At 48.1% G+C, this 127,414-nt stretch overlaps 1 protein-coding gene and 1 long non-coding RNA gene across 5 annotated transcripts; one reads left to right on the top strand and one right to left on the bottom strand.

Moving 5' to 3' along the window:
- The first annotated feature begins 18,171 nt into the window (after positions 1 to 18,171).
- On the top strand, positions 18,172 to 105,927 carry Chst15 (carbohydrate sulfotransferase 15). 4 transcript variants are annotated; one of them, XM_006508332.2, is made up of 9 exons: positions 24,208 to 24,659; positions 69,302 to 69,417; positions 70,705 to 71,701; positions 72,448 to 72,787; positions 74,903 to 75,049; positions 78,867 to 79,023; positions 93,686 to 93,842; positions 100,142 to 100,289; positions 103,242 to 105,927. In XM_006508332.2, the coding sequence occupies exons 3-9, from the start codon at positions 71,156 to 71,158 to the stop codon at positions 103,430 to 103,432; spliced, it is 1,686 nt and encodes a 561-aa protein (XP_006508395.1). In that variant the 5' UTR covers positions 24,208 to 24,659; positions 69,302 to 69,417; positions 70,705 to 71,155; the 3' UTR covers positions 103,433 to 105,927. The 4 variants fall into 4 exon arrangements, with proteins under 4 accessions (XP_017167875.1, XP_006508395.1, NP_084211.2 ...); XM_017312386.1 differs by lacking the exons at positions 24,208 to 24,659; positions 69,302 to 69,417 and adding an exon at positions 18,172 to 18,253; NM_029935.6 differs by lacking the exon at positions 69,302 to 69,417 and having other exon boundaries at positions 24,478 to 24,659; positions 103,242 to 105,926.
- On the bottom strand, positions 23,415 to 26,042 carry Gm10584 (predicted gene 10584). The gene has a single exon (NR_028578.1). It is a non-coding gene; the product is annotated as a predicted gene 10584 (long non-coding RNA).
- Positions 105,928 to 127,414: the final 21,487 nt, after the last annotated feature.

Here is a 127,414-nt window from a genome sequence, read left to right as displayed (position 1 = left end):
AACAGGACCAGTCTATAACCAGAGTAGCCATGGCTCACACAGTGAAGTTAGCAATACATTTCAAACAGCGAGGCTACATGTATAACTAGGCCAGGTCTGAATGTTACAATGGTCCACAGATCGGAAAACAGACTTTCAGCAGACCTAGATGCAGCACAAACTCAAGACCTGAGCCTGCCAATGCAGAGATGAGCAGAGCAGAGAAAGGTTCTGAGGAGCCAGCTATCTTCCTGGAGGCAAAAGCAGGTTCTCCCCCAACAGCTGTGCTTTCACCAAGGCAGAGGAGTCATCTTTAGCTGAGCCATCAGACAGCAAGCAGAGATGGCCTGCAGTAAGGCCTGTGGCCTGTGGTTGGGGTGGTCAGGGTCAACTCCTAGCACCCAGAAAATTGCAGTTTGATGGCAGAGAATAGAACCCAGATTGACCTCAAAGGAAGAAGAGGGAAATGTATATACAAACTGGTTCTCTATTTGATTCTCCTAAGGTAAATAATGTTTCACAAGAATATTTGTGTACACCTTGATTGCACCTAAGGAGGATGCTCACCAGAGCTTATATCAAAATCTTTATGGCTGATTTTTCAAGGTGAGTATACTTAGACCACAGGCTAAATTTGCCAAGTCAGTACATCTGGACTAAGTTCTAGATATTTGGGTGTCTAATAAGCTCCATATGATTTTAGCATGATCCAAAGTTTTGAGGTGCCGCTGTAAGAAAATGTTAACTTCTTATAACACGTTGCACCCCAAATCTCACCAGTTTAAGATGGTCGGTCTTTGTTCTCTCTCTCTCTCTCTCTCTCTCTCTCTCTCTCTCTCTCTCTCTTTTTTCAGAGTTTCGCTGTGTAGCCCTGGCTACACTGGAACTTGTTTTATAGATAAAGCTGGCCTCCATCTCAGAGATCCACCTGCCTCTGCCTCCTGAGTGCTGGGATTAAGGCATTCATCACCATACCTGGCTTTGCTCTCATTCTTGTAGCAACCCACGAAATGTCCTAATAGCTATCTACCAAGACATCATTGGCTTATTCTAGCTGCTTCTGTCATCAACGCTATCTTCATCCATCTCTGGGGTCCTACTGGACTGTCTGTTCTCATGGACTGTAAGGGAAGCAGCATGGAAGACCTATGGAAGGGTTTGATGGGCCAGGTGGGAAACAGAGTGTCTCATTTGTTTTCTCTGATGAGAACAGGGTCATATAGCCACCCATACCTCCTGCAAGGGCTGCTGGGAGAGGAAGTTCATTGGCAGATGGCTGTCTACTATAGCAATAGTTAACAGATACTGTCTAAGACATCTTTTGGCAGCAACTCTCCTGAATGTTCATCTGTTTTTTTCGCCATAGCCTTCAGCTTGAACATCTGTGTGAAGCTGTTTTCTTCCACCTCCCATTTGAGCATTTCTCTGCGTTGAATCTCCCCCAGATGGTGTCTCAGCGAGCAAGGGTTTGTCCTGCTTGCCACTCTTCCTTCACTGCAGAGCATCCACCACGCTGTTTTACACAGATTATGGACTCAGATGTTACCTTAGTGGATGACTTAACTATGTCGTTGGCACACAAGTTCTCAGTCCTGGGAATAAGGACAGGAGGCTGGTACTGCCTGCCAGGTTTCAGCCCTACCTGTCTCCTACTGGGAAACTTTCCTTAAGCTGTGGTCTCAGTGAGGCTGGGTAACAGAACCAAGTCATTTGGCTTCTGGAAGGATGAACGATGTTATGGTGACATCAAGACTATGGAGACACCATGCTGCTACCACATCTGGGCAGCATGGCTTCTCTACTGTTGTGACAAAGCTCTAGCCATCAGGATGGGGGCAAACCAGATCATTTTGTATTTGCAAACAGCCTGGCCAGGATATTTGTCATCATGGAAAACGACATGCAGGGTGTGTGTGTGTGTGTGTGTGTGTGTGTGTGTGTGTGTGTGTGTGTGTATGTGTGTGAGATGTCATGAGAAAAGCTGTCAGTAAGAAAGGGACCAAGGCCACTGAAACTGGGAACTTCCTGTCTCCAAGAAGTTCCTCAGGCAGGGCAGCCCCCAGAGCAGAGCAGAACAATGGTATCCAGCAGGCTGCCAGGGGTTGTGGACATTGCGGAAAGCACAGAACGCCTTCAGCGTTCAGGGAAACGGATGTTCAGAGGAACTTGTGCTTTGGAAAATGATAATTTCCAGAGTAAGAGATGGTCACGTCAGGAAATGCTATTCAGCAAAACAGACCCTGTGATGGGGGCAGGAACCAAGGGTTTGCGGTAGGTAGGTCAGGAACACTGCAGAAGGCCTGGGCTGTGAGGTCTTCAGGACTCGGGTGGAGCAGGTCATCTCTGAGACTCCATCTCGCTCTGAGTCTGCTTCTGCCTGCACCTCCGTGTTCCCTCTCTTTTCTCTGAATGGCATTTTCTCACCAGCTCTCTCTATCTACCACAGCACATTTGATCCTGAAGTGTCCACATCCCGGACATTGCCTCATCTCTAGATCGCTTGCTCTGGTCTTCCTTCAACTGGCATCTGTGAGATGTCACCATGCCCCTGGCACTGAAAGCCAAGGGGTCACGGGGGAGCGGGGGTGGGGGAGCAGACAAGTTGTCTCCATGGGCTTACTTTGAATTTCTAGTTCTCTAGAGAAAGAATCTAAATGGTGGGAGCCAAAAGACTGCTGGCCTTGGAGTCTGTCACTCTTGTCCAATCAGCTACAGAAGGAAGAATCATATCATGTGACACCAGACCTTCAGAGGTGCTGCAAACAAGCAAAATCTGAGTGCTACCTGCAGCTCATTCCTCAGAATGAAGCCATGTCTACTCCTTGGTATGTCGGCTCATTGATATGCAGAGTTGTGATAAGACACTGCATCTGCAAAGCCAAAGACATTGACTAAGTTTGCTGGAAAACTCATGAAAGTCACAAAAAGACACACACACACACAGAGTGAGAGAGTGAGAGAGCGAGAGAGAGAGAGAGAGAGAGAGAGAGAGAGAGGATCATTTCCTGCTGTCCTTCATTGTCAAGCTGACTCTCTGCCTTCTCTCTGCTTCACACCACCAGCATCCTAAACAACATAGGCTTCTGAGCCATTCAGCAGGATTCAGGCTGAGTTCCCAGTTCCCTCTCATTTCCTCTTATTGTTCCAGCAAAACGTGTTTGAAGCTGGGTGTTTATGGGGAGGAAATGGCCACAGGATGGCCAGTGTTCATCAAGGACGAGAGGGCAGCTTTCTGTACTGATTCTCTGGTGGTTCCAGGAGGGAGCAAGCCTACGCCTCTCTTCCAGGCCCTTTGCCACAGCTTCGGCCCATAATCGCTGAATATTCATCATTGTACCTATGAGGGAGAGCAATGAAGGAGTAGAAAGAGACGTCTGTAGCATTTGGTGGGGAGCAGGTATTCCTCATTTTTGTTGGAGCTGGCTATGGGCATGGGGACTATGGCATGTAGGTAGCCCCTCCCTCTGTGTCATCTCAGACCTGGGCTCCACTCTACCCTGGTGCTGGCTATGAAAGAGATAGGGTCTAATAGGATTAATGCTACAACTTGGGAGAAAAGGTAAAAGTTTGAACTCTCTTCTGCAGTGACTGCGTCACCAAACCAGGCTGACTTTGGGAACAAAACAAAACAAAACAAAACAAAAAACTCCACCTCACCATACCTGGATGCACAGAAAAACAACAAAATCCTTAGTTCCCACTGCACTGTAGCTGAGTACAGGGAGAAGCCAGGACCAAGACAAGTCTCCTCTGGGGCTGGGCAGGGAGGCACTTTTTAGTGAGGAAGAAGAACACCTGCTCCGGATTCTAGAAAGGGGCTTCCAATAAGTGATCCCTGCCCAGGGTCAGCTGGCTGAACTAAACTGCAAAATCAGCCCTGCCTGGGGGCCGCCCTCCGAGTCTGGAGAGGCGATGGTCCAGCATTTGCGTGCAAAATCAGCTCAGCCTAGGGACCTTCCTTCTAGGTCTGGAGAGTGGCTTGTCCAGCTCTTGCCTACCCCCCCCCTTCCCTTGCCTCCCTTCATCAAGCAAAGCTGGTGGGTGAGGTGCTGCTGGCTCTCACAGTCTGTTTCCTTGCATAATTACTTCTTTTACAAAATGGCCAGGGGAGAGTTATCATTTTCCAACTTCTGATCTTAATAATACAGTCCAGCTGCTCTGTGTCACCCCTCAGGGTGCCTGCTGGCAGGCCATTGTCGGGTGGTGGCTGATGGAAAATTAAAAGGATACAGAGAGATGGAATCCCAGCTTGGGTCACAGCTGGGCTACTGAGACAGGGTGGGAGTGGTCCCTGCAAGAGCCACCTCACGCCGGTTCTCCGTCTAGTCCGCGCACCCTTCATTAAAGTGGATCTGGCCCGGGAGCTTCAGAATGTTGGCTTAGAGATGGACTTGTCTCCAAACTGAGAGCCTCCTCAGCTCAGCTTCCCACTAAGTCATCCAAGGAGGGGCTGAATTATCAAATACATGGCCTTGGCCCCAGAAGGGACTGGGGCACAGTGGCAGCTTCTGGCTTCCTCTCAGCTTCAGTCTCTGCCAGCCAAGCGCTGAGGTGGGAAGGAGCCTTAGCCTCCTGGGCTGGTGGTGTCTTGGGGCTGTTTATGAAAGTGACTGGGAGGGATATGGAGGAAAATAGATCTGCCTTCTGTATCCCCAGCCACAGAGGCCCCCTGAAGCAGCTTTACTGAAGGGCTGATTTTATCAAGGGTGGATCAGAGCCAAGTCTGTTATCTGAAGGGGAGCCTGAATGGGCTGCTCAGGAGCCCATGCCACCTAGGAAACCGTGCCTCTGTGGTGTTCTCCTGCAGCAGGTCTGGCTCAGCCTACTCCCACGCCCTCTCAGCCTTGTCTTCAGAACTGAAAGGAAATCTCAAATGGAATGTGTTTTTAGGGTAGCAGTGAGTAATTTTTATAAAAGTACGATTTCATTTTCTTTTTCAAATTCTCGGTGGAACATATGACTATTAGCATTTAAAAAAGTATTCAGGGGGCTGATCCGGGGGCAATTAGAGCAGTCACTTTAAAATCCCCAAAGTGCTCTGAAAGTGGTGTGCTAATGGTGATCAAATTATAAATGCAAGCTGGGTTCCCACTGGAAAGAGAGAGAAAGAAAAAAAGAAAGAAAGAAAAAAGCCTGCTTGAGGGATGTTCCACTTTTCAAGTTAGGAACCCAGGGATAATAGCAGCCTGATCCCAGCTGCACATGGAGACAGTTCGGGCACGAGGAGGAACGAGGAGGACAGTGGGAAGGAAGGGGTCATGATGCCCACCCTGAGGAGCAAGCTCTCTCCATCCTCCGGAAAGTCTCCAGATCAGTCAGGATAAGGGTCAGATTGCTGAACCCTGCTAATTCATCAGCTCCACTTGAAAGTTGGGGAGGATGAATGAGACTCTTAGTGAGAACGTCTAGAACAAGGGTGGGGGCTGGGAAGAATGCACAGTGGTAGAGAGCATGTACATTCTGCTCTTAGAGTCTGAGTCAGTTCTCAGCACCCGTGGCAGGTGGCTCATAAACCATCTGTAGTAAAACAGAAAACTAAGATGGGAGCCTGGACTGATAGCTTGAAATTGCAGGAGTGGTCCCTTCACCATGCTGTAGATATGTCTACTAAGAAAGCCTTCCTCCTTATTGAGTCTTTTTTTTATCCTATCTGTAAAATGGGTTTGTTGGGTGGACTCCCCCCCCCCCCTGCCCCAGGTATGCTTTGTAAATAAAAAAATGAATCATGGCCTCATAACAGATGGGGATTCTTAAGTGAGATGCTTGAGTGCAGATTTACCTCAATCAAAGCTGTAGCTGGTATCTGAACCTCCCTCCCCACCTATTGGTTTCTTGCATTCAGTAATCTATTGGGCCTGTGAGGAGGCCTGCACTGTATGGCTTCTCCTTGAGCTTTGGACTATGGTCCCACAATTCGGTCACACTCCTATTCTCTGGTCTTTACAAATACTTCCATCCCATTTCCTTGTACCCACTTCAGTGAAAACACAAAGCCACCTAAGATTGCCCCACACCCTCCCTTATTGCCCCTCCCCCCACAATCTCTCCTCTCACTGTGGACAGGTCCCTGCAGCTCGATGAGACCTAATCTGTGATGCCAGATCCCACCTTCTCTCACTGACTTCTAGATCTTCTTCTAGCAGTTTTTGACTTCCTCTGAACTGAAGCTTTCTTCCTTTGTGGGTTAACAGATACCCAAAGCTATTCAAACAGGCTGTACTTTCCCCTCATAGGCCAAAACTCATCTTATGATTCCATTTCCGCTCCGTCCACACTCTGCTCATCTGCTTCCTGTCAGAGCTACACTTCTTGAGGACTCTGTCTGTGCGCTCCTGTCAATCTTTGTGGTCTCATTGTTTCAATTTACTATTCTCTGATTAATTGTCCCCCTCATTGACTTGGTCTTAGCATGACATACTTTATAATATACTTTGATATCCACCAGGAATTGTCTCTAAGACCCCATTCTACATCAGCTCCATTATACTACTAGCATATGACCTATGTATATCCTTCCCTACATCTGAAATCATTCAAATCATTACTTATAGTGCCCAGTATACTGTAAGTGTTACGTGAATACTTATGTTGTATTGTTTAGGGAACGATGACAAGAAGAAATGTCTGCACATGTTTCAATACAAATGCAGTACTTTTCAAATATTTTCAATCTGTATTTGAGTCCTCTCATATTAAGAGCTAGAGGATGTGGAGAGATGTCTGTGTTTATGCACCTTGCTTACTTAGCACCTTCTTCCAGCTCTCTGAGGTCAGGATTCAATCTGTTTTACTTGTGGCTGAAACCTTAACACCTAGATCAGTGCTGGAATAGGGAGGAACTAAATAAATATTATTAAACCATAAGTAAAATTCATAGACTGTGAAATGCCTTCACATGCATGAATGAGTTTTGCAAATCCAGGATCCACTGTTTTGCTGATGTACGAGTAGGACATAAGGCACCGGATGCTGCTTGATGTCTCTGGGCCATGATGATAGTGGGTCTGGGCTCTGAAGTCCTGCCTCTGCCTCTGCTCTGTGCTGCACACATCCTCTGATAGCTCTCTCCAGCAGAAGTTCCTTCTTGATTCTGTTTTTCTAGATCCTTGAAGAGAGGATGCTTCCGTGCACTAACTCTATTAATGGGTAAATCCTGAGAACCTAGACTCAAGTAGGAGATGGCCTGCATTAGCCCTGGGATCTGCATTAGCCCTTGGATCAGAGTCTCAGCGTTCTCCTCCCTCATCCAGCGATGACCTTCCGTGGCCTTCTGAACCGCCAGCATTCAGCAAGACATTGATTGCATGACGTGTTGGTTAAGATATTACATTTGGGGGTGTAATTAATTCAGAGGCAATTAGGCATTCAATATTCCTGCTTCTGTCCTCTAGTAAGAATTAATAGAAAACCTTTCAATCAGCAACAACTACAAAACAATTTCTGCCCCCAAAGATAATCAATATTACCCAGAAGAACGTTCTTCTGGTTTCAGTGGGTCATGCATTCCTGGTCCATTTGAAACAAGAGCTGGACATTCTACTCCTGATTTCATCAACCCCCACTGCCCTCATTCTTTAAGATGACATAGAACTCAATGTGGCTTTTTCCAGTCCAGCTGCATGCCATGGTCCAGGTGTAGAAGTTCTCCTAGAAAGCCATGCACAGTGGGAAGGTGGCAAGTGCCAGTCACATCACTCGGGACATTGTCTGCTACCATTCAGGAGCCTTTCAACCAGAGTTGCCAGGCCCCTGGTGGGGGGAGCCTACGAGGCCCTTTGCGCTGAAGTCTCTCTGAGCCAGTGTTTTGAGGAGCACCCCTGAGCCACTCTTGGCATCTTCTTTCCTTTCTGCTATACATGCCTAGTCCTAGTGTTGACCTTTGCCTCCGTTTCTGTACTACCTTGAGAAAGGACACTGCCTTCTTGGTCATGACTGTGTTGTGCTGTTCAGCTCTTGCCAGCTCTCTCTCCTAGGTGAGATACTGAGGTTTTGCTAGATCTTAACGCTCTGGTCCCTCTCTCCATCCCCCATTCTGCCTTCCTGCTTTTACACAATGCATTGCTCTCAGGTCTCTGAGGAGTATAGCAGGGTTCAGGTAGAGGCTGTGGTCCGAAAAGGATGGGAAAGGTTTTCATATATTAATAGGGTCAGCTGGCCCTAGAGATATTCACATACTGCCGGGTAAAGGAGAGCATAGATCAGATCATGAGACAGATAGTGAGAATGTTCTAGAACAAAGGCACCTTTTACACTAGCTTCTTAGATGAAACATCCCTGTGGGAACTGATATCATTTCTGTAATTTTAGGCTTAACTAATCTGTTTCTGGAAGCTGCACAGTATGAGTGTTCACCTAATACCTTGGGTTCATTTTAATGCTAGCCCAGTAGGCTAGCCCTGAAGACACCATGGGGATCCTGAAAGAGGAAGGAAAAGCTACTAAGTAACTTTCTGAGGAAGCCCCTCCCCGAGAGGACACCTCTAAGGACATACCTTCCTGCTTCCTTCCAACCCTTATACAAAGGAAGAGGGATCTGTGAGCCTCATGGGTTGGAAGTGGGGCATAGGCAGTGACCCAGCTGGCCATCAGAGTGCAGGTGACATTGGAGGAAACCTGTGAACCTGTCACAAGCACTGGTCCAGGTGCTAGAAAGAAGTGCTTCTAGAAAGCCATACACAGAAAGATGGTGGCGAGTGCCAGTCACATCACTGGGGACATTGCCTGCTACCCTTCAGGAGCCTTTCAACCAGAGTTGCTAGGGCCCTGAGGGGGAAGGGAAGCCTATGAGGCCCAAGAGGGGGTGTGATGGTGGATTCAGGAGGATGCCACTCAGCTAATACAACTGGGGAAAGTTTTAGCCAGTCTTGTTTCTAGAAAACAGAGGGACGTTCTCCTTAAACAGAACACCAGTGTAATATTTACCCTAGGAAAGAATGCATTTCAGGAGGCTGAACGTCATCACTCTTGAGTATTCCTATACAATGGCACGCTCATGTCTCCAGCCTCTCTAGTTAGTCCCTCTCTTTCCCCCACATTCTTGTTCCCTCCACACATCTTAGTTCTTTGTCTTCCATCCTCAGCAGAGCGGAGTTCCACCCCCATGTTCAGCAGCAAACCAATTCACACGAAAGTGAGTCTCCCTCTTCATGTGACTCCCGGGAAATTGAGGTCCTAAGGTATAAAGGGACTGCCTAGCGTCATGAGCCAGGAAACAAAGAGAAGGCTGAGTTATTATACTAACCCACGTTTGTGATTCTACATGCCGTCCACAATGGGGCTCCCGAGAGATTTTGGATTAACTTCACACAAATGTCCCTTAAGTGCTCCGAGCATCCGGTTGTCCATTTACCAAACATCTAATGGGTGTTTAGGATGCATTAGGCCGCTGCCTCAGGCAGTGTGGCTTATCCAAGCAGCTCAGAAGGGACCGCACGCCCTCACTTCTGTGATCTGTTTTTCCCAAGTCCCTGCACTACCATTTCCTCAGCTTAGGGACTGAGAGTTCCTGCGTTGTTTATTGGTGAATGGAGCAAGGGAGGGGGAAGGGAGGGGGATGCCTGCACTTATGTGGCCGTGTTTTCAATTAGCCATGTTTTCTAGGGACTTGGTGGTGACACAAGGAGGCAAGTGTCCATAGGTGGGAAGGCTTTGTGTCTGGGGAGTTCTTACATCAGCCTGGCAGCATGGATAGGAGCTTATTGCACTCGGTGTCTGGTGTCTCCCTAGGCTGTGGTACAGTCTCAGGTTCTAGATGGGCTGCTCCAAGGCTTCCTGCCCCGATGAACTCTTTGTGAGGGTGGGGGTAGCACAGACTGGGGGGGCCTCAGCTTTTACTTGCTTCCAATCCTTCCTGCTTTTGGTTTACAAAACTCCCTTCTGATGAGTTTATCATCTTTATGGCAGTTTTGTGCTTTTGACCAGGCAGTATCCATCTGTCCGTCCATTCACCCATCCATCCATCCATCCATCCATCCATCCATCCACCCACCAATATTCATGACCTAATCTCTATGGCCTCCAGAACAAATCTCAGGTATCTGATTTATCAATTTAGGATGGTTTTGCTCTAAGTAACAGAAAGCCTCAGTTCCAACTAATTTAAGCTATAAAAGGACATTCGTCATCTCAGCCCAGAAATGTAGATATGGCTACACTTCTAAGTAGGATGACTCTGACTCTATCTCTCTTCCATCCCATTGGATCTGCCCAATCCTGTTTGATGACTCCTCCCTTACACTGGGTGCATCATGACAAATATGACACTGTCCAGGAATAAGGAGGAGTCTCTCTTCCTTTGTCTTCTTTTGTAGACGGCAGGGCAGGACTGCGCAGGGCAGATGGAAGACAGGCTTTGGCTTTTTCTTTTTCCCAAGAGAAGCCAGGAAGTGATCTTCAAGTGTGGACTCAGTGGCCTGTCATGAATCAGGTCAGGTCCAGCGGGAAAAGATCAACAAACAAAACCACCTTCAGTGGATTCCTGGAGCCCAGTAGCTAGTGGGAGGACCACAGCCATTTCAGCAAAAGTCTGCCCCAGGATAGCAAGAGAGTCCCTTTCCCCCAGAGCTTGACATTAGCAGCCAGTTGGTAAAGAACAAAATACAAGCTGTCTGCTCCCTTCGCAGCCGTCTTCTGCTGTCACACCCACTCTGGGAGCTGACCTCCCCTGGCCTCCTAACAGCCTGCCTGCTTGTTACCTAGGGTCACTTTTTTTCCTTGCCCAGTACTGAAGACAGTGGGCATAATGGCCCCCTTGTGTTGCATGTGATACCAGAAGCAAGCCTGCCAGCACTGCCTGCAGCTCCCTTCTGCCTTTCTCTGCTCCCTGTGCCTGTAACTGAGGTGCCTCAGGCCCACAAACTTCTCTAGCTTTGTAAATAGATGGCAGGAGGTAAGGCAGTCAAGTGGACTCTGGACTTAGAGAACCCTTGGTCCAACAGAAGTCATTGAGTTGAGTGCCCTGGTAGAAGCCAAGGATGGAGACTGTGGCCATCCATCGTGTGTGTGTGTGTGTGTGTGTGTGTGTGTGTGTGTGTGTGTGTGTGTGTGTATGTATGTATGTATGTGTGTGTGTGTGTGTGTGTTTATGTTTCAGTGTACATGCATATGGAACTCAGAGATTGTCCTGGCTAGTTTTTTCCAGAGGCTGTCCTGGCTTGCCTCTGTGTGTGTGTGTGTGTGTGTGTGTGTGTGTGTTAACTTTACACAAAGTAGAATCATTTAAAAGGAGGCATTCTCATTTGAGGACATGCCTCATAGGACTGGCCTATGGGCACGTCTGTGGAGTTTTGTCTTCACTAGTGATTGATGCTCAGCTCTCTGGAGGCAGTGCAACCCCTGAACAGATGGTTTTGGATGATAGAGGAAAGCAGCAAGCCATGAGGGAGGAAGCCAGTAAGCAGCACCCCTCCATGGCCTCTGCTTCAGTCCTGCCTCTAGGTTTCTTTCCCACTTGAGTTCCTGCTCTGACTTCCCTGGATGATGGATGGACTTGTACCTATAAGCTAAAATAAACCCTTTTCTCCTCAGCTTGCTTTGGGGGATAGTGTTTTATCACAGCAATAGAAACTAACTCACCTACCTAAGACAGAGGTCAACCTGGATGTTGCTCCTAAGTATCTTTTGAAATAGCATATCTCACTGGGACCTGGGACTTCTGATTCAACTGGCATGATCGGTCAGTCAGCCTCAGGGGTACCCCTGTCTCCTCCTCCACAGTGCTGGGATTATAAGCACATGCCATCACTCCCAGCTAAGGGCTGAACTTAGATTCTTGTGGTCGTATAGCAAGGTCTTTGTTTACTGAGCTATCTCCCCAGTCCCCATCTGCCTTTCGTTTTATAATCCTTTGTTGAATAAAACTGAAAGGTTAGAGCTAGCTAGCCTGGTGGAAAAGCTTGGAAGGGCACCTTCTGGGCATACCCCACCTCTGCCCAGCACCTAGTAGGTTCTACCTTTCCCATGAGCCTCAACCACATAAAAGGAAGGTCATGAAACCGTGTGTCACATAGGTATTCACACAACAAACTTCCCCAAGTACCTCTTGGATGCTGAATCTGTACTAAATGCTGGGGATTTAGATGGAGGACCAGGAAAGGGCCAGCAGCACTGAGGCACATCAGCCAAGAGCTTGGGGAGATAGCCTCTCAGCCTAACCCAGCTACAGGACCCTTTGGGACAACACATGACTGATGCACAAAAGTGGAAGAATAAATGTTCCTCTTCAGAGAGGGCTCATGAGGACTGGATGGGACACAGTGTGTGTCAAGCATAAGTGACAGATGGAGCTGGGAAATGGCTCCGTGGTTATAGTGCTTGCTGTGCACGCATGAAGACTGGGCTTCAGATCTCTGGGGCCCATGTAAGTGCTGGGTAGGTGTGGTGTCCTTCAGAAGGCAGAAGCAGGGAATCTCAAGAGGAAGCTGGCTATGGAGACTAGCCTTATCATTGAACTTTGGGTTTTGTTGAGGCCATACTTTGGTGAATAAGACAAAAAGCAATTGAAGATGATTCCTGAATGTCTTCCCATGTATGCATATACATGTGAACACACACATACAAATATACACATTCTTATACACACACATACACATGTGTGTGCACTTGTGGGGAGATGAGAGAGATAGAGGAAGAGAGAGAGGAAGAGAGAGAGAGAGAGAGAGAGAGAGAGAGAGAGAGAGAGAGAGAGAGAGAAGCAAGCAAACAAACAAAAAAAACAAAACATGGCAATGACCAAGTTTCTCATTTGTGGAATTCTTAGGAAACCATTGCAGTTTAGTGTGGCCTGACAGAGGGCGACTTAAATGTACTAGTCTAGGTGGGTGAGCTTGGCCTCTGCTACTGTCTGCTACCCCAGACTTCACTGGTTAAACATTTAATCTATTTGTGTGTACCATGCCCAGATTGTGTGCAGAGACTCAGCATTTGGTGTCCTTACAGAAGGTCAGTAATTGACATGGCTTTGGCTTCAGTGGTCCAGCACCTCAGTATCAATAGCAAGCTGAGTAACAGCATCTGCTTTTCCCCATCCAACTAGAAATGACACTTGCCATCCCATTCCTAATCCCTTGGCAAGAAATCACAGGCATCAATTCCATGAGAAGGCAGCTATCAAAGGCAGGAGGAGTCATGACTGCTCAGTGGGCAATATTGTGTGCATATAGGGTGGGGCAGCGCACCTTCCAGGCTATGGGGAGGGACAAGGAGTCACTTCTGAGGTAGCTCTGAGCAGCTCATCGCTGGTGGGGAGAGAAAGAATGAGGGCTGGATGGGGCTAGATAATCTCTGAGCCAGCTGTGCTCACGAGCTCCGGCTACAGTGAAGGTGATGGTGTGAAGAGCCAACCAAGGTTGCGATCAGGAGACACTATGGGAATATACTCTAGGGAACTGATCAAGGGGATGGGTGCAGGCTTGAACTGGGGCTATGGCAGTGGGTCGGGGTGGGGAGGTGAAATCAACAGTGTCACCAGGTAGATGATAATGGCAGTTCTCTAGCTCTTCATCCAGTGACTGTCGTGTCTCAGGTGTGATTCAGAGAGTCAGGATCAGCTTTGATGGACAACCAGGAGCTTAGAAGCGGATGTGCCAGCATCTGCAGGGCACCAGCTTTGAAGGCTTAGGATAGAGAGGCCTGACCATGGAGCTATCGGCTGACTGTGCACCATCCAGCTAACCAAACCTAGCACTGGCTGAAGGGCCTTCCTCCCTCCCTTTCAGCTTGGCTAGAGAAACTGGGAAAGCCAACCAACCATTTCCCACAAACCAGAAACAAATACATTCACATTAAAAAGTTCACATGCTACCGTGGAGCCAAAGTTCTGACTCTGGTAGTAGATAAGATTCCTAATGTGAACAAATCCAACTTGGGGAGGGCAGCTAGGTTGGGACATAGACCCTGTATCATGTGGTTTGATCTTGTAATGCAGAGGACACACAAACCTTGTGTGCTATTGAGTAGTGGGGTAGTTGGTGTCTTCTAGGACTTAAACCTACTCCAACTCAAGAGATCCGCTTGCCTCTGCCTCCCAAGTGCCAGAATTAAAGGCCTGTGACAGCTGTCACCCAACTTTGTAAACCAGGCCAGCCTTGAACTCACAGAAATCTGTCTGCCTCTGACTCTGCTTCTGTGTTGGAATGAAAGGGCCTTCACATTTCTTCTGCTGTTTTCTAGCATCTGAACAATCACTTTTTAAAAAAGATTTATTTTATTTATAACCTATGATAATAAACAAGTAATTTATGTATTTTATTTATATGAGTACACTGTAGCTGTCTTCAGACAGACCAGAGGAAGGCATCAGATCCCATTACAGATGGTTGTGAGCCACCTTGTGGGTGCCAGGAACTGAACTCAGAACCTTTGGAAGAACAGTCAGTTCTATGAACTGCTGGGCCATCTCTGTAGCCCCTTGAAGAATCACTTTTAAGTAACTGTAATGTCAGGAACAAGACCCCACTCACTACCCTAAGCAGGAGCTGTTATCTTACTTCTGGGATGAATTGGGTATTGGGAACTGTGATGGTTGTCTTGGTTGTCAACTTGACTCCATCTAGAATTAACTAAGGTCACTAAAGTGGCTGGGCACAACTGCAAAGATTTTTTTCTTGATTGGATCATTAAAAGTGGGAGGACCCACCCTAAATCCGGAACATACCTTCTGACTAAATCAGTGGTTCTCAACCAGTAGATCTAGACCCCTTTGGGGATAGAATGACTTTTTCACAGGGGTCCCATATCAGATAGCCTACATATTAGATATTTACATTACAATTCATAACAGTAGCAAAATTACAGTTATAAAGTAGCAACAGAATGATTTCATGGTGCTATGAGGAACTATGATAGCAGCATTGGGATGGTTGAGAATCACTCACTGGACTATATAAAGGGCATGGAAAACAGGAGCTCATGTTCTGCCTGCTTGTGCTTACTCTTACTTCACTGGCATTAGAGCCTACTTCTTCAGGATTCTGGTGTAGCCTGAAGACCAACTGAAGCATCCAGCTTATGAACTGAACAGCTATTGGATTCTTGGACTTTCTGTTGGGAGACAGCCACTGTTGCAATAGTCAGACTACAGCCTGTAACCCATTCTAATAAATTGACAGGATTCATTCACTCAGTTCTGTGTCTCTAGAGAACGCAGACGAATACAGGGACCCACTGGAAGAACATTTGCAAGAGCATCAAGTCCTGCCTTTCACTCTAGCTGTTTCACAGACACTGAAGGTGAGCCAGAGGGCTAAGTCACTGAGGAAGAAAAGTCGAGGAGGAGAAAGGGAGGCAGAAGCTGGCAATATGAATCCTGGCTCTTTCCACCTCTCTGCAGAGGATAACACAAGCCTGCTCGCGTCATGGAGGAGAACACTATGCCTAAAGAATCACACAGGGAAATGACAAGCTGAGGAACTCCGCTGTGCCTGCAAAGCCCTCTGCTCAGGCAAGGGGCCCTGGTGCCTTTTATTAGACAGAAGACCATTCTACAATAAATACTCTTCACACAGGCCAAAGAAGTTACCATGGTTGGCTCTGTCCCAGCAGAGCTGAGTCAGCAGGAAATCTGCCAAGGTGCAGCAAACCCCGTGTCTTGTGGGTTCCCTGTGTTGATAATTTTTAAACCCGAGGCTGAGAGCTTGAATGCCAAATGTGCAGTAGACGCACCGCCCTTGTGGGCCCTAGGTCCTGTGAAGGGGTGAGTAGATGAGTGGATGGTCTAGCAGTCTTGCAAAGGGGTCAGAGCAAGTTTCTTATTAATGAAATAAGTCAAAGAATATTAACTCCTCAGGGGTTTGAGGACCTTGAGATTTCCCAAGCTTCAGATTTGATTTTATCTGTTTATTTATTCACTTGCCATACTGGACATTGACCCCTGACCTTGAATATGTTTGGAAAGTGTCCTAGCAATGAGCCATATCCTCAATCCTGCATGGTATACTGATGAGCTATGGTTTTCTGAGTATGATGTCTCTCTTATCTTCCTCTGGTGTTAACTTTACCAAACAGTGCACTGGGACTTCCTCTATGAACCTCTGAATTTATGAACTAGCTCAAAGGACCAGAGTGACAAAGGAAGAGTTTGTAAACTGTAAAGCTCTAGAGAAAACCCAAACATAATTATTTTTTGGCATGGGGTAGGCTCTGAGCAGCTAAGGGACCTTGTTTCTCTATCAGGACTTCATAGAAAGGGGCTATGTCCATGGGATGGGTCTTGTTCACAATTAATACTTGAGAATTACCCAAGAGCTAGGGGTGCAGCTCAGGTGGTAGCATGTATGCATAGCATGTGTGAACTAGGTAGGGTGAGGTGGTGCATATTTGTAATCCAGCTCTTGGGAGGTAAAGTCAGGAGGATCAGAATTTCAAGATCATTCTAGACTATAAAGCCAGTTTGAGGTCAACCTAGTCCCTATTTTTAAAAAAATCAAAGAAACAATCAGTCTGTCTGTCTACCTATCTACCTCCTTACCTTCGTACCTACATCCCAGTAGTCTCTGTGAGTATAGTTCTCAAATTTTCCATCACCTTTTCAGTTCTCTGACTGAACTGCAAGAAGAAATAACTTTTTTTTTATAACTGCCTAGTGGTTAGGCTCTATCCCAGCCTCAGGAGGGAAAACTTGTTAGGCTAGTTGAGGATAAGAAGTGTAGGTGGGCTCAGTGTGGCAGCCTATGCCTTTAATCCTAGCTCTTGCTCTACATAGCAGGCTGAAGGGCAGCCACCGATACATAGTGAGACTCTGTGGAACATAAAGAGGAGGAGGAGGAGGAGGAGGAGGAGGAGGAAGAGGAGGAGGAGGAGGAGGAGGAGGAGGAGGAGGAGGAAGTAGTAGTGTAGGCACATGTCAGTGTCAGTGGGTCTAATACAAGTTATAGTCATCTGGTAAGAGGAAACCTCAACCAAGCAAACATCCCTATAAGACTTGACTGTAAGCAAGCCTGTGGGATATTTAGTTGAGGGATGTGGAATGGCCCAACCCATTGTGGGCACTGTCATCCTTGGGCAAATGGCAGTGGGGTGTATAAGAAAGTGAACTGATCAGGTTAGGAGGAGCAAGTTGCTTTGGGTTGGTCTTTTATCACAGTAATAGAAGCTGTAACTAAGAAGAGTGGCAGAGTGGCCAGGAATGAGTCCAACCTTGTCTTTCTGAAATGCAGACCCCTGGTTGCTGAGGCCTTCCCCCCACTCTCCAGCTCCCCTCCAGGCTAACACCCTCCCTGTTCCTGTGTATCACACTCACCAGCTAAGATGCCACAGGGCTGGTGGGGGCCATAGGGCTTACCTAGTCCTTGGGGGTGGAGCTTAGGGGATGTATGGATGAGCTTTTAAAGATGATTATTGATACATGCATTGAGAAATTATCTTTTCAGCAGAATCCTTAGGATTTAATTTGGATTTTGTTTCATTGGTTTGGTGAGACATTATTCAGTCCAGGCTGGCTTTGAACTTACAACAATTCTGTCTCAGTCTTCGAGCTGCTGGGATTACAAGCACGTACAATCTCCTGAGAAATCTTAGAAAGTTTTCCCAGTGAGAAACCCCACGGGGCTCTGGCTCTTGCCCTCCAGTCCTTGCTCACAGCCCTGTTCTAATGTAACGTCTTTGTTTACTTTTCAGTCTGTTTATTTTGCGAAACTTTTAAATAGTAAATGATAGTGCTCTTTTTATTTCAGAGAAAACAAATTATCCTTTATGGATACTGTTGAAGATCTCCTCATAGTGGATTATTTCCCAACAGAAATGAAGCTAGAGATGCCTTGGAAACGTCTGCCCTCCAGCCTAAGCCAACTTTCCCCATTCCCAGCAGCTGCACAGCTCTCTCTGCCTGTACTTTTGGCTAGGAATGTCTTCCTGAGAATATGTTGATAGAATGTGGGATTGGAAGTGAAAATTGTGGCACAGGGAAGTCCTGGCTAGGGCAAACACCTAAAGGACCCAGAGTTGCTGACGTTGGGGACCTCTGCTCAGGCTAGCTCCTTACCAAGTCTTTAAGAGAGGAGGCAAGAACCAGCATTAGCCCTAGTTTGTGCATGTTCTTCCTGACTCGGGGCCTCTGAGGTAAGAGTGGGGCCCTAGAGGCCCCTGGCTGTGCTTAGGAGGAAGTAGATGAGCAAACAGGTTTACTTCCTGATACAAAAGAGGAAGTGGGCCAGAAGTTTTAAAACGAAGGACCCCTATGATGATCAATCTTCCGTGGCACTGGGCTGAGCCTTGAGATGTTGATGGTACGCTGGGTGTATCTGTGAGGTGGACACTGGAATCAGAGGACTGAGTACAGGTGATTGTTTTCTTTAGTGTTGGTGGGCCTCATCCATTCAGTGGACAGCCTGTATAGAGGAAATGGTTGACTGAGAAAGGGTTCTCTCTGTGCCAATCTTTTCTTGACTTTTGTGAGCTGTTGCATCGTATTGCTCATTATCACTGAGTTTGGGATGGCCTGTTACATAGCCATGGGAGACTGGCACAAAGAGTGAGCCAGTCCCACTTCTCTGGATGGGTCACAAGGACTCTGATGTCAATTTGAGACCATCTAGTCCTACCATTTATTTTCCAAGGAAGGATGTGAGACACAGAGATATCAAGACAAATGAGGTTCAAACCAGAGCCTAGGTGCTTTTAGCCATTCTCTGACATATTACATGCATCTAGAAAACCCTGGTGGGGTAGAGGAGAGGAAAGGATCTTGATCTGGGTGCTTCCCTTCCCAGGTACACACCCACATCCAAGGCTATACAGACATTGGGTCTTAAATTTATCAGAGTGATTTCCACCCCCCCCTCTCTTTAGATGTGTTTATTTTATACATATGAGTACACTGCAGCTCTCTTCAGACACACCAGAAGAGGGCATCAGATCCCATTACAGATTGTTGTGAGCCACCATGCGGTTGTTGGGAATTGAACTCAGGACCTCTGAAAGAGCAGTCAGTGCTCATAACTGCTGAACCATCTCTCTAGGCACCATCAGAGTGATTTCTAAGAGGGCTGAGTTTTCTCCAGTTGATATCTATCTAAGATGGTTTCTGGACATGGATTCTGGTTTTTCATAATGCCATCGACACAGAGGTCCTGTCTGAATCAATGAGAGTGGATGTGAGAAAGAACCAGTGGAGAGTCAGGGCTCACCATTGTGGGAGCCTTGGCCCATACCTGGCTATATAGACCTTGTTGGTACTATGGAGGCTTGAGACACAAGTGCCAATGTTTTAACCAGAAGGCAGACAGGACCAGATAATGTCTGGGGAAGATCCTGGTGTATTTGAAGGAAGAATCAGAATGTAGGGACCAAGGGAGGAAAATGATAGTTGGCAGGAGAATGAGCTAAAGCTCCAAGGAAGGATGGACATGGGTCTGAGGGAGCCTGTGACATGGAACCTATCCAGACTCAGGTTTCTAACAGTTTAAAATTCCCCAAAGACACGAGACCTGGATGGCAGCTAACTGGCCCTGGATAATCCAGTGTCAAGACTTATGGGTGGGATTCCTGAAGGCATCCAGGCAGGTGCACTTGATAGCATCATAGAACTGGGGTTGTGGGAGTTGGATCCACAGCAAGGAGAGGCAGGGGAGAGGTACGCATCACAGTCAGCTCCCGGCACCTGCCTGTGGGTGCCGTTCCATTATCCTCCCAAGCATCCTTTGGACTGCATTAAGCCTGCAACCAGGAAAAAGAAATTTATTTAGAGAGTACAGATATTTCACATTTAGGGCAAGTGATGATACTTGCAATTTACATCTTGTTCCTGTTGTTGGGTGTGGGTTGTAGTTCTTATGGCAGAGGCTAGTAAGTGAAATGCTCCTGGCTGTAAACTTGATCTTATTGGCAAACTGTCTATTATGCAGCTAAAAACATCTAGTTAATAGGCACTGTCCTTCAACAACCAGTAGCAACCAGAGTCCTGGGTGGTGATAACAGTGACATTACATCTCTTTTATCACCCTTGGGTTCTTTATGCTGCCAATTATCTGGCACGTGCTCTCCCCTGGCTTCCCAGACCATGCTCTCAGCCTCATTTGGCTTTCCTGGGGCTCTGTTTGTACTTGTAGCATCCTCAAGTTCCACTGGTGGGGAGAGGATCTGATTTTTAGGAAGCAAGAGTAATCACTGGAGGCAAAGGCTGGCAGACAATCAAGCAGGTGACTCCAATAGAGCCATTTGCCAAGCACCTAGAGGGTGTGTCTGCGGCACCAGATTCTGAGCTCTGGGCTGGGAATGCAGTAACAGGAGAGACTAAAAGAGCCTGAGATCTCAACAATCTGTTTTTTGTTGTTGTTTGTTTTTGAATCAGTAAACTGCCCTCCCCTCCACCCCATAGAACAGACAGCTTTCATGCAAGTATGAATGTTTGGTGAAGACGAGCTCTGGCCTTTCTTCCCTGAATGTTCAATTCCAAGTCAAGTCTGCTGCTTTAGGGAACCTCTTACTATCTTAAATCCTGTAGAAGGCTTGGATCGAGTGTAGGAAATTTTCACAAGAACCCAAATTTCACGTCGATTTGTGATGGATTAGCATACCGAAATTGGTTTAAAGTGCGCTTAATGGATGCATTCCTGCGGGAGGGATCCGCCCAACCAGAGGATTTCTAAATTTATAAAATTGAAATGCACTTCGGGTTACTGAGAAGTCTAAATTTGTCAAAGTCACAGGGTGGGAGGCAGGTCGTTGCAGCAATCTGAAGCCAGGGCTGCCAAATCCAAGAGCCCAGGCCATGATATCTAGGGTCCCTGGGCCACGCCCTTTTCAGGCAGAGGCAGGATCTGGGCCTTGTGTTTACTAAGCCTTGGCATGAGTGAGGTACGTCATTGGCATCAGTATACGTTTATGGTACAGGGAATGACTTTAAGTCTGCTTCTGCATGCATGATTTCTGAGCCTCAGTCTTCCAGCCGGAAGAGTGGGCATGAGCAGTGTTGATGGTTGGAAAGGATTAGGGATGCAGAATGAGAAAGTACTGCTTGTCTCATGAGGCCTTTGAAGATCTGTTAGGACCTTCCTTATCTCAACGACTCCCTCTTCATCCTATTGTGTGGCACACAGTAGGTGCTCAGGGGATGTTTACAGATGAAATGGATGTGATTGTAAGGGCTGTGGTGGGGGTCCTTGTTACAATGCTCTGAGGTCCCTGTGCTGCCCCTTAGAAAGTCTCTATTCAAGTTATAACTGTCACTCATTTAATTCATTATCAATTATGTGGCAACTATATGCAAAACTTTCAATAATGATATTTATTAATAATACCTAATATGTTGATTCCTGTTGCCTGATAATTGCATTTATCATTTTTTCTATTTTTAGATTTATTTTTATTTTTTATATGTATGGATATTTTGCCTTTGTGTATGTCCATACATGGTGTGAATGTTGTGCCAGAAGAGGACACGGGGATGCCTTGGAATTGTTGTTACAGATAGCTGTGAGCCATTATCTGGGTGCTGAGAACCAAATCCAGGTCCTCTGTAAGAACAGCCAGCACTCTTAACTGCTGAGTTATCTCTCCCATCTCCATGCTCAGCGTGTTTCCAATGTTTGCCACTGCTGTGATGCAGCAGTCAGCTCCTGCCAAAATAATGCTGTGCAACAAAACAGCTTACATCAAATTAGCATTTCCCCCTACCGTGTGTGTGTGTGTGTGTGTGTGTGTGTGTGTGTGTGTGTGTGTGTGTGGTGTGTGGTGTGTGGTGTGTGTGAGTCATCTGGAGCTGGGGTGACTTGGCTCCAGGGTGCAAGCTGAACTCAGGTCTGCTTCATGGGTGTTCATTCTGGAGCCTTGCTGGAAGAGAAAGCTCCTTTTTAAGATATGCTTTCTAGAAGGTGGGCCACTAAAATACAACAGAGCAAGCCAGAAGTTGGAAGAGCAACCTCTGACTCAGTTGTTCTTCAATATCAAAATTGTCAAACAAAACAAAACAACCAAATTACAAAAAAAGAAAAAAAGAAAAAAACAAAAACAAAAACAAAAAACCACCACCACCACAACAAAAAAACAACCCAAAAACCAAGTGGAAAGTCGAGTCGTGGAGAGGTGTAGCCTGTACACCATGGGGTGGTGGCTGGGGAGCTGTATGTCATTGTTAGCATTTGGAAGTGTGTCTGCTAAGTGTGCATAGAGTAAAATGTAATCCGAATTGTGATATTAAAGAGTAGAAATTTCACTCAACTATAGGTGAGGCCTCTGCTCTGTAATCAGAATCAAAAAAGGTCATAAGTGTGGGACGTACTGTGATCAGATACCTGTGGCTTTATAAGAGAGAGACCAGAACACACAGAGACATGTGCTCCCCCCACCCCCACCCCCTGGCTGTGTGATGGACTGAGCCACCTTGGGAGTCTGTCAGATAGACTCTTGAGCCTCCAGGAACATGAAGTAAGCAAACCCCTTTTCTTTATAGTGCTTCCCAGCTTCAGGTATTTTGTTATAGTGACACAAAATGTACTTGTGTAACCACTGTGGAAGACTGAGGAGCTAGGAGCAATAACTCAATGGCATGAGCTGCTCAGCAGTGCTCAGTAGGTGGTGGAGATAGAATCTGAACCTAGGCAACCTGGGATGAGTGTCTGGGGAGGGCATGGGTGTGCTTATTGTCTTAAGCTTTCTGTATTTGTTTCTCTCTGTTTCAGGCGTTTTGTTTGTTTGTTTGTTTGTGTGTGTGTAGTCTTGGCTGTCCTGGAACTCACTTTGTAGATCAGGCTCCACTCACAGAGATCCACTTGCCTCTGCCTCCAAAGTGCTGGAATTAACGGTGTGGACCCTATTGCACACCCCCCCCCCCCGTCCACTTTTGTCTCTTACGTAGGAATTGCTGAAGGCCTGAGCTCCAGCTGTCTTCACAGACCTACCCATCCATTCTTCTCTCCCTGTCTTCATTCACACGAGGCAACTGGGTGTTGTCAGAGCTTTTTGGAATAACAGGCTAATTTTTTGAAGTTAATGTTGAGGGGGGAAAATTAAAAAAAAAAAAAAAAACCCTTCTTCAGGTAAGCTCAGGAACATATATAATACCTTGGAAAGTCCTGGTGGAACTCATATCAAAGTGGCCCAGGGATTTTACTTAAAAACAATTTGTTCCCATGTCAGCTGTGATTTCTGACACCTGAATTTGAAAGTCATCTGGGTGGGCCCAGCGCTATCCCCATAATGGGGCATGTATTGGAAAGTCCCCATACGTGTGGCCCAGGGATCATGTTCCACACACTCTTACAGGAAGGGATTTCCTCCTTGCTGTTTCCAAAGAACCTTCACTGTGTTTGCTTAAACCGGCCGCATGCCCTGGTCTGACAGCTGCCTGGCCCAGGACTTTGCTTGTAGGCGCCTGCACAACCCACCCTCTTAAACAGCAACCTGCACTGTGTCCCAGTGCAATTACTCGAATATATAAACCTTACTGAAAGGCAGTCTTTTCTCCGGAGCTAATAAATAAACCCCAAAGCCACAACGTGTGTAAGACCATGAAAAATGGCATCATTATCTATTGGGAATTGTGAACTCTGCAAAAACCAGCTCATTGTATTTTTAGAAAAAAAAAGGTTTTTGTTTAAAAAAAATAATAAAGACCTCCAAATCACTAAGCCAAGTCTACATGGGGGGAAAAGCAATCCAGTCTACCGACTGGGAGGGCAGTCTCACTGCTTCATTAATCTTTCTTTGCAGATTTTTATATAAGAGGCAGTATTTGTTGGGAAGCTAGACAGTGGTTTTTAAGAACTCCCCTGTCATCCAGGGTTCCTATCTGCAGTCGTGACCCTCTGATTGTGACCTCTGACTCAGTCGCCGTGGATGCTGAACCAGAACTCTAGGACTTTGGGGGGTGAGGTGGGAACCTCAAACAAGACTGAAAGGGGCTCCCGTTCTCTAGAATCACCTTTAGCACATATGCCAGCATTTTACAGTTAGGGAGCATTTTCCCGGTTGCTTCAAGAAAGAAGATGCTGGACTCTGGCCATAGGAACGTGGGCAGACCCAAGACTGTGGCTTCTATCCTATTCCCCAGAGTCTGGGGTTTGGTGCTCCAAAGGCTGTCCCGAACAAGTCTTAAGAGTTTAAGGTGTCATATTTTATGTTAACTGATTTCATCTTCAGCCCACAGCCGATCACTGGAGCCTTTCCTTGAAGCAGTCCCAGTAGGCCACTGCGGCAGTGGTACTCGGGGTCCTGTAGAACCTTACCTCTCAGAAGAAGCAAACCTACAGGGCCCAAGAGCTAGGCAGCCTTTGTAGAATGCAAAAATACAACAGAGGGCGCCGAAACCACTCGCGTCAGTGGCCTTGAATATCAATGTATGGGCTGTCTCTAGACTGCCAAGTTCCTTAAAACTGTTTCTGGTAGCCGGGTCACTGCCACACACACCAGGTTTCGGTTTTGTCTTGTCGGAGTCACCGCAATACACAAACTGTATTTACTTGCTGGGCGAGGGGGCGGGGACCAAACCCACCGCTCAGCAGGGCGCGCACGCCTTGATCTTGCATTCCAGACTCGAGCTGATGTGTGTCAGCGCGACATGGGGCGGGGGGAGGGTTCTGTTCAGAGGTTTCATTCGCCATCTGCAAGTCACTCCCAAACTTTTCCTCCCAGCGCTCGGGGAGTCAGGTTGACGCGCCCTGGGTGCGGGGTGCTAGGCGCGGGGCTGGGCGCGCGCTCCCGCGGAGTCGGAGCTGCAGAGGCTTCCGAGATCGTCTTGGGCTTTTCAGGTACAAGTTGGGCTCTGGGTGACTGGGCAGGGGGTGGCGAGTAGCGGCGGGCGGAGGTTTGGCTCTGGGTCCCGGTGCCCCTCTGCGGGTTCGCCCAGGTTGGCGGGGAATGGGCGCTGGGAGTCCGGACCGCCAGGGCTGTGTGCAGCTTCACTCCCTGCGCGGAGGCTCCGGACGCGGAGGCGGCGGCGGCCCAGGCAGACAATGAACTTGGAGCGCGCCGAGCTCCGGCAGGTTTGGGCCCGCACCCCTCGGTCAGGCCTCCTCGCTACAGGCACGGTCCCCTGTAGGAGGCGTCCTTTTCGCTGCGCGGTCCTGGCCGTGCTCTAGGTGCCCAGCACGCCTGGGGACCCTGCGGGAAGGACTACCGGTGGCGGAGCCGGGGCTCACACGCCCCCTCCCTAGACAGAGCGAATGTGGTCCGAGCTCCAAGACAGAGGACCGGGTGCTGGCGTGGTGGCGCTGTGGACAGCTGGAGGCCGGCGGAGGACGCACGCCGCGGGGCACGCACCGGCTAGCTGTCCCGCAGAACCGCCCCAAGGAGTCAGAATTCGCGCGACCCTGGGTCGGCCAGGAACTGAGAGGGAAGGACGACTGATATAAGGCCAATGAATAGACAGATCGGCGATTTTCTGGAGCGAGCTCTCCACAGGCAGAGCTGGGGACCGGGATTCCCCTAGTCGTGTTCACTGCCCCTCCCCCGCACACTTTAGGGGAAGTTTCCAGGCGTAGCCTGGGGCAGGTACGTGGGCATCTGCCACTGTCTCTGGGTACCAATCGGAGCCGCCTCGGGAATCCGGGCTCTAGCCGCACTGCCGCTCTGGGTGGGAAGGCTCGTGTGGGTCTCGGGGAACAGCCCCAGGCGTCAGCGTCTGTGGGAGCAAGATTCCCGAGGAGACACCGTGGGGACAGGCCTGGGAGGAACCGAGGGATCAGTCTCAACTTTTTTTACTCGCCGCTTTTCCCATCGTCGCTGTACCCTAGTCCCCGAAGCGGCCTGACTAGGGAGTCTCAGCTGTGTCTCCCGCCAGCTGGGGAGCAGAGAGCAGAACGAGGCAGCTCTGAGCTAAGCCGTGGGGGCGGCGGTGGCGGGTGGTGATGGTGGAAGCCGAGAAGGCAGGGGCCCGGACGCGAGGAGCGACGCTGAGGATGTTGATAGCGTGCTAGTCCGTGGGGCTGTGTGCTCCAATGGAGTGGAAGCGGGCGTTGTGTCTGGTAGCGGGTCTTGGCGCACTTGCCCATGTGGAGCCCGGGGGATCCTGGATGGCGGCAGGGCGAGGGGAGCCAGACTGTGCAGGGAATGAATGGAGAGCAGGGGAAGCGCCTTCTTTCTCCTTCTGGCGAATCGATTGGCCGGCTTGCGCTCATTTGTGTTCACGTTTAGGACTCCGAGGTCCCGCGCACCCTCGTTTTGACTGCCCCACCGTGGTCGAGTGTCCACGTTGCCTGCCTGCCTGCCTGTCTGGATCCGCTAGAGCGAGCAACCCAATGCTAGGGCTGGTTTGCTTACTGCTAGGCTACTGGTGGCTGGACGTGGGCACCTCTAGTAAGCGCGCTTTGTCCGGGTTGGAACCTGGGGGTGGGAGTGGGGGTGGGGCACCTTGTCCTAAGTCTTCTAATAGATCTGCTGGACTCTCACTGTGGCGAGTAAGTTAATGGCATGGAGTTTCCAGGAATGAAGTTCAGGAAAGCCTTGTGACAGCCTGTGGCCAGCGACTCTGAGCTGGTTACTCTTTTATCAACTGCTACTTCGTTCGGGCCGGTGGGGTGCCTCTGTAAGTGAGGACTGGGTCTTCAGAACATCCACTTTCTGCAATTCCTGACTGGACGGTGTGGATCACTTCCTGGGTTAGGGTGAGCATCCCAAAAGTTCATCTGAGAACATCTGTAGTCCCCTCTACTCAAGGTGAGGCAGAGGAAACCGGGAGGTACAGAAGCTCTCCCAAAGTCTCCCTTGGAACTCCCCTGCTCTCCAACTGATCTTTCCTGTCAGCTGTCTCATTGCAAAATCAAGACTCCCTTCTGCAGAATATGACATTGACTGGTTTTGCAAAGTTGATCTGTTGACTGATCCACAAACACACACATATGGTTTTGTTCAAAGTAGCTTGGGAATAAAAAATGGTTTATAATTGGGTTGGTTTTGACCAATAAGTTTGCTTCCCCCCCGCTCCCCCCAAACTAAAGAAAAACTGAGGATAATTTTCCTTTTTTCTTTTTGTCATCTCAAGAGATGGAGTTTGGAGGGGAAGTGGCTTGCTATTGTTGTTTCTCTACTAGGGCAGAGGTGAACAGGAAGTGAAGCTCTGGGTCCAGGCTTCCTCCCAAGGTCTTGCTCCCAGGTAGCTATCTCAGGGTCTCCTGAGGGAAACAGCACCGAGGAGACTGGTTATCATTTGCTTTTTGATGCATGCAGAACCTGGATCACTGTCCTAGCCAAAGATCCAGTGTTGTTACCTGCCATTCTTCCATCTTCATCCTTTCCTCCCTGTGTCTGAAGAGGGGCCTGGCTTTCCACATTTCCGAGAGATTAATCCTTGCATCAGGAGGAAGCTACACTTGATGGAAAGGTTGGGACCAGAGCCAAAGGGACTCTGCTTATTCAGACCTTGAGAAGGAGCTGGGGAGTAATCTCAGATTAACAAGTTGGGCCCTGGGAGCTGGGGAGCTTTGAACCTGGAGATAGCAAGTTGGAGATGTGTGTGTGTGTGTGTGTGTGTGTGTGTGTGTGTGTGTGTGTGTGTGCTGGGAAGAGGAGGGAAACACCTTTAGCAGGTGAGCAACACAAAGGAAAACCTCTGTTCAACTCTAGCCAGTTGTTCACGGCTCTTGTAATCTCAACACAGTTCTTAACCCTAGATATGGAAGCGTGGGCTGGAATCTCAGGATGATGGAGGTGGGGTGGTGGTGGTGGTGGTGGTGGTGGTGAATGCTCTTCCCCAGTTCAAAGCTCCACGTCTGGCCCCTTGCTGCTACTTAAAGAAGACCCACACTGGTACAGATAAGGACTAATGTGCTACTTGTGCTACTTCTCATGCCTGGGCCTATTGGGCTTGCCTAGGTCCCCCCACATGCTGTGTGTCATGTGTCCATAGCTAACCCATGCACCACCTTAATGGACAGTGAGACTTGACATAAAACTTTTTGTATACCAAATAGATTCCACCCTTGAGCCTAAGGATGGATACCTTGGGGATAGGACAGACAAAGCGCTTGCCCTCTTTTAAGAGGGACAGACAGACATACCTGTGTCGGACAGACAAATGATCCTTAAGTTGCAGGCCTGGGAGCAAGAGTGAGGCAAAGCACGTGCAAGAGGGGGGTTGGCTGAGGGGGTGGAGAGGAGCCTGGGCTGCAGCTCTTTATGGCCACTATGCTGGCTTGGGTCTCTTACAAAGTCCCAGATAAAGACAGCCCTTGGAGTTGGCAGCTGTCACTTTGCGCCTGTTCCTCCTCCTGGAGCTTCAGCTGGCCCCTATTTGTAGAGACATTGTTTGAAGACCATTTGTGTGAGAGAGGAGATGTTTTTCAAGAGTTGTAGCTGGTGTGGGGGTGTCAGTCATCTGAGCAGTCACTCAGGAGATGTGTCCTCAGTGGTGTGGGGTTTAGAAGCGACTGTTGACTCAATGGGAATAAACAACCTTCGTCTCTTTCTGGGCTGTAAGGGGGCTCAGGTACTGTAGATATTGAGTTACTTCGAAGGGCAGTTTGGTCCTCCAGCTGGGAATAAAGAGATCATGTTTGTTCTTAGCTTGTTGACTGTACAGACAGGGTGTTTCAACTTACACAGTCCTCAAGTATTGGGGTCTAGCATGGTCCCTGAGACTGCTTCTCCTCTGAAACACTAGGACCTAATGATACACATGAAGATCTGGCTCTCTACATCCCGAGGTGAACATGGAGGTGGCGGGTGCATGCTTAGCTTATCCAGCCTAATATCTAGGAAGAAAAGGGCTTGTGCCGATGTGGGCCAATAGGGACTGTTTTTCTAAAATACGAGAACTGAGCAGCAAGGCTGTTTTTGATAATAGCTGTCATTAGCTGCGTCCCTATACATTCACAGCTAGCCCTGCGCTAGGCAAGTCCCACAGATGTTTCTATCCTTTTGCCTCTTTCAGTGGTCCGGGGAAGGGCAATGGAACCCCCACCATGATTTTGGTTATTTATATGTGCAAGGAAGGATGACGGAACTGGAGTGGGGACAGGCCTGGACCTAGAAGGAGAAGGCTGTGCAGATCATAAGTGGTTGTGTATGTGTGTGTCTGTCTGTCTCAGGGTTGACAAGTGGGAAGCAATTTCTGTCCTTTACAGAATTTGCTAGGATGCCAGGGAAAGGGGAGCCTCCTCTCTGTCATATGCAGTAGCTCTGTACAGTATTTATGCGTTCCCTTTAGGTGTGGCCCCGGGCCAGGTGCACGGGGGCAGAGAGTCAGCTCTCAGCACGCCGTCCCTGCTCAGCGATGAGATTAGTGGGCGAGGCAGAACTTGTGCAAGTCAGAATTACATAATGCTGCTGACAGCCGTCTTTGAGGGGCCTTGGGAAAGTACAGTGGGAGACTGGTGAGTAGCTTGGAGGTTGGAGCTTTGGGGATGATGTCACCCAGGTGTCCTATAAAAGAGCAAAGCCCCTTCCAGGTGCCAGGAACAATGCCTGGCAATGCATTCAGGAAGCACTGGGTTTTTGTGGTATTTTTTTATTTTTATTTTATTTTTTTGGTTATAGAACTCATGACTGAAGATGGAGAGACATCTCTGAGGCCTAAGATTGCATGGCACCCTCCACCCGGACCCCTCATATGTATATTTCCTTAGAGCAGCTTTTCTCAACCCTTGGGTTGTGACTCCTTTGGAGGTCAAACGACCTTTTCACAGGGGTCGCCTAAGATCACTGGAAAACAGACATTTACATCATAATTCACAACAGTAGTAGTAAAGTTTCAGTTATGAGGTAGCAATGAAAATAACTGTATGGTTGGGGCTCACCACAAATGAGGCACTCACTATATTAAAGCGTTGCAGCCTTAGGATGGTGGAGAACCACTGGCCTAGAGCATCATATCCTCCCTCCAATATAGGCTACTCTGAGGCCTTGGCCGAGAATATAGTACAGTGATAGAGGGCTTGCCTAGCATATGCAACGAAAAAAGAGAAAAGCATTGAGAGAGAGACAGAGAGAGAGACACACAGAGAGAGGTCACCTTGTTCCAGCTATGTTTCCTGAAGCTGGTCTGTACCATCTTCTCATCTGTCCAGAGAGGGAAAGGGCCTGTGGGTGCTATTTAACACTGTTATATTAAGCAAGGTAGAGACCAGGTCACTCTCAAGAAAAAAAAAATGCTGGTTTAGCTGGCCTTTGAATGTCACATCTTGAGCCCTTCTCTGAGCTTGAAAGGGGAATGGGTGTGGGCAGGGAGCTCCTGGATGGGGCGCGGGCTCCTGACACCTCTTTTACATCTCTTGAACTCATCTCAGTTCAGGCATTTTAGCTTTCTGAGGAAAGTAAGGCTGGCAGGTCCTCAAAAGCAGAGGGTGTCATTAAGGAAAGAAAGAAAGAAAGAAAGAAAGAAAGAAAGAAAGAAAGAAAGAAAGAAAGAGAGAAAGAAAGAGAGAAAGAAAGAGAGAAAAAGAGAGAGAGAGAAAGAAAGAAAGAAAGAAAGAGAGAAAGAAAGAGAGAAAAAGAGAGAGAGAGAAAGAAAGAAAGAAAGAAGGAAGGAAGGAAGGAAGGAAGGGAAGGGAAGGGAAGAAAGAAAGAAAGAAAGAAAGAAAGAAAGAAAGAAAGAAAGAAAGAAAACTTGGGTACTGTACAGAATTGTGTTTGTGGTAGGAACACTGAAGCAGGCAGCCTAGTCACCCAGGTGTCTGGAAAATACCCCAACATGAACAGATAATTAGATACAGGCTGGGCACAATTCTGTTTTCCTTACAGTGTTCTGGGGCCGATGGTTTCACATTTTCTCTGGAAATGGAATATGTGCCTGCTGGGCTGTTTTGTTCTTTGTGGTCAAAAAGATAGTGTGACGGCCACCTAGGAGGAAGACATGCTTTTCTGTGCTCGCTTCCCTTCGGGTACTGGGCCCATGGCTCCGGCAGCACATAATCCAACCTGCATTACTGAGTAGGAGAGGTTAGAGGGAGGATCCTTGCAGTGTTTGGCTGCACCCTTGATACGTGGGTTTTAAAGCGTGTCTGCACATTATCTGCTTATGAATGATCTCAGTCAATGCAAAGAAGGGTAGCCGGCACTTCTGGTCAGCATGTTTAGGGCCACAGTGCAGACATTCTCCTAGCTCAGGGCTTGGACACCCTAGCCACTCAGAGAAACCATGTAAGTCCCAGGCAGAGCCTGTCTCGGCTTCAAGGCAATTCTGATTCAAGTTCCTGCTGTGTTTTCCCTCTTATTCCCGTGACCCTGGCAGCAAGGCTTAATGTATCATAGTCTCCTCATCTAAACACCTAAGCTAACAACCTCTGCCTGTATAGTGGTTTATTATAAATAGTACAAGTTCGGGTTCAGGGATACTCCCGACATCCAGCTACTTTTCTGGTGGAGATCAAATGTGACTTTTGTTCTTATCGGAAGCTGAGGTTGGCAAGTCTGGTGAGGCAGTATGATGGATAAGGTATACCATGAGATGCTTTGACTAACTCAGCAAGTCTGCACACCATTGGGTGGGTGGGAGTGGGCTTTCCCCCTCCTGGACAGGTCCTTTCCTCCTTGCTGGAGGCAGCAGAAGTGTCTGCTGACGAAAAGGCAAGCAGTGAAGGTCTATGTCTCACTTCTGTATTCCCAGGACTGTATAGATACTACCTGGCGTAGACACTGGAGGGGTGATACGTGTTGCTTTCTTCCTCTGTCTGGAAGCAAAGTGTTGGGCACAGTGTCTGGCCCATGATAAAGGGTTGGTCCCTGTCCTCTCTTGGGGATGCAGTGGACAGGATGGCCCAAGTGTGCATGTGATACATCGATTCTGTGTTGGTACTTGCTATGGGAGACTACCTGGTTTGTCATTCCAGGGAGTGACTCTATTTAGATTCCAGGCTGCGTTCAAAGAGGAATGCAGTTCACTTGAATGGAGGTAATGGCTGACTGCTAGCCAGGGTCCTTTTCTTTTTCTTTTTCTTTTTTTTTTGGGGGGGGGGTGTCTCTCAACTGGCAGTGGAGTTCTCCCCCACCTCCTTCCTCCGTTTTGTCTTGCTATGTAGCTGAGGTTGATCTCAAACTGCTGCACTTACGTGTTATGCTGGGACACTTGGCATACGGTGTGCCTGCTATTGGCTTACGCTCTTACCAGGTAGAGTTCTGTCTTTGTGCTAAGTTCCCTGACCAGCCAGCCTAGACTTAGCTATACTCAGGTCTCCTAGGCACTGAGAAGGGAAGTCTTGCATCTGCTCATTCTTCCTTGTGTCCTGACCCTCACTTAGGATCACTCCCACTAGGAAGTCTGGGCAGGCGCTGCTGCCATCTCGCATGTTCCCCCTTAACCCCGCCACATACAGCATCTTTCCTCTGAGCTTCTGTAGTTCCACTCTTGTATTTCTCAGATTTGAACCCTTTCTGTGTGTGCTATGTTCTGGTTTTCTAGGTAACGTCTGCTTACCTGGCCTATTGAGCCCCTTGATAGAGAGAAGAGGGCCTGGGCCCTTGTCAATTTCTTGTCATTGGACCCTACTCCTTGTTGAGACTGATCACTATGTATTAAGTTCATGCATCAATTTACAAAGACTCACCTGAGAGCTGGTCTCCTGGGGATGCTTGTGTATACTTGGAAGATAGGGATTTTGGACTTGGTACAATGACCCAGGAGTTGACATTCGTTGACCTTCTAGAAGAGCCTGGTGTAATGACCCTGGACTCCTGGTATCACATTTGAGGTGTTAATGTAAAAGCAATTACAGCTTTTTAAAATGTGACTTGAGAATCGTGGGGAGAATGTTATGGGAATTTGGTTGCTGCTCCAAGAATATAAACAGGAGTCATGTGCTCGGGCAAGAGCCAGGGGCCGTTAGCATTTTGTGTGCCTGGAACATATAGCTTGTCTTAGGGTTCCAGTCTCCTTTGTTTGGAATGTAAATATTTGCATTAAAAATATAAAGTATGTCCTAGTGTGTATTTTTAGTGACTGTAGTTTCTAAACCCCAAATCAGACTATTGGTCTACAGAGGATTGTTTTCCTCCAATTTGTGAACCTGTTTATATAAAGAGTCTTCCAAATGTACACATACCAGACCATGTTTACTTTGTGTGCATGACGGATCTCCGGGCCTCCAAGAAATTAGTGGCCCTGATGAATCAGGGCTGCTGGTGCCCCTTCTCTACTTTTTTCAGTTGCAGAGCTATCAGTAGCAGACTTTGAGCCCAGGTCCCATGGGATCATCTAACTCTGTTTTCTGGTTTAGTTTCCTATTCATAGTCTGGTAGCCCTGGTTGATCTCTGTGTCTTCTAACCATGCACTTTGTTTCAGAACTGTTTATTGTTCTAGGACAGAGGTTCTCAACTTTCCTGATGCTGCAACTCTGTAATACAGTTCCTCATGGTGTGGTGACCCCTAACCAAAAAGTTATTTTTGTTGCTTCATAACTGTAACTTTGGTACTGTTGCAAGTTGTAATGTAAATATGTGATAAGCAGGATATCTGATGTGTGACTCTGGTGGGGGTTGTGACCCACAGGTTGAGAACCACTGCTCTACAACAGCATCCAGGAGAATGACGTTGCTACCCTGTGGCTCCATTGCCTGGCTGCTGTTGAACTGTGCAGATCTGTGTGACAATTTTCTCCATCATCATATTTGAGACAGTGTGGTTTTTCACTCGTCCTCTGGAAACTAAGCCCAGATCTGTCAAGTGTTTGCTTGCTGCTCTGGCCTGCCTTGTTTTCTGAGTTCAAATCTAGTGGCTGATGGGAACTGGGCTAGACCTCCTGCCCTGCGTGGGGGGACAGTCAGTTCTGGGACTTCCTCTGAATCAGCCTTGGATTGAAAGCATAACGGGGTGAAAAGTGTCTTCCCTTCACATCTAGATTCTTGGCTGGGTTACAAATTAAACTGACACAAGACAGATGGACAGAAGGGGGAACATAGTTGATTATACACACATACTCACACACTAGAACGTGGGAAGAAGGGGGAGGATGGTTGAAGGTCATCCTGAGCTAGAGAAAGGAGCAAGACTTGAGTCTCCTGGGGGAATGCCCACACATTACAAGAGCGTAGGGTTAAGTCTTGGTTACATGGTCAACAAACACTGTCTTGTGCAGCTACTCAGGATAACTAATGCTATCTTAGGAACAACCACCAAAAGACGGGGTGAGTCTGCCTGAGTAGGTGCCTTTCCTCACTGATGAGTGTCTGGGGATGGGGGTGATGATACACAGCTTGAATTCCAGTACTTGGTTGGCAGAGGTGAGCTGATCTTTGAGTTGGAGGCTAGCCTGATCTACAGAATGAGTACCAGGACAGCTAACACTACACACAGAGAGAAATCCTGTCTTGAAAAACCAAAAAAAAAAAAAAAAAAAAAAAGAAAGAAAGAAAGAAAGAAAGAAAGAAAAAAAAGAAAAAGAAAAAGAGAAGAAAGCACTTAAGAAATAAAGCCAGCCAGGTGTGTTAACACACTGCTCTAATCCCTGCATAGAGGAGGCAGAGGCAGGTGGATCTCTGTGAGTTCAAGGTCACCCTGGTCTGCAAATCAAGTTCCAGGACAGTTAGGGTTGCTAACACAGAGAAACCCTGTCTCAAAGCCAGAAGATAAAGTCTCCAGGGTACCCTCCTCCAACACGATTGCCTAGGCAAATGTTTTCTCAGGTTTAGTCATCCAGGCCCTTGGGCCCACTGCAGCCAAAGGTCTAAGGGAGTCAGGCTTCATTTTGAGTTGTTTTTTTTTTTTTTTTTTTTTTTTGGCAGAATTTGACTTTGTCCAAATTGTTCTGGCTTGAACATGCAATGTTCAAGATTCAAGAGCTGCGGGGTCATGGAGACTCGCACCAATGTCAAGAGCTGAGGGGTCAAGGAAACTCGCACCAATGTCAAGAGCTGAGGGGGTCATGGAGACTCACACCAATGTTCCAGAGAACAATTATGAAGGACAAGCAATGTAGAGGGACACCACATTCTGAGTGTGGAATTGTGAGGATGAAGCCAAATTTGCAACAGAGACCTGGGGATGTTCTACATGCCAGGAAAAGGGACCATCTGTTAAGAGCTACAGGCAGGGCTGGAGAGAAAGTTCAGTGGTTAAGGGCACTGGCCGCTCCCGTACCAAGGACCCAGGTTCAATTGCCAGCACCCACATAGCTGCAAATGTACAAATGTAACTCCAGCTCCCGGTGATCGATGGTACCAGCCATGTACTAGGTACACATATAGACAAAATACCCATATACATAAAATAAAAGAAAGAAAGAAAAGCTACAGGTACTGAGTGAAACCAGAAACCAAAGAGACTACATGTGTTACAGGTGACAAGACTTTATGGGTGGGCTTACCTGAGGGGGATAGATATGAAGCTACAGGATTTGGCTTTGCCCTGCTGGGTTTTGGTCTTGCCTTGAGCCCTTCTACCCTAATGGGAATGTTTATTCCACACCATTGTATATTCAAGACATGTTACCTGGCTTTTGCTATTACAGGGACTCATGGTTAAGAGATTGTATGAGTTGTAGAAGAAACTTTGAATTTAGTGTTAGAACTCTAAGACTATGGGGACTTTTGAAGTTTGAATGAATTTTACATTATGAGATGGCTTATATAGAACGGGGTAGGGCAGGATGCTACGCTTTGAGTGTGAAATGTCTCTTACAGACTCCTTTGCTTGAGTACTTGGTCCCCTGGTGGTGGCACTGCTTGGAGATGGGGTTTGAGTGGCAGCTGTGGCACCCTAGGGACAGGTCTAGAATACCATAGCCTGGCTGTCTTTCTGGTCCTAGTTCTTGTCTCACGGTTGGCTGCCAGCTGTAAGCTCCTGACACTGGGTGGAGTTGCCTGTTTATATCTTTCTCTACCACAATGGACCTAGAGCCCAAATACATCATCTCTTGGGTTCCTTTTGTCAGGCAATCCAGCATTTGTGACGCTCATGTTGATGATCCAGTGATGAGGAAATCTGATGAATCAGGTGACATTTCCTTACTTCTTTAAGACTGAGTTTCATCCTCTTAGGAGGAAGAGGAGGGAGAGGAGGAGGAGAAGGAGGAGGAAGAGTAGGAGGAGGTGGGTGGATTTCTTGAAGCCAGGAGTTCAAGATCAGACTAGTCAGTGTGGTGAGGCCCCATCTCAAATAGCAGCAACACACAACCACAAACAAATAATAGCTCTTTGGCTTGGAAGAGGAAGGAAGCAGGCTGCTGCAGCTGCTGGAAACCAGGAGCTGGCCCTTCATGGAGCAGCCTCCTCAGTGCAGGGTGAAGGGCAAATGAAGGGCAATGGGAGGACCCCAGAATGGCACTTTCAGGGCTATTGCCCCCCTATGATTCCCACTTCTGGCTCCTTTTGAATGGAGTGCCTTATCTTGGATGAGACTGCCTTCTCCATCCACTGAACACTGACAGCTTTGGGCGAGGACTCCCTGAGGCAGGATGATCCATCTTTCCTTGCTCGTCTCTGTCTCTCAAAGGGCATGGACTTCTAGGAATGCCTCCTGGTCTGCTTGGGAGCTTTTCCTTCATAACTGTCCTGGGATACTGAGCCCTACGTGGAAAAGGAAGTGAATGGGAAGGTGGCCCAACATCAGAGGAGCAGAGTTCTATGTTACCCATTACCAAACATGCGACTTCTAGTTACCTAACCTCCTCACCCATGTGATAGGACTTGGGAGTGAGGACCCTGGGAAGGGACAGCTTGTGGATTCTAGGTGTTGAACTAAGGAAACACGCTACTCCTATCTGTGTTTATATTTGATTCACAGTGGTGTGGGCCTCACTGTTTGTCATTGTTTTAAATGCAAATAACCCGTTCCAGGCAGGCTTCAGTCCAGCAATGGGAGGGCATTACACTGAACATGAGGAGGTAGCTGCTTCTAGGATGTGCTGAGCTTGCCTAAGAAAGTTATCAGAAAGACGGGATGAGGACTGGAAGGGTGCTCATTCTGAGAACTGTACCAGCCTGGCATTTACACTGTGCTAACTCTGAGGAGCCATGTGACACCTCCTTGACAGCAGTTTTAGTGAGGTGACTGGGGGCGGGGCACATGAAGCCAGAGAAGGAAGCTAGTGCTCCGAACCCCTTCTTCAGAGTTATCTGTCAGGCCAAAGCAGGGAGAAACAACTGCTCCCTAGCCAACAATGGGGGGATCCACGAATCTTTCGCCTTGTGTATGATTTAGCTCAGAATAAAAATGATGTATTAAAGAGCAGGTGAAGCACCCTTGCTGTCTGAGTGGGAGAAGATAAATTTGCTTTCAGCTGCTGCAAACAAATCAATGGGAAAACCACAGGGCTGCTCACTCTCCAGTCTTCAGATTTACAAGAGGAACCTCTGTCTATTCACAGGGCTTCCCCTTCAGATGGCCTAGGACGTGGCTGGCTCCCTTACTCGTACATGCAGAACATCGCTCTCATCTGGCTGATTTTTGAAAGTCATACAACAGGCCTTAAAAAACAAAAACAACAACAAAAAATAAACCAACCTCATTCAACATTTTCTTTTAAGAGCAGCCTTTTTGAGATACTACATGCTGTGTTAGTTACTTTTTTCATTGTCCTGACAAAAATATCAGACAAAAGTAACAAGAATGAGGTTTATTTTGACTTACACTTGGAGGGTACAGTTTACCGTGGTGGCGAAGGCATGGTAACAGGAACACGAGGCAGCTGGTCATGTTGCAACCACAGTCAGGAAGCAGACAGAGGGAAACGCTGGTGCTCAGTTTGCTTCGCCTTTTTATTTAGTCAGGGACCCCAGCACGTGGTGGGGATGGCTTCCACCCACCTTCAGGGTGGGTCTTATCTTCCCTCTCTAGTTAGCGCTTTCAGGAAACACCCTCACAGATGTGCCACAGGTGTCTTCCATGGTGATTTTAAATCTAGCCCAGTTGACAAGTCACACATGCTGTGCTATATGGTTCACCCAAGTATATAGTGTGATGTTTTGTGTATCCATAGGTATGTGCATCATATCGCCGCAGCCGATGTTAATGGCCCTTCACCCACTGAGCAAGAAAGCCTGCACCATCTTTCCGCTACTACCACTGTTCCCCCTCCCACCACCACCACATGTAGCCCTGAAAGTTACAAATCAACTTTTGGTCTCTGTCAACCTGGTTCCTCAACTCTGAATTGTGAAGAACGTGGTGCTCTGTGGATGTTCTGTGGTGTTCTTTCACTTTGTATTGTTCACGTTAGCATATGAAGTCCATTTTTCTAACGGCCAGAGGGGACTGACCACAGCTCTGTTGATTCTATTGTCCCCTGGTGCTCATTTCCATTGTCTCCAGGTTTTTGGCTCTCATGAGTATCGTTATTGTAAACATTCGTGTCTATGTGTTTCCATTTCTAGGGTTACATTTATTTGTTTTGTTTTAAGGATATTTTTACTTTCTTCCAACAACAAGGTTTATTTATTTTCCTTTCCCTGGCCCAGTCTTGCTTTCTTTACACATGGGGTCTTGGCCTTGCTTGTTGTGATGCGTGAAAATATACTGAAGAGTCTGGATTGTTGAGTCAAAAGGACCTCTGCTGAACATAGTTCAGATCCTCCATATAGACTCAGAGCTCACACAGAGTCAGGGATGAATCTAGGTTTCTGAGTTACAATTCAGTTATTCTCTATGTTCTTCCAAATTCTTTGTAAAACCCCAGGCTGCCTTTTTGACCAGCCTGGGGAAGAAGGTGAGGGTGGGTGGACAGATGGTGACTGCCCTGCCCCAGCCCACTTCTCACCCAACAAAGGCCTGGGAGTCTCATCTTCTCCAGATTCCAATGAGAGCTGCAAACCCTGGCGCCAGTGGCTTTCTAGTTCTTTTTCCCTGCAGCAGCGAGAGTCCGCTGCTGATCTGGAGGAGTAATTAAATTAGGAACCAATTCAGAGAATGAAATTTTATCTGATCTGACCACATCCATAAACAAGGGGCTGTGATTGGGACTCCAGGAGACATTAAGAAGTTGTGTTTTAAGGACTTGTGCTGGGCTAAAGCATGTGAATAATTCCACTGGGGCCAAGCTGGAGGCCTCCCTGGCCAAGGTTGGCAGTGGACAAGAGTGTGCAGTCCTGGGGGTCTGGCTGTGTCCCCAGGCCAGCCTTGCACATGCTTTGTTTCCATGCCTCTCTCGAGCTTCAGTGTGGTGGAGCTGTGTGTTTTGTGGCAGAGATGGTCTCTCTATTTAGGAGAGTTCTGCCTGATCTTTACGAAACGACTCTGGAGGATGCTGGGGAACTCCGAACTGGCCCTTTGCCACCCAGACCAGCAAACAAGATAGCCACGTGGCCCAAGCTGACCTCAGGAAACCAGAAAGCCAGATGCCTGCTCTGCCCACTTATACACAGAGATGTACAGAGAGTAGAGAGGCAACCCCAGAGGTACCACTCAGTTTTGTAGAACTTTCCAGTGCCCTGAGTGGTGGAAGACAGTGTGTAGAAAGAGAGGCCTGAATTTAAAGACGTGGCCATGCTGACAAGAGTCCACTATGTGGGGAAATAAGGGATTATGGACCAAGCCAGGGAGACAAGCAGGACCCCGATGCCCAACAAAGAAGCACCTGGCTTCTTCCTCTTCTACACTAGGTTCAAACACACAAAGCTTGACTTCGTTGTTGGAGATGTTGGAGACGAGACAGGCTGGATGTGAAATGACCCAAGGGAGAATGGGAAGCTGTCATCAGTCCCTGAGGTGGGAAGCTGAAGGGTGCTGCTTTCTGTCTAAAGGGAAGCTTGCCAGCATTGGGCCTGTGAGATGAGCGCTGTTGACACTGTGCTGGACTAGGAGGCAGAGAGAGCAGCCTAACATAGGGGGCCAAGCCCCAGGGGTCCAGTGACAGTTACCCTAGAAAAAGGTGCATGAGGGAGGTGGAGATGAGAGAGAAACATGAGTTGAAACATTGTTTATCCCCCCTCTCCCAAATGAGCCAACATAGCTCTCTCATGGTGTCTTTGCTAGCACTCTCACTAATGGCCTCTTAACTGTACAAAGAGGTAAAGTTGGGAGGAAAGTTAGGGACCCTAAATCAGGGGTGCTGCACTAGAAACCCCGCAGGGCTTTGAAAGACATGGACATTCTTTGGTTTCCTATTAGTTTGATTGATTAGATTGTTGAAGGCATCTATGTGTATATAGGTGCACACGTGCATACGTGTATATCCATAGAGCTGTCTGGGTCCAGCTCTTTAGGTAGAAAGCGCTCTCTGGCACTTGGCAGTGATTACAACCATTCTCTGAGGGGCATTTGTAGTCCGTTCACATTGAAGATGAGGGATAGGTAAATCAGAACAATGATTATGGGAATGAGTCTCATCTGTCCTCCGTGTCTGTTGCGACTTCCTCTGTGACTGTCTTCATGTCTCATGTCCAGATTTGCTAGAGACAACTCACTTTCCCTTGCTCTGCAGTGTATGTGTGTGTGTGTGTGTGTGTGTGTGTGTGTGTGTGTGTGTGTGCTTTAGATCTGTTTTCCTTCTCTTTGTGAGTGGTCCCACCCTCTATTTCCACAGCAGCCAAGCCAGAGACTTGGGCATCATCTGTGACAGTGAGCTGATGAAACATACTTGCCTTTGTTTTATCTCTACCACTTCCTATTTCATTTTCCATTTGAAATAGGAAATGAATCTTATTCAGGATTGGAAGGTGTGTATTGGACAGTTGAGTGGATGTGTGGCCAGGCTGATGGATGGAAAGAAGACAGTCGAGAATGGGCAGAAGTGTCTTGGGCCACAGTGCATGGATGGCTTCAGTCTTTTCCATCTGTTTGGTTCCCCACCCTGTCACTGCCTTTGTAGCTACAGAGACCCGCTGAGATGAATGGCTTGACTTGCTCTTTAGCCCCCTTCTTAAGAAAACGTAGTCTGACCCCAAATTGTCACGTGCAGTTTCATCTATAGGTCATGAACACCCACCTGAGCCTTGCTGGCCAGCAGCTGCTTTGAGGTTCGGAAAACCAGGGAGAGAAGAGAGATTGAAAAAAAAATACTGGGAGCCTTGTCTCCTTTGTAGCGGTTGGCTTGTGAACAGGAAAGAGAAGGGAGCCATGGTAGACAGCTAGAACAATAGTCTTAAAAACGGTACTGAAACAACCACAGAGTCCAGACATGAGCATGGGCTGTTAACCTGAGTTCAGTGGTAATTCAGGCAGCCTGGGTCTAGGGATGGGAACTAGGCACCTTAAACATCCACACTGATTACCTCAGTGACCAACGCTATCTTGCCTTGCCCTCTTCCATAGAACTTGATTTGTTCTTGCTCTTTCCCACTGCTGCTTCTAGAGAGTTCTCTGGAGAGTCCTGCCGTGGGTTTCCCCTTTGCTGCTGCTGCCTTGCTGCCTGCTAGTGGACCCCAACACTGCCTGCCTATCCCATGCCCTGCCGTCGCCCACAGGGAACGGTGTCTCCAGGAGATGTTTCTGTGGTTCCCTAGCCCTCTGTCAGGACATTCTGCACCTTGTCTACAGGTGGACTGCTACAGATAACATGTAGTAGTATTCTGCGCTGGTGACATGTGAGCGCCAGCCTTTCTGCCCTGCCTGCAAACACGCTGGCAGATCCTCACCAGATGATCCCTAGTCCCTTTTTGTGTGTTAGGTCTCCCCCAGTCCTCCTCAGATGTCCTTACATGACTGTCACGCTAGAAAGTTTGCCAGTAAATGTTAATTATGCAACAATACACAGATCTGCTTCCCACTGCTTAAGATTAATTCTTTAAGTTGTGGCTAAAATATAAACTTCTTTGTAGTTTAGTAAATGAAGAGAAGAGAAAATAGGTTTCTTTTTCTTTTTCTTTTTCTTTTTTCCAGAGTAGCTTGATTTAGAATCATTCCAGATGTTCACCCAGCATCTCTCTTTCCCGAGCCCAACTGTCTGGAAGCTGTCTTGGGCTGAAAACCTGCCAAGGACCCCCTTAATCTCTCCCCACTTCTAACACTGCCTCATAATTTTAACTATTTTGAAATGATTTTAGACATGCAGGAAGTTGCAGCGTTCCTATGTACCCTTTGCCCAGCTTCCTACAATGATAACATCATCTGTGACCCTAGGACCCCATAAAAGCCAGGAAATTGAGGCTGGCCCAATCTCATTAACCAAGCTGCAGGCCACAGTCTGCGTCTCTTGATGTTATTAAACCCAGGGATTCACAGCACTTTGGAAGCGTTTAGAATTTCACTAAGTTCAGTTCCGTCTTTTATCATTTAGATGATTTTTGGATCCTTTCCAATTGGCAGTCAATGATATTAGTTTCTGCCAGGTCAATAAATCCTTGAAGGGCCACTTTAATGCATTTCATGAATGCTCGATCCTGCTTGATACTCTATGGGTTCCTCTACCTGAAGAGTGGACCCAGATAACCCTCTTATCTGGGTTTGAGGAATTCCTGGAGACAAGGAATGATTCAGGTCAGTGTGGTGTAATGGAACATATGACTGAAAACTGAGGTCTTGAGATCTGATCACAGTAACCAGAATACATGGGGTTACCTAACATTCCGAGTGCCCCCATTTCATAGTTCAAATTCTAGCAACTTAGTAGTAGAGTTGGGACTTGAACCTAGATGATCTGAATCAGAGAGTGCTTGCAGCCTGTTAGCCTTTCAAGCGGGTCTACACACTTTTCTGGCCTGGTTCTCACTGACTGTGCCCTGGTTGCCCCCCACCCCCACCCCCACCCCCAGCTCTGAGATGGGCTTTACTAAGATCTACCACATCTCTTAATGTAAGTGCAGTGGCTTTCCTGGTGAAATGGTTTTACTGGCAGAGCTGGGAGCCCTCAAAAAGAAACAAGCAACCCACCCAACCCCTTGGAGGTGCTTTAAGGTGAGATTTTTGTAGTTGTATTTAATGTGATAGGAGCCTTAGTTCCCATTGAATTATCTTTTGATGTGTTTTAATTAGGCCATCTGCAAACTGATTTCAAGATGCAAAATCCCGAGTGGCCGGCCAGCCCAGCACCCCCATGTACTTAGCTCAGGACTCACATGATGTGTGTGCATCCCTTTCTCCCTGTCATGGGTGCCATTAATGGTGACATGCCACTAGTATAGAATATGGGAACTTTGTCTGCATAATTGGGTTTGCAGTCTCTACCAAGGAAGCCTGCTTATAAATGGTGTTTAAGCTGCACAGGCTTGGGGGACAAGCTGTAAAAACCAACAGTGCAGAGCACTGGGTGAAGGGCTTAATTTTCTCTTCTGCTTGGGGACCAAACACATTACTCCACGAAGGTAAAGATTTTCCCATTTATAGAGGCTGTGAGGGATAAGCCTCGGCTCATAAATTTCCTCCATGGCCTCTCCTCAGAGCCTGTGAGATGGCCTGACTCCGGGGACCAGTGTCTAACTACATTAGTGCGATAAATTAAAGGGCCCAGTGTTGGCTAAATTGTCAGGCAGAGCTGCATGGGAGCTGGCCCTGAGATTGGACTTGTGATAAACAGGCTTCTGCTAGCTCCTCCTAGGAGAGGGACCACTCTCGTCCCCATTCCCAAGCACTCCTAGGAAAGCTCCAGTGATAACCCAAATCTGAGACAGAAGGTAATGTTCAGAGTGAGTCGTCATCAGCTGGAATGCATAGGAAGGAATTCCTGGGTATGTTTTCTCCATTCGATCTCATTGTCATTGTCATTCTATCTGTCTTGTCTGTTGTCTGTCTGTCTATCTATCTATCTATCTATCTATCTATCTATCTATCTATCTATCTATCTATCATCTATCTATCATCTGTCTGTCTATCTATCTATCTATCTATCTATCTATCTATCTATCTATCTATCTATCATCTATCTATCTATCTATCTATCTATCATCTATCTATCATCTGTCTGTCTATCTATCTATCTATCTATCTATCTATCTATCTATCTATCTATTGTCTAATTTGTTCTAGGCTATTCTTAGGTTAAATATGTAGCCACGGATGACCGTGACTTTCTGATCCTCCCATCTTTGGATTGCAGATGTGTGCCACCACACTTGGTTTATGCAATGCTGCGGATTGAACCCAAGGCGTTGTCTATGCCAGGCAAACATTCTTACCAATGGTCTTAGTAACCTTTTTATTGTGATAAAGCATGTGACCAAAGCCACATAGAGAAGAAAGTGTTTAATATGGTGCTTATGGTTTCGGACGGTAGAGTTCATAATGGTGGAGAAATGGACACACAGGGAATATTGCTAGTCTTTTGGAACCACAAAGCCTGACCCTAACGACACACCTCCTTCAAGGCCATAGCTCCTAATCCTTCTCAAAAAGTTCCACCAACTGGGGATCAAGTATTCAAACATGAGTGTATGGGAGCCATCATCATTCCAAACTGAGCGATATTCCCGGTTTTCATTATTAAACTTTTTATGAATCTATAGACTGGCAATGTGATTTTCAGGCTTTGGTGCAACATGGTCCTAAGAGTCCCATATTAAAGAAGCCAGAACTTCTTTATAGCAGAGCATTAAATGAAGTACACAGAGGGTTTGAACATGAGTTGACTTTACAAATGTTCATGTAGCTGGCTCTGGAAGCTTGCATGATACTGAATCTGGAGGGATCTGATGTAGGGCACCTTGGGAGAGTCAGAGTGTGAATGCCCAGATGGCAGAGGTGTGCTGAATTCTGTGTACAAATCTCCGAGGGGTTTGGCCAGGTGCCATTCTGGGGACATAGTGTGCCTGTCTGGAGACACTCTTAGGAATGCTTAAGGAACTGAAGCAACACATCATGATTTTCCTAATCAGAGCTGGGGTTTCATTGGCTCTCAGATTCCATGGGTCAAGTCTCTGGAGTAATTGCCCCTGGAGTAATCCAGAATTAACTGGGACAAGGATCTAGGCGTCTAATGAAGCCTAATGTCTTCACAGCTCTGCCTTGAAGACAAATCTCTTCCTGTCCTCTTGCCTCTCGGCCTCAGTCCCAAGATGGGAAGTCCATCTCCTCACTCCTCTTGGCTTTTCACCTCTGATATTTTCTGCTTGGGCTTTGTCCTTTGTAGCTGAGTGGAATGTCCTTGGAGAGAGCCCAGGATTTCAAAGGCCTCCATAGGTCATTCTAGTCACTGTGAAGAATGTCAACCTACAAAGACAAGGGGTTTCCAGGGGAGGAGAGGGCATTTCTGGGAGGATATATCTCTCCCCTGGAGCAAGTGGCTGCAGAACTTGGCAGGAACTTTGCCTGGACTGGTCGAGACATGGTAGGTGATAGAAGTGAGAACAGTGTCAAGGGATGTCTGCCAGAGAGGGACACTACCCTCCAGGACAGTTCAGACTTAAAATGGTTTTTGGTCGGAAATGGTAATCTTGAAGAAGGATTAAAGTTACCTAAACATTAGGGAAAGTTACCTAAACAGGAGAGCTGCCCCATTCCACACTGCTTTGGAGATGGATCACTGGGTAGTGGTGTATAATGGCCTTGGTGGTCACCAACTTTGTCCTCAGTTTGTACAGAGGCCACTGGACTTGTGAATCCCCAGCCAGCCAGGACTCTGTTCTCATGCTGTGTTGTCACAAGTTGATAAACCTGAATGGGACTGTGATTCTTGAAAGAAAGTAACTGTCTTTTATGCCTCCCGGCTACAGCTACGGGGAGAAAGTGTGGCAGGTAGCCAGGTGTCCTGGGGTACAGTGAGTGGAAGTCAGCTATACCTGCTTGCCTGGAATTAGATCCTCATGGACAGTGGAGTACTAAACCAGTGTTTAACACAGTGAGCGAATAACAAGTACAGAGCTTATACATTCAGCTGAAAGCTGGTTTTATTTGTTTTCCTTGGTAAGAGAGCCACAATCACTGTTTTTTTACTTTAAAAGGGAGAATAATAGGATTAAACATCTCTATGATACTCTTATTAGCTGACGTGAGAGCCTGATACACTTGGCTAGGTCTGGCTTAAAGATATTAGGGGGGGGGGGGCGGAGGATGTCTCAATTGAGGAGAGGGTGTGGTGGCAGGGGGAGGGGGGATGGAGAGGGGGAGGGGGAATAGGTGTACCTAAAGCCATTTCTGCCCTCTGCAGAACATCAGCAGCTTGAGTAGGGCAGAGTCTCTTCTGTTGTGTCTGCTCACTGTGCCCAGAGCCTGGCACAGTGGCACTCAATGAAATCTGGACAATGAATGAAAGAACCAGGTACTAGGTTCCTGTTAGTGCCTTGGACTTGGCATCCTGGACAATGCTTTCAGATGAAGGCAAGCTATGGGGATAGAAAACCAAGCTGCAGTGTTTGGATGCTGTGGCCCATGTTTTCCATAGCTTGTAAGTCAATTTCTCCAGTCCGAAGAGGCAGGCGGCATGATGCCCTGATTTATAGAGGTGCACATTTGGATCCTGCCTTCACAGAGTTACTTCTTAGAGCCTTAGGGTGACCTTGCTGGTTGCAGCTAGGGGCATGGTAGCAAACTGCTGGGTGGTGCATTAAGTAAGTGCAGTTAGCCCAGTCTGGGGAGGGGACTGGGTAGTGTCCCAGAGCTCCCGGCTGTGGTAGAGGAAGCTTGGAGAGGAGGCTTCTACAGGGAGGGTCTGAATCCAGACGCAAGGGGAGGAAAGAACCAGGAAGACCCCTTGAAGGCAGGGCTGCAGTCATTCTGTGAGCATGGTGTTGGTATCAGGAACCATCAGGGAAAAGGTTATCCAAATGTCAGCATGGCTTGTGAATCTGAGGCTCTTCTTCTAAGCCTTAGAATATGCTAGAAGCCTGTCGAGGCTTGCATTGATTTCCCAATGGGCCATTTTTAAAATTAACAATCCTTCCTTCCTTCCTTCCTTCCTTCCTTCCTTCCTTCCTTCCTTCCTTCCTTCCTTCCTTCCTTCCTCCCTCCCTCCCTCCCTCCCTCCCTCCCTCCCTCCCCCCCTCTCTTCTTTCTTCTTTCTTTCATGTGTATGGGTGTTTTGCTTGCGTGTATGTCTGTGTGAGGGTGTTGGATCCCCTGGAACTGGAGTTACAGACAGTTGTGAGCTACCATGTGGGTGCTGGGAATTGGACACTGGTCTTCTGGAAGAGCAGCCAATGCTCTTAACAGCTGAGACATGTCTCTAGGTAGAGCCCCTCTATTTTCCTTATCTTACACTCTTCCTTGACCACCCCAGAGTTCCTCCCCCTTCAGTCCAGTGGCTCACATGTTCAGTGTCTCTGATGATGCTAGGCTTCTATGGCCAGCACTTAGGGTCCCAGCGATTTGCTTTCACTCTCTTTGAGGGTTTGAGATATTTCCTGTAAACGTCTTGTAAAGTAGAAACTTTAGGGCAGCCCAGGGACTAGAAGGCTTCCTTGCATGGGGATGCTGGCTCTGTGAAGTGACCTGAGGATTCTGGGATGAAACAGCAAGTCCTTCTGGGGTGGGGTGTAACAGGAGCATCTAGGGTTATTATAAACCACTCACGCTTCCACCCTAGAAAGCCTTGTAAGGAAAGATGCCAAAAGGAGTGGGTATTTGACATTCCTTGAAATGCCCACTGAAGTTTTCTTCCCTGTCTTTAGGCCCCAATGTGCCAGTGGCCACTGGGCGGATGGAGCAAGGCTTGTAGCCTCCTGCCTGACTCCTCTAGAGAGGAGCCATTCAAGTCCTTGGCACCTGGAGGCCATTAGCCCCCTGACTCCGTGCTGGATCATAAAATAAGCCCTAAGTGCTTATGAATGCTGCTAACCCTTTAAAAATGTATGGACAGCGGAAGTTCAGTTTGGCACCTCTGAAAGGAAATGGCATTGGTCTGATGGAAAAACACTCACCTTCATGGTGGAGGTGCAAGGGGTAGGTGGTTAGAACGGCCCATGGGTTCTTCACCCCTTTACAGGTAGAAACTTAACTCTACCCATTAAACATGATGAATTATTTTTACCATTTTGTTTTTGAGACAAGACTTTGTGTAGCCCGGGTTGGCCTTGAACTCCTGATCTTGCCTTTTCCTCCTGAGTTCTGAGATTATAAGCGTGAGCTTATGGACTGCTTTTAAATTGGAATACAACGTACATGAACAACATCTGCCACAAGCATAGAGCTTGAAGGATGTTCCCAAACAGCTCCCTCAGGGACAGCCAGCAGGGCTATGCACAGCAACCTAGAAGTCCCTGGCCCTGCTCTATGCATCACTAACCACCTCCCCACCCTGCTTATGGGAAACCTGTCCTCCCTTCCATAGCCTTGATCTTTTTGTTTGGATCTTGGACTCCATGACAGTGGAATCATGGGGTGTATTTGCCTTTATATTTGGACTCTTTTGTTTGATACCATATTTATAAAATTCTTCCCTAATTTTGCATGTTCATTTTTGTAGCCAGGTTGCGTTCATCCACTCCACTGTGAGATGTACAATTTGGAGCATCACACACAGAACTCGGGCCGCTCTAGATTGAGTATTTTGGCAGATCTGGGAGGTGTCTCTGGGCATGTGTGCAGGGGTAGATGGCCAGGCTGGGGATGGGCTTACCTCAGGATTCTGCCAGCCCTTCAAGTGATCAAGATAGGCCCACCTGCAGTGGGGGACTTCCATAAAATGAAATAGGAGAGAGGGAGAGGGAGAGAGGGAGACTGTGTTCTGCCTGAGTTCCCCAAAAAACAAGATCCTAAGGGATGACTACTGGATTGATGGACTAGGGAGTGAGCCCTTAAGGTGAGTGAGCTTAAAGATCTCCCTGTCCCAATAGGGCTCTGTAATCCCAACTCACATGTCGTGGGAAGTAGTCTGTTCTAAATTTGAGCTATGGGGATTGGTCAGTCCCCATGGAAGTTCTAGGACCAACATTTTAGTCTTGATGTTCTGGGGTACATGTGTGTACACTGGCTAAACTTGTGATGGAAGTCATTGATTTAGAAGCCAGCCTGGAGGTCTCCCTCCTGAAAGGAGAGCCTGGGCCTGTCATATACAACAGTGGCTCAATCATACAGGGTCTTCAGGAAGTGCAAGGGGAGAGAGAGGACTTGAAGCTGCCACACCTAGGCTGTTGCCTACCTGCATAGCCCCAGCCATATGGGTTCATCCACTGGGACAAGCATTGCACAGTTTTATAGCAGCCCTGGGAAATAAATGACTTCCCAAACTTCTGGCTGGCAGGTCTGCAAGAAGAGAGTGAGACATGAGACTCTGTGCCGTCCAGTGTTCACAGCCCCAGCAGTCCCAACCTTCCTGTAATTCTGCACTCTGGCCACCTGCATTATCTACCTTCATGATTCGTCCTGGTGGCATCACGTAGCCAGCAGACCCTCGTAATGTGACCAGTAAAACCAAGGAAATGGGATTTTTACTTTTCCTTTAACATCTCCTAATTTCACTTAATTTAAATTTAAAGCAGATTCTTAACTCCAGTGCTAGGAGATTTTTTTTTAAAGAGTATTTGGAGCAGCTTGGGCACATAACTCCTATAAAATTATATTGTAAAATAAGTACAGATCAGTTACTCTCGGGTCAGATGGGAATTTAGCACCCAAAATGGGACATGCTAAAAATGAGAATTTTTCATTAACAGCTTCTATATGAAGATATATGGAAATGGTGGCATCTTGAAAATGTTGGGTTGAATATTGCATGCAAATGAACTCTTCCCTGCTCGCTCAAGCTTGGGCCCTATCTTACTGGAATTCCAGTGGAATGTTTAAAGGGGTGTGGGAACCTGCTATTTCCCATCTTCTCCATCACCTGGGAGTGGCTTTGGGGGTGACTACTCCTCAGGACCCCTGGTTGCTCCAATGGGTCTCTTGGGCTCTGGTTGGCTTGTGGCAGTCCTGTCCATTGTTCCTTGTCCCAAGAGGGGGGAACTCTGGCAAAGCTGGGGCCTGTCCTTTCTGCCACTTCTCTTCAAGCATCTTCCCACCTCAGCTGAGGAGTCCCTTCCCCTCAAGCTGAGTGTTCTACTTTTGAATTTTTAATGCAAAAAATGTCATTGTATGTGGTACTGTGTCACTCAGGCCATTTTGATGTAAGTACACACTGTGTGTTGTGTATATTCTATCCCCACTACTCCCTTCTTTCACCTCTCCCTGCAGGACAGGTCTCACCCACCCCTCCCTGCAGTTCATCTCTTTTGTTGCCCTACATAGGTTCCCTTTTACCTTCATGCCATATAATATTTTGCTTATCAGTATAAAAATCCAGGTACCACATGAGAGAAAACATAATATTTGTCATTCTGAGATTAGCTTTGCGTTCATGTCATAGTTTTGTTTTGTTTTTGTTGTTGTTTTGTTTTTTCCTTTTCTTTTACAAAGTTTCCCCAACTGTCCTCATTACTTTCTCCTGGAGATGGTAGCTATGTCACCATTTTCAAGTGCCTTAGGGAAGCAGGCATAGCCACTTGTCCAAAGTTCTACAATTAAAGGGAGTAATGGCTGGACATCAAATTCAGGGGAACACTCATCGTGAGTGACTTCTCCACGCTGGTGTATTCAATGGTTGATGCACACTAATGTGTAAATCCTGATTTCTCAGCCCCTAGAATCATCATCAGGTTGTGTGATAGAAGATCTGTGTCCCTCCTCAAGAAGATTGGGGTCAGCTCTGGCAAGGACAAGCTGGCCACCTGTGGGTGCACTGGTCTCAGGCTGGCCTCTGTGTGCAGGTGCTCCCCAAAGGAAGTTTGTGAAGGAGGGCTGTTCCAGCTTGTGCAGCGGGGCCAGCCTCTCTGCTTAAAGCCAGTGATGCCTGGAACCTTCAGCTTGGGTCTTCAATCCACTTGAGCCTTCTCCAGGTCACAGACCCTCCACACTGCTCTTCTTGATCATATTTCTCCTACACTGTCACTTTTTCAAGTACAGTGACCGTGATGTCATATCACAATACAGTCCAGGGCCACCCTGAGACCGGTCTAAAATCCCCAGGGCCAGTCCTAATGTATTACCCTCCTGTATTACCCTGCTTTGGTGTCTCTGCTTGTAGTCCACTGTACCATACTACCAGTAGGGAGGGAGCCCTGAAAGTTTCTGGGGTAAACTTGAACTTTACAAGACTAAGGCTTTGTGGTTATGAGGCGTTGCTTTATATGAGGCCAAACCTGCAGGATTCAGTTGAGCCTGACCTATCTGTTGGGGAAATGGGATACTGTATCCTGGGCATTTACAACTTGGTTAGTGAGTGCCAAGCACAGGCTAATGGTCCCCTTGAGATGGGCCCAAGGTGGGATTGGGGGCTAATACAGAGCTCAGAGTCTCTGCACTTCCTCATGGTAAAGATGCTTGTGTTGGGCTTGCCTAGTCCTGTCCCACTGTGCCTGTGGCAGTGAGTCTAAAGGCACATGCCTAGGCAAGTGGACTCTGACACTTTCTGGCTTGGATCATTTTACTGTACTTTCTTTGTGTGCTCAGGGCCCCAAAGACAGAACCATTCTTAGAAAGAAGGAAGGAAGGAAAGAAGGAAGGAAGGAAGGAAGGAAGGAAGGAAGGAAGGAAGGAAGAAAAGACCTTGCTTTTATCGTTTGAATTTATGTTTTATGAAAATCAAATATGATAGAGCCATTCACAAGAAAAGGTCTCATTTTAAAAGTAACATTTCCCTCTGATTTTTATTTCCTATTTGAGAGCAGGGACAGCTGATATAGAGAAGATATTAAAATGCATGTGGTTCATCTCTCCTGGTTTAGTGTGAAGGATCAGCTGTTGGAACTGATGGGATAGTAGCCATCTCCGAAACATTTCAAGGAGCCCGGTTTCTAGAAGAGACAAGAAAGACACATAACCTGCATGGTATAGACCAGACCAGACTGTAGACACAACCCACATGTTCCTAAACACCAACTATAGACATGGTGATGGGGCAGTGATGGAAATGAAGGTCAGAGTTGGCTGGCAGACGTTGTGGGTGTCCGACAGCACAGATTTTTAGCAGGCTTGAAAACCAGGGCAAGACTGGCTTTCAAGGCTGAGAAGCTGGCAAGTTGGAGAACTTTGTCAGGCAATTAACCTATAACTTAAGCCATCTTAACTTAACTTATAACTCATAACTTATAATTCAAAGTTTAAGCCATCAAGTACTTTGGGAAAGCAAGTTAGAAACTGAAGTTAGTGTCTTTCCTCCCCAAACAGAGTTTGGGTTTTTGGTCTGCGAAAGGCTGCCTCTAAGCACAGGGAGTGAAGAGACAACAAGCAATTACTCAGATACTTAATGTCAAAACTCTCAGCGCCTTTGCCGCAATTAGTGAAGGAACTGAAGCAGAAAGGGAGCGCATGGGAGACCCCACAGGCAATTCCGGGAACATCTGGCCCAACTTCTCACCTTCAGAGGGGTTGGGGGCCCGAAGGAAAGTATGGGGGTGGCAGAACACTGATTCCATGTGAACGGGCTCATGTGCTGAGCCCTGGGGAGTGGAGCGATGCCACCATGGGTACAGGTTCTCATCATGAAGCCCGTTTCAGTTCCTCATCTTAAAATGGACAGGAATGGGCTGGGAGATGGCTTAGTGAATAAGACCATTTGCTGTAAAATAAGAAGACCTGAGTTCAAATCCATAGCACCCACCTAAAAGCCAAACGTGCCTGCCCTATAACCTCAGCACTAAAACGTGGGCCCAGGAGCTAACTGCCCATCACCAGGCTCCTGAACAGTGATGAACATGAGCAATGATTCAGTGAGAAACCCTGTCTCAAACAATAAAGTGGCATTCAATGGAGGAACACACACACACACACAAAATCAATTAGTAGTATTCTTTGAGATGTGTGTTTGTGCGGTGCTGTGCCTGGGGGTGTCTTGTTACCTGGGACTGGGGGCCGTGTCCACCTATACTCTGAGAAGTTCAGCCTTTGGGACCTGCAGGCCACCTTCTCCTGCTTCAGGTCAAAGCCATACGGATGGTAGCAAATGGGATGCAAGAGAAGACTAAGTCAGTGGCAGACACTGGACCCTCCTGCAGACACCAAAAAGCCTGTTGTCTCAGAAATCTGTGATAGGGTTGGGCTTTGGTTGTTGAGAGAGCAGGGTAGGACGCAGAGAGACAGTAGGCCCTTGGCTATAGCATGGAGATGTTTGGCCTAGGTTGGGGTTCCCACTTCATAAAGAAAATGTTTCCAGATCTTTTATAACTTGTGAAATGAATGTTTTGGGGGCCAGTAAGGGAGGCAGTATTTGTTCATTCATGATCATATTTCTTTTTTTAAAAATGTCCCCTCAAGTGTTTGGATGTGAAAAATCTCAGGAATACAGACAGCCAAGCCCTGCCTGGAGGTCATCAGCTGATTGTATTGCATCGAGAGAGTGAAAATAATCCTAGCCTAAGAACATCAGGAAGGCGACTAGGATTGCTTTGTGACAATCTCTTAAATGGGGGAGTTAGGATGATAAGAGGTGGGAGACATCATATTCTGGTGGTAAGGTAGAGGCAGCCAGTCATGGATTCAAGTCCCAGCCCTGCCAGGCTACACCAAAGAACTCCAAAGACTGGTATCTCTGCTTCTCTTGTATCTTCAACTCTTCCCATGCTGGAGGAGACTCCTGGCCTCGGCCCTCTCTAGTAGTGAATCTATGGAACTCTGAGTCTGCCCCCCACCTCCCCAGAAGATGTATCCAAGTAATGTGTCCTTTCTGAAGTGTAGACAGGAGAGAAGCAGTGAGGGAGCCACACACAGCAAGGCAGAGAGACAGGAGGAGCAAGGTAATTTTTAGTTCTCTCTGAATAGTGAATGTTTTTGAAACACTTGCAGATTTCCTTTATGGGAAAGGAATGAAGCGGCTGCAGGGAGGAGGGGCCGACTGACCCCTCCCCCACCTCTTTTGTCCTGAGCTCAGTACCTGGTTTTTATGGCATGTGGTGAAAAATGGCATGTTCTGAAGACACTGGGAAATCTGCCTGATGGTGGAGTAAGAGCGGAGAATGGGCGAAACGAAAGAAAATGGAGAAAGCAGAACTTCTGCACACAGATCAGAATCATATAATTTACCAAGGCATACCATTCTGTTGTTTTCTGAAGTGTGAAAGCTAATTTAGAAAGGGTAGAGAGGCCCGCCGGGGTGGGCAGGAGTGACAGGTCCCAGGGCCCTCACAGGCCCCCAGTCTCTCTGCTCCTGCAGAGTGGGTGTGGGTGCTGGAGTCCCTCAGGCCTATGGAGCCAGCGCCAGCCTCCCCGCCCCCCCCCCCCACACACACACATCAGTGACCACATCCACCAGCAAGATACCAAGAAACACGTTCCCAACAACAGACGCTAGTCCCAGAGAAGCAGAATTTTAAAATTCTATTTTATATATAAAAATCGAAACCTCTATTGGGAGCTTTTTAGGTTTGACTGTGTGGGGTTTTGCTGCACGCTGCTTATTTTCCATGTCCATCTTAGATTTCCTTCTGTTGGGGACACTTTTGTTAAGTGAACAGAGCCTCTCCCACCTCCCAACTCAGAGGTTGAGGCAGGTGCTGTTGGACACCCACAAAGACGCACAGCGGAAGGGGCTTGAGGAGCAAGAGCAGGGTCTGATGGGTGAGGGACTCTGGGCTTTGGTTCAGGTCTATAGCGTGGGCAGCACTGATGGGCCAGAGGCTGATACACAGTGACAGGCAAGACTGCAGTGAGTGGCTCTGGGTACCAGCCTGGAGAGAGAGGAAGAGCAGGAGGCAGCTCTTTCCCTCAGGGCCACACAGTAGGTGAGTTGCTGCCTGACCTTGGGTGTGCACTGATCTGTAAGTGTCACAAAGCCCAGACCTTCAGCTCTGCTCGCCCGAATCATTCTGAGTCAGGCACTCTTGTCTGCTGCTGATCCTCCACCATGCGTTTGCAAGTGTGGGATCGCACCACGTAGGCACTTGACAGGCGTGGTTACTGCTGCTGTGAACTGACCGAAGGTCAGAACTGTTGGGTCGAACTGTTTATTTTCTGAGAGAGACCAGAGCAGCCCTTGATAGGAAGTTAGTCACAAGCTTATATTTATTTATCTGTCTGTCTGCCTGTCTGTCTACCTATATTTTATTTTTTTCAGACTCTTGTTTTTAAGCCTAGGAGGAAGTCTGATCTTCTGGGAATAAGCCTTGACTTCACGGGGGTGTGGCAGGTCCTCCCTGGTCTCTGTGACTTTACTCTGTTCAGCAGTTAAGTCTGAGGTTACAGCTTTCTCGTATCACACATCATTTGCTTTGTGGGAGTCCGGGCCTGAGCCAAGACGTGCTGATTAGCTTTTGAACTAGTGCTTTTTTAAAAAAAAACTTGTTTACATAGAGCTGAGGGCACGGCTGCTCTTGGGGCCAGCTGGCTGGCTTCCGCAGTGGCTTTGTTACAGCCTCCCATGTTCTCACCTGGCCTCATATAGCTGTGTGTCAGCTTCCCTCCAGGGGTGGTGGTGTCCTTCACACACTGGTCACAGACAGCCATGGTCCTAGTGTATCATAGCAGTACCTGGCAGACACCAGGACTCTTGCAGAACATACCTTTGTGCACATGTTCACTGAAGGCCTTCCACCTTCAACTATGGAGATTTGCGGAGGAATTAATGAAAAAACAAAACAAAACAAGACAACCCTGTGATCTACCAGGGACTTTTAAATCGCTAGACTAACAGAGAACCACGGCCCAGGATTCCCCTTCTGATATATGCATCATATCTGTGTTTAGGAACTTGGTTTGTCTATAAATAAATGCTCGGTTGACCTATTTTACAGAGACTGGGAAATCTCGCTTCTAGGTTTGAGTTGAGGTTCCAGAAACTAGGTCTATTGGAGTCTAAAAGGTGGATTTTTTCTCCTAGAGGCTCTTACTGGCCATAGGCAATCCTTTATGCTAATGTTCTGGGGTTCCCATCTGGTCTCTGTTGCACTGTGGGGTGAAGGGGTCCTCCATATGAGCTTGTTCGAATCCCCTGCTAGTCTGCTGCCTTAAGGATTCTGTCATCATCCAGGATAGGTTGGGGCTTCAGACACTGGACCAAAGTTCCTGTTGTTAGCTGAGATCTTTGCAGAAAGAGGAAAGGAATGACAGGATGGGGGGTGGGGTGGTTATGGAAGGGCTTTTCAGGCTCTGGGGGTTAGTGGCATCAAGGAAACATTTCGCATAGATGTTAATCCCATTAATCCTCCAGAATTTCCTGCTGCAATTTTCTCTATACGGATGGGAAGCAAACAAGCCCAGAATTGTAAAGCAGCTGGCCTGAGACACACAGCCAGGAAGAGGTGGATTCCGGGAGATGTGGGGCTGTGATTAATGCTCCTTGGTTTGGGATTCTCATTTTTTTTCTTTCCTCCACATTTCTCTTTGTACCAGAGTGTACCTGTCCATCTCACAGCCATTGCAGTCACATGGAGCCCCAATCAAGGGCATCTCTGTTCCACGGTCACATAGGTGAATGCTCACAAAACAGTGTCTTCCAGAGCCATAGTGTCCCATGTGCCTCTTGGTCTCTGCCTTTGACTTGTACATGTTTATAAAGATCTACACCCACTGGGGAATTCTGTGGTCTGTCTTGGGTTTTCCGTTATTGTGACAGGAGGCAAGAGACAGTGTCCTTCATGGGATGGCTCTCAAGTGCATGATTTTCAGTCAACGGGGGATTTGGTTGGTGATGGTGATGGTCATGACGACGATGATGATGATGTACAAGGACAACAGCTGAGCACCATGTTGTGGCTAGTGGGGGGATGTTATTAATTCAAAGATACTTGAGTAATAGAGGGTTAAAGTGGAGCCTAGGTAACTCTCCCCTTGTTCTTTGCATTCAATCTTTTAAATCTTGGCCATCTCTAGCCTCAGACAGTCCCTCTGCCTCATCTCCAAGACTGGCAGAGCAAGGAGGTTGGCATTCGAGGACAAGGAGGGAGGTTGTGGCTGAGGGTGTGACTTACCAGACCTTTGTTCCAGCCTGCTTCTCTCTGCCCCTCCTTTGTTACTTAGTGTTTATTATTTCTTTACTGCTATTGTAGTTGCAAGAGGAATACTTGATCTTTCCAAGTGAACTTCAAAGCCAGATGGGACTGTGAAAGTGTGAGCCAATGTGCCCCAAGCTCCACCCACAGTCACTCTTGGAAACTGGTTGCTGAGGGATGTACTTGTCACTGTGCTTAATGGAAAGAGGGCCAGCTGGGGCTTCTGCTGTGTCTAGCTCTGCCTCCTGCTATGCTGTGATTCAGAGCAGGCTGTGTCCCGGGCTTCTGCTTCTCTTCCTTTTGTACTACAGAGCAGCCACACTCACCTGTAGCACTGTGAGTGGTCAGGAGCAGAAGAGGACCTTGGTGGGTCCACAGGACCTGCCAGCGCCTACCCAGCTTTCCTCCATGGTACTGAAAGTGACTTAGCAGGACTTCTTATTTTGCCATGTACTTGCCTACATCTTAATTTTAAAATGATGTTAAAACTTTCTAAGCTTTCTAAACATGGTATCTTGGATCTTTCATGCAGATCCCTGCACACACACACACACACACACACACACACACACGCACCAGGTGCTCACCATCACATCCATGGCCACACTGAGGCAGATGCACAGGCCACTCTCTGGCCTCTCACCATGTCTGGTAAGGGCTGGTCTGCTTGGGGATGGGAAGTGCATGCTATGCCCAGCTTCACCTTGTAAAACCATCTAGAGGACACTGTCAGATAGGCTGCCTGCTCTTTCCATCAGAAAGGAATGCCACTGAAGTATCTCAGGAGGTTCTCCCCATTCAAGGGTTAAATCAGACTCTTATTTTGCTTATCTTTGAAAATAAAACAATATTTAAAAGTATTCCGATCAGGGAGGCCATCTGGCGGGGAGCGCACAGCTGCTTCCCTTTCCATTGTGCCGCCCTTAATTTATTCACTCTAGGCCTCTGCTGTACATTGCGAGATCATCATTCGCATTCTGTGAACTGGCAATGTGTGAGTTCTGTTCTGTGAGGGACCTGAAGGGCATCTGGGTGGGCTATCTCCTGCTACCCAGGATCTTCCCTCTTCTCTCCAGGGTCTGTCTCAGTGGGCAGGAAGGGTCTAGGGATACAAAGGTGGACAGAGCCACCCTGTCCCTTTGGTGCTCTCTCTCTTTCTCTCTCTCTCTCTCTCTCTCTCTCTCATTTCCTCCCACACATTCTCTCTATCCTCTCTCAAACACTCTCTTCTCTCACTCCCACTCATTTTCATTCTATCTCTCCTACACATCACTCTCTCATGCACACAGTCTCTCTCTTACACACTCTTACACACTCTCTCCCTCTCTAACACATATACACACACTCTGTTACACACGCACACATACACACACACTTACACACTCTCTCCCTCTCTAACACATATACACATGCTCTGTTACATACACACACACACTCTTACACTCTCTCCCTCTCTAACACACATACACACACTCTTTCTTACACACACACACACACACACACACACACACACTTCCTCTCTCTTACACACACTCTCTCTCCCTCTCTCACATATATACATACACTTTCTCTTACACAGGCACTCACTCCCTGGGCACATCTTCTTTCCTTCATTTCCCGCTTGTGTTAGGGGACTCGTTGGACAATGGCCACAATGCCACCGCTTAAGGACTTTGCACTCCAGCCACATGGGAGCCATGATGTCAGAAAGCACGTCCCTTTCCCTGGCAGGTAAGGTTTGGGGCTGCACCTGCAGGAAGCCTCACAAACACACAAGAGGAAGAGTAGCTGGTTCTCAGACACCTGATGTCTTGATGATCTTGGGCCAATTTGGAGACACAAAGCCTTTCATGTTGACCTGGAGAAGAAGAGGGTGAGGGTCTCAGTTTGTCTGCAGTCACATGGCTATTTCAATGTTGTGATCGGTGCCCAGTGCAGACTCTGGAGTCTTTAGATATCCAGCCCCCCTCCCCTGGCCCATATCCTTTCCTGTCTCTGTAAATCACACCGAGCAGGAAGTATATGACATTGAATTCACAGTTGAGCTGCTTGTACAGTGGGGCTAATACTTGTCTTTAATATTATCAGGACATTTAAACCCAACCATCCACATTAACCCTAGGCTGGTGTATGGACACAGTCAGTGTCCGCTGGGGTCACTCTGGTCACCAAGCCAAAAGTGCCTTGTCCTGGAGCATTCCTAGGAACTCAGTGGGGCATATGGAATTTTCTTCTGTCACTAAGGTGGGGATATTTACTGACCACCCACCCAGAGTGAGGTCCATGCTCTCCTGGCCTGAGCATCTCTGGCCCTGGGCTTGTGTGGAGCTCATGGCCTAGCCTGGCTGCCTTGCCTAAGCAGTCTCAAATCCAGTTTGACCAATCAGTTAATGGCTGATACCCTACTCTGCCAGCCTCTGTTGGTGGCAGCTTCATTTGGGTATATAGGTGAAAGGTCACAAGCTTTGCAGCCAAACAGATCCATGGTTGTCTAGTCACCTCCTGTATCATTCCACTTAGGTGCAGCCTATAGGAACCAAGCTTCCTGTGTTCTGAGCCTGACAACCAAGCTAGCTCGAGGGAGCACTGGCTAGCCGCGTGACTCTGAGTGTGTGTATAACCCTTCTGTGCCTTAGTTTCCCACATGTACTTTGAGGCTCTGCATATTGACTTTGGAGGGTTACTATTAAGGACAGTCGTATGTGGCCTCCCACACATGGCTGACACTGTACCAGTAATCATTTCTTCCTTTCACTGTTTCTGGTGACACTGAAAACCCTGGGTCTACATGCTCCCCTGGGAATTCATGCCTCAGTCACTATGTTCCCCAGAGCTATTTTGGTGGGCCAGCTCTGAAGCACAGCTTGAAGCCTGTAGGTTTCACCTGAGTGGGATGGCAGATAGTTACTAGACAGACTTGAATGGAAGAGCCTGTGTCCCGGTGATTTGAATTACCACCAGAAATAACAAAACGAGTGTTCTAAAAGAGTTTCCCCTGTAGACATACTGGGCTCAGAAAAAGAAAATCGTCTGTTGTGTCACGCAGACCTTTGGAGTCTTTTGTGCACGTGGAAATCTCTGGGTGAGAACTGCAATGTGAACATGTTTGAAGCCCCTTGCCCACTATGCCTTTGTGGAGCAAACCTGAGTTATGTCACGGCTGTTGGTGAGACAGGCATCTGGCTGGGTTTGGCTGGGTCAGAGCTGGAACAGATGGACAGCTCCACCCACCCACCTGTCCCTGCTGTTGGAGACTGTGGCTCTAGGCATCATTACTGTTGTTAGGGTGTCTCTAGCCCCTAAGCCATGGTGTGTCTTTTACAGATTGCCTGGCACCAGGTGGGTGCTTTAGGACTGCTCCTGTCATGGGGCTGAACAGTTTTGGAATGACAAGATGATCATGTCTCTGGAAGTCCCTGGAGTCTTTGCTGTGGAGTTAGCGAGATGCTCCTGAGCTCTGGGCTGTGTGGTCCTCATATTTGTGCTCCCCCCCCCCCCAATGCAGGCTTGAGTATGGTGCAAGGGGCTGATACCATGTAATGGACAGATATGGTGGTGGAAGGGGGAAGGGTGGGCTTCTAGTGGGAGAAAACCCATGATGAATGAAACTTTAAGATTGACTGTTTGGCTTCTCTGGAGGCTGAGATAGCAAAGCCTGTGCCAGCTTTTAACAGTTGCTGAAAACTAGATGCTGAGCAGCCGCAAAAGACAGAAGGAAGCAATGATGGTAGGTTTTTGTTAAAGAGAAATTAATCTCAGATCCTACGTCTGAAAGTGTTAAAACCAAAAGGGGCAGTCCCCAGGCCATGGCTTCCATATGATCAAGCTAAGGCCCGGAAAGAGGCCACGGCTCCTAAGGGTGACCAGCCAGGGTTTGAGTCTGGTTTGAGAGATGTGGGAAGTTCTGCTCAGACCCTTCCCTGCTCAGTAGATCTCTGCCATGCTGGTAGGGTATTTAGGCTGTCAGGTTTTGAAACAGCCTTTCAAGGAAGTGTCTATTTGGTGCTCAGCCTCGAGAGCATTGCTACAACCTGGCTAACTAACATCATAGACCCGAGCCTGTTTACCTGCGCCTGCAAGAGTGACGAGGGACTTATTGTACAGGGAGTCTCCTGGACCTGCCTGCTCTGCAAGTTCATTTCTATGTTTCTGCGGTTTCAGGTGTGTCAGTGCACCCAGACTGCCTCTTCTTCCTCCTCCTCCAATCAGCACCTGGCACAGGCTTGTTTTGCTTTCCATGGCTCCTTCTCTGTGCAGGACACATGGCACCAGACCAGCCAGCATCCCCTATCAGCTTCGAATGCAAGTGGAAATTGAGATGGCATGAGACTCAGTGCCTCTGCTTCTAAGGGATTTGGAGAAAAAGGCTTGAAAGTGGCCCATGTCATCTCCTCCTCTTTGGTTGAGTCTCCCTCTCCTCCTTATGCAGAGCCCCTGGGAGACAGAAGCTGATCTTTAGGTTGAGTTTTAAAGGAGCCAGGAAATGAAGGAACCACGGGCCTGGATGAGCTGCTGGACCACTTGAGGCTAAGCCAGATGATGGGCTGAAGTCTGTGGAGGTGCAGATGGTGAAGGTGGGGTGCCAGGCTCCTGAATCTCTTACCTTATCTGTCTCTTATGAGCTGCATGTACTTGAGAAGCAAAGAACCATGCTGCACCTCTTCTCTATCGAAGGCAGGCCTGGATGAGCAGGTGCCTATAGGCTTGTCCTGCCTGGTTGATAATTCTAGAGAGCATGGGTTCACCTGGGCTTCGACTATACCCACTGTCAGCTTCAAGATATGCTAGAGGTTTCCCACCATGAATTGGATCTTTAGAAGTTCCTAGGGTCCCCTGTGGGTTTCTCTCTGTCACAACTTTCTTCCTAGCTTCCTTCAGACACTTAGGGATAAGCATGCCACCTGTCTCTTTCTGGAATTCCTGTCCTCACATTGGATGGAGGTAGGGAAAGTTGGACATCCAGACATAGGTTTATAGGTGAGTAGAAATCAGGTAGCATTGGGGCGAGGGCATGAGGCGCTTTCTAATGATGCAAAGACTGGGTTTTACTTATGGAAACTTGCTGTGGGCCATGTGGAGGTTATTCGTTTTCTGTCTCTTCAAATTCATGCTGGAGGGCACCATTGATTTTACTCCCACACTACTCGTGGAAATCTAAGTCTCGGGATGGCTCAGTTTATTGTGTGAGTTCATAGCGTTGGTAACATTTGAGCTGAGTTAAAAGGTGAGTCTGCCTACTTTGAGGACCAGCTTAATGCTTTGACTTCATGGAAACCCTTTTTCCTGTGTTCCACCTCTCTACTAAATTGAAGCTCTGGGTATCACTCTGGGGTACGAGAGAGAGGAGAGCTGTTTGCTATGGAGATTGGATCTTTGTGAGAATGCTGGTTTCCCACAGATACGGGCCATGAAAGGATAGCTTTTTCTATGGACTCTGTCTATGCTGTGATGCATATAAAAAGTCATTGTTACTAACAAAAACAATATTGATGATGAAATTATTATACAGCCAAGTATATAATTTATAAAACCTCCCGTGGTATGCAAGATATGGCGGTGCATGCTGTTGGTCCCAGGATGCCACACAGAGATCTCTGTAAATTCAAGGCCAGCCTGGCCTACATAGGGAGTTACAGGGCAACCAGGACCATATTGTGAGACCCTGTTGTATCCCTCCCATATCCATCCTTAAATAACTCAAAAATAGCTTCAGGAAGTCCCTGAAACTGAGCAGATCCAGTAGGCCCCTCCCTGCCAAAATAAAAGCAATTAAAGCTGAGAGTTGCCTCAGATGGAAGGGGATTGAACTCCAAGAATATTCTCAGACACGACAAGCTGAGAAGAAGACTCAGACCAGACCAGATGCTCGAAAGAAGCAGAAACCAGCCTAGCTGCCTGCACAACATTTAGATCAACTGAGGCACCTGGAAAGGACACTCTCCTGCCTGTTGAGCAGCCTGTCGACTGTACAGTATGTTCCAGGCTTCCCAGCTTTTGTTATCTGTCACCTATGCTGAGGTCGGCCTTGGTGATGCAGCTATCTTTGAGTCATTTCTGCTTCTGTAAGTAATGCCTCACCCATATTCTTATAAGCAACCCCAGTAAAACCCATTGGTCCACCAAGTTGAACTTTAGCCGTGTCTGTGCTTTGGTCTGTTGTGGGCTCATTATCTGGGGTGAGTAGATGTTCATCTCCCCAGGAAAAGTCTTGTCACACAGCAGACCCTATCTCAAAAGAACAAAATAAAACTCCCGTGGTACATATGACACATACTTGGTGCCAGACAGGAAGCGCCTGCTGACCCTGGTAAGGGGATACTTGCAGAGGAAGCACTGATAAGAGACTCCAGGCATCAGGAAAGATGAAATTTGGCAAGGAACCTATCAGGGTCAGATTACAGCACAAGCTTGCTAGGGGAAGAGGACACAGAGAGAAATGACAATAACCACACAGAGGCTAGAGGGAAGGCCTGTCTATCCCATTGGGGGATGGGGGTCAGTTGTCTAGATAACTGGAACAAAACAGCCATGGCTATCATAAACACAAATTTGCTTGAAGACAGTGTGGTGTGTTAGGGTGGCTGTGGCCTAACCTCAGAAGAACTCCCTTCTGGCTTCCATCATTGCTACAGCAGGGAATTCTCTGCTTCTGGTGCTAAGGAAGAGAGGCTTTCAGAATGAGGGACGGACTCCGTAAGTGACTGCATCTCTGGTGAGTTGCCTTGGCCTGTGTTGGCCCCTCATAAGCTTTGCATGCACTCTGTGAAGCTCGTTACACAGTTGTTAAAGCTGATATTTGTAGCTCCGATGGCTTCGCTACCTGTAGCAGAGGATACTTAGCAGAGGATACTGGCTAGCTTGTACTGTGTGGTGAATGACAAGAACAACATCTCTGGAGGGATGACTGGGTCAGCTGGGTTACAGCTCCTCAATGTTGGCCTCAGCCTTCCTTCACGTGTCTGTCATCCTTCTATCAACCCAGCCATGTTCTTCTAGTGATGACAGCAAAGATGGCTTGGGTTGAGTAGACACGCCCTGTCCCTTTTCACTGGGGCTTGAGACCAACAGGTGGTCTCTTCTACCTCATCCTGTTGGCCAAAGCAGGTCACCTGACTCAAACTGGAGGATGAAGAAATAGTCTTCTCCTTTATTATAAAGTGCAAAGTGATTCCCATGACAAGAGTGAGACTATAGGGAGGAATAATGAATAAAACCCAGTAATGCAATCTATCCTAAATGGTATTTATGAATAATAATTAGCATTCGTAATACTGTATGCCAGCATTATGTGTATGAAATATTAACTAACATTTATTAAGTGTTTACAATAGATTACCCTGATAAGTAAGCTATATGTGTTAGCTCACTTGATACCAATTGCACTGGTAGGCTATAGTTCCTTTGATTATTCTCACTTCTTATTCAAGGAAACAGAGAGGAGATAGGTTTAATGTCCTGTCAAGGTCAAATCCAAGCAATTTGGCCACAACATTCAGGCTCTTAACTCCCAAGCTGTGGGTGATCTATGCTTGCCTGTGTACCATTTGAGAACACAAAGACCCAGATAAGTCACTTGTCTGAAGTCCCTTGGAATCCTGACCTGCCCCTGATCGCTATGTGCTTTCTACAAGCTAGAGAACACTGAATGTCTAAGTGAGGAGCGACTCAGTTCTGCTAATTGATTGGAAAGCCTCAAGTATAAGATTGACACTGGAACCTGGGAGATGGCTTAATTGGCCAAGCTCTTACAAAATAAGGCCCTGTGCCCACACTCCTAGCATCTATGTGGCGGATCCCTGGGGCTTGTGGGCCAGCCAGTTTAGCTAAATTGGTGAGCTCCAGGTATCACTGAGAGATGTTGTCTCAAAAAATAATGAGGAGGCCTATTGATGATGACATTTGATGCGAGCCTCTTGCTTCTACGTGAGTGTACATGCGCATCTGTACACACACACACACACACACAGAGGCAGACTGATATCGCTTATTGCTTGTACAGAACTCTTGTTAGCTTTCTTCTTGGTCTTGGCAGTTTCTTTATGATACCTTGGAGCTGAGTCAAAAAATGCCTTCCTCTACTTACTGATTAATACTTCTTGACAAAAAGAGTATGTTCATATACATAGCCCAAGGAAAGATGTTAGCATTCAGACATACTAACTGAAGAAGGCTTTGTGTTTTTAGTAAAGGTTAATTAAGACCCATCAAAAATTTTCCCCTTAAAACATAAAAGTGAAATCGTGTAATTAGCTATTTTCCCCTTTCCCCCCCGGAGGGCATACATGAATGTTTCAGCTAAATGAAGCTATTTATTGAAGTCCATCCAGATTTTCTTTGAAGTTTCATACATCTTTCTTCTACTCTATCGGCTTCTAGCTACAATAATTTAATAAGTTTTTCCTAGGGTGAAATTGGATGCCCTTTATCGATCTTTCACTGAGGGGCATTCAATTACTTAATCTAAAGTGGTATTTCTGGGTCTCTCCATTACAATTTTGTTATAAATGGTTTGCTAATGATGCCTGGTGTACATAGGTTAATAGGGGGCATCCAAGCAAAGGCTGGGTAATTGAATGCTTTCTATTTGGGGACCAGTTATCTGATCTCTCGCAGTGGCACTGGGTTCCCACAGTTTTGGTCTGCATCCACGGGGTACAGCTTGGAGCCTTGGCTGGGAGGCGGCAGGGCTGTAATGTATCCCTGAGTGCCTTGGTTGACTACATGAATGAGCACCAGAGGTTCTGTCTAACCTGAGCCGACTGGCACCAAGCGCTGGCATTCCAGCCAGGTGAAGTACAGGTGGGATGCATTACCTGCTTCTGAGGGGAGAACACCTGAGTGTTAAGTTTCTGAGTGGCTGTCCCTGGGATCATCTGTACTGTGTGGGAAAAGCCAGTTACGGGGCATGATAGCGATCCATTCTCCTTCTAGTACAGCCACATGAATTGGATTTTTTTTTTTCATTAGCTGTGTTATTTAATAGCTACACAGATTAGTCAGAGCCCTGGGAAAGAATATGTAGCATGCCTCGTTTTATGCACTTGGGCCAATATCACCCTTGACACCAGCTTTCAAGGCTGTATAGAATCTAATCTCTGCCTTAGCCTCGAGTGGTCGATACCGTCTCCAAACCAGCACAAGTCCCCAATGATCTGCCCACAGGTGGTTCTCAGCTGCTTTGATTTCCCACAGAGCCTCCCCCTCCCTTGGTTTCTTCATTTCCATGAAACTTTGTTTCTGTCATGTCCCCCAAACTCTGCTCAATAACAACTGTGAAGTCACACTCTGCTCACTGTGCCTGTAAGACAGGCTCCACCTGGAGAATAGGTCCCCAGGGCCACCTTCGTCTATGTCTGGATCTGGTTTTGCTTACCCTATCTCAGGAGGATAGGTTCTACTAGCATCTAGCCTTGGAGGCCAGGGACAGTGCTGACCTTGCATGTCCTACAGTGCAGAGACAGCCTGTGCTGTGAGGAATTATCCAGCCAGGCCTTGTACTGTGGCACTGAGTGAACAGTGGTGTCTAATGGTTTCACTGTTTGGGACATTTGTCACCTGAGGTTATCTTGTGTACTTGTGACAGATTGTTACTCCTGCAGTGCTCCTGGCCAAGGTGGAATAAAAGCCAGCTCAGGTGGAAGAGTCCTCTGTCATGGGCCTCTCTGCTCCTTTCTTGTCTGTTCTAGGGATTGGCTTGTCCAGGGGCACTGAAGATTAACAGCCTGCACTTAAGGGGCACATTTGACTTCATTACCTGGTGACTGGATGGGTCTTAATCAACTTTATTGAGATGTACTTCACATATGATAGAGTGCCTGTATGGTTTTGGGGATGGGAAAGACAGTTTATATCTTTTTATTTGTTTGTTTGTTTGTTTGTTTGTTTTTAAAAAGAAGATTCTGTTCCCTTCCTCCAAAAGTATCATCAACACAAAGCACCTCAACTTCTTGATACCAGCCTGGAATCTTGCCATTCAAGGTCAACACCAAACGCCTGGAGTCTGAGGTCCCATTCCCAAGAGATTGCTCCATTTTAGATCCCCAGCAGAAGGATTTTCAGCACCCACACTGTGACTGAACTGGCTACAGAGGCAAAGGTTCCCATGGTTTCCTAAGTGGTTTCAGGAAGCTCCCAGAGGAATAAATCTCGACCCAGAAGGTCCCTAGCAGCAGCATATAACAAGAATTTGATCAGGACTGGTCAGCAGTCAGGCATAGGGAGGAATATCCATGATTCTCCTGGCTTCACCCAGCTCTGTGTGCTTATCAGCCCTGAAGCCCTTAGATCCCAGTGACTTTGAGTTTGAGCAGAGGTCTCACAACATAGAGATGGCTTATATCATCCATCTATCATCAGAGGTTTGGTCTCCAGCTCTTCTTCATCATACCTGGGAGTTTAAGCTTTAACCAAGCCTTGGTCTTTATTGAAAGGCCTCCATCTTGAAGCTCCTGATGGCTCCTGGCTCCACTAAGGGTCACGTCGTTAAATAACCTCAGCTGTGCTTGAAAGGGGCAGCTCCTAACACCCAAGAAAGATGCCAAGCGGTGTGCTTGGGGGATGAAGCTGAATGCCAGCTGTACATGTTGGTGCCCACATACCTACATGCAACATTTTCTATTGACTTCTGGTCCCCACCCTAGGATGTGCTCAGCACATAGTCAACCTTCAGAAAGTATGTGCTGAACAAGTGAGTGAGTGAATGAAATGAGGACACACTGCATTAGAGTGTTTTTGGAGTATTTTCTTTAATGAGTAAAAAACCCATCCTGGAGTAGTTTGCCTAACTGGAGGTACAACTTCTAGATAGAGGAGCACTAGGCATGTTTGAGCCTGTTTCCCATCCCATCCACCCCCATTAAGGTTGTCAGCCTCCTCCAGTCCTGGGGGTTATTTACTTTGCTTAAAATGAGATAGCTTAGCTCTTGGTTAGGAATGTTCTGCCCATTATGTTGGGTTCAGAGGTTGTACGTTCTGTGGCTTCAAAGTCCTTGTTTGTTTCCCCCTTTCATTCTTAAGAAAACAAAAACAACTAACAGTAAGACAGAAGAGTGTGAACACTCTCCCACTGAGGCCCTGCTTGGAGCCTCAATTTAACCCTTTAAACCTTGGCCTTGTCTTTGAAAAGTGGATTAAAAAAATGTTTTCTTGGCTCCGGGGGATGGAGTTTCCCAGAGGGAAGTGGTGGTGGATCTTGCCCTTTTGTTTCTTTAATTTGGAAGAATTGTTTGTACCCAGCAGTGGGCCAGGGGTGATGGAGCAAGCTGGAAGCACAAGTTCCTGGCTTGCTCACCAGCTGTCCTAAGGGAGGAGAGGGACCCAGCTTGGTCCCAGGAGTCTCCTCCCATGTTCCTCAAGTCTGCTTCTCCTGTTGTTTCAGGCTCTGTCTGACTCTTAGCTCCTCAGACCAGTACTTCTCAATCTGGCCTCCTGGGTTTAGTGATAATTCCTTGAACAACTCTGTAAAGAGTGTGTGCATGTGTGTGTGTGTGTGTGTGTGTGTGTATGCTTGTGCGTGTTTGTGTGTGTGTGTGAGAGAGAGAGAGAGGGAGGGAGAGAGAGAGAGGGAGGGAGAGAGGGAGGGAGGGAGGGAGAGAGAGAGAGAGAGAGAGAGAGAGAGAGAGAGAGAGAGAGAGAGTGTGTGTCCTGGTCTTTCACCTTCTTTGAGGCAGAGTCTCTCTTGTTCACTGCTGCATATACTAGGTTAACTAGCCCTGCAAATGTACTGATTCCTCTCCCCAGTCCTGTACAATGTAACTTTTGTTTATTATATTCCTGGCTGTGGATTTGCAAGGTGTGTTCTCATCTGAGCAATTCACAAAGTGCCGCTGTAATGAACTGTATCGAATTTATCCAGTGCACCTTGCCTCTAAATATTTAAGTACAAATGCTGTCAGTGTGCGTAATACTCTGTAGGTGGAAGAAATGCCACTTGACTCATTCTTTGCCAATGTATTTCAAGAAAACATGGGCTTTGGATCCAAGTGACATGAAAGTTTCTGCTGTAGGGTAGTGACTTTAATCTCTGGCCAATATATAGAGTGTGTAATGAAGACTTAGTTAATGCCGCTTCTCTGGGGACAGAGGGTTATTTGAGGAGTGTATGAGTACAATGGGATGTGAGTCCACCGCCCTTGGGTGATTGTCAGCCTAAGGATAAAGAATGTGGCTTAGGGTCTCCCATGTGGAATTGCATATCAACACTTTTAGAACTTGCCGGCAATGAAAGATTGTAATGTGGCCAGTGATGATATCTGTGTTATGTACATTCTTGGGTCACTAAACACATGTCAGGCCTATGCAAACTCTTTACACACATGAGTTCTGTGCCTTAAAAATGTCACATGGAAGCACTGTTATTATTCTAGTTTTACTGGTCCTTGAGGAAATGAGAACTCAGAGATGTTGAAGAGCTTAAGGTCACACAGCCCGTGGGTGTGCGTGTGTGGCAGCTAGAAACCACGTCAAGCTCTTTCATTAGTTCATCCATTCCCCTTTAATGACATCTCCAAAGAAATGTCATTTGGGAAAAAATACATTTTAGAGCCATGGCATTATGTTAATGGATTTTTAAGAATCGTGTCTTTCCAGGGATGAGGAAAGTGAGAAATGACTTCAGGGTCTGAAGTGTCCCGTGGCCCGAGGGAAAACTGTACATTGGCTTTAATTGCTTAATAACTTAAAGGCAGATTTTTTTTTAATGTAATACACTTGACTGAGAAGAGGATCATTTCATTGTTGCTAAATTTTCATTAACTTTTGCTTCCTAAGCTGTAGCTGAGGGACGGCAGAAGCTGTGAAGAGACAGCCTGGATCCCTGGGCTTCCCTCCCGCTTCCATCTCCGTCCTTCCCGCTCTTCAGACTTATCACTGAGTTTCAAAACATGGTACTTTGATTCATCCCTCAAACTCGAAGTCATTGATGGTCTTGATTCCCTTTGTTTTCCCCTTCCTTCCTTCCTTCCTTCCTTCCTTCCTTCCTTCCTTCCTTCCTTCCTTCCTTCCTCCCTCCCTCCCTCCCTCCCTCCCTCCCTCCCTCCCTTCCTTCCTTCCTTCCATTCTTTCTTCAACTTGACAAAAGCTAAAGTTATATGGGAAGAAAACCCTCAATTGAGAAATCTCCATCAGATTGGCCTGTAGGTCTTTAGAGCAGTTTCTGACAAAGCTCAACTGCAGTTGTACCGGCCCTCAGCTGTTGGCCCTGGGTTGTGTAAGCAAGCAGGCTGAGCAAGCCATGAGGAACAAGCCGGTAAGCAGTGTTTCTCCATGGTCTCTGCTTCTGTCCTTGCCTCCAGGTTCCTGCCTTGAGTTCCTGCCCTGACTTCTTTCAGTGAGGGACTGTGATGTGGAAGTATAAGATGAAATAATCCTTGCCTCCCCAAGTTGCATTTGGTCACGGTGTTTTGTCATACCAGCAGAATCTAATTAAGATATTGACTGTGCATGAATCTGACTGTAGTTACACAGTCTTGAGATTCTGGGATGCCATCGCTCAGATATGTGAAAGCAGAGGCCCTGGAGGGTACATGGGTACAAAGGCTGGTGGTGGGGGTCACATTTGGTGACAGAACATGAACCCCAAACCAAGTACAAAACCCCTAAACACCTCCATTTATCTTATATGATCTGTAACTTGCTTATGAACAAGTAAGTGTGGCTGAAATGGAGAGATGGAAGAAGGAGATAACACGTGCTCTTTTCTGGGAAGCAACTTATATGCTATCATAATGTCTTAGTCAGGGTTTCTATTCCTGTACAAACATCATGACAAAGAAGCAAGTTGGGGAGGAAAGGGTTTATTCAGCTCACACTTCCACATTGCTGCTCATCACTAAAGGAAGTCAGGACTGGAACTCAAGCAGGTCAGGAAACAGGAGCTGATGCAGAGGCCATGGAGGGATGTTACTTACTGGCTTGCTTCCCCTGGCTTGCTCAGCTTGCTTTCTTATAGAACCCAAGACTACCAGCTCAGGGATGGCCCCACCCACAAGGGGACCTCCCCCCTTGATCACTAATTGAGAAAATGCCTTACAGTTGGATCTCATGGAGGCATTTCCTCAACTGAAGCTCCTTTCTCTGTGATAACTCCAATTTGTGTCAAGTTGACACAGAAACCCAGCCAGGACACGTAATTACCACATATTGTCACAAAACTTGTCTTTCTTTATGTCTAGGTCACCTAGCATTGGTATGAATCTGCTCCTCAAGAAGAGAAAATATTCTGAAGGCATGTCCGTTTACCTGTCAACGAGGAACCCATAATGTCTTCTCATCTCCAGTGTGGCTCCATGCTCTCTCCTGATGCTACTCCAACTTTCTTTGGTGCCATGGGAAAAACCTGAAGCACGAGCAGAGTCACCTCCAAATCTGTGCTCACTTCATTTTGTTGCATGGCTGGTGCGGAACAGACTATTGGAATTTGCTCCTGTGTGTTGCCCTTCGTACCTGAACCAAAGACTGTGCCTCATTCTCTAGTGCATTGCTGCCTGCTGTCTTCCTCGTTCATTTCTGTTGCTTGTGCCTTCCTACTGTCTTCTGTCATCACAGGACACCCTTAAAGTTTCTCACTGGACTCCTCGAGGGCTGGCCCATGGCTCTCTAAGCCAGCTGTCCAAGGTCTCTACCATGAGGCATTGCATTAATTGCTGCGTCCAGCTGTTCCCCGAAGACACACACAAACAGCAAGTTGCCTGCCAAGGAGGCCCCCATCACAGTCATCAGGCGTGCCCCACTTGCAAAGGAGAAAACAAAATTCTGTTTCGTGTGGACAGTAAGCAGATGAACTTGCTTGCTGTTCTCGAAGTGAGGACTGAGGGCAATGAAAACTGGGGTGGGTTTTTGCGCTTCAGGAAGGGGAAGCGATGTAGCCTGGTCTTTGGATTGATAATAATGACCTTGGTGATGGCTTCTTACATCCTTTCCGGGGCTCATCAGGAACTTCTGATTTCCTCCCCTTTCCATTATGGGGGCTTTCCCAGCAACCCCAGCGTGATGGATGGTGAGAACCCCAGTGATGTGAAAGAGCATCACTACCAGCCTTCTGTAAATAACATCTCCTATGTAAAGGACTATCCGAGCATTAAACTGATTATCGACAGCATTGCTGCCAGGATTGAGTTCACAACCAGGCAGCTCCCGGACTTACAAGATCTCAAGAGACAAGAGTTGCATGTGAGTAGCTTTCTGTCAATCTTGGTGATTGACTTTTACAGAATGGATGCTTTTTTCCCTACCACCATCTTTGGGAACACAGGAGGAACATGACAGGCATTTCCTGGATGTCTTACTGCAAGGAATATTTGGCAGCCTCTGGGATGAGAATGCATGGTGTGCTTGTGCTGTGGAATTGCCAAGGAGGAGATTTGCTGTCCCAAATGGCTTTAGAGATGCTTAAAGATGATCCCTTCTCATCACTGCACACGGGGCCTTCCTGTCTGGAATGGGGCTATGGTGGTTCAAGCTGCTTTTGTAGATCACCGGCACTTAGTATTTTTTTTGAAAAGATTTATTTTTAGTCGTATGTATGTATGTGTGTGTGTATGCATGCCTGTATAGGGGTATGTGCGTGTGAGGGCAGTTGCCCTTGGAATCAGAGTAGAAGCCTCATCCCCTGGAGCTGGAGTTCCAAGTGGTTATGAGCTGCCTGATGTGGCTGCAGGGAGCACATCTGATCTTGTGGAAGAGCAGTACACACTCTCTAAACTATCGAGCCACCTCTCCAGCCCCTTCATTTAGATTGTGTTGTTGTTGTTTGAGACATAGTCTCTCTATGTAGCCTAGACTGTCCTAGAACTCACTCTGTAGACCATGCTGACCTTGAACTCACAAAAACCCACATGTCACCCACTCCTAGTTTAGAACATTTCTGCTAATTGTTTTCTTTTATTGTGCCTGTCTCCTTTGTTCTTCGATTGCAGATGTTTTCTGTAATCCCCAGCAAATTCCTCCCGACTAGCAAGAGCCCTTGTTGGTATGAGGAGTTCTCGGGCAGGAACACCACTGACCCCTACCTGACCAATTCCTACGTGCTCTACTCCAAGCGGTTCCGCTCTACCTTTGACGCTCTGCGCAAGGTTTTCTGGGGCCACCTGTCCCACGTGCAGGGCAAGCACTTCCGCCTGCGCTGCCTGCCCCACTTCTACATCATTGGGCAGCCCAAGTGTGGAACCACTGACCTGTACGACCGCCTCCGGCTGCATCCAGAAGTGAAATTCTCAGCCATCAAGGAGCCGCACTGGTGGACCCGGAAGCGCTTTGGTGAGTGTTGGCTCTCGTGTTTTTCTCAGTCATTCTGTGGATGCATGTGTGGCTGGTGAGGGCACAGCGGCATGAGGTTCTGTGGAGGAAGGCGTGCAAGGTCGGAGAGAAGATATATTGAGATTCAGAGGCATGGCACCTGTCGTGAGACAGTTGTATTATTAATCTGTTTTGTAATATAACGACAAAACACCAGTGTGTATTTGGTTCATGATTCTAGAGGCTAAAGGTTCCAAAAAGTCTGTTGTTGATGTCCTGGTGAGAGGCTGTTGGCTATGTCACAAGATGGAAGAGTAAGGAAACGGTGACTAGCCACATGCAGCAGAGGCCAAGTTCATGGTGGGGCCTGGCTTTATAATAACCCACGTTCACAGGATCCAAGTCAGTGCAGAAGAACAGCTCTAAACTCTTTCCAGGCAGAGCTCCCATCCTGTATTCACTTTCCATTGTGCCCTGCTTTTTAAAGGGTCCCATGACCCTCAGCATCCCACCCTGGGTACCAGCCTTGCCAAGTTTCTAGCATGTGAGCCTCTGGGGAATGCCCTCAAACCAAAGCAGCACTTCTCAGGCAAAGACCTGCTCATTGAGCACTGGTTGTATGCAGCTGTGGGGAGGGCAGGTGCAGAATCGAAACTTCTGGTGGAGGTGTGTTTGTGTGTGTGTGTGTGTGTGTGTGTGTGTGTGTGTGTGTGTGTGAGTGTGTGTGACTGAGAGTTACATCCCTAGCTCTTTTAGTTGTCCTGAAGAACTTTAACACACAACCTTAGCAGAGCTCAATATATGTCAGGGACTGGGGGTGGCTGGCACCCAGCCTTGGGCTGCTTTACTGAAGCCAGCACACCTGGAAGAGACACAGCTTCAGGCCTTGGCTGTATGACCTGCCCTGACTACCTCATGTGTTTGCAATGCAGAGGGGATGTGTTCACCCCTGGTCAACAAGGTTCACTGTGGGCCCTCCCTGCCCTGCCCCTCCTTGTAGGCTGGTTTCTGTTCCACCCAGTCCTGGGCACCCTGTGGCCCTCGGTCACTGTTTCCTGTCCGTAACCTTTTCTTTCTGCCAGGAGACATTTGGTCACTGAAGCTAATGGGTGATACATGGCCTGTTGTCTGCCAAAGTCTGGGCGGGCTGTGAAGGCAGTTTCCACATAAAAGGACTCAGGTCACTAGAAGAGAATCTTAGACATTTTCTTTAGACTAACTGTTCCTGACAAATGTTCAATATCATCCTTTTGGTCTTCATTTCTGGAGCGGCTACATGTGTGTGTTGAAGCAGGCAGGCTACAGTAGACACCAAGTAACCAAGGTCTAATGCATTTGATGCATGTAACACATGCTTCCCCCACTATGCCCAGTGTCTCTCCTAAAGAGAAACAGCTTTTTCCTGGCAGGAAGGAGGGAAGGACAGGGCATGCCTCTACGGCTAATGCTCAACGTCACCTTGGATCTCTTGTTATTTTGGCCAGAACTGTCCTCATTCTATTTTGCAGTAGCTTTGGTAGCTGTGGTGCTGGGCAGTGCATGTTTTGAAATGTTTATGAGTTATTTTAAGGCAGGGAGCAAATCTCAGATGTGTGTGGCATGTGGCAGAGTCTGTGTCCATGGAGGGAACCAACGAGACCGTTAATTCACCATGGCTGCTTGATTGGAGTACATCCCTATAGAGTACCCTTTGGGTACTGAAGAAAGAGGCACTACAGAGGTGACAGGATGCTGATTCCATTTGTCCTCCATATTTGGCACACCACCAGATCCTAGGTGCCGCCATTGTTTTACTCTCTTGGTAAAAATATTAAGCAGTTCTCAACTTTAGCCCTCCACTTATCCCTTTTCTACCTCTTGAGTAGGTGTGGCATCTTTTAAGTGGCCCCTGCCCAGTGGCAGTGGTAGTTGGTGTCTTTCTCCCTGTGAGGCATGTACACGTTGAAGCAGGCAGGCATTGACAGAGCTCTCCATCCCACAGCTGTGTGCCTCCCCAGGAGCTTCCCTGCATCAAGCCTTTCACTGCTAACGTCAGGTCCCCTTGACCTTTCTGTCCTTCTCTGGACTTGCCTTAGGAGGCCACCACACTATCAGCGGCAACACTGTCTGCAGTAACTCACTTCTTGGTTCCTGCAGGAATTGTCCGCCTGCGGGACGGACTACGAGACCGCTACCCTGTGGAAGATTACCTGGACCTCTTTGACTTGGCTGCACACCAGATCCATCAAGGACTGCAGGCTGCCTCTGCAGAGCAGCCCAGCAAGATGAATAAGATCATTATTGGTAGGTATGGCTTCTGGGTACCTTCAGGGGAGCTGGCAGAAGCAGACTCTTTGGGGTCCTGGTCCATGTCCTGGGGTCAGCTCTGCTTCACCTACAGATTATTTGCAGGTGAGTCCCTTCCCGCTGTGGCTGTCACTGTTAGCACCAGGTAAACCAGTCACACCATTTATACCGTTACCATAAAGCAGAATCATTTAATGAGCTTGCTTACTCCATGCAGACTCAAGGATGGCTGAAATGGCTTTTTAAAAGAGCTGCCATTTCTTTGTTTTTCCTTTAATTAGGCAGGTGTGCATTCATTCCTGTCACGATACCCTGACTGGAGTTAGCATTCTCATGAGTCACTGATTGGATGCCAGGGCAGCAGGAAGGAGAGCTCTGCACCCCCTGGGATGAATCTCTGGGTAACCCGAGTGCCTTTGAGCATTCAAAATGAAGTTGTTTGAGCAGTATGCGCTCAGGACATGGAGGCAGGAGAATCTTGAGTTTGAGGCTTGTTGGGTTCATTACCAAGACCCTGCCTCAACAAAACAAAACCAAGCAAAGCCGAACAAATGAAGTAAACGTGAAAAAGTAAGCCAGGTGGTGATAGCAGCTTGTGTGCCTTTAATCCCAGCATTTGGGAGGCAGAGACAGACAGATCTCTTGAGTTTTAGGCTAGCCTGGTCTACAGAGTGAGTTTCAGGACAGCCAGGGCTACACAAACACACACACACACACACACACACACACACACACACACCCCTATCTCAAAAGAATTAGCTGTTTATACTTAGATATACTCACTTTTATACACACACACACACACACACACACACACACGATGAATGATTATTGCAGCTAACCAAATTAGCATATTTGTTTCTTCACAGCACCCTCCCAAATCCTTTGCATTTTTTAAAATGGCAAGCATACCCGAGGCCCCCCCTCAGTAGATGCAGCACACAGTGGGGCATTGCCATCTCCAGGCCTGACTGGGCTTTGGATTAGACTCATTTCACCCGCAAGAACACTTCATCAGCCTCGGCTCGGGATGAGGCGTTTATCTCCAACGCCTTCTGAAAAGGAGAAATTGAATCATACATTTCACTTAAATTCGCTCCCCGAGGCAATGATCTATTTTGTGTTCCTGGATCCATTACATTTTGATTCTCTAAATCCAATGAATCTCTTCGTGAGTAGGATGGATTGTGACCAGCCGCTTGGCTGAGGACCCTGTACCTGACTCTGAGGAGATTCTGGCTCCTGCTAAAGCCCAGAGTGATCAGTGAATCAATTTTTTTTTAATTCATAAATAAAATCTCAGGGACCCACTGGGAATGTAGTCTACCTACCCTCACATCTACAGTATGAATTGGCTATTAGTTTTTGTTGTTGTTGTTGTTTTAGTTTCAAACTCAGGGGTGCAAATACCCCATTTAATAAGTCTAATTAATATTTTTCTGAGACTCCCATTCCATATGCCTCTGGGGAAATCTCAGGATCTATGAAAGAACTAAAAATATTCCCCACAAAGCCAAGAAACAGACTTAGAAAATGAATGAGAGAGGAAAGCCTTCGTTTGGGTTCCTAATTATAGTTACTGCTATATTTCAAAAAGAACAAGAAATAAAAATGCCACGCTGATATTCACTCCAAGCCAGGCTTGGTGCTGTGTCTTATGAGAGCCTCTTGGTGTGACAGGCAGTGTGGAGAAGCAGATGACAAGTTGGCATCTGGCTCTGCTTGTGTCACCAGCCAGCTCTGTGCCACGTGATCACTTAGGCCTTCCTTTTGCATCTGGTCTACAAGGTCTGTAAAATGGGATGATTGGAACAGGTCAGGACCCTGCATCTCCCAGCCCTGGGATGTGACTCAGCCCTTTTTAGATCTGCTTCCCAATGAAGGCCTTGGCAGAGGTCAAAGGGTCACAGCACCGTGGGGGATGCTCCGGTGGTCAGAGGAGGTCTATCCTCCTGCATCTGCTGATAGGAGAGATACTCAGGGGCCCAGGACTGAAGCAGCCAGGTTCTGTGGGGCTGTGGTTGCTGAAAGGCCCTGCTCTGCCTGCAAGGTTTCTTGTTTCTTTCCACTCACTTGGTAGCTAATGGTTTCTGGAATTTCTGATTTCCTCTTAGAGGAGGCAGTCTATGCCTGTCTTGTTTCCCTCATCTGTCCTCGGTGCCAAGATAGCAAGGGGGCAGGGACTAGACATCAAATGAATGAAGGCTGAGATGAAGAGAAGATGGAGCAATCCTGCATGGGTCTAGAAGCAGCCCCCTTTTGAGTTCTGACAGAATTTGTGGCAATTTTTTTTCAGACACTCCACTTGCAGTTCATATAGCCTACTTCGTCTGAAGCAGGTTTGACAAGGGATGTCTGATTGGCTTGTCTTTCCTCTCTTTGTTATGTTAAAAAAAAGCCCTAAGAAAGGAGAGAGGGCTGGGATGCAAGTGTTCACCGATGGGAAACCAAGCAGAAGATACAAGGCCCACTGTCTTCACACATGACTGTTATGTGCATATCACCAACTAGAGAGGCTCATTTAGCTCAGACTGTCCCTGATTGAGTGGCACTGAGATGTTGTACATGGTCTGTCCAGAAATCAAGTGTAGAGTTGACCGGATTGTTCATCCTGAAGAACTGTGCTGGGGTAGTGGTAGCATGGAAGGGGTGGGCACCAGAAGTCCTCTGCCTAGGTCCTTGGAGTTCCTTTCCTTCTACATTTCTGCAGACAGTCACGAAACCAAAACAAAGAGAAGCTGGCTTGTTTGCAAGTGCTTGCTGTACAAGCATGGGGACCTGCGTGTGGATTTCCAGCACCATGAGAAAGCTGGATGTGGCGATAAGCTTCTATAATCCCAGTGTTGGGGAAGTAGAGGCAGAGCCATCCTAGGGCTTGCTGGAAAGCCTGCCTAGGCAGTTGGCAAGCTCTGGGCTCCGTGAGAGACCCAGATTAAAAAAGATTGAGCAATAAAGGGAGAGAGACATTCCTTGCTGTCTGGTCTTTATAAGCAGGTACACAATATGTGTGCACATAGGGATACAGATGTCATTTCCCCATGTTCATACTCAAACGCAACAACAGCAGCAACAACAACAACAACTAGTTCAATTATCCAAGAGTCTGTGTTGTTTAAGTGCCTGCGTCTTGGCCTCACCTCTCTCCCCAAAGCTGCCCTTTGTGTTTCCATCCTCTCCTGTCGGGGCAGACTCTGATTAAACAGTGTTGGGCCCTGTTCATCCACCCAGCATGAAGTGCTAGCTGTATAAAGAGCAGGGGGTGAGGTATGGGCAGTAGACAGCTGGCCATTCGGGGAAGCAGGGCTGAGGCTGAGACCCCCCTAGGCTTCTGGCAAAGTCTTCGGCTCATTTGGTCCTAGAGATTGTGCCCGTGACTAAATGTTCCGGTTCCAAGGAAAGATAGATGTGAATTGCATCCAGCTTTCCACTGAGGCTCAGATTCCCCAAATGACTCTTTTCTCTTCCTGAACATTTTGAAGGAAACTTTCTAGTGGATTCTCAGTGGGGCCTTAAAAGGCCAGAGAGCTATGAGCTGCCAGCAAAGCTAAATATTGTGTAATTGAAGTCCTAGGTGTTAATAAAGTTTGTATTTTTGTTCCTTCTGAGGCAAGAAGCTGGGGTTGGGGGTGGCTCCAGTAGGGGTGGGGACCAGTTGTCCTTTTATCAGAGTCCGGGAGTTCCATCTGCCAACAATGGCTGATAAGCTTGCCGTCATGGCTATTTAAGAGGAAGGCCCAGGAGCCAGGCTTGGCCTCTGGCTCACAGTGGGAGCTCATACCCCACCGCCCAGCATCTGCTCTGTGTCTGTTTGCAGGAGAGGCCAGCGCCTCTACAATGTGGGATAACAATGCCTGGACCTTCTTCTATGACAACAGCACAGACGGCGAGCCACCATTCCTGACCCAAGACTTCATCCATGCCTTTCAACCAGAAGCCAAGCTCATTGTTATGCTCAGGGATCCTGTGGAGAGGTGAGTGTGTGTGTGTGTGTGTGTGTGTGAGTGTGTGTGAGTGTGTGTGTGTGAGTGTGTGTGTGAGTGTGTGTGTGAGTGTGTGTGTGTGTGTGTGAGAGTGTGTGTAAGTGTGTGTATGTGTGTGTGTGTGTGTGAGTGTGAGTGTGTGTGTGTGTGTGAGTGTGTGTGCCATGTTTTGCATTTTTTGTGAAAAGAAGGGGCTTTTGGGAGTGCAGTGCTTCCATCTCTTTGCAGATAAGATTTGTTTGTTTAAGAAAAATAATAAACAGGAATAGCTTGTGACGTTCCTTCTGCTTATTACATAAATGTTATTCTTAAGGCAATCCTCCGTGCATTTAAACAAATTGTGGTCTACTCTCTCAGCAGTTTTGACTGTGGTCTGTGGGTGTTAGCCTCTGGGGGGGAATCTAGCCAAGTGATGAAGGATACAAGTGCTGTTAGGTTTTGGGGATATCCTTAGTGTCAGGGGTGTGGGGATTCTCTGTGTGCTCTGACTCCCAGAATTCCTTGTTTCTTTACTTGGTGGCTCTTCTTCAGCTCTGAACATGTACCCCTGTTTCCCTAGAAACCAAACAGGGAGTACTCGACTGGCAGGCTGCTCTGCGGCTGATAAGGTCGGGGCTTACCCAGGTCTGAATGGGGCAGGGCTGGTGCAGTTGAACAGACAGTACCAGGATGGTGATGTCAGGTGTGCAGTAAACTTCCAGGACATTTGTCACTTAGTCTGCTGTGCCCTCCACATCCTGTCACACTAGGAGTGAGGGGGGTCTCCACTCAAGATGGCCAGTCTAGGTCAGAACAGCTCAGGTTCCTATCTGTCTTGTCCACGCCTTGTCCCCATTTATTCTCCCAAGCCATACAAACTAATGTAATTATTTTAAACTCTGACACTCACAGACAATGCCTATAGTTTTTGATCCTTATTTTCCATTTTCCTATGGGTTGAATTATGACCCCTGCCCCATGTAAGATATGCTGAAATCCTGGTTCCTGGTAGCTTTATCTGGAATTTAGGACTTCACAGATGAATTGGGGGATTTCGTGTGTGAAGGGATTGAAGGATGTGGTCTCAAGCCAAGGGATGCCAAGGAGGGCGCTTTTATTAAAGGCTCGGAGAGAGGCATGGAACCTCAGAAGCAGCCAGCCCTGGAAACACCTACATTTCACAAATCTAGCTTCCTGAGTGATGGATGAAGAGCTTCTTGTCATGTGACAGTACTGTGTAGCACTTTGTTACCACAGCCCTAGGAAATGCCCATTTGATTTCTTCCTCAGATGGCATGGCTTCCTGGGCCCCACTTTAACAATTGCTGTGCTTATTGTAAAGGTATACAGGGAAGGATAGCATCTGAAGCTATAAGGGAAGTGGCCCATGTATGATCTCCCGTGTACGGAATGATTAGTTACGTGTTCTGTGTATCCTTCCAGACTTCTTTCCTATCAGATGCGTGCATGTGCCATGTGTTGCATCCTTGAGTACATACGGTCTTGTAAGTGTGCAGTCTAGCTTCTCTCATGGCTGCCCAAGAGCATATGCTTGCCTTTCCCATTTGCTGAGCTGAGTATCCAAATCCTCACGAGGCTCCAGAAGGGCTCCAGCTCTTCTTTGGAAGATTACTGGACAGAGGACCATCTCTCTGGGGCAGTCTCCTGGGTCCATACCAAGGGGCAACCAATTCATGTTGTTCCCCAGGCAGCCATGTCTACTTTCTCTTCTAGGCAGGAAGTTGACCCTCTTTTCATGGAGTGGGCTGGGTTTTTCTGGCCCAGAACAGCTGGGCTGGGGTACATTCCTGTGGACAGGATTGCGTAACTCTGCAAAAGACAGGCTTGAGGGGACTGACCCTCACCACCCGCTGAGGTATTTTGACAGCTGCTTCTCCTCCATCCCCCATGCCACCTCAGCCCAAATTCCCTGGTAGAACATTCTCTCTGATCACTCCACTCCTCCTGACTGTTCTTCCCGCTGCTTAGTTCTGAGCAGGGTCGGATAGTGCCCAGTTTCAAAGCCTGAGAACCGAGGCTTTGGCAAGCACTCTGGACAAATGAGGACTGAGTTGTCGGACTGGCTTCTGTGTGCACCGGCCCCAGTACCTGTCTACTGGAACTCCCAGGCTAGCTGGAGAGACAGATGTGTGGCCACTGTTTGTCACAGTCCTACAGCTAAAGGGGAGAGAGAGAGGAGAAAGCTTGCAAGCGCCAAGGACCCGTCAATTAGAGGAGCTGTTTCTGGGCTGGGTTTTGAAGGATGAGTATGAGTTTGCCATACAGGTAAGGATGGAAGGTAATCCAAGGAGAAAACCACTCTGAGGAGAGGAGATGTCACATTTAGAGACGTATGTCTTCTTGTTGAAGATTGAGCCCCATAGTATCCTTTCCTGGTACTGTACCTCCAGCTCTGAGGACAGAAGTGCCAGGAAATTGAGCCCTGGAACATCAGGGCAGCCATGCTAGCGAGGCTCAGACTTGTGGCCGGAAGTAGCACCTGGTGTACCTGCCTTCCTGGCTGGTGGTGGAACTGACTGGCCTGCTCTGGTTTCCTTTTTGCTTGTTTTTTTTTTTTTTTTTTGTTAAGGAACAAATGACCTCTGCCAGAAACCAAAGGTGAAAACTTTCATCCTTTCTTGTCCTCAGCTTAGCACAAATATGTCATCAGTGAAAACACTCATGATCCCTGGCTGCATGTTAGGTGCTCTGCTGGGTGCTTAGCTGTTGAGTGGCAAGCTACAATAGTGGTCCAGGGGTGGAGATATCGACTGTGTCATGACCGTGACCGTGACCGATGTGATAATTCTGGAGCATGGTGTGTGTGGGGGGGAGGTGGCAGGATGCCTAATAGGCCTGTGTTAGGTGGGTGACATGCAGTGTTAGGTAGCTAGCAATGTGACAAGCTGCTCCAAGGTGTCACAACTCTTACTGCCTACTTACTATCTCAGAGTTTCTGGGGATTCCTCTGGAGATCACTGGCTTCATCACTGAGTTTTCACCTTCAGGGTTAAGGTGTCTGTTAATGTTGGGGTCTCATCCAAAGGCTTGGGAGGGAGGCGGATTAGGTCCCACACTCACATGGTTGTGGCAGAACTGGGTTTCCGCAGGGCTGTTGGAGCACAGGCCTCTGCTCTTTTCTTTTTCTTTTCTGACTCAGCTGGAGGTGTCCCTCAATCCCTGGGCAGTAGGCTTTTCCAGAATGGCTAATGATGTCATCAAAGCAGCAAGGGAGATGTTGGCTAGCTGATCATCAGTGACCAACTATGATCAGTCGCCAGTGTGCCATTCCAATACTGTTGCCATATTTTGTGTGTCACAGACACATGCCCTGGTCTAGCCTCTCTCCTGGGTGCTTATTTCCCACCTGGTGCTTGGAAACCTGGTACCCGCCCTGTAGCCCAGAGAAGAGTAACTTCAACTTGATGTCAGCTCCAGCGCCTTCGGGAAGCTGTCACGTGCGTGCTGTGAGTTAGTGAGGGCCGCAGCTCTGCTGCTTCTTAAACATTACCAAACATACGCAACAGTGGGAAGTTCGACTTTTGAAACCCATAGCTCATGGCCTATCTGGAGTGGCCAGCTCAGCTCCTTTCCTATCTCAGCCAGAAAGAATGATAAATAGTGTGTGTTTAGGCTACTCTTGGAGAAACAAACACTAGAGCCCATGTCCCCATTAGTGAAACTGGCTCCTGGGCCTTTGGCCTACTTTAGCTGTTCCCTGGCTTTGCCTTCTGCACGTGGGAGATTCCCTGGGCTGATCCATGCCAGCTGGATTGGTCCAAATGGTTCGTTTAGTTCTACAAGTCAGCTGAGGTGGAGGAGGGACCGTTTGTAGTTTCTGATTTTCGGTTAGCCTTTGTTTCTGTTAACTGATTGAAGGCAGAGGGGTTGAACTGTGCTGGGGTTGGAGAAGGCTAATCCTAATGACTTTTAAGTTCCCAGAGAAAGACAGAAGCAGTAAATCCAACCCCCACCCTGGGGGGAGATAGAGGAATAATGAAGAAGTCTTGGGGTGGGGGGAGGTTCGAATGGCAGAGGCTTGCCATGAATTCTCTCTGTAAGAAACTGCAGCAATTTAGAGCTAATGGTTTCCTAGGCTAAATTGTCCACTTAATTAAAAAGAAGCCACCAACAGACAAGCAGAAATTCCTTCACTTAATCCTTCTCTGGAATGGCCCACTCTTCTCTCTCTCGTTTGTGAGCAGAGATTGCTTCCTCATGCAGGGCCGCCACCGCTCCCCCAGTCTATATGAGGCATGGCTCATAAGGAAGATGTCGACTCCTGTACCCCTGTCACATCCTTCTTCTGTTCAAGGGACATTAGGAGAGGGGCCATGTACCATCTGTTAAGGCTTTTATATGTCTACAGTTTTGTTTTTAATTCTGTGTTGTCATAGCACGATGCTCAGAACTGACCATCCAGGAAAGATTGCTTTCCATATTTCATGATGATGGGTCTACAGGGAAGCAGGGCTCTACTCAATTAAGTAGACTTCCATTTTGACCCCTAATCCCTTGGGCCTTGAAGCCTGGAGAACTGTGTTCTTCATCTGCTTATATAAACTGACTTTTTAGTGACTGTCTGGACTGGGTAAGTAATTAATCTACATATGGACTAGGAAGGGAAGGAGGCGTTGGATGAATGAAGTGTGCCCACTCCTTTGTAATTGTCCATGCTCACTGGGAGCACACAGTAGCAGTGAGGCCAAGCAGTTGAATAGAGATGTAGACTTGATTGAGTCCCCGTAGTCTGCAGAATATGTGGAGGCATGCAGGCAGGGAGCAACTTCTACCACTGAGTGTGTATATAGATGTGCAAGCGTATGGTGCACCATAGGGACCACTCCTGGATACCCAGACAACTTGCCTCCAGATCCTGCCAGTCATGGCTTTGCCACCTGAGGCAAGAAACTTAAGCTATCTGTGTCTTATTTCCTCATCAGTGAACTGGGGGAGTGGGCTGTTATTTAATTAAATGTGTATGCATAACATTCACTCACCAAATGTGATTGAGCATTTGATGCTAAGCTATGTTGAGCTATGATCTGCTTTGTTGAGTCCATGGCTAGTGGAGGTGTGAGCACAGGCTTCAGCAAGGTTGGGGCCCCTGCTCACTCACCTGAGTGCTGTGCCATGCCCTGCTCAGATCTTGCCTCACTGGAGTTTTGTCAGTGGGTGAGAGGGGGAGTCTGACACACGCACACATGAGGTGGAAGGTTCTCCCACCTTATGTTCCTTACCTCTTCGTGATGAGTAAGTAGCTATCACACCTGAGTCTCACAGAGCCAAGGATTTGTCCCCTGTGGTGGCTCCATCCTAGCATGAGCACTGAAGACTGCTATTGTATGAAACTGGATTCAGCAAACCACTCTGTGAAGACAGGACAGGGGGAGCAAGGGTGGGTCCCTGATGCATCCCACAGAGGCATCAGATGACTCCATGGTTTTTTTTTGGGGGGGGGGCGGCTATGATCATCCTTCATCATTGTTTCTGGTTGGGGAAGTTCTCATCCATTAGCCATTGAATGTGAATTCTTTGTGGATGAGGTGAGTCTTTCAGGTGAAGTGTCTGTGTGTGTGTGTGTGTGTGTGTGTGTGTGTGTGTGTGTGTGTGTGTGTAGGTAGGGGCTGTTCTCGTAAGAAAGGAGGAGAGATTTCTGGTTTTGCAAACTTTGTGTGAGCAGCAAAGATGAGGAGATGGGGGACTAAGCCTAGACCAGCCTTGTTCCCTTGTTTAGCATCCAAGAGAGCAATGTCTGAACTAGGGAAGGGGCTGGCCCATGGAAGCCTACCAGTGACTGTGACTGCAGATCTTTGACCTGAGGTAGGGACCACTTGCTGCTAAAACCTTCCTCCCATCCAGGCTTCTCCTGGCCTGGGAGCACTGGCTTCAGACCACTGAGCAGAGAAGGGTCATTTGCAGCAGCCATACCACATACCAGCCTGTGTCTTTGTTGGGATGCTATGTGAAGACTATCTGGGGGTGACCACCAGATGAGGGGCTATAACTTGTGATTGGAAGATAGACTTTGGGACTTCTATCCTTCAGCTTTCAAACTTTATTTTGAAAGTAAATTTACCAGGCCATTGGCCATCCTGCTTATTCTCACAGAGACTGTTTGCAAAAGGCAATTCAGTGGGGACAGTGGCGGAAGTACCGTGGAACAAGAAAAATGTTTCTCTACCTGCTGAGATGGGAAGGGGGGGGGCTGTCCTGATGGGCTGGCATCTGGGAGTGGACTCTGAGTAGCTTGGGGGACTGCACAGATTTGTCACACATGATTCCAGGGCTATGTTGTAGGAAGGTCAGTGCATGTCAACCATTGACCAGCTCTGGTATGGTAGCCACTCATTCAAAATGAGGGTCCCACACCCCAGACCTAGGCTGTCTTGGAGCCTCCTGATTTTGACAGGAAGGGACATGTCAGAAGTCACTCACTTCAACTCACAGACACACACCAAATCACAGTCTTCAATGTCAGGCTCAAATGCCAAAAATACACTGTTCTGTGGCTTCCTGGGAGGGAATGAATGTTCCTTCCAGTGGCTGCTCCGTGCCTGACTTCTCTATGCCTGACACCTATACAGTACCTCTGCCATCAGGATCACAAGTGGGTAGTAGTGAGAGGTCTTGTGTAAGCCCTAGGTCACAGGGATGCCAGAAGTTCTTGTACTGTCACCCATTCCATGAACTCTGGTGTGATGAACACACTGGACGATGCAGAGGTAGACACAAAACCCACCTCTGCTCAAGAAACCTGACCCGATGGCGGGTGGGAAAAGGAAAGCCCTCTTCAGTGTCCCAGCTAATGAGGAGCCTTGTGTCACTTAGATATGGTACATCTCTTAACTGGATAACATGTGCCTTCTTGGTGTCACCTGTCTGGCCTAAAGTAACCCTAGACATTTCTCCAACCCGGCCCCAGCCTGCCCTGTCTCATCGTAGTTTTTGAATGGTCATGGTTTGTAATTCTAGAAGACAGAAGAGCTTCTTTTAAGCTACATATAATGGCCAGGGTATTTTTTCCCTTGTAGGAAAGATATCTATGATTATTGATGAACCATATCAGAGTCTGGGATTGACTGTGATTAGAATATGGATGCTGGCAAATGGGGACTGAGGCCAGCTGCTCTGGCATCCATCTCCGAGTCCCATTATCTATGACCCTCACATGACTATGACACGGGGAGATGGGGTGAAGAGTTATTTGGAAGATACAAGTGTGTCTACCTTTCAGGGGTTCTTGGGTGAGGAAATGCAGCCATTGACGTGAGAGGGTGTCAGGTTGGTGGGGGGAGTGTGTGGAGGTGGTTGTGGAGCTGAGAGAGGAAACAGCGTTCTGGGGGAAGCCAGCTCACGAGGAGGCAGTACACCCAATGGTCATGATACTAGTGTTAGCCATGGACTCTTTCCCAAAATGTATCTCTGAGAAGTCAGGCACAGAGCAGCCACTGGAAGGAGCATTCATGCCCTCCCAGGGGAAGCCACCAAACATTGTACTTCTGCATTTGAGCCTGACGTTGAAGGCTGTGATTTGGTGTGTGCCTGTGAGCTGGATGGAGTGATGTCTGACGTGACCCTTCGTGTTAAAATCAGTTGCTGCTCACTGGGTATCGAGCAATGTTCTGGAATCAGATCATGTTGCTGGTTGTGCAACGTTCTACTGACTCGTCCGCTGAGTCCTATAGTGCGTGGTTGTATCTGCCTATAAAAGGGGTAGGAGCAAAAACACTATGAAAAGAGAAAGCTGCTGCAGAGGGAGGTTTCACCACACTAGTGACCTGGAGCCTGCATCTGCAGAGTACCCATATGGAGAGGAGGGTGATAAAGAGACCGGTTGTCATTAGGAACAAACAGTACTGACAGCTATGAAGCGATGCAAGCACCATTAGCCTGTCCGAGTGATAAGCGACCACAGCATGTGCCCATGTACGCTGGGCTCCAGAATGCCCATTTATTGCTGTTGTCATTTTTGTAGATGAGCATGGTGGCACGCCGTGACACTGGCTTTTTTTGTGACCATGGGCAGCGCCATTCCTCGTGTCATCGTGTCTGTAGCTTGATCACCTGTTGTAATATTATACCAGTCTCCTGTGACTTATTAAGCAGTTTTAGTCTACTGTGACTTAGGAAGCAGTTCTAGAACAAAATTGACTCTTTGTTTTTTTTAAATCATCAGGTACCTAAAGTGATAGAGACATTAGACGATCTCCTCAAACCATTGACTCCAATGGCTGGTGCCCACCTTGGTTAGCCGCTGGCTTGTCGCCTACCCTAAGTCGGGAGAGGCTGTAGGGCCTGTGGGCTTTGGGGCTGGGCAGACCTTGGTTTGTTTCTGTGATGTGTGACTTGGAGTGAGCCCCTGAACCTGTCTTAACTCTAGTTCCCTGTGATAGGGTTGTGGATCTCCTGGAGCGGTTGTGGGGACAGAATGAGAACCTGTGAGCTATACCTAGCATGGACCAAGTCCCTCATGAATAGTGGCGGGCTCGAAATGGAGAAGATTTCTGGGGCTAGCCTAATTTGGCCTTTTTAAAGACCAGGGATCAACAGGGGCTTTACTCCACCTCCCCTGCCCACCCCCACTGCCCCAACTGTGGAGTCTGTAAAACAGAGTAAGGAAGCCAACCAAGTACTCAGGCACTGAGCCACACCCCAGCCCCAGATTCTATTTAACTGCCATCAGTATGCTGACCACCAATTTTGCTAACTTAGAACAGAGCCCCTTAACTGAGCAGCAATGGCATTGAGCTACCCACCCAGGTATTATGTGATACGGTGTTGTCTGTCTCTGTGGGACTAAGTGGTAATTTTAAGAGGAGCCCTCTTTTGCCCACAGACACACCTTCTACCACCTCTCCTGGGGTTCCTCCACAGCACTGACAAGGCATGGCTGGCCCTCACACATGCCCACGGTTACAGCTCTGCACCAGCAGGCATCTAAAATAACCACAGCACAGAAGGTCTGGCGTGTTCTTGGGCTTATATTTGGAATTGCCGTTGGAAACAGTCTTGGCCAAATGTAACACCCATCTGTTCAGAGTGGTTTGAGACTGAGAGATGAGGTGGATGGCAGGAGGGGGTTGGGCGGCCCTGATACAGAGGGCTGGGGGCTTTCAGACACCCTGCCCCGCTTGCTACTGTAAACCCCTCATCCCTTCCAGTCTAGGCTGCTGGAGCCTCTGCCCTCCTGGAGAAAATTCCCCTTTTGTAAAGCCTTAGCTTCCCACTCATGGGTCTGTCTGTCCTTCAGTGGTTCAGAAGACCAGCCATTCTCCTGAGTCTTTATTTCCCTGAGGATACCGGCCCTTGCCCTTGTACCAACTGGCACCCGGCACTGACAGCTTTAGGTGTCTCTTTAGCTGTCAGATTGTCTGTCACTTTCCTGTACCCTCCCCAGACTTTTGCTGCTGTTTTTGTAAGTGCACCCTCAGGTGGCATCATTGTCCCTACAGTCCTGTGATGATTCATACCGCTCTGTCTTCTACGTCACCACAGTGCTATTGATGTTAAAGCCAGAACTCTGAGTGTTTAGGTCTGTGTCCTTCCATTGTATGTTGCTACACTCCTGTCCTGTTAGATACCCATTCTTGATTTGCTGTCATTCTCTGAGGGGCTCTAATTATCCAAGCAGCTTGTCACTCACCCATGGTCATCAGCCTTGCTGATGTTTTGTCCTTGTTCCTTGGAGGACTCAGTTCCTGCCGTGACCCCACCTCCTTGTTTCCTTATGGAAATATGACCTCATGCCCTTTCTGTACATTTGGGACTGATGTTCAGGGTCTCTGGAGGAGAGTGGTACTGAATCATCTTCCTTGGGTTAGGGACTGTGGGGTTCTTCTAGGGCTGCTCCAGTAAATCATCCCACACTCAGTGGCTTAAAGCAACAGACATTATTTTCTATCCTGGTATGGAGATTGGAAGTCAGAAATCAGGATGTCATAGGTTTATACCCTTTGCTGAGTCTGAATCTGTCTGGCCTAGGCTTATAGCTTCTGGTGGCTTTTGGTGCTCTTTTGGTGTTCTATAATTGGCTACCAGAGTCCAATCTCTGCCCCATAAGTCTCCTTTCACTTTGCCATGAAAGTTGCCTCCACTAGTTTAAAAGGCTAAAAGATAGTATACATGAGTTTGCCTCTGGGTACCCCAAACATGCAAAGCTATGGGTACCTTACCCATACCTTACCTTGGTGGAGTGTAGGTAGGATGGAACATTGAACACATCCAGTGTTTCCCCAGTGTCTTAGTCTGGGTTTTACTGCTGTGAAGAGACACCTTGACCAAGGCAACTCTTATATGGACACTTAATTGGGGCTGGCTTATAGATTTAGAGGTTCAGTCCATTATCATCAAGATGGGAGCATGGCAGCATCCAGACAGGCATAGTGCAGGCAGAGCTGATAGCTTTACACCTTCATCTGAAGGCTGCTAGCAGAACACTCACTTCCAGGCAGCTAGGATGGGGGTCTTAAAGCCCACACCCACAGTGACACACCTACTCCAACAAGACTATACTTCCAAATAGTGCTACTCTCTGGGACAGTCATATTCAAACCCTAACACCCAGGGATTACTTCCCCATCTCTGAAGAACTTCATGGACTCAGCAGGCATTTAACAACAAATAAACAAACAAACAAAAAAAGCCAAGTAAACAAGAATTGAGACAGGCTTTAATTACTCTTGTTTTATTTATAAATCAAATGCCTCTAAGAATGGTTATTACCATAGGGGGATAAATGTCAGAAGGAAACTTTGGGCCAATGACCGGGTTTTTCTGAGGGAGTTTTTGTAGTAGTTCTGTGGGCATCCTGAGTAAGGGTCTGGCTTGGGCGGATTACATGCGGGGTTGACTGAGAGTTGGAACAGCTGCAACTGTCATTTTCTCTGGCACAGTCTCTTGGGGTGAGCAATACTATTGATTGCCGGAGATGCTAAGATATGCGTGAAGCAGGAGGGGTACCCCATCATACGCATGAAGCAGGAGGGGTACCCCATCATACATGTGAAGCAGGAGGGGTACCCCATCATATGCGTGAAGCAGGAGGGGGTACCCCATCATATGCATGAAGCAGGAGGGGTACCCCATCATACATATTTCCAAGTGTTTCCCTCAGTCTCAGCTCATGTGACTGGCCTGTGTGCCGAGGTCCATGCAAATGTGATTACTAGCTGTAACTGATTGCCTTGCAGGACATGTTCTCATTCAAGTATAATAGTTCAACCGATACTGGGGCCACCAGCATTGGTTTAGTTGGGTGGATATATGAACTCTGGGGATCATTCTGCTCATGGCTCATGAAAGCATGGAGTGCTGGGAAGCAAGTTGTTTAGAGAGTCATGGTGGTTTGTTTTGTTTTGTTTCTTTTTTCTTAATTGGCATTGTGATTGTGTATGTACGCATGCGTGCACACTCACGTGCCAACATGTGCATGTGAAAGTCATAGGATAACTTTCCAGAGTTGGTTCTCTCCTTCTACCATGTGGGTCCTGTGGGGGTCCCTGCAATCTCTTAAGTCCAGCAGTGGAAGGATCCGAGAAGAGGCAAGACTGAAACGCAGTTCAGTCTGACTCTAGTTAGCCATCATTGATTCATACTTATGGAGTCTGACATCAGATGGTATAGTGTAGCCATATTTAAGCACAGCACAATTTTTTGGGGGGGGTGGGGGAAATTCCTGATGACAATTAACTCAGTCCCCTGTGCACACAAAGCTTAAGATGTATGTATGCTGAAACTTTTTTACAAAGTACATACTTTTACAAAGTACCTCCTGAAAGATGGGTGCTGTTGACTTAGAAACAATGCTCAAGATAAGGGTGGGAGAAGAATGCTTGAGGTAAACAGATTACCTGTGGGGGTCAGGATTGGCCTGGCCCTGAGATAACAGAGAGGTTACTTAGACCATTGTAAAATACAAATGCCACCGCTCATAAGAATGGGTTTTACGAACTAAGAAACAATGTTCAAGATTTGGTGGGAAAGGTTCTCGGATAAACAAATACAATATGGCGGGGGATTCTGGTAAAACCTGGTGGTGCAGATAGAAAAGGACCGCCATGCTGTAAGCTACAGCCTTTCCAAGCAGTGGGTGGAAGACAGGTAAACATTTCCTTTATCTGAAGAGACAAGCCTGCTTAACTTTCCTGGCTTCTCCAGTGCTTATCTGTGTACACAAGGACCCTTGACCCACGATACGGGTCCCAGGGATTGATCTCAGATTGACAGTCTAGGTGACAGTCACTTTTATCTATCGAACCATTTTGCTGGCCCAAGGCAAGGTCTTTTGAAAAGCTGGTCTGGCCAGGCTGAGGTAAGCAAAGCAGTCTCCCAACCTGTGTCTGATTTTAGGCAACCTCTGAGGAACCCCAAACACCCTAAGACATCCTAAAAGAACACTCGGGGATCCCTATGAAATGTCACTTGGCTTGCTATGGTGTCATCCTGGGTGAGAATAGCAAAAGTGCTCTGCAGCAGGCCTGGCGGGGGGCCATGGCCTCTGTAGCATGCCTGTAGCTCAGTGGACGTGGAGACATGGGGTGATGCTTAGTGAAGATATCCTTCTCCGAGAAACACAAGGATGAGGAGACTCACGGGAAAGAGAGGTGTCAAGCTGGAGATGCAGGGGACTAGAGAGCACACAACTGGGGGGAGAGGGCAGCATGCCATAGGGCCGCAGTCACTTGATGGCAGCCCAGCATCGCTCTTGGTAGGAGGCGACAGCTAGGGTTTCATGAAGGGAGTCCTACAGAGCTGGGGGAGCCCCTATGGGCAGGTGTTTGGAGGAGGAGTGGGGAGAGAAACATCTGGAAAAACAAAGTGATGAAAGTGGGGGTAATTCTTACTCCCTCTGCAAGCAGAAACGGGGTGAGAAACACGTCCCGGGAGTTCTCAAAGTGAAGAAATTATCCCAACATCTGCTGAAACATTCAGACAGACTTCATTTCCGGCTGTTGTCAGGGGTGTAGGACTGCTGCGATGGGGCTCTGCTGCAGAGGAGAGCTCAGCTTGGAACCCAGCAGAAGTGGGGATTTGTAAGCAAGAAGCAGGGCTAGGAGCAGAAAGTCACCAAGGAACATCGAGAGTAAGAGGGAGCCTGGCTAAACTGCTGCACCAGGACTCCTCCCTCAGCAGGCTAACTACACATTGGCTGGGCTAGGAGGCTCACTGTCAGAGGATCAGGTCAAGCAGTGGTCAAGGTTTGGGAATTGGAGTGCGTTATAGCCAAACCAGCTTAGCAATGTCTACAACCAAAACTTCAACAGTTTTATTTAGTTGAAGGAGCTAATTGCCTCCTATGAATTTTTCCTCCCCTACTTCCCCTGCTGGCCCTTTCTCCCCTCTTCCTGTCTTCTCTCCTCTCCTGCCTGTCCTAGGGGTCTAGATATGTAGTCAAAGCTGACCTTGAACTCACTATGTGGTTCAGGTTGTCTTTGAACTCAAGATCTTTCTTCCTCAGCACCCGTGAGTGCTGGGATCACAGGTCCTCACCATTCATAAATTTTCCTTTAACAGCAAGATTCATGCGAACACGGCACATTGCAAACATAAAGATGAACCAGTAACTGTCAAGGGAGACTGGCAACTCCTGTGGAAAATGTGGTTACATGCAATTGCACATATATGTGGTGTTTGCTTGGACTTGCAAACATATCCGTCTGCAGGGGGTTCCATGCCTATGTGTGAGACTTTTATTCTGTAGCCCAAATTGTCCTGATAAGTCGCTACCTATCCCTCCAGACCTGGAACATCAGTGATCCCCTACCTCCACCTCCTAGCCGGGGAGGATTAGAGGCATGAGCCACCATGCACAATTTTAAATGTAACTTTAGACGTTCAGGATATCAATGGGAAAAGTCAGGAATTTCACATGGGGTTGTAACCTTGTGTGGATCACAGGTGCCCTGGGTTCCTCTTAAAAGAAGGGGATGGGACAGTACAGAGTGTTTCCTGGCTTCTCTTTGCTGTGGAGTGACTTTTGAAGCCTGGCTGCAAGGACAGTCTCTTTCTGAGGTAACTAGAAGGAATTTTAAACAGCGAGGTACGATGGCTCAGTGAGTAGAGGAACCTTCTGCCAGGGCTAGCAGCCAGAGCTCAGCCTCTTCACATACATGGTGGTTGGAGAGAACCACGTCTTGTCCTCTGACCTCTACATGTGTGCTGTGACTTGCTCTGCCACCCCCACTCCCCCAAAATAACTGCGGGGTTTTGTTGTTTGTTTCTTAAAGCAGATATAGGCAAGGTGGCCTAGCAACAAGCCGGAACACGAGTTTCATTTGTGGAACCTGTGTAAAGGTGAACGAGAGACCTGATTGCACAGAGCTGTCCTCTGGTCTCCACACCTGTACGATGGCCTTTGCATGGCCTCCCCACACTCTGCTAATAAATAAAATAAATTTAACAAGAGAAAGAGACAAAATCACCAACTAACAATAAAACACAGTATTGGTCAGTGTTTGGGGGCAGTGTAGATGTATCTGAGCAGGAAGGGTGGGTGGTATGTTACAGGTGGGAGCAAGAACGGAGGGGGCTCATTTGAAAGAAAGGGAGGAAAATTGTTGTATTTTAATAAATCAAACCAGCTAATGTAATGGCTAGCCGATTTTTGTTGTCGCCCACGTGGTGTGGTTTCACACCCTCGGATGGTAAGATTATCCATTTATTTTATTCGCAGGTTGTACTCAGACTATCTCTACTTCGCAAGTTCCAATAAATCTGCAGATGACTTCCACGAGAAAGTGACGGAGGCTCTGCAGCTGTTTGAAAATTGCATGCTGGATTATTCACTGCGCGCCTGCGTCTACAACAACACCCTGAACAATGCCATGCCCGTGCGTATTCACCAGGGCAGCCCATACAGAGCAGGCCCACTCTGGTGCTATTGTGTGCAGCGGGGCATTGTGAACAGGGTTTTAGTGCAGAGACGGGAGGGAGGTGGGGGGATGGGGACGGAGTGTTTGAATGTGCAAATGACACCCAGCCAGCTGCCTCTGAGCAGTGGCTAATGTGGAAGAAAAATGCTCCCGGCTGAGAGAGGCACAGCAGCAGCTGGGGCCTCTGAGCCTGCTGTCTGTGTCCCTCCTTCCTTGCCTGTCACCCAGAAACTTTGCATCCTGAATCCCCCTGCCTCTCCTAGAGACCCAGGGTGCGCTTAGGAGGGCTGCCATTTAGTAAGGCTCTGCAATTAGAGCTGGCAGACAGGAGGACACCCAGTCCTTAGGTTGTTTCAGAGAATCTTCATAGCATTGGCTTTCAGAATTACCCACCAGTGACGGAATGCTCCAGCAGGCTCTCCACTGCAGAATGTTCTCGCTACCCCTTGTTATCCTTCTCTAACCTTCCAGTCTTATGTAAAATCTCTTGCTGGAGGTGAATCCTCTTAAGTTACCTGAGGTCACATCTCCCACACAAGGCTCCCAGGCCTAAGTGTTTCCCTAGCAGGGCTCTTACATCAGGTAGCCTCCTGCCCGATGTATGCTGTGTCCCACATCCGGCATTCACAGATGTAGATGACTAGCACGCCCCACCTCAGGGCAGTGAGGCTCAGGGGAAAGATGTCAGGCTCTCTGCTTGGCTACTCTGTCCATCTTTTCTTAAGCCAGGGCCAGCAAGCAGGAGTCTGGGCTGTCTTCTTGTATGCATTGTAGTTTGCATTGGCAAGGAAGACTCAACATAGATAACCACATTTTCAGTCAGGCAAGCTTTGGAGGCAGACTGCGGTGTGGGTTCATTCTGGCTTTCCCTGGCTTTGCTCGTGTGTCTTAGCCTCTCTGAAATTCAATTGCTTTATTCTAGGCTGGTATAGGGACGGGAGACTGGGAGTCATTTACATGTGCCATACTGACAAACTATGGTGCTGCGCCCTGGCACACTTAGGTAGAGCCCACCGAGGGGTGAAAGTGCTCAAACCTGATAGGAAAATGATGGACTCTGCCAGCGTTGGCTGCCCAGCAGCCTAAGGCTGTGCCTTGATGCAGGCCCCACTATTGCTGGAGCTTGCTGACACAGGCGGGGCTTCCAAGGCTCTGTCAGGTTGCCTTTTGTAGCCAGCTACCCAGTAATGGGGGGAATCCAAGGCTCAAGTCTAGGCTTTGAAACCCCAGCTTTCTTCAGGGCTCTGGTGTGTCTCCAGAAGTTTCTTCTTTAGGGTTTCCAAGCAGCAGGCTCTGGAGGGTGGGGGAAGGCAGGTGGGAGAAGGCAGGTCGTCAGTTATGAGAATTCAGATGTGCTCGAAGGCAGCCTGCCTCAGGGTTGCTTCCACTCTGGTCCTTTTGGAATTTCTTGGGTTTGATGATGCTGTGGAACTCTGCAACGATGCCTGCAGCGTAGGTGGGATAACAGGGGCGGAGGGAGGGAAGCAGGAACAGGCCAGATGAAGAGTGAGGGGTGATGCCCTCGGCTAAGTTAACATGTTTCCTTAGAAGAGGCAGCAACAGTCACTGAAGCAGCTACCACCCAGTTCTCTCTTCTCAGAGATCTCCTGAGAATTCAGAGAGGGAGGGGCAGATGTAGGCTCATACCAGCCTAAGTTGGCTGGATGTCTTGGGTAGAGAGAGGCAGGGCTTTGGAGTCCTGACACAGGCATAGTTGGATTTCATGGCTGGGAACCAGGGCCTCTCCTGCCCTGCAAAGGATCAGCATCCGATATAAACAGCTGTGGATGTGGTGGTATTTTCATCCCACCCCGAGGTACGCCCTAGGAAATGCAGAGCCAAGCTACATGCATCCTGGCTGCCTCTAAATAGGCTTCCTAGAGACCGGATATCCTCAGCTACATCCTCCCACAGAGAAGAGGGGGATATCCTCAGCTACATCCTCCCACAGAGAAGAGGGGCATGCCTGGTGTGTTTCCTCTCTTTGCTGTCTTCAGGCCAACTGAACATGGAAACACCGTTGTGACTGGACAGGAAGTTCATGGGTTGCCGTGTGAGTCTCTCTACCTCTGGGTGTGATAGATACATTCTTATTTAATCTTTGTCAAGTCCATTGGTGAAAGATAGGAAGTATCTCACTTCAGTTTGTTGCTCACTGGGTACTCTCCTAAACTTTAGCTCCTCACTGACCTCTGAAGTTGTTCCCATTTTACAGATGGGGACACTGAGGCTCACTGAAGGTGTACTCTATTTGCAGCTAACAACAATTTGGATAGCCTTTGAAATCTGTCTTCCTTTTCTTGCTCTTAAAAATGGTTCTGAGACAGCAGGAGGCATCCACTTCAAATTTCATTTATGACAGGCTTTAGCATGACAACAACCATAGCTTAGCACTGCTTGTTTAAGGAGCGCTCCAGGGCCGTGCCATGGCAGTGACGGGTGACTCTGCGGGGCATAGGGGGTGGGGGAGGAGGGGCGGGCAGTTAAGGATGGTGAGCACATTGTTTTGGGAGATGGTTTCTCCCCTCTGGAATGGGGAAAAAGTTCCCTTCTAGCTGCTGATGCATCCTATCTACAGCGTGGGGCATGTGGTTAGTCTCCTGAGTCCTGGCACGGCAGGTGTGCCGTTGCGGCTAGTCATGCATAGCCTATATTAAGTAAGGCCTTCATATGACTCCTCCCTTCCCTACAGTCTTTCCTGCCCCATTACTGTGTCATGGCAACTCTCCCCTCATTTAGGTCCTCAGGTGGCTGTGGCCTTTGGGCAGGACTCATAAAGAGAGGTCCCTGAGAGCTGATCAGAAATGCAAGGTTCCTCTTAGATGTCATATATGGAGGGTTCGGCTGTGGACATTCATCTAAGTCTTGGGGGAGAGTGCAGATGGGAAGAGTTGTTTGCCTAACAGGCCTTCTGCGCATGTGCGTGTGCTCTGGTACGGGAACCACGTGCTTGGGAAAACCTGGCTGCCTAACAGACCTTCTGCGCATGTGCGTGTGCTCCGGTATGGGAACCACGGGCTCCGGGGCCTTCTCCATGCCTCTTTCACGATAGGCTTCCCCTGCCAATCCAAGAGCTTCTTGTCCTTCAGATTTTTCTTTACTTTGATCCACTTTCTCCCCTCCGCCCCCCGCCCTCACGCCATAGCAGGGGTCACAGTTGGTGATGACAGTTGTCTGTCCCCTTATCAGTTTAGAGGTATCTCTAAGCAGTCAGGGCCATGCCTGTTAACTGGCCTCACATCTCCACTGCCTAGTGTGGTGCCTGATACACTGTGGGAACTCACAGTATTTGCTGAATGGATGAAGAAATGAATGTCTGAGTGGGGGGGCTGAGAAACAGAAGGGAGGGAGGATAGATGGGGGGGGGGTGCCGATGAAATTGAGGGAACAAGAAGATTGGGGTGGTTCTTGTCTGGGGCAGAGTTGGGTCTGTGACCAGCTTTAGCTCAAACTTAGTTGCCCTCAGGTGCTTTCTGGACCCCTCCTAGTTGCCTCCTGGGATTCCCATACAATGGTCCCCAGTGGTCTTTAGACTCCTCAAGGCCCTTAGGATCCTGTGCCTCCCTAAGGCGTTCTCTGGGCTCCCCATCAGGTGCTCCCTAACCCCCCCCAGGCACCTTATGGAACCCACAGGGTGCTCATTCTTTGCCAGAGCTTCTCTGTGGTAGAACAAGTGTCACATCCAGAGGGACTGACCTGACTTGGCTTTGTCGTCAGGAGTTAACTGCTGAGTCCAGGCAGACAGCCCTGCCCTCTTGGTCTTGGATTTTTATCAGCGAGTCATCAAGCATCCACAAGCTCAAAAACTCCCCTTGACTTGACCTTGGTACTTCCCTTGACCTTGGTGCTCCCCTTGACCTTGGTGCTCCCCTTGGCCTTGGTGGTTTCTGATTTTACATGAATTGGGCCCTAAATAGCTTCTCTACACCGGTTCTGTTTTGATTCTTGTTCTATTTTGGTTCCCTCCTTATGGACAGGTGTCGGGGAAATGAGATTTTGTCTGGTTCCCAGTCACGGCGGTGGTCTTGCATGCATAGATGGTGTTCCTGAGGGGCCCAGAGTGCTCCCTGGCTGAGGGAAAGGGTTCTAGAGCCAGTGGGTTGGAAGTACACTCACTTCTTAGAGCTAGTGCATATGTAGGAGTCCCATGTCCTCCCTCCTTGGACCATATCTGCCTGTGAGGAAGGTCCTATACAGTCAGGACTCTACAGGTCTTTGAGGGCAGTGGTGGACTTTCACCAAGATGGTTGTAGAAGCTGTTCTGTCCCTGGGGCAGATACAGGGACAGGATGCCACTCCTCTAAAACACCAGTGTCCTGTCCCTGCCAGTTACTTCCTTTCCTGCTGGAAAGTTGTCAAGTTATAAAAAGTAATTTCTCTGGAAGAGATGAGGCCAAGCTGACTGTAAGCCTGGGAAGAGATGGCAAACAGCCTGTGAGTCCCTGCCCTAGCATGGTGTTCGCACGTCTACTCGAGGTTGGAGTCTGCCTGTGTATGTGTTGCTGGGGCTGAGGCATGCTCGGCTCTTTCAGTCCTGATGAGCTATTTGCTCTGATCGTTCTCCTTCCCTTGCAGCTTCCTGCACAGTTAGGGGGAAAAAAACGGTGCAAGGGAAAAGGAGTAGTTGGAGATGAACCCAGTAAGCACCTTCGTGCACTTGGTCAGATGTTTCCTCAGTGTGCTGTCAACACTGAGTTCAGCAGTTCCACCAAGAGCCACCGTGAATGCTGACACAAGGCTTTGCCCCTGGTGACTCGATGGCCCTGCCCCCCCAGGAATTGCAAAATCAAGTTTGTCAGGGAGAACTGTGAAGAGTGTTTGCCCAAAACAGAAAGGCCTGGAGGAGGAGCCTAGAACTGGGAGGAGCCCATGGAAGAAGAATGAACTGGCAGGAGCTAGGAGGAGGAGCCTAGAAGTGGGCGGAGCTATGGAGGAAAAATGAACTGGGAGGAGCTAGGAGGAGGAGCCTAGAAGTGGGCGGAGCTATGGAGGAAAAATGAACTGGGAGGAGCTAGGAGGAGGAGCCTAGAACTGGGAGGTGCTATGGAGGAAGAATGAAAGGAGCTGAAAGCAGCTTCCAAATGAAGAGTCTCAGGGCCTGAGCCAGGGCCAGCCTAGGCCTGCTCACAGCTTTACAAAGCATATGACCATGACAGAGGGAGGACAGAGGGTAGAAGTGATTGATGGAAGATCCATCCAGGAGCCTGAGGGTGTTTAGCAGGTGCTGTTGTGAGTAGACAAAGAGAGGGGGATGTGAGTAGGGAGGTGGCTGGGGTGAGTCGCTCTCCCTTCTGATATCAGCTGTGAGTTCTTGGGTAAAGTCACCAACCATCTTCAAGTTTGGCTCTAGAGCAGGGTTCACAGGACACACCCAAGGCTACTGTGACCCTGGCCACAACTCATGGCATGGCAGGGATTCCGAGTCACATCAGCGAGGGAAAGTGAAGGGCAGAGCCTCTAGTGCACTTCTCCCCTTCAGAGTCAGCACCTCCTCGCCAGGATAGATGCATGATCACATGACCACAACGAGGAACCTTGTCACCCCAAGCTGCGGTGTCCGGAATTCTTACTGGGCCTCCATCACATACAGAGATCCATCTGAAGTCATTGTGTTAGCTTGACATAAAATTCTCCTGTTGAACAATGCAAGCCAGGGAGGGCCTTCAGTGGTCACCTCTGAGGGCAGAGGGCAGATACCAGACCCATCTTTGAGTGGGTCAATTCTTTACTCTAAGCTTGTAGTTTGGCATGAGAGAAGGAACCAGGTAAGGATTTGAGATATGAGTCTGAGGGGAGGAGGAAGGCTTTCCTATGCGTTGGTTTTACCCTCCCCCCCAACCCATGCGTACATTTGGGGTACATCACACACTTCCATGGCCATGGTTGTCCCCATGGATTACAGTGTCTAGGTTGCCTTTAGGTGTCTGTTTTTGACTTTTCACAGCCTGATCGACAGCAGGGAGACAGCCACCCACGTTATGCAAACACCATGTCTGCCCTTAAGAGCCTTCCTGTGCTTCTCACTTGTGAGGAGAGGCTGGAGCCACCTGTGTGAAGACTAATGCAACCCTAAGAGTGGGGAGTCTTCGCGCATGTGGCACAGAGTGCCTTGTGTTAAGATTTGATGTAGGAAGGTAGTTGATGGCTAAGGTGACTCTGTGTTAGTTTACAAAGAGTTGATCCATCGTGCTTTGGAAAAGCACCTCCCAGGTCTGGGGAAGGTTTTCCCGCAGTAACACCCTCTTCCTCCTTCCTAGGTGAGGCTCCAGGTTGGCCTGTATGCTGTGTACCTCCTGGATTGGCTGACTGTCTTCAGTAAGGAGCAGTTCCTCATTCTCCGTCTGGAAGACCACGCATCCAATGTCAAGTATACCATGCACAAGGTCTTCCAGTTTCTAAACCTGGGTATGTGTCATGCTTCAGGTGGGGGTGGGGGGGTGGGGCTCAGCACAAACTTCAGGGATATGGGCTTTCACACACACACACACACACACACACACACACACACGCGCGCACGCGCGCGCGCGCGCGCGATCGAGCGAGCGAGCACACGTGTACATGTGTACAAGTAAGATGCTAACATCGGTATCTTCCTCTGATATCTCACTGAACCCAGCTTGCAGTCTTGGTTAGACTGACTAGCCAGGTAGTGCGTGGGTCTGTGTATTTCTTCCTTCCCAGTGTAGGGGTTATAGGCACATGCTGCCACACCCAGCTTTTTAGGGGCATGCTGCAGATGTAAACTCAGGTCCTCATGCTTGCAGAACAAGCACTTATGAGCACTTCACCCTCTGAGGGAGATGCTCCCCTGCCCCATGGCATGTAGGCTCCTTAGCGGGGGTGGGGGGTGGGGGGAGGGCTTTGGGTTAAATGTAAAATAGGAAGAGATGAGCTGTGTGAGGCCAAGAAACTCCTGAAGAGGTACCAGCTCAGTTCCTGCTCACTTAGTAACTACTGATTGGAGCATGGTGCATGGGACAGTGGGCAAGCTCTGGGGAGGAGGCTTGAAGGAAGCCCAGTCCATCTCAGGAAGTGACTGTATCCCAAAGGGGAAGGTAGGTACTGTCCCAGTGGGCCTATAATGATGGAGGACCCACACTGCTGAGGGGCCAGAGAGGTATCAATGAAAGAGAAGAGGAGATGGGTTGAATTCTGAAGCCACTCAAGTAGGTGGCTAGGACATGGAATGTGGAGGCCTGACTATTGCAGTGGTTCTCAACCTTCCCAAAGCTGTGACCTTTTAATACAGTTCCTCGTGTTGTAGTGACCCCAACCATAATATTATTTTTGTTGCTACCTCATTACTGCAGTTTTGCTACTGATAGGAATTGTAATGTAAATACTTTTGGAGATAGATGCTTGCGGGGGGGGGGGGGGCGGCGGTCACGGCCCACAGGTTGAGAATGGCTGGGGTATTGCATCGTGGCTGGTGTTGCTTGGGAGTCTCTGGAGTCAGAGGCTCATGGCCTGCCTTCAGCTTGAGGATACCAGGTCTCAGGTTCCTCTAACTGACCATGCAGAGGCACATATGGAAGTGAGGTATGCTGCTTGGGTGTGGCTAAGTCACCCAAGGACAACTGTGGAGGCTCTAAATGTCAGGCCAGGCCACTCTTCTTCATGGGACATTTCCTATAGTTCTGTTTAATGACCTGGCTTAGGAGTTTTGTTAACTGAGTATTTCTTGAAATATATTTGGCCACCAATGGAATTCAGAACTCTTAGCCAGTGAATTAGCTTTCTTTTTCCTTTCCTTTCCTTTCCTTTCCTTTCCTTTCCTTTCCTTTCCTTTCCTTTCCTTCTTTCTCTCTCCCTCCCTCCCTCCCTCCCTCCCTCCCTCCCTCCCTCCCTCCCTTCCTTCCTTCCTTCCTTCCTTTCCTCCTTCCTTCCTCCCCCCCCTCTCTGAAAGCTGGTGGTGGGCTTGAATATAGACACTCTATTTTCCATTTAAGAGTTAGACCTATTTTGTCTTTCATTTGGCCACTGTCTTAGTTAGGGTTTTACTGCTGTGAACAGACACCATGACCAAGGCAACTTTTATAAAGACAACATTTAATTGGGGCTGGCTTACAGGTTCAGAGGTTCAGCCCATTATCATCAAGGTGGGAGCATGGCAGCATCCAGGCAGACATGGTGCAGGAACTGAGAGTTCTACATCTTCATCTGAAGGTGGCTAGTGAAAGACTGACTTCCAGGCAGCTAGGGTGAGGGTCTTAAGCCCATACCCACAGTGACACACCTACTCCAACAAGGCCACACCTCCAAATTGTGCTACTCTCTGAGCCAAGGATATACAAACCATCACAGCCACCTAGAGATATCTTGCATTAATGTGGTTGTCTTCTGTTCCTAAGAGGGACAGGACTGTAAGGCTAGTTTTCTGTCTTGTATAACCCTTGACACTGGGCCATGGGAATGATTTTGGTTGGGTCCTACGGGCTTGGAGGTCCAGAAGAGTGAGGAGCCGGTGGTCTAGTGACCAGAGGTTGAGCGTGTGAGCAGCTGGTGACCCAGACATTTGGAATGGGGTGGTAGAGCATCATTTGCAGCAGCAGCTAGCCTGCCCTGGGGCATCTTCCCATAATACAATTGCTACAGGTACAGGGGCCCCCATTCCTCCTGCTCTTCTGACACGTCACAGCAAGAAAGAGGAGACCCAAGCCCTTTTGTATCACACAGGAACCCAGACCGGAAATGATGGTGGCAGAGTTCCAGGAAACAGAAGTCCCTGTATGTAGTTACTTAGGACAAGCGATGGGCCTTGAAGGCAGCCCACAGAGTAGATGGAAATGAACTCTCAGGTGGCCCAAAGGTGAAAGGACACCATCTCACTACCAGCAGGGCTCCCCTGATGGCTGGCATGAGCCTGAGCTTTAGAATTACTTTGCAGTGTCTAGTGGTTTCCCCCTTCCTTGGTTTCTCCAAATGAATCCAACCATATCTTTTTTTTTTATTTTTAAAAAGATTTATTTGTTTTATTTTATGTTTATGTTTGTTCTGTTTGCATGTATGTGTATATGTGTAGATATAGATATAGATATAGATATAGATATAGATATAGATATAGATATAGATATATATCATGTGTGTACCTGGAGCCCTCAGAGGTCAGAAGAGGGTATCAGATCCCCTCAAAGTGGAGTTATGGATGATTATGAGCCCCTTGTAGGTGCTAGGAATAGAAGCTAGGTCCTCTGCAAGAACAAGTGCTATTAACCACTAAGCCACCTTTCCTGTTCAACCACATCTCATAGGAAAGCCTTGGCTGAGCATGAGGGTCACCTAGGATTCATACGAAGTCCCCTTCATTTCAAGTGACACCTCCAGGACCTTACAGGACCATTTTCCTTCTCATTCTAGGGCCTCTGAGTGAGAAGCAGGAAGCTCTGATGACCAAGAGCCCTGCATCCAACACACGGCGTCCTGAGGATCGTAGTCTGGGACCCATGTGGCCCATCACCCAGAAGATTCTGCGTGAATTCTATGGGCCTTTCAACACAAGGCTGGCACAGGTCTTGGATGACGAAGCATTTGCCTGGAAGACAACGTGAGAGCTGAGTCCCTTCTGCAGAAGCTGGGCCCACTGACTCTGTCATTGCCATGACTTTAAAAGTCTCCAGGCGGAGAACTGTCACCCACAGCGTGGAGAAAGCCGCTGGAGCCCCACCCAATCCTCTTCTCATGTCCAAGGCACCTGGTGTGGGAACTATTTTAAAGCTTTCCTTGCCATGTTCAGCAGCTCTGCTCTTGATTGCAAGGCTCGTCCACCTGAAGCCTTGGAAACGACACTGGGGGTAGGCTTCTGTCTGTTCCCAGAGTGCCTTGGATCTCAGGAGGGCAGTGGATCTCTGGCACCCAGTGGGTAGGAAGAGGAAGCTACGGGAGGCCATAGACCAGCCTTGCCTTCCTTCCTCCAGGAGAGTTTGTCTGGGTGTAGGGTTGGACAGCTCTGGGATCCGATTAAGGCCATGTTCTGGGGCTGCCCCTCACGTGTTATATCCCAGCAGGCCTTGCATAAATCGACAACCCCATGTGGACAGAGAACAGAGCTGCTTGGAGAATGGAGGCTCTTTCGTTTTTGTTCGTATTCCCAAGTCAGCCCTTCGGTGACATCAGAAATGAGCCCTGTTCCCTTTGCTGTGCTCAGAAGAAACTCAGAAGTCAGCTTTTGGCAGTAGGCTCGTCTCTCTGACCTATTCTGCCCATACACTTTGTTTATGCCCAGCGTAGAGAAGGAGCGTTTTAAAACAAACTGCTTCTCGCATTTGACTGGCCCTGCCTCTCTTTTCTGCTCCCTTGGATGTTTTCCTTAAGGACTTCAGTTTATATTTGGAAAGGGAAGTTTTGCTGTTAATGCCAGAACAGAACACCTCAAGGCATCGAACAGTGGAAAAGGAAGGAAGTGAAGCCCTCCCCATTTGTGGGGGTCACTGGAGAGTGTGGGGATGTTTTTGGTTCTGGCTGGTTACAGGCTCCCCCCTGTCTTCCTGTTGGAGGAATCTTTATCCACATTCTCTGTCATGTGCAGCCAAAGTTCTGTAACTCACTAAGGGTGAGTCTCAAGACACCCTTAGAATGTCCTCAGAAACACATCTCACAAACTAAGCTCGGGCCACATGTGGTGTCACTAGGAGATAGCTTTGATTTTTATGAACCTTTCCAGGCCTGCTAGCAGCTTGGTTCGCAAAGGATATGCTGAAAGTCTTGTCATTTTAAAAAAAAAAAAAGACCCCAGGGAATACCAGAGAGAACAACTTAAACCCACTTGGCACACAGGACAAGGTGGGGATGTCACAAAGCTTTTCATTGGAGCGTTGCCAAGGGATGCTGCCTGTGAAGCTGTGTTCTCAGGTCAGGATCCTGTTCACCAGCGTCAGAAAGTGTACACACCACATGCCCGACTGTCACTTGGACGTGTGAGAAAAGCTGGGCTTTGGCAGCAGGAGGCTGTGCAGTTGCTCGACTGTGTGAGTTCTGCTGCGGTCCACCCTTGTTGGAGATGGGACTCTCAGCTCATTGGAAGGTTCCGGGAGAGCTCTGGGCATCAGCATGGACTGGGCTCGTTCTGCTACTGAAGGGGCTGTGTGTCATGTGGCCTGTGTTCCAGGACAATTCTCCCTTCTCTCACGGTGGCCACTTGGCTCGGCAGCCAGTGGGAAAATCTAGCCTGAGTACAAGGATGCTTTGGGAAGAAATGACGAGAGAGAGAGAGAGAGAGAGAGAGAGAGAGAGAGAGAGAGAGAGAGAGCGAGAGAGAGCGCAAGCTCAAGCGCAAGCGTGTGAGAAAGAGCACGAGAGAGTATTTATTTGGAATACCGTGTGTGTGTGTGTGTGTGTGTGTGTGTGTGTGTGTGTGTGTGTGTGTGCGTGCGCGCGCGAGTGTGCGCGCGAACACTCGTGCTTATACTGAGCAGGGCCCTCTCAGCTGTCTTGTTGATGGGGCTTCTCCTCCATTAGAGACATGATGCCTTTATGAATTAATTTCTCCAACCCTTCGCCTGTCATTTCCAGGACATATCTTACTGCCCCACACCAACCACGACTCTAAGAGATTTTTTCTGACGCACTCCTATGCATGTGAATAACATGTCGCGTGATTCTGCTTCTTACAGAAGTATTGCCAAAGGTATTATTTCCAATATTATTTGGTTCATTGCTGATCTTTTTTTATACGTGCAGCCCCTTCCTTTCCGCCATGCGTGGCCATCCGGACCCAGTCTTCTCTCTATTGCTCCCTCCCCGGGGGTCACCGGCACTGCCTTTGCTTTTGCTCGGTTGGAGCCCCCTCTTGTTGAGAGCACAGGCAGTGTTTTGGGTGATGGCTCTTGAGCCTGTCACCCCAAACCAAAGCGAAACACAGACCTGGTACCGAAGACACTTCGTATTCCCAAAGCCGTGTGCCAGGGTGTATGACACCTTCCCTCCCTTGTCGTGTAAGGTATGATATGCGAGTCACATTTATTCTGTACTTTTACTCATATTTAAAATAATTAAAGATGGACCCACACAACTGGTGCCTGCCAAGAGTGAGTCCTCCTTCACAAGCTTGCTGGCCAGTTGTTTCCATGCTGTTCTGTGCGCGTGCGTGAGTCCCGGGGCGGGAAGGTCAGCACTTCCCCTGCCTTCCTGACAGTCCCAGAGCAGACACAGGGCCATACTCATTCCCTGGGGAATTCCTGTGGAGGCCTGCTGTGGTTGGGAGTCAGGGTGGGAGGTTCCATCCAGCATCAAGTGCCCTTCACGTGGTCGTCAGACATAGGGATCTAAGACTGAGGTGACAATGGGCTTTCAGAATTTGAGTTTGAGATCCTTGGTGCGTCTTGAGTGTGACTCATCCCTAGGCAGGCAGGGTCCCGCTGGCACTCAAGAAATATGGGCAAGCTTGGAGAAGGAGAGGGTGTACCAGTCATTGTTGGTCACCTTAACAAAGTAACTCAGGGCACCTTACACACCTTTCCACAGGTTTCCTAATCAGCACCAACAGTGGTCAACCATGTTCAGTGTTCATGAACAGTGTTCAACTATGGGAGCCCATGGGGACATTTCACATTCATTCACCACACAACCCATGCTTACTGTCACTGCTCATGTGTCAGTCTAAACTCAGGGGGCCAGTGCATTGTTTTCTCTATGGCCTCTTTCTGTGGCTTCCCTGTGCCTGCTCTGTGACCTCCCCCCCTCACATGACCATCTCTCTGTGCAGGTCCCTGATACCTTTCCCTCTTTCCTTTCCTCTCCTTCTCCTTCTCCTTCTTCTTCTTCTTCTTTTTTTTTTTTTTAGTTTTTCGAGACAGGGTTTCTCTGTGTAGCCCTGGCTGTCCTGGAACTCACTCTGTAGACCAGGCTGGCTTCAAACTCAGAAACCCACTTGCCTCTGCCTCCCGAGTGCTGGGATTAAAGGCGTGTGCCACCACGCCCGGCTTCCTTTTCCCCTTTTTATAAAGATGTCACCATTAAGGGTCTCATTTAATTCATAACCTTTTGAAAAAGAATTCTCTTTTTACTCAGAGGCTCAACCCATTTGGGACGTCAACACATCAATTTGAGGAGAGGAGTAGTTGCAAGAGGGCTTACTTCCCACTTAGAAGCTTGGATCATGCTGAGCACAGCGTGGTCCTTTGGTCAGTCCCACCTTTCTCCCAAGCCCTGCTCCTCATTGTGATGTGTTGAGTGTGGAGCTAGACTTAGCACAGCCTGGGGCTGGCTTCCCTCAGCAAGAATGCTGCTGTCTGAGAGGATAGCGGGTGGTGGATTTGAGAAGCCAGACAGGCCAGGGCATACTTCTGAAAGCTAGAGTTCCCTGTGCCTGGAGCTCTCCCCTACCCTTGCTGCTAGGAAACAGCCTGGGTGGTGCTGTGCAGAATGGCATTTCTCTGTTGGGGTGGAGACTGCATCCTGAGGAGAGCCTTGGGCCCTGTGGGTGAGGCTAATCTAGTGGAGACTTGCAGGAAAAATGAGCTTTGAGGAGTTTGGTTTTCCCTGAGCTTTGGAACCAGCTCCCCTGAGGGGCACCAGGGAAAGAACGTGGCGGGGCAGGGACTGTGAGCTTTTAGCCACTGCTGCAACAAAATCACTTCATCTGAAATGGCTGGCGATCCCAGAGAGCTCTGAGGAGTAACCCCCTTAGTCCAGGCCTTTGGAAGAATGGCCTGCAGCCTTGCTAACATCTATCTCTGTGATGGCTTCAGGCTGGCCTTGCTTCTATGACCCCAGCCCTGTCCCATTGATCGCTAAGGTCTTCATGGTGACTTCAAACACAGTGAATTTCTCATCGTACAGTCCCAGAGGGCAGCAGTCTCAGACCAGGCACTATAGGCTGAGGCAGGGTGGGAGCTGGGCTGCATCTCCTGTGATCCCAGGGCAAGCTGTGTCCAGGCCTTTTCCAGCTTTGAGAGGCTGCCAGGTACTTTGGCTTGTAGGCTTCTTTCTAGAGTGCCATATTTAGTCTCTGTTTCCCTCTGCTTCCCTGGTCACGTGGCCTCTGATCACACCCTGCCTCTCATCAGGACCCTTAGAGTTACCCGGGATAATCTGTGGTTACTGCCTCATCTCAAGAGCTCATCCACAAAGTGTCTCTTGTTGGGTTAAGGGAATAATTCATCCATAGGTTCTGGCATCTGTGCTCTGACATCTTCAGAGGCCATCATGCAGCTGACCACAGGAGAGTGGCCCTGGGATCTGGCCAGGCCAGCAAGTGAGATGTAACAGGTGCCCAGTGGCAGGTCCCTTGTAGCTTTACCAGTGGGGACCTTAACGTGCCTGAGGTAGCAACAGTTCAGCAGAGGCTCTGAGCTAAGGCCCTTGTATTCTGTGATGGGGCGGGCGGGATGGAGTCTCAGCTGCAAGCCCTTTGGTTTGTACCTTTCCTCGGGAAACTCACCTCGCCGAGTGCTGTGCACCCTAGACAGGACTACATGGCTGCATGAGGAGTGTCTTTTGAGGGCTTACGGTTGCCTTTGCTTTTTAGTGCTTACGAATCTACTCTGGCAGTTTCTCAGTTGCAACCACTGGGCAGCTTCAGTTTCTAAAGCCTGGCTGTTGTTGAGTTCATCGTGTTGCAGAGACGACTTCTTGTAAAAATTACAAAAATAGAATCCTTAGTTCCCCAGAGAGCCTCAAGCTTGCAACCTCCCTGCCCCCAGCTTTTGTTAGGCTGACCTCCAACCCCACTGGCATCCATCTATATAATGGTCCAGGCTGCCCTTGCCTTCCTGCCCTCTGCCCTATTGCATTGGCCCTGGGCCTGGACCTGGTCCTCCCAGTCTGGCCAGCATCCTTCTTTGTTTTTCTTCCTTGGCTGCTGAGCATGGCTCAGGCAGAAGGACTGGCTATGGGCAGTCATGGGGTCCCTGGAACTGCAGGTTACTGTCCCAGGAGGAATGCATGGCCTCAGTGATGGGCGACTTCCAGGTAACATATCAAACAGGAATATTGGCTGAAGAGGAGCAACAATGTGTCTCAGTTGCCACCTGCAAGTGGGTGTGCCCTATACAGGGTCTTCAGGGCAGCCAGAAGAGGAAAGGACTCTTTCCTGGGCAGCACATGATAGCAACCCTGTGGTGGGGCACAGCCACGGACATGAAATGAACCTTCTGTTCCACCAGAGAAACCCCTTACTGGGGCAGCAGTCTGTGGGAGTCAGACTTCTTCTGGGATTTCATGGGGTGCATAAAAAGCTCTTTATATTTTGAAAAACCTCAAGAGAGCCAGGCCCCGGTCATATTTAAAGCAGGTGGGTCTCAGTTAAGGATGAGATATGGGTCATAAGTATACTTGTGGCTCACCCAACACAAAATAATGGGATGACCCCGGGGGCTGAACTAGGTCTTGAAGAATCCCTTCCTGGCTAAACATAGAAAGGCTAGGTCTTGAGGATGGAGGTGAGGTGGCACCTCCCCTCACCTTAGCTACTCCTTACCGAAAGGATGCTCCAGTTGGCACTTTCAAATTTCACTCCTCCAGTATAGCACAAAAGAAGAGGTGAGCCCGGGAAGGCCCGTGTCCCGGCAGGCTGACTTTGTAACCATGGAGACACTACAGTTCTGATATCCTCATGAGTGGGTATCAGAGTTAACAAATACAAATTGAGTATCAGAGAGACTGCACACCTGCCTGAAGTCACAACAAACAGGTCCGCAGAAAGGGGTCGCACAATACCAACTCAAAAATTTTAATTTTTACTTCCAGGTCAATGCTTGTAGCCCTGGTGCTATATTGTGTGACCTTGGTACCCTGGTGTTCCTTCTTCAGTGGACTACCTGCATCCTGACTGTCATAAATCCTTTTCTCTTCGGGCTTCATTTCAAATGCCCTCAGCTGCTTCTGGGGTCACCCAGGCTGGGGGTCTGGATGGTGACAAACTTCTTCATGGAAACCAAAGCACATTAAAGACACTCACTTCGCTCAAAGGCTTGCTGCACTGAGCCTCGGCCTGGCAGAGGTGCCCTCCGTTTCCTACCCCAGAGTGGATGGCCCATGGGCTCAGCCTCCCACACAGACAGGCTACTGGGGGCTGGCCTATGGTGAGGTGTCCCATAAGACCTGAGTCACAGCCTAAAGAGAAGGGTTCCACCCTCTGGCCCCAGGCCTGCCTGGGCGGCACCAAGGTACACACCCTAGCTAGAACTTGTTCAAAGAACTAACATTTCATTTTCTCAGTAAATATTTTCTGAACATCTACTTTGCACAAGGCACTGGGCCAGGCAATGGGGCGAGGCTGGCCTGTAGTTCGTGTGCATATTCATCTGTACTTTCTATTGTCAGGAAGCATAGGTGGTTCATCTGTGTGTGTGTGTGTGTGTGTGTGTGTGTGTGTGTGTGTGTGTGTGTGTGGTTTGAGAGAGAGCAGAACAAGCCTCAGCCGCATGGAGCCTGGTGCTGCCGAGGACAAAGCTTGGTCCTTTATCTAAAGTATCACAGAACTCTGGCAGCCATGAAGAGATCTGATGGAGACAGAGACCTTCCATCTGAGGCTTCCTCATCCTCCTTGCCCTCTGTACTTTGTCACCTCCCTGTGTGCTCAGTCCCTAGACCAAGCCTGATGGCATGGCTGGAAACAGTGATCTGGTTTTCCCCAGGTAGGGTAAAGATGATGCCCCAGTATGCCCTGCTGAGTCTGCACTGGCACTGGGCTCCTGCTGAATCTCCAACCTGTCCTCCATGAGAGCCAACTACACATGCCCTGTCCACCCTCAGCAGGCATCTGGCACCGTCTTGCTCTAAAATCCCATTGGACAGCAAATACCCAAGATCCCAAAGAATAATAACATTTAATCAGCACGGGGAAGGCCCTAGGAGCCGTGGAAAGGCTGTTGGGGCAGGAGGGCTGCAGCCTGGTGTACTGGGGCTCACTGTCAGGAGGAAGAGGAGGCACAGTCACCATTGTGGCTGGTGGATGATGAGCAGGGAGTTAGCATTTAAGAAGGAAGCTGTTTGAGAGGCCTGTGGGGCTAAGAGCCTGAGCTAAAAATGGCGTCTGTAAAAGGCACCTGCCATCTATCTGAGAGGCTGTCCAGCTTTGTTAGGCTACAGGTCACCCAGCCCCAGAGGGAAGCCCTATCAAGCAAGCACGCTGTGTTCCTGTGTTCTGAACCCCAGCACTGGAGAGCAATCCTTTTCTCTCAGTTTGCTCCTGGGCTGGGCTGAGAGCCATTTATATGCAAGAACATCAGGGCAAAGCCCAGGAAATCCCTCATTTATGGATCTTTAAGGGGTCTCTCTACCTCCCTCATCCTCTAGGGCTGGTAGGTACCAGACAACTAAAGCAGGCCCTGTACCCCGTCACCCCATTTAAAACTACTCAATGACACACTTACTTGACACCTACTTACCTGAGAACAGTCAAGGTTCTTACACCCCCCTCCTCTCTCTCCTGGAAACCCTGGGTGTCATGGCGTAGGGTGGCCCATTTCCATGGTGGAGCTGTGAGTGACAAACTCTTTCTAAGGGACCTCTGAACTCGCCTCACCAAACCCGAGTGAGGGATAGAAAACATTCGACATGCTTTCTCACTACAGCTTCACAGCCCTGCATGGCTCTCCTGGACCCATTACTGTCCACCCCTGCCCTACGCCAGATGCTGCCCTTCTCTTTGGAGTCCTGGCATCCTCAGCTCACGCAGGATGGAGTGGGAAGGCCTTCTCATCTCTTTACCCAGTTGCTCCTTCAGACAGACTTCAGCTTCTCCACCTCACCCTCAGCTTCTCCACCTCACCTTCATTTCAGCTCCAGCTGCTGCCCTCTGCGCTCCGGGCCTCCTTGCCTCACCAGCCTTCTGGGCCTGAGACCTGGTGGTTGGCATGCATAAGTGTGTGAGTGTGTGTGTGTGTATGCATGTATATTTATGTGTAAGTATGTGTGTGTGCATATGTATTTGTGTGTGAGTGTGTGCATGTGTGTTTGTGTGTATGTTTGTATTTATGTGTTAGTGTGTGTGTGCATGTGTGTTTGTGTTTATGTGTGTTTTATGTGTGTGCATGCATGTGTGTTTGTGTGTGTGTGTGCATGTGTGTTTGTGTTTATGTATGTCTATTTCCCAGCCTTGATCACTTGGTTATGTTAAGGGCACTTATCACATAAGCGTAGCCTGAAATCTGTCATCTGTATCCTGCTTGGTTTATGGTCCTTCCACTCAGCAGAACCATCAACTACTTTAGGCAGAAGGTCTTTCTGTCCATAGGCATGTCCTCGGAGCCTAGACTCAGCAAACCTTAGAGCAAAGAAATGCAAAATGGTGCCCTCAAGCTATAAACCAAAGAGGCATGGCCTTGGGATTCCCCTGGGGTCAGGGATGGCCTTAGAAACCGTCAGAGAGATCTTTGGAGAGCTCAGACCACTGGCAGGGGCTGTAGATGGCCAGAGCTACCAGTCAGTCCTGGGAGGAGATGCTAAGCAGAGCCCTGGAGACTGATAAGATCTGGAAGCAGAGGGTGGGGAGGGCAGGGAGAACAGCTAGGGAAGGGACCTGGCAGGAGGTAGAAGGGCTCAGGGTCTCCAAGAATGGCTGGACTCAAGAACACATGGACTGACCTCCTTTGTGTGACTCCATACAGGGGACCTGGAGGTCAGTCCATGTGGAGTGTAGGGGTGTGTGTGGAGTGTGGGGGTATGGGTGTGGGGTGTTCTTTTCTTTCTTTCTTTTTTCTCACGGGGCGTGGGAACTAGGGAGTGTTTGAAAAGCCACTGGGAGCAGGCACACTTGTTATTCGTGGTGATGGTGATGCTTCCTCTCACGTGTGGGTGTCTTTCTGAAGCTGTAGGCCTTGTCTCCAGCAAGCAGTTCAACTCTGCACTTGTATATTTTGTGCCCAAATGAGTTAGGCTTGTGTGCACATATGTACTCGCCTGTCATGTGTGCACATATGTACATGCCTGTCATGTGTGCACATATGTACTCGCCTGTCATGTGTGCACATATGTACATGCCTGTCATGTGTGCACATATGTACTCGCCTGTCATGTGTGCACATATGTACTCGCCTGTCATGTGTGCACATATGTACATGCCTGTCATGTGTTCACATATGTACATGCCTGTCATGTGTGCACATATGTACACGCCTGTGGAGGCCCAAAGGTTGACTTCTGCTTCTTTCTCAATCACTCCCCACTTTTCTTTTTCTTTTCCTATTTTCATGTGTGTGTGTGGGGGGGGGCAGACAGAGAAAGAGAGACAGAAAGGGTGACACATAAAGATCTGCTGCTGATTCTGTGCTCTTAAGTAATGTTAGACTGTAATTAAGACTGTAAAGGCTCCTGCGACTAGCCAGTTTGGAAAACTGCTGATTTATCTAATATTTAATTAAATAGCATTTTTGTTTTGTTTTGTTTTTCGAGACAGAGTTTCTCTGAGTGAGTCTGGAACTCACTCTGCAGAGCAGGCTGGCCTCGAACTTGGAAATCTGCCTGCCTCTGCCTCCTAAGTGCTGGGATTAAAGGCATGTGCCACCACTGCCCAGCATTAAATAGCATTTTTATAATGTCCAAAACAACTGGCATAAAGAGGCTTGGGAACAGATATAATTGAATTGTGGAGGCTATAAAATCAACTGGAGCATCTTGCAGAATGGCCTAAAACCAGGAGAGCCAAAACGTCCTGAGCATCGTGGTGGGATGTTTCCTGACATGGTAAAAAGCCTGACACTGGAAAGTCCAGATGTGGAGCATCTGTGGTGACAGGGCGAGAACAGTCATGCTACCACTGACTGTCACATGGTAGGCACCAGGTCCCTTGAGAGGGTACCTGTGAGTTTCTCACTGGACTCCCCCTCAACCTTTGGGGCAGGTCCTGTCTGTGCTCTGGTTCCAGTTTGAGGGTCATCAAGCTGAGGTCCTGAGCCTAGGAGAGGCAGAGCGGGGGGCCTTGCGCTTAGGTCTGTTGGCCTAGAGACGGTCCTAACTGCAGATTCTCAAATCAGAGTCTGTGAAAAGATTCCTAAAGAGGCAGGTGGAGCCAGCGAGCCAGCGGACCAAGGCTGGGCTGGGCGGCCACGTAGTTCTAAAGGTAGAGCCCCAGGCAGGTAGTGAGGGCCAAGATCAGTTGGGGTAGCAGCTTTAATGCCATTCACCCACAAAAGCCCAAGGAACAACCCATGGGATCCCTCTTGGCTTTAACCTGGTTCTGTCCTCATGGAAGTGTCACAGTGGTCTTACTGCCTTCCTCTACATGGGCTAAGACGCACTGGGTTGCCACGGCCAGCCAGTTCTTAAGTTGGCTTACGAGCCTTGTGGTCAGCAGTTTGGGTTGCTGTGGGTTCGAATCATGCTGGAGGAATGGGGTTGGGGTTGATTTCTTCCAGGACTGCCCTCCAGTCCACACAGAGGCCATTGAACCTCTCAACAGTGACCATAGCAACTGCTTGTTTCTTCCCACCTCCACATGAGATAATCCAGGGAACTCCTGCCATGAACAGCACAGTCAGCAAAATGGAATTCTGGAAATTTCCTACATGAGCGAGCCAGCAGTTGTTCAAAAGGCAGCGTACAAAGGCTCAGCTTAGGTAAATTTCCTATCCCCGCATCACCCTCTGCTTCCCCTCACTCATGAGCCTCTCTATCTCTACCCACACTCTTGCTCCATAGAGTTGCTTCCTTATTTACCCCAAGGCCAACTTCAAGGGTTATTTGCTTCTTGTACAAGAGCTGGGCCCATCCCCAGACACACAGCAGTGCAGAGCATTTTGAAGAATGGATGCCTAGAAAGAGTCGGACAGTCTCAGTTTCTCCGCTTCTGATTGGGGTGGAATCTAGAGGTTTTCATAGGGGCCTCTGTTGACTTTGGAAACAACCCACTTGCTCCATCCACTAACTCCTACAATGCCTTTGCAAAAGTGTGTGCAAGAGAGGGTGGGAACTGGGAGGAGAAGTGGGCAGTTCTTTCCCTAACACCTTGGGATAGCGCTGCTAGCAACCAGGAAGATCTGAAAGGTAGCCCTGCACTGCTCTCTTGTGGTTTACCTTGGTATTGCATCAGAAAGGCCTTTACTAGTCTTTGAGCAAGTAACCCCACCAAGACAGGAGGGCCACTTTTAAATGTAGGGATCACCTTTGACCTGGGCCAGGATTAACCTCAGTAAAGGGGTATTTGACACATCTGAAATCAGTCATTGGGCAGTAGTTCTGAAGAGATCCAGCAGTAACCGTGGATTCTTCCACATACGACTTGCTCCCAGCAGAGACTTACAGGAAGTCCTGTAGAGCGTGCCAACAGCATCCCCAGGAAAGTGAGGCTGGAAGAAGGTGCACAGATGTTGGCCTGGTCTCTATCCACCACTATCTATCTCTGACCTACACCACAGCCGGGAATGGGCTAGGCTAAGACACCACCCCTGCAAGCATCTTGTAGTGGCCGGAAGCCCCCTCCTCCATCTCCCCTTTACCCAGTCCTTCCACACTCAGACCCACTCCCCTTCCAACCCTTTTTCAGACACCCAATGAGCCAGCCTTCTGCAGCCCTCCATGACTGTAGGCGCCAGAGGAATTGTGCCTCTGCCAGGGAAGGCCTCGTGGCAGCATCAGGTTCCACCTGCAGATCAGCAAGGCTCTCACCCCCTCGCCTCTGTCCTAACCCTCCCTTTTCTGCTTCTCCCAAACGTTCCTTCTGCTCTATATTCATCATCCCTGCTGGATGGATGCCTAGTTCCACGCAACAGCTTCCACACCTCTGACCCCTTAGTCTTTACTCTCAGACTCCTCTCTCCCAGACCTCAGACAGCTCCCGTCCTAAACAGAGTTGGATTCAGCAGGCAGGCCTAGGGAACTGTGACTCCCTCCATGCCACCCCTTCCCCATGCTGTCCCCTTCCACCCATCCCACCCCTTCCATGCTGTGTGGTGCTAATTCACCATCTATCAGGCCTAGTTTGGACACACAAGTCCAGGACTACCATCTTGACAATAGGGTCTCAATCTGTTTTGCAATGACCAGGGGGGCAGGGCAAGGCTGTCCTTCCCTGCCTGTCTGCTTTTGGGTTCATCCTCCCATGACCTTTTGCTGTCCCTTCAGCAGTGACAAGGTTTGCTTGGCCAGACTGGGCTGGAGTGTTGGTTAACGTTCTCATCACTGGCCCGAATGCCTGATGCAAACATCGTAAGAAGGTATGTCCTGGGGTTTGCAGACCCAGAGGTTTTAGTATAGCATGGGAGGGAGGGTGTGGCCAAGAAGAGCGGGTTGCATCCTGGTGAACAGCATGGTCTCTCTCTTCCCTCTGTGCCATTCTACTTGAGCCTTCTATCGGGATTTCAGAGGGCACTGCTCACCTTCAAGGGCATGTCTCCCATCTGCCTTCTCCAGACACTCTCTCACAGACACACAACACACCAGAGGAACACTTTACTAGTCTCCTGGTTACTTCTCTAGTTACTTTATCTAGTTTCCATTCAGGTTGACAATCAAGATTAACCATTACAGGTGGCTTTGGGTTTGGGCTACTCCAGGGCAAAGGAGCTAGAGAAGCCACAACAGTACAGATCTAGGGGAATCCACAGTTTCCACAAGAAGCCAAGCCAAGCCCACCCCAACCAGATCCCAGATCTGTTGCCAGGATATTGGGTGAATACCAGCTGAACTCTAAACACTTTTTAGAAGGTCTAGTTTGTGACCCTGGACTTCAGTCCTTGGGTCTGTCCAGCTGTCCAGGTTCTTCACTTCAGAGATGCGCCTTTGGAGTAGAGGCTGCTCAGGTCAGTGTCTAATGGGAACCTGCATAATATCCACTGAGAAGTGACTCATTGAGGTCGGACCTCAGCAGCCCGAGTGTGCTAAGTGTCCAGAGGACAGGCTGTGCCCATCCTAGTATCCCAGTACTCCAGCCCCCCCCCCAGCACCAAAACACCCCAGCATCCCAGACCTCTAGCCCCACAGCACCCCAGCATCCCAGCATCTCAGCACCCTAGCATCCTAGCACCCTAGCCCCCAGCACCCACCATCTCAGCTCCCCAGCACCCAAGCACCCTAGCCCCCAGCATCCCAGAACTCCAGCCCCACAGCATCCCAGCACTCCAGCCCCCCAGAATCTCAGCCCCCAGCATTCCAGCTCCCAAGCCCCCAGAGCCCCAGCAACCCAGCATCCTAGCATTCCAGCTCCCAGCATCCTAGCACCCTAGCCCTCAGCACCCCAGCACCCACCATCTCAGCTCCCCAGCACCCAAGCACCCTAGCCCCCAGCATCCCAGGCCCCCAGCATCCTAGCACCCCAGAACGCCAGCATTCAAGCCCCCCAGCCCCTCAACCTCCAGCATCCCAGCCCCCCAACATCCCAGCACCCCCAGAATGTCCCCACTGTGGTCAGAATCCTCCTGTGTTCCTGATGACTCTCCTCACTCCCTCCTCCCCATCTGTCAGCCTCTTGGAGTTTTTCTTCCCCCTCCTATCTGCGCAGCCTCTATAAAATCCCATGTGGTTACCTCCCAGGTCACTAAAGCCTGCTATGGGTCTATACCATCGACTGTGCTATCAAAACTATTAAATTTTAAATGATTTGGGGAGGAATTATTTTTAGTTCCCAAACTATAATTTGGTTCATTTTCATATCTGGCTACTATTTTGTTTTCATAGAATATTGTTCTTTCAATATACTTTTATTCCCTTTTATGCATTTAATCTTTTTAAACATTGGGTTTGTAATTTGATCTGGAACATTGCTAGCAAGTGCCAGGGGACCCAGTTACCTCCATAATGTATCTACTTCCTTCCCCTATTTTGAGTTGAAGCGAGGCCTGTAACTTTAAAGAATGCTATGAAAATGGAAGAGAAATCCTGGGGAGGTTGTGAGGTAGAGGAACACGCAGAAAACGCAGAGAGGAGACCATTACTTTGCATGTGCACTGACAACTAATAAATGATAAAGCCGTGCTGGTTGGTTTTGAGTTCTTTTGGCATTTTTCCAAAGGGTGTTCATGTGTGCTCGTGGAGCTGGAATGATCCCCAGGCATAGAGACCATGCTTTCTTTGGAAGTGGGGAGGGACTTACTGTCTTTGTTGGGAAGTGATTGGGGTGGATTCCACTTTTAACTCTATGTCCCTTTGTCCTTTTCCTGAGCAGAGCCTGGTTTACTCTGGGCCGGCTTTTGTGTTTCCCCGAGTTTTCTTGGAAGGAGTAGTGCTGTTAGGCTCACTCTGCCCAGAGCTTCTTGGTTTTATGTAGCTGAAGCTTCTCTCATGGGAGTTACAGCTCATCCTAGCGCTTAGGCTGTGTCTGCACAAGTGACATTTTCCTGGCGTCTGTGGCATGTTTGTAAACGCTCCCATAGCTGGCATTGTCACTTTTACTTTTACACACTAGTCAGGCTTTCTACCCATGGGGCTACATGACCCATGACCAGCCCTCTTTTTACATTGTTTCTTGTAGGGGTGTGTGTGTGTGTGTGTGTGCTCTTGTGTGTGTGTGCGCGCGTGTGCAGGTGCACGTGTATATGTGTCCACATGAATGAGGTCACAGCCTCAGTTGTTTGAATAATTGACTCCCAGTTGAAGGTTCTGTTTTGGGAGGTTGTAAGAACTTTAGAAGTCTAGAAAGTTTTTGAGGACGTGGGTGTGGGCCACCAGGGGCTCTGACTTGATCAATGGTCTAATCCATTGCTAGCATGATTGGGAGGTGACAGGCGATGGCCTTTGAAGGGCGTTTGGTTCCCTCCCTCTTTTTGTCTCCATCTCTTTGTTTCCTGGCTTCCATGAGGGGATTCCTCTGCCAGGATGAACGTACTCATTCCCAGGCCCAGAAGCCCAAAACCAAGTGGCCATGTACTGAAATCTCAAAGATTGAGAGCCAAAGTAAACCTTTCTACTGTTAAATTATTTACCGTGGGTATTTGTCACAAAGGCTAAAAGGCTAACTAACTGAAATCCCTTTATTTTTGAAGGCTGTGTGGTAGTTTGAATATGCTTGGCCCAGGGAGTGGCACGATTAGGCTGTGTGGTTTTTTTTGGAGAAGGCATGACCTGTTGGAGAAAGTGTGTCACTGTGAGGGTGGACTTGGAGACCCTCCTCCTAGCTGCAAGAGAGCCAGTCTTCTCTTGTCTGCCTTTGGATAAAGATGTAGAACTCTTAGCTCCTCCAGCCCCATGTCTGTCTGGATGCTGCCACGCATCCATGCCTGCCAGGCATGCCTGGTGAATACCAGCTGAACTCTGAACACTTTTTGGAAGGTCTATTTTGCGACCTCGGACTTTAGGCATCCATGTCTGGATGCTGCATTGATGATAATGGACTGAACCTCTGAACCTGTAAACTAGCCCCAATTAAATGTTGTCCTTATAAGACTTGCCTTGGCCATGGTGTCTCTTCACAGCAGTAAAACCCTAACTACAACAGGCTGTGTGATATTTACGTCTGACATAAAATTACAGGTTGGTTCTCCTTCTTTTTGGTGCACACCATTTCTGTTGAAAAGCTGCTGGCAGTGTTACTGCTGCCCCACTGAAGGGGGGTACATTCTTTGTGGCTTTTAAAAAAAACCAACCAAACAAGATCTTACTGTGTATTCCTATTTTGCCTAGAACTTATAACATACACATGGCTGGTGTCCAACTCACAGAAATCTGCCTGTCTCTGCCTCCCCAGCGCTGGGATCAAAGGCATGCACCACCATGCCAAGCTCCTGAATTGTTTTATCAGTTTAACTATTACAAGGCTTCTTTTGCATTTACCTTGCTTATGTCATATACTGATATTTTAAATCCTGAGCATTCATGTCTCCACAGGTTGGGAGGATCATCAGCTATTAACCTTTTTATTCATTTTTTAAAATTACTGTACCAAGCGCTGGTCTTCACTGTGGCTGTTTCCTTCATGTGTATTGTTATAATTGACTCGCATTCACTTCCCTGTCCCCTCTCGTGTTCTCCCTCCACATCCCTTGGTTCCTTTCCTCCTCCCAAAAAAGTGTCTGCACTAGTGGGTCCATGTTTATACTCTAGATAGTGCATATGCTAGAAAATGGGATGTTTATCCTTTGAATTTTGCCTATTTCCATGCATTTTTCATGCAAACAACATACTTTTGCTCTTCTCTGTGGGTGAATGAAGCTGTGTTGGGTATATGCTTCACATTTTCTTTATCCATTCATCTATTGATGGATACCTTGGCTGGTTCCATACCTTGGGTCTGTGAATAATCTTCAATAAACACTCACGTGCAAGTTTCTTTGTGGTATGCTGCCTTCACTTCCGTTGGACATATGCCCAAGAGTGGTATAGCAAGGTTATATGGTAGTTCTAATTTTAGGTTTCTTGTTTTGTTTTGTTTTTGAGGCGTGTCCTTACTGATTTTACATTCCCATACATACATTTAAATAGTCCTTCCACTTACATCTTTGTGGAATTGTGGCTTTCTCATCCTGGGATCTCCCAAGCTCTTCAAAGCCTCTAACAAGTACATCCATGTTCTTGTCCTCAGTAGGAAGACTGTTCTCTGAAAGCTGCATCTTCCCCAGCATCATCAGGAGACGGTCGAGAACGAAGAGAGCCTAAAAGGAGATACTGGCCTATTGGTAAAATAGACACATTCTTAGATCAGGCTATAGAAAGCTTTGTCACAGATTCTGATGAGAAGATGCCCACCTCAGGGGCAAAGGCAATCAGAGCCCAGTGAGGATCAGAGCAAGGGTTAGAGGCCCCAGGAACTCTAGAGACTCAGCCTTTCATCTCAGAGAAATTCAAACCTTAGCTGTAGCACACAGATCAACTCCATTAACAGAAGCCATGACTCGAAGATTTGTGAGAACAACTGAGTTGGGAAGAGCTAATCCGAGTCTACAGTGCCTGAGCCTGGAATTGAGTCTTCAGGGCTGAATCTGATTAGCAAAGACAAATGTTCATCATTAAGAACAGGTCAGCAAAGGGCTGGAGAGATGGCTCAGTGGTTAAGAGCACTGACTGTTCTTCCAGAGGTTCTGAGTTCAAGTCCCAGCAACCACATGATGGCTCAGAACCATTTGTAATGGGGTCTGATGTACTCTTCTGGTATGTGTCTGAAGACAGCTACAGTGTACTCATATAAATAAGAATAAATAAATCTTTTTAAAAAATGAGCCAGTCATGCCAGCTCCCACATAGGCCAAGGAGCACTGCAGACGAGGAGGTAGGAAGCTTGTAAGAGCCAGAGGTTGGGGAGACTGCTGGGAAATGCCATCTTCTCCATACAGCAGGGTCATTGCGCTCATGAGCTCACAGCAACTGAGTTTGCCTGAACAACACCTGCACAAGGTCAGGTCAGTCCAGCTCAGACAGCGAAGGGTCTCACATGGCTCAACTCCTAACTCAAAGTTATTGGCAGTTGATGGCCGCTGGGGGGAAGAGTCAGTTTTTGTTAGGGGTGTGGCCTCTCTCAGGTTGTGTTCTCAGCTAGACACACAGATCTGTCTCTCTTGTGTTTGTGCTACTGTGTATTTTGAGTCTATGCATTGCCCTAACATAGCCCCTCTCTAACAGACACAGATTTCAGTCTGCACACAGGAATGTGTGTTTAGGGGAAAGTGGCCTGCAATAGCTCTCTTCCAAGTTGATGGACCAAAAGGACTTGTGTAAATAGCAATAAAAGCGCAAAGGCTGCAGTTCCAAAGCCAGACATGCATGTTATTGGAGAGATACAGGAATTCAGTAAACACTGGAGGAGAGGAGCTTTAAGACAGATGCATCCTATCTGTGCTGGAGATCAAGCCCAGAACCTCAGCCCAGTATTTACAGGAAAGAGCTGCATCTATATCTAATCTATATCTATATCTATATCTATATCTATATCTATATCTATATCTATATCTATATCTATATCTATATCTCACATTTTCCAGTTGTTCCTATGTATTTGGTTTAATCAATATCATGTCACGTAACTCATACCCCATCATGCTATCTTATTCCATATCATGTTCTTTCAATAGCATCAATCATCATGTTAATCATATATCATATTATATCATGTAGTGTCATGCCATATTATGTTAATCACAAGCTTCATGTCATACTAATCATGCTATACCATATCATGGCATGTCACATGTCAATAATGTATATCATATATCATGCCATGACAATCATGTCTTACCATATTATATATTATATAACATGGCAATTATACCATACCATATCATGTCATGCTATATGTCAATTAAATGTCATGTCATGCCAGTAATATCTTTTCATGCCTTGTCATATTATACCATGCATATCACACCATGCCATGACTAATTATGTCACAATTATGTCAATCTTATTGTTATATCAATCATTATGTCATGTTGAGCATGTATCATATCAGGTCATGCTACTCATATGAGGTCATGCTGTATCATGTCATATCATGAAACATCATGCTATACCATCCTTCATCATGTCAATCATATCATGTCTTATGTCATATCTTATGACGTCACATGAATCCTTCTACACACTGCTCAAAGAAACACACACACACACACACACACACACACACACACACACACACCTACACCCCCCCACACACACACAAAGTTAATGTAGCACTGGCCATGTGCCTTGGTCCACTCAGTTAATCTCCCTGTAGCTTAACCTCCTTCTATGCAAAACATCTCCTTGTTACAGGGATGTGGTGAAAAGTTAATGAGCTATGTCTAAACAAACTTCTTTACATCATCCCGGATGCACAATAGCTCCATGAGCTTTCAAACTTACTGGCTGTAATGATCACTCAGAGATGAGATAACTCAAACCAAGGGGATGTGAAGATGTATGCAGGCAGACACAGGGCAAGAGAGATGAGTTACTCAACAAAGTGTTAGCTGCACATACATGAGGACTGGAGTTCAACCCCCGAGACCAAAGTACAAAAGCCAAGCATGATGGCATTTGCTTTTGCTGTCAGTGCAGAGAGACAATATGATCTCTGTCGCTTGCTGGCCAGCCAGTCTAGCCAGAAATGAACTCCAGATGAGTAAAAGACATTGCATCAAAAAACAAAGTGGGCAGCTCCTGAGAAGGACATACAATGTTGACTTCTGTCCTCTACATGTTTGGGTCCCCCTTCCCAGTACAGCTGTATGAACATCTACTTCTACACATATACACACACATGCATGCATGCATGCACACACACATATACACATATACACCACCACCCCCCAAAAAAACAAAAGCAAAAACCCCACCAACCACAACATCCTAATGTCACAATATTAATTGTAACTAGACTCAGTGGGTCAGGGACTTGGGCAGGCTCAGCTGGGTAGTTCTCCTGGTTTTGGCTGAGCTTGCTTAGCTGTGTGCTGTCCAGCCACAGGCTGGCTGTTCTAGGAGGGATGTGGCAGGAATTCTGGGGTCACCTGACAGGACAGAATGTCACACACCAGAGGGTGTTGACATCTCACAGTCAGGGCAGGGCATTAGGGTACATGCTCTCTTTCTTTTTTTTTCTTAGGTATTTTCTTCATTTACATTTCCAATGCTATCCCAAAAGTCCCCCCAACCCTCCCCCCCCCACTCCCACTTCTTGGCCCTGGCGTTCCCCTGTACTGAGGCCCGATGGGCCTCTCTTTCCAATGATGGTTGACTAGGCCATCTTCTGATACATATGCAGCTAGAAACACGAGCTCTGGGGGGGGGGCAGTTACTGGTTAGTTCATATTGTTGTTCCACTATAGGGTTGCAGACCCCTTGCAGTTCCTTGGGTACTTTCTCTAGCTCCTCCATTGGGGGCCTTGTGATCCATCCAATAGCTGACTGTGAGCATCCACTTCTGTGTTTGCCAGGCACTGGCATAGCCTCACTAGAGACAGCTATATCTAGGTTCTTTCAGCAAAATCTTGCTAGTGTATGCAATGGTGTCAGCGTTTGGAGGCTGATTATGGGATGGATCCCTGGGTATGGCAGTCTCTAGATGGTCCATCCTTTTGTCTCAGCTCCAAACTTTGTCTCTGTAACTCCTTCCATGGGTGTTTTGTTCCCAATTCTAAGAAGGGGCAAAGTGTCCACATTTTGGTCTTCGTTCTTCTTTAGTTTCATGTGTTTTGCAGATTGTATCTTGTATCTTGGGTATTCTAAGTTTCTGGGCTAATATCCACTTATCAGTGAGTACATATCATGTGAATTTTTTTGTGATTGGGTTACCCCACTCAGGATGATGCCCTCCAGGTCCATCCATTTGCCTAGGAATTTCATAAATCCATTGTTTTTAATAGCTGAGTAGTACTCCATTGTGTAAATGTACCACATTTTCTGTATCCATTCTTCTGTTGAGGGACATCTGGGTTCTTTCCAGCTTCTGGCTATCATAAATAAGGCTGCTATGAACATAGTGGAGCATGTGTCCTTCTTACCAGTTGGAACATCTTCTGGATATATGCCCAGGAGAGGTATTGCTGGATCCTCCGGTAGTACTATGTCCAATTTTCTGAGGAACCACCAGACTGATTTCCAGAGTGGTTGTACAAGCTTGCTATTCCACCAACAATGGAGGAGTGTTCCTCTTTCTCCACATCCTCGCCAGCATCTGCTGTCACCTGAGTTTTTGAACTTAGCCATTCTGACTGGTGTGAGGTGGAATCTCAGGGTTGCTTTGATTTGAATTTCCCTGATGATTAAAGATGCTGAACATTTTTTCAGGTGCTTCTCAGCCATTCGGTATTCCTCGGGTGAGAATTCTTTGTTTAGCTCTGAGCTCCATTTTTTAATGGGGTTATTTGATTTTCTGGGGTCCAGCTTCTTAAGCTCTTTGTATATATTGGATATTAGCCCCCTATCTGATTTAGGATAGGTAAAGATCCTTTCCCAATCTGTTGGTGACCTTTTTGTCTTATTGATGGTGTCTTTTGCTTTACATGGTCTTTACATGGTCTCTTTCTAAGAGAGGATGGGTGTCATCCAGGATGGCAGGCCAAGCAGAGCCACCTGTGTCGCTCTGCAACAGACTAGGAAAGAAATAGATACTAGGACCCCTGTTTCTGGAGCGAGGGTTCTATGTTTCCTGGGCTGACCTTGAACTTGCTGTGCAGCCAAGGATGACCTTGTATTTCTGATCTTCCTGCCTCTACTTGCCAAGTGCTAGGCTCACACATGTGCACCACCACACTCAGTTTGTGCACTACTGAGAACAGATCACAGGGCTTTGTGCACGCTAAACAAGCTTCTACCAGCCGAGCTTTAGCCCAGCTCCTCATAAACTCTAACTCCCCCCACCCCCCAAAGACTTTAACTGTTTTGGGAGCTAGAGTAAATCCATGCTAACGTCCCTAGGATAGACCTCGGCTGAAATGAAATGTTAAGATTACTCAGCTTTTAAGTTCAAGAACCTTGTTCTGGGAACAAGCAAAAGATTCAGAAAGATTTTAAATTTTTCCCCCTTTCTCAACAGTCACTCCCCTTTCTAACTAAAGCCAGCAGATGGCAAGAGGCACATCTGCTTCCAGAAGGGAAAGGGGTCAAACACCAGATCTTGGAAGAGCCTAGCACAGCTCAGAGCAGTGGTGTGCCCAGAAGCCCAGTAAGTCAGCGGCACCAGGATCAAAAGGGCTTCCAAGGGAAACGAGAATATTTGTGAGAAATGGCGAGGCTTGAGATACTTAAAGAAGTGTAGCTCAGAGTTTGCCACAAAACCAGGAAAGAGGGGGCCAAGTATTGTTGTCCTGTGGGCTCTGAAGAGTCTTGAAGTTCAAGAGCTGGATAGGGCTGCTACCAGCAATGAGGTCAGAGCTCTGTTGCTCCCAGATTAGGAATTCATAAATAACTGGGCATTCAAGAATGCAAAGTGTATTCCTGCCCCAGTTGAATATGCCAAATTCAAGTACAGACACAGGGTGTAAACAAGAGAGATCCGCCACTCATCCTCAGGAATGGGAGAGGAGGAGGGGCCTTCCTCCCAGGAGGCTTCTTCTCTTGGTCGTTAGTACCGTTGGGTGACTGTTCTCACCTCAGAGAGTGTCTAGCCACAGGCTCACTGATTTGTCCTTGGTTATTCAGGAGTTCTGTGACCTCAGCACTGAAGACCTTATTCCAGGAATTCTCATCAGGACCAGTCACTCTAGTTGGAATTCAGGCAGAGAAGTGGGAGACAGGACTCCCTTCTCTCCTGTCCTAATTCCCCGAGCCATGGGTCTGGGAGCAGGTTCACAGGACTCTGAGAACTCTCTGAAGGTGACCATGGGGCTTTGAAATCTAAGAGAGAGCGGGAAAGAGGAAGAGAGGGAGAGAGGGAGAGAGGAAGAGACAAAGAGACAGCGAGAGAGACAGAGGAAGAGAGGAAGAGAGATGGAGACAGAAAGAGACACAGAGAAGAATGTGAACTTTCTTCTTGCCTGCACGCTGACATCCCATCATCCCTATACCTGAACGAAAACCTTTCTGGCCCTAAGTTTATTCAAAGAATCAAAGACTTGATGAACATTTCTAGCAAAAATTGTGGCTAGGACTGTGCACCCACCTCTCCCCTAACGATGCACCTAGAAACCTAGGACACACCTACCTGCACTGAACTGCATAAACGACCCACTTCAAACAACACGTCAGCTTACTTCTTCCTAGCAACCTTTAGCAACTCCTCGCTTTGTATCCCACTGTCATTTGAATCTGCAGCGGAACATATCTGAGTGCACTAGGCGGGGGCTGTTGTGTCCTGAACTAGTTTGGGGTGCACTAGCAATGTGGCAAACCAAGCTTCTTCTTTCATGTATTCTGGTTGGATTTTTGTCAGCTTGATACAGACCTTGACATATCTAGGAAATCATAATTGAGAAAATGCTTCCATAGACTAATATAGGAAGGCCCAGCCCACTGCATGTGGTGCCACCCCGAGCAGGGCATCCTAGATTGTATAAGAAAGCAAGCTGAACAAGCAACTCGTGAGAAGCACGGCAGTAAGCAGCACTAATCATGACCTCTGCATCACGTCCTGCATCCAGGTTCCTGCCTTGAGTTTCTGCCTAGACTTCCCCGGATGATGGAATACAAGATGGAGGCTGAAAGAAACCCGTTCCTCCCCAGCTTTTTGCCATGGTGTCTTATCACAGCAGTAGAAACCCTGACTGAGATATCATCTTATGCCTGTGCATAATTGGGTATGCATATGGTTAAAATCAGATGCATCATGGGAAAGGATGCACACAGGTAGCTATGTGTGCAGAATTCAAATCTGTAGATTTAAACGGAGATCCACCCATGGTATGCACCTTAGTAACTAACCCTTGCTCCACGTGGACCCCAGAAAAGGAAGTCCCAAACAATAACTAAAGCCGTTGAGTAGCACAGCTCAGGGAAGCTGCTACTCCTTTGCATCATAACCAGTCTGCACTATCGCTTTGCTTCTGAATAAACTTTCTTCACCATTTTGAGTCCTCCTGTGCTTAAAAATAAATTTGAATAGGCTCCAAGAACATGGGGACCCTAGGTCCAGACATCCAGACAGTGGCCTCTCGTATCAGGATGAAGTCACAGTGTTCATGACCCAACCACCTCTCAAAGATGGGGGCCACCCTCAGGGGCTCGTAATACTGGTACTGGGTGAGTGGAGGCTTGATTTTGAAGTTACGTCCAGCTCAAAGAGCATAGTACCTACTTTGTTGTGGCCCGGACAT

Source organism: Mus musculus, chromosome 7, assembly GCF_000001635.26.
Source record: "Mus musculus strain C57BL/6J chromosome 7, GRCm38.p6 C57BL/6J".
Classification (NCBI taxonomy): Eukaryota; Metazoa; Chordata; class Mammalia; order Rodentia; family Muridae; genus Mus; species Mus musculus.
Note: the sequence above shows the minus strand (reverse complement) of the source record. Positions and strands in the feature narration are given on the sequence as shown.

Excerpts from the sequence above, each read along its gene's own strand:
- Chst15 (XM_017312386.1), top strand. The coding sequence starts at position 71,156 with ATGAGGCATTGCATTAATTGCTGCGTCCAGCTGTTCCCCGAAGACACA. Across the intron at positions 71,702-72,447 it reads TCAAGAGACAAGAGTTGCAT|ATGTTTTCTGTAATCCCCAG; the intron begins GTGAGTAGCTTT and ends CTTCGATTGCAG. Across the intron at positions 75,050-78,866 it reads GATGAATAAGATCATTATTG|GAGAGGCCAGCGCCTCTACA; the intron begins GTAGGTATGGCT and ends GTCTGTTTGCAG.